Genomic DNA, 144,179 nt, shown 5'->3' with positions numbered 1-144,179 from the left:
AGGAGAATTAAAAAGCAGCTTTCTTAGCATCTCATTTCAATACTCCTCTTGTTTGATGGTAGTTTCAATGCAGTATAACAATAATATTGTGTATTTACATTTCATTTGGAGTGTAATTCTATTTTCACAGAGCTCTTCCTGTTTAATCTTTCAACTAATTATGATAGAAAATTATTGTCATTTTATATGCAAGAAAACTGAAAGCCTCAAAGGAAAAGATAATTGATGCTAAATTTGCTTATTAGCCTTGATGTCGTCTGCCCATAGAAAGTAAGCTAATCCTTCACAGATGCTCCTTCATCGTGTTGAATACAGACTATCTAACCCAATTGAAATATTAGTTGAACAAAACTAGGTTTACTGAGCATATTTTCTGTTCCAGACCTCATGCAAAACTTGTATTATTCCATTTGATCTTCAAGTCAATCTCATAAATTAACCAACATTTTTACCATTATTAATCTTGGTATCTATCCCAGGTAAGAGTTAAGTAAATTATGTTAAGAACCACACAGTTGTATAATTTGGATTTATGTATGAAGCTTGATTGCAGAATCTCCAAATTCTTAAATATCCCATTAGTTCACTCTACATATTATTATCTGACTACGGGTACACACACGTGCACACATACATGAAGCAGATAGACACAGACTGAGAGGGAGTAACAGAAAGCAAGATCTCCCATCCAGTGGCTCACTCCTCATATGCCTCCAATTACTCTCAGGTGGGGCCAAACCAGGAACCAAGAAATCAATTGAGGTTTCCTATATGGATGTTAAGAACTCAAGAATTTCAGGCACCATTGCTGACCCTCACATCTACAAGAGCAGAAAGTTAGAGCCAGGCACCAGACATTGAACTGAGGCATTTAGATATATGATACAGGCATCATAGTCACTAGCCCAAACACCTGCCTGCAATGTTTTAATATTTCTGCTTACAGTGTCTAGTCTAATGTTTGCATTCTGGTTTAATGTCTTCTAAGCAAATGGTTTTAACTATGTATTTTATAAATTCGGCACTGTATCAAAATTGATTGAGTGACTAAATTCAACTCTGGAAAGAGCATAAGCTCCACATCTTGACTGTCCTGTCATGGTTCCCATGGGTTCAAATTAGTACATTTCATGTGGCAGATATTTAAGAATTTTTAAGTGGTTGATTTTAATTCACTAGCAGAGTGCATATGAGGATACAACAGTGTAGATCGCTATGGTGTTACTGAAGGCATGGGGGTGGGGGAAGAAACTAAAGTTTGGAGAAAGGAATTCAAGAGTTGGAAACAGTAAGTGAGAAACGAAAGGAGGATTTTCCAAGTGTCAACACAGCAATGTTGGCTGCAGATGATTCTGCTGCTTGTGAATCTCTGGTAAGTTCAATCCTTGATTCAGAAGTTTTCAAAAATCACAAAGCCAAGAGATCATAGAATGGCACTCTGATAATAAAAACTGTACCATCAGAACATAACAGAACAAAACAGAACATAAATGGAATGGTTTCTTGAAAGACAATGTTTTTGTTTCCAATTCTATGAGTACTGGGAAACCATTTTGAGTTGATTTTTATTTCAAAAAAATCCATTATTATATTAAAGAAAATGAATATTTGGTACACATGCTGCATGTATAATATTTCCTTCATAATATTTCTACTTTTGTGTTGTAAAATGTTTGTCAGTGATTTGGGGTATTTTGGAAGCATCAGGTAACAAAGGTAAGTGTAATAACAACTATAATAACCACTAAAACACATTATTTTTTCTTAAAGATTTCTTTTTATTTATTTGACAGGCAGAGTGACATAAAGGAAGTGTCAGCAAGCAAGAGAGGGGAGAGAGAGAGATTCTTCCATCCACTGGCTCACTCCCCGAATGGTCACAAGAAGCCAGGTCTAAACCAAGCAGAAACCATGAGATAAGCACATCATCTTGATCTCCCACATTGGTGTCTGGGACTCAGGTCCTTGGCCCTTCTTCCACTGCCTTTCCAGGACCATTAGCAAGAAGCTGGATTGCAAACTGAGGAGCCAGAGTCAATGTGGGATATTGTAGTCAGATATGGGATACCCATCTTGCAAAGGGGTGGCTTAACCAGCTATGACTTATCACTGCCTCATATTATTTTTCTTAAGAACCTCAAGACATAACTTTCTTGAAAAAATTGAACTGTGAGCTCTGATAACTAAATCAAATAATACAAGTTCACTGAGTAGTGCAGGATACCATTTTAGACTATTTGATTCTCATACTGGAATGAATATTACCATAGTTTTGTAAGAATTTTAAAAATACTGAAATGCACAGAGATATTGTTAGATAGGAAGTCAGAAATTGAGCCTGTGTGTGTGTGTCTGAGAAAGGCCTGAAGACCAGCACCTACTGTGGAAGCTCCAGCAGCCCAGCATCTTGCACTTCAAAGTCCTGCTCAGACCCTGATAACCTCCCAGGGGGTCCCAGCCCTTCCCCCAGGAAAAGCTCCCAGGAGAATTCTCTCCTCAGGATCAAATGGATTACCTGACCCGATAACATGGGGCAATAAAACCTTTCTAAGGGAAGCCCCCCTACTCTGCCAGGGTGCCAGCAAATCTAGGGAGGAATTTGTTAATTTTCACCCACCAAACCCTTCTGCCAGGACTCTCCATCCTTTTTGCTGGAGGAGAGGGAGAGGTGGGTAAACAGACTCCCTTAAAACCTATGGAGTCCAAACAGACTGCTTGCTCAGCTCTCTGCCTCTCAGCTGAGCCTCCTGCTTGGCCTGCCCAGGTACATTCTCTCCACTCAACTATGTAACCTCACTCTCCCCTGTTTCGGGTGACTCTGTGCTCTCTCTGTGTCCCTTCCATTCTGTTCTGAGGGATGCCCTATCCCCAATAAAGCCTCATCACTTGCTCTCTGTCTCACACCTTAATTCTTTCTTGCCTGAAGACAAGAATCCCACGGCCTCCGTGGACTTCCCTCCAGTAACAAAATCACCTTTAAAAAGCAAATCGCATAAAATAGCCCTTGTCAAGACTGTTGAGAAACACTTCTCTTATTTTTTTTAATTCCATTTTTTCTTTTTTTTTTTCTTTCTGCAACTAAACAGGAGAGGAAGGAGGAAGTGGAGGGAGTGGGTGGGAGGGCCATAGGGTAGGAAAAATTACTGTGTTCCTAATGTTGTATTTATGAGATACATGCAAATAAAAAAAGGGGGGCAGCATTGTGGCACATCAGTTTAAGCCACAACCTGCCGTGTTGGCATCCCATATGGATGGTTGTTTGATTCCAGGCTACTCCACTTCTAATCTGGCTCCCTGCTAAAGGCTTGAGAAAACTTCAGCAGATGGTCCAAGGACTTGGGCCCCTGCACCAAAGTAGGATACTGGAAGAAGCAACAGCCATTTGGGGAGTGAACCAGCAAACAGAAGATTTCTGTCTTCCCTTCTGTCTGTCTCTTTCTCTGTCTTTGTAACTCTACCTTTCAAATAAATAAAATAAATTAAAAAAAAAAAACTTTCACTAGATTTGTAATAAAAATAGATGCAAAAAAAAAAGTAATCTGGTATTAAAAAAAAAAGGAGTTTATGTTAGGTGCCTAGAAGATTTCTAATTGCATCAATAATTACTTATTAAACACTTATATCCAGGTAATTTTAGTTCTATAATAAAAGCCAAAACCCCAAGCTACATTTCAGATATTTTTATAATTAGTCTGAAAATAACCTTTTGGCCTCTTCTATATCATTTCTATTTAAAACACATCCCAAAGCATCTTCCACTGACATTAGAAGAGGTGACTATCAAGAAAATATAATCACTCATTTACAAAAAAAAATTTCATATCTGGTTTTGCAAAAAGTTCATGTCTGGTTTTGCAAAACTTTGCTTCATCTATAGTCAAAACATGGAATTAATTAAATCTGTAAAATATTTCTCAAATTCAACCTAGATTGAAAAAAATTCTCTTTCTTCCTTACTTTCAAATTACTTCTTCCTGTATAAAGATATTATAGCATTTATTAGCATCATAGATCTGATACTTATCAAATAAAAATAAACACAAATTGTTACTACAGTGATCATGGCATTTAAAATTATTCATTTATTAATATATTTGAGAGATATATTAAGAGAGAGAAAAAGAGAGAGAGAGAGAGAGAGAGAGAGAGAGAACGAGCTCCCAACTGCTGGTTCATTTCCCAAGAGAGAGAGAACGAGCTCCCAACTGCTGGTTCATTTCCCAAATGCTCACAAAGGCTGGGGCTGGACCAGGCTGAAACCAGAAATCAGGAATTCAATGTAGCTTTATGTTGGTGGCAGGAACCCAATTATTTGAGTCATCATTGCTGTCTCCCAAGGTCTGAACTAATAGGAAGTTGGAATCAAAAGCCAGAGCCTATGATCAAACCCAGGTTCCCTGTTTTGGAACCTAGACATCTTAACAAGTGTTTTATTTAATCAGTAGGCTAAATGTTTACCTCCATGACTTATTATGTTAATTAGCTTACATGTCCCAAGTTTTATTTATGAATATATAGCATTACATTATGTGTATATGTATTTATACGAATATTTATTTCATTACATATATTTTGCATATTTATGTATATATAAATATAGCTTGCATTGTTTTTTGTGTCCCTTCATTACAGTCAAAATTAACTTTGTGAAAATGACTTAACACATTATGTAAAAGACAACAATTTACATATATATATCACTTAATTAATCCAAAAAGAAGCACTCTTTTTCATTATTTTCAAGACATTTTATTGCCAAATAAAATATGCAAGTTTGGTTTCTCTCTGTGGGGTTTAAAAAAATAAAAATATTATTGCTTGAAATGAGTTAGACATAATTAGGATGCTACTAATTATATTCTATTTTAATGGCTAACAATCAAAGATCCACTAAAAACTTAGTTCATGTGGAAGGTTAATGACAAGAGAAATGAATTCGATTTATTTTCTAATTCAAATTGAAGAGACACGGGAAGTTTTCCTGTCCTCTTTTGATTGATGAATAAGATGTTTCACTAACAGTTCTTATGGCATATTAATGATAACAATTAATTCAGAGTACTTTATTTTCTTTCATATTTTACCCAGAATGCTCTCATTAGCACGTTAAGACAAAAATACTTTAATTCTATCACATTCATATAAAACATTTTATTAAACCAGAGCACCCACTTTATATAAAAATTTAGATGGCACCATATGTCAAAGGTATATTTGCCTAACATGTCGTCTAATTACTTTCTTAATAAATAGAGATCCATATTTACCTGGAATCAAACCTGATACTCAAGGATGATTTGCAATAAGTGCTTTTTATCATTATTTACTCTTCTTACTTTTGCCTACTAAATGCTCAGATATGTATTATATATGCTTTCACTAAAGATGAGGATTTTAGCCTCAAAATTATTTTTCAGGAGAGACATTTTTAAGTCTTTATAAAAAAAATTTTTTTTTTTGACATGCAGAGTGGACAGTGAGAGAGAGAGAGACAGAGAGAAAGGTCTTCCTTTGCCGTTGGTTCACTCTCCAATGGCCGCCGCGGCCAGCGCGCTGCGGCCGGCGCACCGCGCTGATCCGATGGCAGGAGCCAGGAGCCAGGTGCTTTTTCCTGGTCTCCCATGGGGTGCAGGGCCCAAGCACCTGGGCCATCCTCCACTGCACTCCCTGGCCACAGCAGAGGGCTGGCCTGGAAGAGGGGCAACCGGGACAGAATCCAGCGCCCCGACCAGGACTAGAACCTGGTGTGCCGGCGCCGCTAGGCGGAGGATTAGCCTAGTGAGCCGCGGCGCCGGCCAAGTCTTTATAAATTTCATAAATTCAAATAGAGATGAGATTTTAGTTGTCTTGATAAATTGTTCTCTATTTTTTTAACATCTGCTGAGTGCATTGTTTCTCAACATATCAGCATACCCTCTCATTTTATCCTTCAGATGATGGGATAGCCATCATTTGAAAAGAGAAGCCCTTCTTTACTTGCACGAATTATAAATACTGAATAGCATCTGTAGGTTTATTTATCTCTTAAATAATACCAACTTCATTTCTTATACTTTATATAGTTTTTCCCATATTATTACATTGAGAACCTTTGATATTCTCTAACTATAAGCCACGATCAATATTTTCAGTTCTTGTCTTAGGCTTAGAGAAGCATGCTAAACTTAGACATAGCTAGGCCAGACAACATGGTAAAACACAGAATTTATTTATGGAAGAGAGAGAAATACATACGAACACTAGAGTGTTTTTTTTTTTTTTTTTGAAAGAGTGGTTAGAAAGATGAACCATAGAAGGCAGAGAGCAGATCAGGGGCCAGCAGATCAGGCTGGAACTGTGTGGAGAAACTACTGCACTGGCAGGAGTGACTGCAAATAACCACACAACAAAGAGAGGCACTGTAGAGCAGGATGAGCCCAGCATACTCCCCAGCCTCTTCTCCACCTCCAAAATGGGAGTGGTTATGTAGTCTAATTAGCAGGTGGGTGAATACAGGTGGGATCACATAGGGAGTGTGAGATCATGCAGGGGGCAGGAAGGACATGGTCTCCACCTCACAAACCTAATCCTATCTGCCTGCCCATATTGTTCCTCCCTCAGAGACTCCAGACTCTTAATGTTTTTTTAAGATTTATTTATTTGAAAGGCACAGTTAAAGAGAAGCAGAGGAAGAGAGAGGTCTACCATCTGCTGGTTCACTCTCCAGGTGGCCACAATGGCTAGAGCTGTGCTCATCTGAAGCTAGGAGCTAGGAGCTTCTTCTGAGTCCTTCATGTGGGTGCAGGGTCGCAAGGACTTGGGCCATCTTCTACTGCTTTCCCAGGCCATGGCAGAGAGAGGGATTGGAAGTGGAGCAGCCTGGAGTTGAACCAATGGCCATATGGGTTGCCGGGACTACAGGCAGTGGTTTTACCTGCTATGCCACAGCTCCAGCCCCAGACCCTTGATCTTAAGGGGATATTAAAGTATGTAGACTCATCACATCTTCTATAGCTACTTTCTTCTGATCAGGGAGGCAGGCCTTGTCTGTCCTGGGACCAGAAATCTCTTCCTATCTCATCTAATGAATTCATTGCATGAGCTGGAGTATTCTCAGTCACCACCAATCTCTGTATCCCCTGCATGGTCATCATCACATTCAGAGTCATTGAGTTCTGAAACATACAAGATTATCAGTCAGTAGAAGCAACATTGGAACAAAACAAATTGCAAGTAGAATGCCCCATAAGACAGAAAGAAATATATTTTATAGACTCCCAGAGAATTGGTTGTGATAGGCTATCCTTATGCAGACTATAAAACCATTTAGCCTGAGCATAGAGATTTTCATTGTCTTTTTTTCAGTGAACATGCTACTATTTGAGTAAAGGCTACAGATTCCATCAATCACTGCATATGTTCCTCCTTGTTCTATTAATATATGATTCAAGACTTGTCGATTTCCATAATGACCTTGGACAGAGTGTCCACTGACATAAGTACTTGCTGTAAAAGCTGGCCTAATGGAAAGCCAAGACACTCTGAGGAAAAAAAAAAATCCTAAATGAAAGATCTCTGCGAGTGAGATCCCAGTGCAAAGAACGGGTCATCAAAGAAGGAGGTACCATTCTCTGAAGGGAGGAGAGAACTTCCACTTTGACCATGGCCTTGTCTAAATATGGTCAGAGTCAGTGAACTCAGGGGGCTTCCATAGCCTTGGCAGCTCATGACAAGAGCCTAGGGTGATTACTGATGCCATAAACAAGAGTGTCAATTTGTTAAGTCAACAACAGGAGTCACTGTGCACTTACTCCTCATGTAGGATCTTTGTCCTTAGTGTGCTGTACATTAAGATTTAATGCTATAACTAGTACTCAAACAGTATTTTTCACTTTATGTTTCTGTGTGGGAGCAAAGTGTTGAAATCTTTACTTAATGTATGCTAAACTGATCTTCTGTATATAAAGAGAATCGAAAATGAATCTTGATGTGAATGGAAGGGGAGAGGGAGTGGGAAAGTGGAGGGTTGCAGGTGGGATGGACGTTATGGGGGGGAAGCCATTGTAATCCATAAGCTGTACTTTGGAAATTTATATTCATTAAATAAAAGTTAAAAAATTAAAAAAATTAAAAAAAATTTAAAAAGCTGGCTTGAACTAAAGACCAAATTACCCAGAGCTATAGTCAGGTTTTTAAAATCACCTTTATGTGGATCACCAGGAATTTCAAATCATTATGATAGAAAGGCTCATTAAGGATTTTTTCTGTCAGTAACAGCTCCCAGAAAGAATCAAAAGAAGAGGTAGGTACAACATATCTGCTCTTTTTTTTAATCTGTGTTGATAATTTCTTTTTTTTTAATTTTTTATTTAGTAAATATAAATTTTCAAAGTACAGTTAATAGATTACAATGGCTTCCCCCCCCATAATTTCCCTCTCACTCACACCCCTCCCATCTCCCGCTCCCTCTCCCATTCCATTCACATCAAGATTCATTTTCAATTATCTTTATATACAGAAGATCAATTCACTATATATTAAGATTTCATCAGTTTGCACCCACACAGAAACACAAAGTGTAAAATACTGTTTCAGTACTAGTTACAGCATTACTTCACACTGGACAACACACTAAGGACAGATCCCACATGAGAAGTAATTACACAGTGACTCCTGTTGTTGACTTAACAATTTGACACTCTTGTTTATGGCATCAGTAATCACCCTAGGCTCTAGTCATGAGTTGCCAAGGCATGGAAGCCTTTTGAGTTCGCCGACTTTGATCTTATTCCGACAGGGTCATAATCAAAGTGGAAGTTCTCTCCTCCCTTCAGAAAAGGTACCTCCTTCTTTGATGGCCCCATTCTTTCCACTGGGATCTTACTTGCAGAGATCTTCCATTTAGGTCTTCCTTTTTTTTTTTCCCCAGGTTGTCTTGGATTTCCATGCCTAAAATACTCTCATGGGCTCTTCAGCCATATCCGAATGCCTTAAGGGCTGATTCTGAGGCCAGAGTGCTATTTGATTAACACACAATTATTCTTAGGTGTTTACATTTTAACTGAAAAATGGTCCATGTTAAATATAAGAGTGGGAATAAGAGAGGGAGGAGATGTACAATTTGGGACATGCTCAATCGGACTTGCCCCAAATGGTGGAGTTAGAATCATGCCAGGGGATCCCAATACAATCCCATCAAGGTGGCATGTACCAGTGCTGTCTCACTAGTCCAAGTGATCCATTTGAGTTCACAATTGATCACACTGATAGGTCTAAGAGTCAAAGGGATCAGACAAACAAGTCTAGTATCAGCTAATACTAGCTGATGGAATCAAAAAGGGAGAGAACTATCCATCGTGGGAAGCGGGATACACAGTATACTCATAGAATGGCAGATGTCCTAAATAGCACTCTGCCCTTTTTTAAAGATTTATTTATTTATTTGAAAGTTAGAGTTACACAGAGAGAGAAGGAGAGGCAGCAAGTGAGAGGTCCTCCATCCAATGGTTCACTCCCCAATTGGACTTAAGGCTGGCACTGCCCCAATCCAAAGCCAGTAGCCAAGGGTTTCTTTCAGACATATATATGTCACGTGCGCGGGTGCAGGGGCCCAAGGACTTGGGCCACCTTCTACTACTTTCCCAGACCATAGCAGAGAGCTGGATTAGAAGTGGAGCAGCCGAGACTGAACCAGTGCCCATAAGGGATGCAAGCAATGCAGGCAATGGCTTTTACCCACTATGCCACAGCGCTGGCCCCAACATATCTGGCTAATAGTGCAACATTCTTGATGTGGTGAAAGCAAAAGTTTTACTTATCTTTTTGCTTCCTGAAGAGATATTAAAGATTTTTGATTGGATCACAGGAGTAGGCAAACCTTTCTATCAAGTTCATCTGCAAAGACTTAAGAGGTAGAAGTTCAATGCTTGACAAATGGACCCAGCTTGGGATGCCCTGTAATTTCACAAAGGTAGGTATACTCAGCAGCACCTGGTAGAGTCCCTTCCATTTAGGCTGCAACTGGTGAATGGGATCATTCTATAAACAAGGTGAATAGCTTACTCAGGGATTCCTAATGCTGGAGCTCCTGTTAAAAGCTCTGTAATTCTTTTTTTAAAGAGTTTATTTATTTATTTATTTATTTATTTATTTATTCGAAGGTCAGAGTTAAACAGAGAGAGGAGAAGCAGAGAGAGAGAGAGAGAGAGAGAGAATCTTCCATCTGCTGGTTCACTCCCCAGTTGGTTACAAAGGCCAAAGCTGCACCAATCTGAAGGCAGGATCCAGGAGCTTCCTATAGGTCTTCCCAGTAGATACAAGAGTTCAAGGACTTGACCATCTTGTACTGCTTTCCCAGGCCATATCAGAGAGCGGGATCAGAAGTGAAGCAGCCAGGACTTGAACTGGCACCCATATGGGATGCCAGCACTTTAGGCAGCGACTTTACCTGCTATGCCACAGCACCAGCCTCTCACTATATTCTTGTGTTACTGATGATTAAGTAATTGCACAGAAATTTCATCATTTAGAACTCCATTGAGTGAAATGTTATGGTTTCAATAGATTTATCAATAATTTTAAAAGTTTGATATATCACTGGAATTTAAAATACTAGATGATCAATTTGGAAAATTGTCTATCTGCTTTTGTATTTTTGCAAGTGTCTGCACTGTTTGTATTTGATGATGGAAATTTATCTTCTTTGCCTTTTGGCAGTCTAAATATCTGTGTAGACCATTATGAATATGAAGAGAGGAAAATCTTAGGTTGAACATGTTTTTAAGCTCATGGATTTAATATCAGATCCTCATCCAAAAATTTGTTTGATAACATAAGCATTTCAATAATACAATGGATATTAAAGAATTTAGGTAATTTACCTGATATAACAATGCTGAATAGTTTTTTCAACTGATGACTTATAGTTTTTAAATTTTTTAAAAATTTATTCCACAACGCCATGACATGTAGACCAAAGTCCACAAAGCACGTTGACCGATTCCCAGAATCTGAGAGTGGATGAGATTCATTCCCATCCATCAGTATCATCATTAAAGAAATGGAGATCTAAAGGATCCCAAGGGCATAATCTTGCAAGAAACAGTATTTGAGTTTTCCAACTAGAACCGGAAGAAATTGCATTCTGCAAAATTAAGTAAAAGATGAAGGCAAATGAGGCAGGAGAGGAGCAAATGGGGTGTGATTAAGGAGGAGAAGAAAGGATACAAAAATTGTTGAAACTGGACAGAGCAAACGGAAGTCTGATCTTACAGGTGTAGCTTTTAAATTTGTTTCTCATTTGATTCACATTTCTACTTGATAATTTCATTTTCTTATATGAACATCATCTGTAGAAATCTAGTTGAATCTTCAAAAGTGTTGAAATATGGTGAAATATATTCTTATGAAAATATCCTTGAGGCTTATATTTGAGTCAATCTAATTAAAAATATAGATGAATACTATATAGTTGATAAATATTTTTCTTGCATTCTCATGTTATTACAGTTTAATAAATTAATTGAATTGCTGAAATTATCATTAGCATGTTTTAAAGTTGTTAAAGGTTTTTAAAATTTCTCACATCCCACATGGGTATGCTGGTTTGAGTCTTGGCTGCTCAACTTCCCATCCAGCTCCCTGCTAATCCACTTGGGGAAACAGTGGAAGATAATCTAAGTACTTGGACCCCTGCAACCCACAACTTCTCCCTCTCTCTTTCCTTCTGTCTCCCTTTTTTACTGTTGCTTTGCCTTTCAAATTAATTAATTAATTAATATATTTTAAAAATTCATACAGAAGCAGAGATGAGTGATAATAATTTATATAACAAGGAGAGTTTGTGGAGACTAAGTTGATAAGTATATTTCCATGTAAGCTGTGTTTGCTTTGTTTTGGCACTTTGAATTTTGTAATTGATAAAATACCAGGCTTTAATTATCAAAGACAAATTTCTCTTACTTATTGACTTTGTATAACTTCTAATTTCAGTCCTAATTTAAATGACTCGCTTGTCCTACTATATTGAGGAGGGTATATAAATGAGTCACCTTGTTTCAAAATGTGAAGAAATGTCATCTTTGATATTATTAGTCTCTGCAGTATGTTAAGCAAGCTTATTTTATGCGCTGGAGCAAAACCCATGGCTCATAAACCCAACAGAGGTGAATGAGTTATGATAGTCTTGGAAATACGCTAATGATATTCTGCAAACATCAGTATGGTACATTAGTCTTCATCACATGTAGCTTTATTAAGCACACAGATAGATGAGAGACTGTTAGGCTTGCCAATTGTTTTATTCTTTCAAAATGACCTAAGAAAATAAAAAGCATTGTTTTTTTAAAAGCTGTTTTAACATCATGTGTAAATGATAATATTTCATAGTTTAGTGATTTAAGGAATTTGAGAGTTTAGGATTTTGTCATCATTCATCAAAGATTTGCAATACGTTAGACACCCTCAGTGGGGGTGGGAGGGGGAGGACACTACAAATACAAGGGGTCTGCCCTTAAAGTATGTTGGCTTATTTTCTCCAAAGATCAGAGAAATATATAATATTTGCTTCAGAGTACATGTTCTAAAAGCTGAAGTTTTCCATGAGAATCCTTTATAAGGATTAATTTGAGCTTATCATGTTAAAATGAAACTTACACAAACTGATAATAAGCATTCAAATGTTAAATGCATCCTGTCATTTTTTTTTTTTTTTTTGACAGGCAGAGTGGACAGAGAGAGAGAGTAAGACAGAGACAAAGGTCTTCCTTTGCCATTGGTTCATCCTCCAATGGCCGCCGCAGCTGGCGCGCTGCGGCCGGCGCACCACGCTGATCTGAAGCCAGGAGCCAGGTGCTTCTCCTGGTCTCCCATGTGGGTGCAGGGCCCAAGCACTTGGGCCATCCTCCACTGCACTCCCGGGCCACAGCAGAGAGCTGGCCTGGAAGAGGGGCAACCGGGACAGAATCCGGCTCCCCAACCGGGACTAGAAGCCGGTGTGCTGGCGCCACAAGGTGGAGGATTAGCCTAGTGAGCCGCGGCGCCGGCCATGCATCCTGTTGTTTCTAACAAAATGGATGAAACTGGAAAACATACTTAGTAAACAAAGCCAGTCCTAAAAGGATAAACACCAGATTTTCTCCCTGATCTGTGGTAACTAATAGAGTACCTAAAAGGTAACCTGTAGATGTGAAATTGACATTTTGAGATGCGATGACTTTGAACAGCCCTTGTCTCAACTGTTGAACAACATTTTTTTCATGCTATTTGTTGAATTCTTCACTTGTTATAGAGCTAATCTTATGTATATAAAGTTAATTGAAAAGAGACCTTGGTAAAAATGAGAATGGGAATAGGAGAGGGAGGAGTTAGAAGGATAGGAGTGTGGGTGAGAGGGTGGGTATGATGGGAAGAATCACCACATTCCTAAAGTTGTATACATGAAATGCATGAATTTTGTATACTTTAAATAAATGGTCTCTGGGAAATAAAAAAATTAGGTAAAAATAGGGGTCAGCACTGTAGCATAGTGGGTGGAGCTGCCATGTGCTGTGCTGGCATCCTATGTGGGTGCCTGTTCAAGTCCTGGCTGCTCCACTTCTGATCCAGCTCCCTGCTAATGTGCCTGGGAGAGTAGCAGAGGATGGCCCAAGTGCTTGAGCCCCTACTCTCACATGGGAAACATCTGAGGATTCTCCTGGCTCTTGGTTTTGGCCTGACCCAGCCCTAGTTATTGCGGCCATTTGGGGAGTGAACCAGTGGATGAAGGATCTCTCTCTACCTCTGCCTCTTCCATCTCTAACTCCACCTTTCAAATAAATAAAAATTTTTAAAAAGTTAAAATATACATATCTGTGTGTGTATAGGTATGCTTTCATTAAACACAAATGCAACAAACAAAAATGCATCAAAGGAAATATTTTATATATTACATAATTACATGAATACCTAATTTTTGAAGTTTCCAATAATTTATTTATATGTTTAGTTCAAAAATCAGAAATCATGTACAAATTCAATATAATTAGAATTACTCAATTCTAATTTGAAAACAAAACACCCTGATAGTCACTTGAGTCACAACCATGCAAAATCTCCACCTATGACAAAATTTCTAGTCTGGATCCTTCCAGAACATTTATTTGCAAGTCACACACACATACAGAGAGGGTGAGACAGAGGAAGGCAGAGAGGTCTTTCATCTGGTTGACTCCCAAAGTGGCTGTAATGGATAGGGCAGAGCCAGACCAAAGCCAGTACTTGGGAGCTTCATCTGGGTCTCACATGTGGGTAGCAGGGGACCAAGCATTTGCACCACATTCTGCTGTGTTTCTCAGGATATTCTCAGGAAGTTGGACCAGAAGTGAACTGTCACCTATTTGGGATTCCAGCACTGTAGGTTGTGGCTTTTACCGACTATCTCCAGTCCTCAAACCTGGTGAATAGTTATTTACCTCTCAAAACTTGTTTTTACATCTCAAGTAATAGAGAACACTACTTGCATCCTGATTAAGATGAAAGTCTACATCCGTGGTGTTGTATCAGAGCTGCATACTTTCTGAGCCCACAGGACATGAATTTTATCCTATAATTTGATTGTATGCCATGCATTCTGGAAAAGGAAAAGGAAGTGGGTCCTTTAACAGAGCTGGAAAGATACATGTGTATAGAAGAAAAGTGACGTATCACATTAAAATAGAGGAAATTAATTCATATTATTTAGATTTTTTAGATATCCTGTCCTGGAGAATATTTATATATTCTATACCTCCTGAAAGATACTGGCTTCAAATTACAACCAATATCACTTCAAAAATAAATGTTTAAATGGTGATTTTTACTGATAACAGGCATCAAGGGCTATAATCAATGAATGGATACAACTAGCTCCCAGCTGTTTTTATTATCATTAGAAAGCTTGGAAGAAGAAAAGTCCACCAATGATAGGGAAATGCAGAAATGGGTTGAATTTTAATATTTTTAATATTAATTTGCTGGTTATATAGGACAGATGAGAATGACAGATTGAGAATCCTAGATTGTCCAGACACAAAATAAATCCAATTCCACATGCTAGCACTTACACAAGAACCCTTAGTGAGCACATTGTGTAGCAATGGCTAGGGGTGATTACGGAAAGCTGGGTGTAGCTCTTCCAACATGAAGCACAGGGTCCTTTCTCAAGCGCACCACAGTTACTTCCCTATGTATGGAGACTGGAAATGAGAGAAAGGAGGAAAATCTGGAGGGACACAATTCTAGGGATGGGGCTGGAGGGCAGAAAGAACATTCTAGAAAAAGGAAGAAATTGTCACAGTCTGTAAAGCAGGAAGAAATTTTCGAACACTTTCACAGCTTGCTATTCTGTAATACAACTTAAAAATCCAGAATTTCACCAGAGGCTGGACTCCAGTAAAATTGTGATCCAATCTTCAAAATTGGTGACATTAGTGTTGAACCAAATATAGATAAAAACCACCATTTATTTCATCTAAAGATGACATTGATTCCACCTTCTGACATTATTGACAGGATAGAAGACCAATATCATTCATAGAAGTCTAGTTTCTGAAAATATAGTAGCAATGGATTTACTTAATAGCTAGTGGGATCCTCTGTATTGTTGTGAAGGCTACCCTTTTATTAAGTATGTCTGGCTCAGTTTTATTTTAGCAAGTTTCAAAACAATTGCTGGGTGTTTTAACACAATATTTGGACATTATATGAACTGAATTAAAACCAGTTTTATTGTTCACTTTGTTTCTTTGTTCCTCTACTCGAAATAGATAACCAAGGTAAGATGGTTGAGCTTATGATTGTAAAATAAAAGAAAAATATGTCATTGTAAAATACAAAAGAAAGAATAAAGAAGGAGGAGGGAGGGTGGGAGAGTGCATGGTGGGGGGCATTCCACATGCTCTTAAATCTGTGTATATGAAAGACATGAAATTGGTTCACCTTATACAAATAAGAAAACTTAAAAAAATTTCTAATATCTAATAGTCCTCAAATCATTATATATTCACCTTTCCCCAATGCCATTACCCAAGCAATGGTTACCATGAGGACTTATGTGTGAGTCATTGTAGAGTACTTTGGGGGTGGGGGGAGGATGAATAATGATATCAATAAATGGATTCTGGTCTACCAACAGCCTAAAGCAAAAAAAAAATTTTTTTTTTTTTTGGCAGGCGGAGTGGACAGTGAGAGAGAGAGAGACAGAGAGAAAGGTCTTCCTTTGCCGTTGGTTCACCCCCCCCAGGGGCCGCTGAGGCCGGGGTGCTGTGGCCGGTGTATTGCGCTGATCAGAAGCCAGGAGCCAGGTGCTTCTCCTGGTCTCCCATGTGGGTGCAGGGCCCAAGAACTTGGGCCATCCTCCACTGCACTCCCGGGCCACAGCAGAGAGCTGGCCTGGAAGAGGGGCAACTGGGACAGAATCCGGCACCCTGATCGGGACTAGAACCCTGGGTGCCGGTGCCGCAGGTGGAGGATTAGCCTATTGAGCCTTGGCGCCGGCTGAAAAAAATTGTATAAAGAACCATAGTTTCCAATGTAAAGACGTCAATCTGGTTTTCTTTTTATTTTTCCGATTGTGTAAACCCAGTAACACTGAAACCTGTTGTTGAGTTGCTTTGATCCTAGGAAATAGCCATTCATTTTATTTTCCACTGCCCTGGACTCCTTTAGATCAATCTTTATTTATCTCCACTTCTTCTCATGTTAATAGTGCATTTGTGGTTTTGACACTTATGTGCTGTTCTCTATATTTTGCCGTTCTGAGATCCTATGAAACCGTGGACATTAGAGTTCAGTTTCTTCCAGAAAGAACCTCTGTAAAGATTGGATTATGAAGAAAAAACACTCATTATAACACTTTTCAAAGTTTTGAGTCTTTCACCAGCACATTTCTCATTGCCTAAGGAAATAGAAGCCTTCTAGGCACTTTTAAGTACATAATTACATGTTGAGTTCTTTAAGGACTTAATTCTCAGGAAAGATATTTTCTTCCTTTCCTTTTTTGAGCATTTGTTTTAGAAAACTTCCAATTGTAAGTGCTTCTTTTCCTTTAAAAGTATATACTTATGTAAACACACACACACAGGGGTACTTTGGAAAGTTCTTGGAAAATGAAACTAAAAGTAAAATTTATTTTCGTGCAAAAATATTCAAAATCTGTCCATAATTTTACAGAATATGCATTTTCATTAGTTTTTTTTTTTTTTTTAAGACACTTGGGATAGTGGCCCTTGGGATAAGCGACCCTGTCTCCCAATTTCAATTGAAGATTTGGAACCTAACTTCTTGGATTCTTTGTTTCAATTTATAAAACTATATCCTGTGAATAAAAGAAATAAGAAGTTTCTTTCCCACTTAGCTAAACCACATGATCACTCCAATTACCAGGTCAAGTTGGAACAGTTCATGTGGTGATGTCAAGTCTTCTTCCCCAAAGATCAATTATCATTTGTCTTGAAGATATGCATATAATGGGTATATCTACTCAGCTATGTATAAAGTTCAAATTTATTTCCATCACCTTGGTGGATTTTAGTGGACTGCCTGTGATACACATCACTGCTGGGTTTAATGCTTATTCAATAATAAACATTTATGTCTGCTACTTTTGTTGAAGGATATCACATTGGGAGAATATTTATTTTAATTATAGTTCCCCAATAGTTCTCAGTTTATTCTTGATAACTAAATTCAAATCATTTCCGTCTCCCTGACTCTTCTCATGCTTTTGTTAATACTGACAAAAATGTCCTATTAGGTTCGCTTAATTTACTTTAAATCTGTTAATCTCAGGATTTAAGACACCATCCTAACAAACAAATAGCTTAAACTCTTGGTATCCTGGTCAAAAACTGATTGTGTTTTATCGATAAATATTCCCAACCTGTAACTGTCTATGTAGATTTATACTCTGTACTTCCTCCTCTACACATTACCTTGCAATCCATTACCAAATATGGTATCTTGTTTCTTGGAGTACAAAGGATAAGGCTTTGAAATGCCATTGGCAAATAGAAATTTTCTTCTTGTTAAATTTTGTACTTCTCATTCTGGGCTGAAAAAACTTCAGTTCTCAATTTAAGATAAAAGAAATTTGGTCTATTCTTGGGCGAAGTAAGCATTGGGCTATGAATGGCCTACTTAATCCGAGTGTGTCATGTGTTCTTAGCTAGTGGGAAATGACTTTTAATTTTTATAATCATATTACTAAAGTATCTATTTACTACATGAAATCTATTCTTTTTGTTTTAACATCTCATTAACATAAGAAGAGGATTATGATGCCATGCATTTGCTGTGATTCTGTGAATTTAATGTTTTAATAGATTCATTAAAATACACAAATTTAAAAAAATCAAGGTTATGAAGGACATTGGCCTGCATTTACATTCCTGACCTCCTAGTATCATTTATTATACAATAAGAGACTATTAAATATTATACGTATAGCATTACCCCTGGAGAATTCCAGGGTTTAGGAACAGATTTTCCAGCATTGTCAATCATGTGGCATTTGTCTTGGTAGTTAAAGCATTTGCTGGGAAGCCCACAAACCATATCAAAATCTCTGGGTTTACATCACAACTTTAGCTCCAGATTTAAGCTTTCTGATATTGCAAACCCAAAGAGGCAACAGGTGATTGTTAAACTAGTTGACTCCCATCATTCACATGAGAGACCTAAATTAAGTTCCTGGCTCCTGGCCTCGGGCTCTACGAGTTCTAGCCTTTGCAGTCTCTGTCTCTTCCATCTCTACTTCTGTTTCTTTACCTTTCAAATAAATAATAAACTATTGCATCATAGACTACAAAAGGTAAGTCTAATTTAAAGTTTCCATGGGAATATGAATAAGGCTAAAAATAGTAAGCAAATCACAAGATGTCTGTTTCATTCCTATACAGATTTTGTATTCTATATTAACTTCTATGTATCAAAGAAAACACATGATATTTGTCTTTTGGGGACTGACATTTCATTATACTCCTATGAAATTGTGGCCTTTCTACTGTTTATTGTTGAATATTATGTTTAGTGGTGCATTAAGCCTGTGATTGTAGAGTGGGCCAAAATTGTGTTTTTGCAAAAATTAAAATAAAGGAAAGCAAAGAAGGAGGAGTATAGAGGAAAGAAAAGCAGGAGGGAAAGAAGCATGGTTATTTTCTTAGACTTGTACCTATGAAATACATGAAATATCTTCTCTTTATATGAATACTTTTTAACAAATTATGAAGTTGCCATGGAGATCTTCTGGTTAAAAATCATTCATGAAGTTGGCAAATAACTTCCCTGAGCTTGTTATACTATTTTGCAAGGCATCCAAGCAACATTCATAGAATAAGTCTTGCTCCATAGTGACTATGATTTTTGTTGTTCCTTAAAGATTAAAAATTACATTAATTTTCCAGTACTTTTTCAAATTAAACACCATCACCTGTGGGTTTATAATTGTGTTAAGCAAGATGGGTGACCCAATTCTAAAATCCCAACCTGAGGGCTTACTTTATGAAACAATACCTGTTAGCAATTCTTTGAATCTGTGTTCTCAAAAATACCACATCTTTAAAAAAAAACATTTATTTATTTATTTATTTGAACATCAGAGTTACACAGAGAGAAGAGAGGCAGAGAGAGAGAGAGAGGTCTTCCATCCAATGGTTCACTCCTCAATTGGCTGCATTGGCTGGAGCTGCTCCGATTCCAAAGCCAGGAGCCAGGAACCAGGAGCTTCTTCCGGGTCTCCCACCTGGGTGCAGGGGCCTAAGGACTTGGGTCATATTCTGCTTTCCCAGGCCATAGCAGAGAGCTGGATCGGAAGTGGAACAGCTGGATCTCAAACCGGCACCCATATGGGATGCTGGCACTTCAGGCCAGGGTGTTAACCTGCTACGCCACAGCACCAGCCCCAAATACCACATCTTAAACATGGACAAAACATCAATGGTTTATGGAAATATTACAATTTCATGGCAGGGAGAGAAAGAAAGAATGGAAGTGAGACAGAAAAATAAAGGAAAAGTTCATGATGAAGTATCCCTTTCTAGTTACTGTTTCTTGCTGTTGCTGTTTCATGAAAAGTTCTACAACACACATATTGGATACATCTCATTGTCATATTGACTGGTAGCACAGAAAACCTTCCTGGAGCTGTCCATTGAAATATAATTAGAAAAATTTATCTTATAAAACCTTTTTATTTCCTGTTTGTTTTCATTTAAACCACAGCAGTTGCATTGATTGAGGCTGACCCAAAGTCATAGCTTGTGGCACTGATTTAAGCGTCTTTTTGCAACAGTATGCCCTGTCACACCAATGTACTAGAGTCTGATTCCTGGAGTAGTTATTGTAATGAGTGTGCATATGGGAGTGGAAGGGAATATAACTTACATAATGGAGTTAGTGTGGAGACTAAGAGAGAGAAAATAATGAATATTTCAATAAACAGCAATAAAAATTATTTTTGTTCATAAATAAAATAGAATCTCAACATTATACAGCATTCAAAATTCTGTCAAGATCATTTTCAAAAATTCAAAAGTTATAAGAGATACTATAAAATACTTTGAAGATAACGCAGAGTAACTTCACTTCCATAGTAGAAAGAGTTAATATTTCAACAGCAACAGAAAGAGTCCACATGGGTAATGAAAACATTGAAAGGTAAATTTTGCTACCTTAAATTTATAGACATCTATTTATCAAAAAAGCCACAGGGCAGGCATTGTGATGCAGTGGATTAAACTGCCACTTAAAACACCTGCATCCCAAGTTGGAGTACCTGGTTCCACTCCTGGCTGCTTCACTTCAAACCCCGCTCCTGCTCATGCTTTGGAGGTACTAGGTGACGGCCAAAGCACTTGGGTTTTGGACATCAATGTAGGAGACTCATGTGGAGTTTTTGGCTCATATCTTTGGCCTTGCACAGCCCTGACTGTGGTAGGCGTTTGGGGAGTGAAGAAAGATTCTCTATCTCTCCTTCTCTCTCCCTCTGCCATTCAAATAAAAAATAATCTCTAATAGAAATAAAAAGAAGACACAACCTCAAACTATTTGAAAAGCAAACTACAAGCTGGGAGAAGATATGGAACAGGTATAGGTCAAAAATAATAATACATTTTCTATGGCTCCTCAAAGAATAAAGGACAATAAGTCAAACAAATATTCCTGTCCACGGACACATGCATGGGTCATTATTTGAAGAAATAGTGGCCGGCGCCGCGGCTCAATAGGCTAATCCTCCGCCTAGCGGCGCCGGCACACCGGGTTCTAGTCCCGGTCGGGGCGCCGGATTCTGTCCCGGTTGCCCCTCTTCCAGGCCAGCTCTCTGCTGTGGCCAGGGAGTGCAGTGGAGGATGGCCCAGGTGCTTGGGCCCTGCACCCCATGGGAGACCAGGAAAAGCACCTGGCTCCTGGCTCCTGCCATCGGATCAGCGCGGTGCGCCGGCCGCAGCGCGCCAGCCGCGGCGGCCATTGGAGGGTGAACCAACGGCAAAGGAAGACCTTTCTCTCTGTCTCTCTCTCTCACTGTCCACTCTGCCTGTCAAAAAAAAAAAAAAAAAAAAAAAGAAATAGTAACCAGAAATCTATGTATGTATACATCATTAATTAAATCACTAATTAAATATTAGTTAATTAATTAATTAATGACAACACTGAAAGCATTGGCAAAAATATAGCAGTTTCTGTGATCCCACGACGATGGAATAGGGAATGATGTGCTGTGTTAAGCTATCGATAGACAGTAAACAAGCAAAAAAAAGTAGGAAGGGGCTGGCTCTGTGGTGTTGTGGATAAAACTGGCACTTGCCCTGCTAGCATCCCATATGTGCACCGGTTCAAATCTCAGTGCTCCACTTCTGATCCAGCTCTTTTCTATGGCCTGGAAAAGCTGTGGAAGATGGCGCAAGTCCTTGGGTCCCTGCACAAGGTGGGAAACCTGGAGAAAGCTCCTTGCTCCTGGCTTCGGAACGGCCCAGCTCTGGCCATTGCAGCCATTTGAGGAGTGAACCAACAGATCGAAGAGCTCTCTCTCTCTCTCTCTACCTCTGCCTGTCTGTAACTCTGCCTTTCAAATAAAATTAATAAATCTTTTTAAAGAATGTAGGAAGTGCCCTTTCAGGGGAGAATTAGAAAACAGCAGCAGAAATTCTACAGAAAGAAGTAGAACATGGTGGACAAGTGTGGAAGGTATGGAAGCACAGCATGAACATAGATACAACAAACGAATGCAGCAGCCAAGTGCAAGATCAGATGGAAGCTTGGAGACAGTGAAGAGATCAGACCAGCAACCCATGGTGATACAGCCACAGGGAGAGCACGGCATGAGTTTGGATTGGAGCCCTAAGGGATAGTGGTAACTAGCAGCTACATGTGAACCCAGTAGAAGTAAAAGGGGCAATTTGTTTCACCCCTTCTTCACAACAGCAGTGCCTGCTGCCCAGCTGAGAAAGGGTAGATGCCATTTTGATGCTCCTATGAAGCCTGAATTTCTAAACCAGAAAAAGATACCACAGGGAATAAGACTTATAGACCAATATCCCTGATGAACATAGATGTAAAAATCTTCTATAAAATATCAGCTAATCAAATCGAGCAACACATCAGAAACATCGTCACACATACCAAGTGGACTTTATCCCTGGAATGCAGGGTGGTTCAACATTCGCAAATCCAAAAATGTGATACATCACATTAAAAACATGAAGAACAACAATCATATGGTTATCTCAATAGATGCAGAGAAAGCGTTTGATAAAATACAACATTCTTCCATGATGAAAACCATAAGAAAATTAGGTATGGAAGGAACATGCATTTAAGACAATTTATGAAATACCAACAGCCTGCATCCTACTGAATAGGGGTACAGCTGGAAACATTCCCCCTAAGATCCGGAACCAGAAAAGGATTTCAACTCTCACCATTGTTATTAACATATCCCTAGAAGTTTTAGCAAGAGACATAAGGCAAGAAAAAGAAATCAAAAGGATACAAGCTGGAAAGGAGGAAATCAAACTATCCCTATTTGAAGATGTATAGGGGATCCAAAACTTCACTGAGAGACTCTTGGAATTCATAAAATAGTCTGGTAAAGTGGCAGGAAATAAAATCAACACACTAAAATCCATAACTTTTGTATACACAGACAATGCCATGACTGAGAAATAACTTTTAAGATCAATCCCATTCACAATAGCTACAAAAAGAATTAAACAGCTTAGGATAAATTTAACCAAGGATGTCAAAAATCTCTATGATGAAAATTATAAAACATTAAAGAATGAAATAGATCAAGACATTAAAAAATGGAAATTGTTTTTATGTTCATGGATTGGAAAAATAAATATCAAAATGTAAATACTGCTAAAAGCAATTTACAGATTCAGTGTGATTCCATATAAAATATCAATGACATTCTTCTTTAGATCTAGAATAATATGATTGAAACCTTTGGGGGAAATGAAGGGAAATCTCTACATACTGTAGACATTTGCCTACCTCAATCATTATAGTGAGTAATGCAAAACCCTAGTTAACAATACTTCTGGGAAAACAAAAAATTCGTGTAACTTCATGTTTTAATTGCATGTCTAAAGTTTTAATTTTATAGGCTATTTTTCTCTAATTTTTCTTAGGGATTTAATTTATTTGAAATGCAAAGTTACAGAGGGAGAGACACACACACACATTGAGAGAGAGAGAGAGAGAGAGAATCTTCCATCCTCTGGTTCACTCCCCAGATGGCTACAATGGTCAAGAGTGAACCAGAGTGAAGGCAGGAAACTGGAACTTCATCTGGATCTATCATATGAGTGGCCAGGATCCAAGTGCTTGGGTCATCTACTGCTGCTGTCTCAGGAACATTACCAGGGAGTTGGATTGGAAGTGGAGCAACTGGGACTCAAAGTGGTGCCCAAGTGTGATGCTGACATTGTGGCTTAAGCTAATATGCCACAATATGCAATTTTTAAAATTCTTAAATAGCTGACTGTTACCATATGTATGTATTTGTTTTTTCATATTAAAACAATCCAATATCTGTTCCAATATATATGTTCATTTATCATCAATAACTCACTTTTGATTGGTAAATTATTTTTATCTATAATTTAAATTATAGTTTAAATTATAAGTTCCTTCTAGCTCAGAGACTAAGGACATAAGAGAATATTACCGTGTAGCTCACAGAAAATAAAGTGAAACATTTAGAAGACTACATGAAATTGTCTCAAAAACTCTCAACAGTTAATAGTCATCTTCCAATAATTCTTTAATACAAATTGAGACTCTTAGATACCAAGAGACTAAGATGCAAACCTCGTTTCATCTTAAACATACTTTAGTAATTAAATATGAAAGCCAGGTTAACACACTAGAAAGTTGGTATCACTATGGGTCAAACACTTTCACAGAGTGCTTATTCGATGTTTCATTTACAAGGACACGCCTGGAATATGGAAGTATTAGAAAGGATTTCTGGCCAGCGCCATTGCTCATTAGACTAATCCTCTGCCTGTGGCGCCAGCACACTGGGTTCTAGCCCCAGTTGGGGCACCGGTTCTGTCCCGGTTGTTCTTCTTCCAGTCCAGCTCTCTGCTGTGGCCCGGGAGGGCAGTGGAGGATGGCCCAAGTGCTTGGGCCCTGCACCCGCATGGGAGACCAGGAAGAAGCACCTGGCTCCTGGCTTCGCATTGGCATAGTACCCTGGCCGTGGTGGCCATTTCGGGGGTGAACCAATGGAAAAGGAAGACCTTTGTCTCTCTCTCACTGTCTGTAACTCTACCTGTCAAAAAAAAAAAAAAAAAAAAAAAAAAAAAAAAAAAAAAAAAAAAAAGAATCTCTGCACTCAGAATCAGATACTTTCTACTTTCCACCTGCAGAGTTTTATAATGTCCCAAATAGACAAGAACCCTCTTTGTTTCCCTTAAATTAGATGCGTGTGTCTAATCTATTTGACAATATTATTTAAACAATCTCTTTTTATAATGTAGGGGGAAAAAAACCTAAACCTTTCACATACTGTTGATTCCAACAAATAATCCTATTTTGCCCCAACTAAAATATTCTGTCAAAGATAGATCTCAAATTGGCTAATACATTTCTTTGCCCTTGTGAAATTGATATTGATTATAACTGTTTTAAGACATAAGAAATTTGGCCGGCGCCACAGCTCAGTAGGCTAATCCTCCGCCTTGCGGCGCCAGCACACCAGGTTCTAGTCAGGGTTGGGGCACCAGATTCTGTCCCGGTTGCCCCTCTTCCAGTCAGCTCTCTGCTGTGGCCCGGGAGTGCAGTGGAGGATGGCCCAAGTGCTTGGGCCCTGCACCCCATGGGAGACCAGGAGAAGTACCTGGCTCCTGGCTCCTGCCATCGGATCAGCGCGGTGCACTGGCCTTAGCGCGCTGGCCGTGGCGGCCATTGGAGGGTGAACCAACGGCAAAGGAAGACCTTTCTCTCTGTCTCTCTCACTGTCCACTCTGCCTGTCAAAAAAAAAATAAATAAATAAATAAGACATAAGAAATTCACTACTATAAGTTCTTTTAAGTCAGAACACATTATTTGTGGAATGTCTAACATGTCTTCACTAAACTAACAAAAATCACTTGCCTATTCATTGTATTTCTTTTTGTTGGACAATTAGTTACTAAGCAAGAATGATAAATACCAAATCATTTTAGGTCCTTGAGACATAATAGGGAGAGGTAAAATATCTTTCTCCATTAGTCTGATAGGAAGCAGTGGAAAGAAACATAAATATGTAGTATGTTTGATAGGGTGTTTTAGGTATTCTAGTGGTCCTCCAAATGATTCCACACCCTAGCATACTGAACCTATATAATTCAGTGTTGCCCTCTACGTGGAAAAACATACTTTAAAAATACTATTAAGTGGCCGATGCCACGGCTCAGCAGGCTAATCCTCTGCCTTGCGGCACCGGCACATGGGGTTCTAGTCCCGGTCAGGACGCCGGATTCTGTTCCGGTTGCTCCTCTTCCTGTCTAGCTCTCTGCTGTGGCCTGGGAGTGCAGTGGAGGATGGCCTAAGTGCTTGGGCCCTGCACCCCATGGGAGACCAGGAGAAGCATCTGGCTCCTGGCTTTGGATCAGCGCAGTGTGCCAGCTGCAGCGGCCATTTGGGGGTGAACCAACAGCAAAGGAAGACCTTTCTCTCTGTCTCTCTCTCTCACTGTCCACTCTGCCTGTAAAAAAAAATACTATTAAGTACTTGGGAAAGGAAAATTATCCTCAATTATTGAGATAGGAGCAATTTAATCACAAAGGTCCTTCAAAGCAGATAAATATCCCAGGTTGTTGCTCAGAAACAGTGACAATTCAAGAAGGGTCGGAAATATTCTAGCTCAAGAGGATTCAACCCAAGGTTTTGGTTGTGAAGGTGGAGGAGGGAGGGCACAGGCCACAGGATGTGGTAGCGTGTAGAAGTCAAGAACTGCCCTGAGGGTATTGCCAGCCAGAAGCTGGGGAGACTCATGATTGTGAGCAGAGATGGTGTAACAGAGCTCATTTTGTTTTGTTTGTTTTTATTGCAGCTTACTCGGTTGTTTTTAACTTCTGGAATTGCTTTTATTTTCCATCTATGACTACTATAAATATATTGACTTCTATATCTATATATTATATATAACATATACACATGTATACAAATGTACAAGTATAATATAAATATATATGCAAATATATGTACATATGGCATCATTTTCATTATATATGGGTACATATTGTTGACATAATATTTGAACTTATTTGTGTGGCAAAGTGCAATCATTTGATATAGATATACATTGTGTAATAATAAAATCAGGATAATTAGAATTTTCATCTCCTCACACAGGAATCATTTCTATGTGTTAGGAAACAGCAGATTTTGTTTTTTTAATTATTTTGAAATACATTATGGAATGCCAAAAACTATCTCCTCATGTGTTGAATGGCTAGAATCTGGTCAATTGTCCTTCATAAGGAACTTGTTGAGTCTATACCCAATCACTTCCCTTTATCTGTCTCATACATGAGGGGCACTATGTCTCTGCCATATCATCCATGAGACTGGTCCCAGATAATTGGGACAACCTCTCTGTCCCACAACTAGAAAAATGATTCCATTTAGCCAATCCACAGGGAGCCCACTAATTTCAGTCAACCCCTCATCTTCCCTACATATGCTTTCCAATACAACTCCAGGCTGCTCTTACCCTATTCCTGTATCTGATTCAACCACTTGTGGTCTAATATTATTATCGTTTCAGAGCTGCAAGTAACAAAGGCCTCAGTCTTTCACATATCCAGTGTCTGTACTGTCATTGTGTCATATGCATGTCTTTACTGTTATGTCTTTACTGTCATGTGTCATGCCCTGTTATGAAAAGATTTTTTATATTGTGTAAAATAGATATCTCTGTTGGGAAAAAGTTGAGATACTAGGAAGATCTGGTAATGAAGAATTTTTTTTCTCTCAATTTATTAAATTTGGCAGAGACTGTAGTATATTTTATGATTGACCAAGGAAGAAAACATCATTAATTCAGAGAAAAAGTGCGACCATTTCAGGACAAATATATTCTTTAAATCCACCCATACTGATTGGTGGATAGGATCGTGAGGTCAAAGATAATTCTCAAAAATGCTGTTACTTTTAAAGCAGAAACAAACAAAAAATCTTTGGAGACAATAATAAGCTTATGCCACAATATCAATGTACACAGGCTCCCAAGAGAACACATTGAGCCAAACACAGTCAAAACTTCAAAACACTAATGTGTTGTGTTATGGATCAAGGAGTTTCCTCTAAAGTGTGAAAACTTGGCTTCTTTTCATTACATTAAAAAATTCATACTGTTCAAAATTGCTGAGCTCTGCATTTTTCACTGGAAATTTACCAATTTAAACAAACCAGAAGCAGTGAGATGTGATTCACTCACTTAAAATTAAGAACAGCTCAGTATATTCAGCATCAGCATACCATTTGTCTTTGCACTACCAGCATCCTGGGAGTATTCAGTAGCAGTATAAAGGATCAGGTTTATTCAATTATTAAATATCCTGCTGTGAACCTGCAGCTCTTTCTGAGTAGAAATACAGCAATGAGGAATGTGGGAGTGTTTGATATTATGCAATGTTTGCGGCCCATCCAACTTCACTGCTTAAGTTAAAAAAGAAAATGAGCTTGATCTTTATCTGTTGTAAATTTTTCTTTAGAGCAGAGAGTAGGCTTAAATTGCCAACTTCAAATTTTTGATTACATATTGTTCATCTTTATTTTGATATTTTCTTTTGATATTAGATGTGATAAATCTGATTTTGAACTCATTCTAACCAAAGTGATTCTATTTTCTTACTGCATCTATTGTCAAGATTTTTCATGACAGAGCTGTAAAGGGAGATTTGCAATAGTCAGAAATTTCTGAAATAAAATAAGTATTATAATTTTATTTTTGCTGAAATATTAGCACTTTTGACATGTCATAAATATTTTACATTAAGAAGTAATAGAGGGGCCAGCACTGTGGCATAGTGGGTAAAGCCATCACCTGTGGTGCCTGTATCTCATATAGGTGCTGATTCGGTTCCTGGCTGCTCCACTTCTGAACCAGCCCTCTGCTATGGCCTGGAAAAGCATTAGAAGAGAGCCCAACTCCTTGGGTCCCTATCCCTGCTTGGGAGGCCGTAGGAAGCTCCTGGCTCCTGGCTTGGATCAGCCCAGTTCCAGTTGTTGAGGCCATTTAGGGAATGGGCTAGTAGGTGGAAAACCTCTCTCTCTTTCTGCCTCTGCCTCTCTGTAACTCTGTCTTTCAGAAAATAAATAAATGTTTTACAAAAAAAGAAGTAAATATAAAATATTTTGTAGATTTTCAAAGACTTTGATATTTAAACTTTCAGCAACCATTTGTATTTTTTGAAAATGTCATTTAATCTGAATCAATTCTATTTTTTCCAAAAATTTATTAAAAGCCAAATTAAAGATGAACCTCCATAATCTTGGAAAATAACATATTTTTACTTTAGAATTGTTGTTGAGATTAATAGATTCACTGTATTGTAAAAATTTATTCTTTAAATGAAAATATCTTATATGATTATAAAGTCAGAGATTTCATCATAGTGAAAGAAAAAATATAATACATTTATTTTATATCCAAAAATACTTTAGATATTACTGATGTATTTTTAACTGAGACATTTACCATTTTCACTAATAATTTATCTATATTTTATATAACAATTGAAACTAATAAATATTTTTTCACTTAAAATATTAATTTTTACATCTTTCAGTCTCAGCTTGGACATTTGCTGAAGAAGCTAAAAATGAATGCAAAATATTTAACATTTGGGACATATTCTCTTAAATTATTTTTCAGTTTTATTTTAAGATAGACCTTTCATGTAATCTTTTTCCCAAAATATTTAATCTGTTAAAAACACTTTTAGTTCCATAATATATTGCTGTTCTGATATATGAGGTACAGAACTTTATTTTTTAAAATACTCATTTCATATTTCAAAATATTTTTAACCAATAAAATATTTTAACTGAATCTTATTCAAAATTAAATACTCAACTATATGTAAAAGGAGCTAATCAGTTACATAATATACATTTAAAGATTGCTTTATACTGCTTTTTTAATTCAATTTGTTTCCAGTAAAGGAATACTGAGGCTATTATTTACTATATTCCTGTTGTATTTGGATAGTATGTTGAATTTTTACAAACTTGGTAAAAAAAAGATAAGCAATCATGCCCAATAAAATACAAAAATCAATCCTTTTTAAGATTTATTTTATTTAAAGGACAGAGTTACAGACAAAGGTAGAAAGAGAGAGAGGTCTTCCATCTGCTGGTTCACTCCGCAAATGGCCAAAACAGGCAGAGCTGAGGCAATCCGAAGCCAGGAGCCAGGAGCTTCTTCTAAGTCTCCCACATGGATGCAGGGGTCCAAGGAATTGTTCCATTGCTTTCCCAGTGCATTAGCAGGAAGCTGGATCAGAAGTTGAGCAGCCAGGACTTAAACCAGTGCCTCTATGGGATGCTGGCACTGCAGGCGGTGGCTTTACCTGCTACACCACAGTACCAGCCCAATTATTTCTTTTTTAAATAATTATTGTTATTTTTAGGAGGTGAGGGAGACTGTACTTACATGATTTATGTGTATCATCTCATCTGGTTCTTTGCTTCATTTTAAATTGAGTATACTAATTGCTCCCAAAGCTACCTTCCTAACATAGTCTGTTGTCAAGGATCAATGTTGGATGCAATCCAATTTGGATGTACCTTAAACCTAAGTTCCCAGAACTCAGAAATCGTACGTAGAAAATTGGCGTAAGCATATGTGATTCTCCCTTCACATTTCTCATGTAAGGCAATATACTTGTATAAATTTATAAATAATATCATAAAATTTTTATTTTAGGAAAGCAGTCAACCAAATGAACTGAGAAGTTTTCCTCTATAGTATGCTGTTTATCAATGTTCAACATATATTAAGCTTAATTCCTTAGATATTTCTTACACTGGCTTGATTTCCTTTTCAATGTATCAATCATCCTGTTGATTATATGTCATATTACTAGTCATATTACTAGTAACACTTCTTTAACCCTGGTATTTCTGTATTTCTCTCCCAAAATATCAGAGGAAAAATGATAAAAATTTGACAGGGAAATACTTCTTAAATTTATATGAAGATAAAAGAGCTTGAATTTCTATAAATATAACAAATATCCAAGGACATTCTTATAGATAAAATGTACACTCAAGTTTTTGCAAACCTGTTATTTTATGTGTAAAGGAGTCAAGGTGTTTGAAAACTATCTTTCTGCCAGATAACAGAACTTCTCATGCATGCATATCAGTAAAATAACAGCTGTGGTCTGGCTAATGAGCAATAAAATGTAGCAAACATGTACAAACATAATTAACAAATCTATATGCAGATGATTGAGATTTTTGTATTAAGTTCAAATAGAGAGGATTAGGGAAAGTACCAGTGGTTCAGCCCTATTGTCACATCATTCTAATTTAGGTTTCTTAGGCATAGTATTATTAATTTTTAAGTTTCTATCTTTTCTGTAACCAAGCTTATATGTATTGTGCCATTCAATAAAGGTAATAAACAGAGTGATGCTGGACATAGAGATCAGTTTTTATATTTTCTCCAAGTAGTGGCTGAAAATCATTGCTCCTAAAAATGTTTTTGATATACTCTCTAATTCCAGATTTATGACATTGATTCATACTTTGGCTGTAGCAATCACTGTTATTCCCATATTTCTATGGGGACCTGGTTGTATCCCTTGTAATTGTAATTCACAGTTTCAAATCAAAGAATTATCATACCAAGGAATAAATTGGAATAAGAGAAAGTTTGCCAGGCAGGTGCAATAGATTATCGAGGGGAAGGCTGGCTTCCAGGAAAGGATGACAGGTCTATTCAACTGTGAGCTTTGGGTCAGGATCTACAATGATTTAGTTCCAAAGCAGTGAACTACATTAGATAAGGTCATACAAATTCCATAAATCTTGACATGAAGAATGGCAAATGATAGAGCACAAAGGTAATGCAGTTTTAAGATATGTAAAGTAATTTCAAAGTAGAAGTACTTGTAAGATGAGAATTTGATTGTAAACTGTGGTCATGGGAGGAAAGTTTGGTTTGTTTTACATTTCCTGAGAATGAGGGGGTCGTTAATGCCAGAGTACAGATAGCATGCGGGAAAAAAGTGATGAAAATCATGGCTCAGTTTAATATTTTGCATAAAAGAAATACAAAGAATACATGCCAGAATTTACAAAAGATCTAATGTGTACAAACAGATCTGAAACTCTCATATTTGTATGCTTATTCAAATTGTTTGAACTCAATGCCAAGGTTATTATGTTGGGCTTGATCTGGGAATGCTTGAGAGGCATCTCATAATGAACACTCTACCAATTCAAAAAATACTATTTCCCCTTTCTGATCATGAATCTTGATTTCCTATTAAGAAAGGGAAAGAGGGGCTGGTGCCATGGCTCACTTGGTTAATCTTCCACCTGAGGTGCCAGCATCGCATATGGGTGCCAGGTTCTAGTCCTGGTTGCTCCTCTTCCAGTCCAGCTCTCTGCTCTGGCCCGGAAAGGCAGTGGAGGATGGCCCGAGTACTTGGCCCCCTGCACCCGCATGGGAAACCAGGAGGAAGCACCTGGCTCCTGGCTTCAGATCGGCACAGCACCAGCCGTATTGGCCATTTGAGGAGTGAACCAATGGAAGGAAGACTTTTCTCCTTGTCTTTCTCTCTCACTATCACTCTACCTGTCAAATAAATTGAAGAAGAAGAAGAAGAAGAAGAAGAAGAAGAAGAAGAAGAAGAAGAAGAAGAAGAAGAAGAAGAAAGGGAAAGATCTGAGCCCAAGTTTCTGTCTACAGGCACCACCAAGATACACATCCAAAAGTACATTGCCCTCATTTCACAAGGACTGAAGATTTCTCTTCTTTGCAGCCCAATATTCTTAAATAAATTATTTAATTTCTATTTCAAATTTTAAAAGGAGAAGGATATTTTGCTTTATCATATTTACATACCATACATGTTATATTCTAGATACAGTTATATAGACAAAACTATAGATATATACAAACATATATGAGATATACTTGAGCTCATAGCAAGCATTACCTTCACTTGCCTTCTGGGTTTGATTCCAATTATATTGTCTCCTAGGAAATGGTCTCCAAAAGATCATTAGAAAGTAATAATTCACACATTAAAATTTTAAACTTGAAAAATTCAAACTTATTTATAGTATTTATATTATAAATATTCATATAATACATTAATTCCTCATATATAGAGCATTTTAATCAATGGAAATATTTATCTGCTACTTATTCATTAAAACGTGCAAATTGAATTTTTGCTAGCTTTATTGAGGTATGACTGACAAACGTATATATATATTAAAGTGTACAGTGTAATATTTTGATGTATGTATCTATTGTGAGATGATTACACAATTAAGCTAATCAAGAAACCTATTATCTACCATACGTACATCTTTTTGTGTGAGATATAAATGCTTGGTATCTATTTTCTTAGCAAATGACAAGTGTATGCCACATAAAATCATTTTAGTCACCATGCAGTCCTGAGGTTTTCAAGATTATTTCACTTGATGACTGGAAGTTGATGTCTTCTGATTACTATCTCATTTGCTGCAACTTACAACGCTAACATTCTACTTTCTGGAACTATGAGTTCAACTTTTTATTTTATTTTTTTCGTCTCCTGTATACAGTGAAATTGTGCAGTATTTGTCTTTCCAGGCCAGATGTATTTCATTTATCATAATGTCCTCAATGTTTTTTCAAATAGCAAGGCTTCCTTCTCTTTTGAGACTAAATAGTATTTTATTATGTATAAGTGTGTGTATATGTGAATATGAGCCATATTTTCCTTTTCATTCATCCAGAGATAATTATGGATTTTTATATACTTACTATTATGAATAATGCTGTAGTGATTGTGGGAATGAAGAAATCCCTGCAAAGTAGTGATTTCATTTCCTTGGAATATGTGGTCAGAAGTGGTATGAATGGATGACGTCATAGTTCTATTTTTGAGGAAAAAATTTTGAGGCATCTCTATACTGTTTTAATAGCTGTGCCATTGTAAATTTCTACCAACAATGTATAAGGATTTTCTTTTCTCATCATCCTCACAAACATTTGTCCCCTGTCTGTGGGAGGTGATATCTTTGTAGTTTTGATTTTCATAGTCCCTAAAAGAATGAAGCTGCAGACCTTTTCATACTCCTATTGGTCATGTGTTGAGAAAAATATCTTTTCAAGCTATTTGACTATTTTTTCAATATTATTCCCTTGTTATTGAGTTGATTAAGTTCCTTGCATATTTTGAATGTTAAATTTTTTTTAGATCTGGAATTTACAATTATATTTTTCCATTGTACTGGTTGCTTTTCATTTTGATTTTTTCTTTTACTGTGTAGAAACTTTGTTAATTATATCTAGTTCCACTTGTTTAGTTTTGCTGCTGTTGTCTGTGCTTTTGTGTTTATATGTTTCCTTTTTTGGACTTTTCTTAATATTTAAATCATTCACACATGTGAGGTGTAAGAGAGAGGCACACTTTCATTTTTCAGTAGTTGGATCTATAGATTTCCCAGCATTGTTTATTGAAAAGCCTTTCCTTTTCCCATTGTGTATTCTTAGTATCTTTGTAAAAATGTAGTTGATTAGCAGTATCCATAATCAATCTATACAGTTTTGTTTCTGGACTCAATTCTTTCCCATTGATCCTTGTGTATGTTTCAATGCTGACATCATGCTGTTTTGATTACAACAGCTCAACTTGCTGTGCCGCAAGGCTGGCCCCCGCTCTGGCTCCTTTAACCACGCGTGTGCACGCTGCTGTTGCGGTCACCTTCACCTGTGATTCCACGCTGGTCCTGGCTCTTGCTCCTGCTTCACACCATTGTTGTCTGTGCACTCACAGCCAACCCCAGACACCACGTACATGCTCACAGCCGACCTATGCAGCTCACAGTTTTTCAACTGCTGACCTCTGCTTTTATATCAAATTTTGCAAGTGGAAACAGACATACCACAAGAGACCAAGAATTGCTACAAGGGACTGTGAACCCCTCTGAGATCCTGCCACTAAGCACTGTGCAGTTAATGTAACGGCAGAACCCAGTTTCCTGAACTGATGAGATGGTTGTCCATCAGGATCTAGAGCCACTTCCACACTTGATGAGTGACACAAGCTGACTCAGTGCCACAGTGTTCCAAGTTGACCCTCAGTTCTGTGGGCAAATGTCTTTCCTTGGCAAAACCATTAAGTCTGGAGCAGGCAACTGTTTCTTTAAAGCACAGATACCTATACAAGGCTTTGGTGATGAGGAAGAATGGTGGAAACATGATATCAGCAAAGGAATACAATGAACTTCCAGCTGCAGGGGTTGGCGCTATGGTGTTGCAGGTAAAGTTGCCGCCTGCAGTACCACCATCCTATATGGGCACCTGTTCAAGTCCTGGCTGCTCCACTTCCAATCCAGTTCTCTGCTGTGGCCTGGGAAAGCAGTAGAAGATGGCCCAAGTCCTTGGGTTCCTGCACCCATGTGGGAGACCCGGAAGAAGTCTCCTGGATTCTGATGGGTGCAGTTCTGGCAGTTGTGGCCAATTGGGGAGTGAACCAGCAGCAGATGGAAGACTTTTCTCTCTCTCTCTGCCTCTCTGTAACTCTGACTTTCAAATAAATAAATTAAAAAAAAAAAAAAAAGAAGCTTCAGAACCAGGAAGCAGCTGCCACAATTGTTGATTTCAAAGCCAAGCAGCATAATCCCTGACCAGGAAAAGAGAAACCAGATCTTCAAACCACAGGCAACACACATGGCTGATGAACTGTGTTGCCTCTTCCAAAAGCAGTGCTAGCCAAATAATTTTGTCACATTGGATTTTGTAAGTTCCTCACCTTACCACAATAATTCTTTAATCAATTTCACAGAAAAAGTGCATTTGAATGCAAGACTCTTAACTTCAAAGAAGTTTGAAAAAAAAAAAAAACAGATTTTTTTTCCCTTCAGCCTGTGCAGCAGAGAAAAGAATAGGAAAAAAAATCCACTTGAAATGAGTGTCAAGTCTGTTAGTCCACATTGTGAGGACAAGCACACACTGGTCTTTAACCTTGAAAGAAAAGACTCACCTTCTGAGTGTACAACATATTTCATAAAAGATTTAAATTAACTTATGTAATAATTCCATTATTCCCCTAATATTTCTGGGTATCTTTAGTTATGTAAAACAGTGCTATGGAGCCAGCATTGTGATGTAGCACATAAGGCTGCCACCTGCAAAGCTGCCATCTCGTGTGGCTGCTGGTCCCTTCTAGCTGCTCTGTTTCCATTCCATCTCCCTGCTAATGGCCTGGGAAAAGCAGGGGAAGATGGCCCAAGTGTTTGGCCCTTGCCAACCACGTGGGACACTGGATGAAGGTCGTTATTCCCGTCTTCAGCCTGGTCAAGCACTGGCCACTGTGGTCATCTGGGTAATAAACCAGCAGATGGAAAGTTCTCTCCATCAAAGCCAAGACACTCTGGAAAAAAAAAAATGACCTAAGTGAAAGATCTCCATGAGTGAGATCCCAGTGGAAAGAACAGGTCATCAAAGAAGGAGGTACCTTTCTCTGAAGGGAGGAGAGAACTTCCACTTTGACTATGACCTTGTCTAAATATGATCAGAGTCAGTGAACTCAGGGGGCTTCCATAGCCTTGGCAGCTCATGACAAGAGCCTAGGGTGATTACTGAGGCCATAAACAAGAGTGTCAATTTGTTCAGTCAACAACAGGAGTCACTGTGCACTTACTCCTCATGTAGGATCTCTGTCCTTAATGTGCTGTACATTGTGATTTAATGCTATAACTGATACTCAAACAGTATTTTTCACTTTGTGTTTCTATGTGGGTGCAAACTGTTGAAATCTTTACTTAATATATGCTAATCTGATCTTCTGTATATAAAGAGAATCAAAAATGAATCTTGATGTGAGTGGAAGGGGAGAGGGAGTGGGAAAGGGGAGGGTTGCGGATGGGAGGGACATTATGGGGGGGAAGCCATTGTACTCCATAAGCTGTACTTTGGAAATTTATATTCATTAAATAAAAGTTTAAAAAATTACAAAAAAAAGAAAGTTCTCTCCATCACTCTTGCTCTTCATGCAAATCTGCCTTTCAAATAAATACAATAAATCTTTTTTTGAAAGTACATTATTTAATCACTTTTCATACATTCTAAAAAAAGGAAGGAATATTAAAATTTTTATATGTAAATCTGCCTTTCATATAAATAGATCTATTTAAAAAATAAATATAACAATATTGCAATAAGTTAATTCCATTGTTCATCTTTCATACACAAACATGTTTCTTTACAATATCTCCTTACAATGAGAATGCTCTTTGTAAGTTATCATCTTCAGCTAAAATTAAAATAGCCAATTTATTTTCATGAGCTTTGTCAATTGCTGTTCCATTAAAAAGGTTTAAAAAACACATATTTTGCAATCACAGTTAGAAGAAAAATATAAACATTCAAATTGGATAGTTAGGCATTATGTGATAACTTGGAAGTTTTGGATCAGGTAAATAGGATGTTTTTCATATTAATTTCTGAATAGTTATTTACGGACTTATTTGAAAGTCAAAGAGAGAGAGAGAGAGAATTTCCATCTGCTAATTACCTTCCCAGATGACTGCTATGGCCAGGGTTGGGCCACACAGAAGCCAGGAGCCAGGAGCTTCATCCAGGCCTCCTACATGGATGGCCAGGGCCCAACCACTGCTTTTTCCCAGGTCGTTACCAGGGAGCTCGATGAGAAGTGGAGAAGACAGGAGATAAATTGGCACCTGTATGGGATGCAGGCATTGCAGTAAGCAATTTTACCCACTATAATGCCAGCCCCAGGTAAATGGGATCTTTTAGAAACTTTGGACTGGGAAAATCCCCACAATGTAAATCACTTGAAATGAGTGAAGAGAAGAAGCGGAATGCAGTAGCTAATTCATTCTTAGAGAACCACCACTGGTTGGTAGCAAGAGAGCTTGTTACGTATTGTACCCTCTCCCATTCTCTGTAGTTTTCAAAGTTATCAATCACGAATACCCCAGACCACAGCACAGTTTGAGATTATGATTCAAGGTTGTCAGTAAGGTGGCTCCACACCCTGATCATACTTTTTATTCAAGTAGCGATGTATAACTAATTTCAGCCCTTCAATTTTGATGCTGGGAGAGAGACAATCAGGCAGTTTCATGAGGCTCTGAGTGGTTCACCTACATGCTAAACTTCGGAAGTACATCTTGTTAGAGACTGGAGATCCAGGTGATAGGAAAAAGCAATAGTGAACACTAGTTTGTGACTTAAACACATGCCTCTGCTTGTTTCTATGGTCAGAATATTTATTTTCTTTACTTAAATTGATAGTTATTTCCTCCTTTTTCTCCTCCCTTTTTTCTTTTCCTCATTCCTCATTATCTGCCACACTTTCATTATTTGCCTTGAAGTTGTTTAAAGTGTGTGATAGACACAATTGAGAGAAAGAACTAAAATGTCATGGCTAATAAATATCTGAAGACAACAGAACTGGAGACAGAATTCAGTTACAGAGCAGAGAATGGGCTATTTAGAAGTGCATTTGCTATAAAAAGAAGAAATAAAATCTTATCATTTAGTAGATTACCATGACATATTCACTCTTTTGTATTATGCACAAAGCAAAGAATAGAGTTTTTTAGGACTCCCACTAGAAATTCGAGATTGCAGGTAGTATACTACCCTTTACTCTAGCATGGGCTTTTAGGGAGAAATCACTATAAATCACATTTGTGAACTAATCAGGAATGGTAAGGTCTAAGTGTTCCTATCTAGGGGTATTCTTCCATTTTTCATTCCAATCGTCCATGTCAAAATGCTTCATCATTCTTACCTGATTTCAAGTGTTTTCAATCACTTTCTCTTCACAAGCGTTCTTTCTTAATCATAATCATGCTCAGTTTTTTTGCATCTTAAATTATACAGCTTATCATCCAAACTTTCATATTTATTAGACAGATCTATAAATTTGAATTAAATGTGAAGTTGAATTCAAATAACTACTATAAAAGATATGCAAATATATATTCTTCGAAGCATTAAAGATCTGACAAGACAGAATAGAGACAGTAGACCAGAAGTGAGTGAAAACATAAAGCAAAGACATGAGTGTCGCTTCTAGCAAAAGGGCATTTGTATTACCAAATAGCTTCTGCTTTGTGTTTCTTATGGGGTACAAGGGACAAATGACTGTTTAGAGTCCAAAGGAGATTAAGACTCAGTGGGCCAGGCCAGCGCTGTGGCTCAATAGGCTAATCCTCCACCTAGCAGCGCCGGCACACCGGGTTCTAGTGCCGGTCGGGGCACCGGATTCTGTCCCGGTTGCCCCTCTTCCAGGCCAGCTCTCTGCTGTGACCAGGGAGTGCAGTGGAGGGTGGCCCAAGTACTTGGGCCCTGCACCCCATGGGAGACCAGGAGAAGCACCTCGCTCCTGACTTCGGATCAGCATGATGCGCAGGCCGCGGTGGCCATTGGAGGGTGAACCAAAGGCAAAGGAAGACCTTTCTCTCTGTCTCTCTCTCTTACTGTCCACTCTGCCTGTCAAAAATAAAAAATTTAAAAAAAATTAAAAAAAAGACTCAGTGGGCCACCAAAACTGTAATAGTGGCTCTGAAAATATTCTGTTCCATAAAAACAAGGAATTTTTTAAAATTATGAAAATTAACTTTTTTGAATTCTGGAAATTAACTAAATCTTTACAATTTTCCAGAAAGATTTTTTTCAAAAAGTAGCTGATTTTTCACAAGAACAATTATGATTTGGTGCTTTTCTTCCACTCTGTCTGTCTGTGTGGTTGTCTTACAAACCAACAGCCTCAATGATGGTGAAAATCAGTTCCTTGGCAATCACAAGGGGTGGCAAAATGAGATTGGAGCTCCATCTTTAGTTATGCCTGGAAGAAGTTGTCTTTATTTGATCTGACTCAAATTAATCACGATTAATTAAAAGCCAATGACCTTGGGGCCTGTATTGTGGTGTACTGAGTAAAACCACCACCTGCAATGCCAGCATCCCATATGGGCGCTGGTTTAAGATGGGGCTGCTCCACTTCTGATCTTGCTCCTTGCAAATGCTGCTGGGAAAACAGCAGAAGATGGCCCAAGTACTTGGAAGCTTGCATCTGTGAGGGAGATCCAGAAGCTCCTGGCTTGTGCCTTTTTTTTTTTCTTTGACAGGCAGAGTGGATAGTAAGAGAGAGACAGAGAGAAAAGTCTTCCTTTGCCCTTGGTTCACCCTCCAATGGCCACCACGGCTAGCGCACTGCGGCTGGCGTGCTGTGGCCAGCGCACAGCACTGATCCAAAGACAGGAGCCAGGTGCTTCCCCTGGTCTCCCATGGGGTGCAGGGCCCAAGCACTTGGGCCATCCTCCACTGCACTCCCGGGCCACAGCAGAGAGCTGGCCTGGAAGAGGGGCAACCGGGACAGAATCCGGCGCCCCGACCAGAACTAGAACCCGGTGTGCTGGTGCCGCAAGGGGGAGGATTAACCCAGTGAGCCGCGGCGCCAGCCTCTGGCTTGTGCCTTTTAATTAACCCAGCTCTGACCGTTGTGACCATTTGGGGAGTGAACCAGTAGATGGAAGCTGTGTGTGTGTGCGTGTATGTGTGTGTGTGTGTCTTCTCACTGTGTGTAACTCTGACTTTCAAATAAATAAATCTTTAAAAATGCAAATGACCATTCAATTTACATTTACAAAAGAATAGGAAGTTTGCAACAGACCAATCAGATTCTAGTAACTAGTGAGGCTCATTTCCTCCCAATTTTCAGAAGCTGACTCAGTCAGAAAATACTGTGTTCCATAGATGTATAGGTGGTCTCGTTTCCTTTTGCCTAGGTCTAAGTAGTAGATCTAATAGAGATTAGGTTCTTTCGGGAGCCTTTGATGGATATCCGGTTCAGCTAAGTCGCACTTAAGTAGCTCTCTCTCTGGAGTGAGAGCTCAGGGTATAATTTAAGCTCTGCTATTTTTCTGCTGGAAAGTCATCTCCATACATGGCATTTTATATTTATGCTTTGTTCCACGCCTAGTGTCCATGTTGCTACTGGAAAACATGGTTTGAAGTCATAGAAAACAATCCCATCTCTCCTGTCTTTTACAGTGAGAAATACTACATTGCACAAAGCTGAAACATCAAATTTGAATTCAGCTTAAATCACTGAGTTACAGTCATCCATATTGAGGGGTTCACAGCAATGTATTTTCCACTGTATTAAAAGATAAGCAAAACCAAACAAATATCAGCTCCTCTAAAGTCCAGTGTTTCCTGCACAATGTCAGAGGCACAAGAAACTTAAAAATAATTGGGAACAAATTAAACTAGGGAAAGTCACAAAACAATGCATACCATCTTTTACTTATTTGAACAAACATTGTAAAGTATTATTTACTTGTGAAAGTGTTTTAATAAGATTTTGAAGCATTATGCTATCTTTAAAGTATAATTTTGCTGAACCTAAATTAAACAAGTAATGGTACAGCATTCAACATTCACAAATTTATATAACTGCTATTTAAATTTTATAACTTTATTATAATTATCTTTTTAAAATTTATTTTATTTATTTGAAAGACAGAGTTACAGAGAGAGGCAGAGACACAGAGAGAGGTCTTCAATCCACTGGTTCACTCCCCAAATGGCTGCAATGGCCAGAGCCGCGCCAATCCAAAGCCAGGAGCCAGGAGCTTCTTCCGGGTTTCCCACATGGGTACAGGGGCCCAAGGACTTGGACCATCTTCTACTGCTTTCCCAGGCCATAGCAGAGAGCTGAATCAGAAAAGGAGCATCTGGGACTAGAACCAGCGCCAACATGGATGTTGGCGCTTCAGGCCAGGGCTTTACCCCACTGTGCCACAGCTCCAGCCCCTATTACAATTATCTTACTAATAATTAATAAAGTGACTTAAAATATTATGTCTATATTTTCTTAAAGTTATTTTTATCACAGAGTAAAAACTCATATTAGAGATTTATATAATGATATGACATTTTCTTTACATGTGAAATGTATTGAAAACCTGTGTGTTTCTACTGTATATCACTTTAGAGAAAATTTAACTTTTCTGAAATCTGCATATCTTTTTCTTTGAGTGGTAGCATTATAAAATGGCCTTGATTTAATTACCATTATATTATTCCTTCCTTCTCCTAGTGATATAGCTTTAATTTGAAAAATCCCTTTGTGGGGCTGGAATGGTGGTGTAGCAGGTAAAGCCACCTCCTGCAGTGTGAACATCCCATATGGGCGCTGGTTTGAGACCCAAATGCTCCACTTCCAATCCAGCTCTCTGTTATGGCCTGGGAAAGCAGTAGAAGATGGCCCAAGTGCTTGGGCCCCTGTGCCAACATGGGAGACCCTGAAAGAAGCTCCTGGCTTCTGGTTTTGGATATGCATAGCTCTGGCCATTTCGACCATCTGGGGAGTGAACCAGCAGATGGAAGACCTCTCTGTCTTTCTCTCTCTGCTTTAGACTCTCTGTAACTCTGCCTTTATTTCAAATAAAATGAATAAATCTTAAGAAAAAAAATAGAAAATGTACTTTTATCTATTCCTTTCACATTATGTTATTTAATAGACACAGATCATGAAAACTGATATGCATGGAATCTACTTATTCCATAGTAGAGTTGTTTGCCTTCTAAAAAATAGTATTCCACTTAACATAAGGTCTTCATGTGTCTTCCATTTTACTGCAGGTGACAGGATTTCATCATTCTTATGACTGCTATCTCACAGTGCATACGTGACACAGTCCCTTTATTCACTCACCTGCTGATGGACACCTTGATTGATTCAGCACCCTGACCATTGTGAATAGTGCTGCAATAAGCACAGGGGTGCAACATCTCTTTGCTATTGTTTTGTCTGAGCGAGTGAAAACAGAGGAGCCCCACAGATTGATAACCTTTAGAGCCCTGTATTGCTGGCAGAGGTCAAGAGTGGGCTCATGTCCTAAAGAACTCTTGATCCTGAAGCTCAAATCAACAGGGTTTATAAAGGCAAAAAGCACAAGGAGGGGAGGGGGAATGCATGGTTACTAGAACCAAGCTAACCTAAAGCATATGAGACAATAATGTGAATTATAATCCTGTCAATATCAATTATAATCTTGACAAGACCAATTACAATCTTGATACTAGTCCAGGTACTGGCCTAAATAATATGTGAGATATATACAAATTAAAATCTTAACATTAATTCAGGTGCAACATACTTCTTTTATTTTTTTTAATATTTATTTCATTTATTTGAAAGACAGAGTTACAGAAAGAGACAGAGACACACAGAGAGATCTTCTATCCACTGGTTCACTCCTTGGATGGCTTCAATGGCCAGAGCTGCGCTGATCCGAAACCAGGGGCCAGGAGCTTCCTCTGGGCCTCCCACGTGGGTGCAGGGGCCCAAGGACTTGGGTCATCTTCTACTGCTTCCCCAGGCCACAGCAGAGAGCTGGATCAGAAGTGGAGCAGCCAGGGCTTGAACTGGCGCCCATATGGGATGCTGGCACTTCAGGCCAGGGCTTTAACCCGCTGAGCCACAGTGCCAGCCCCTATTTGTTTTAAATTGAGTTATCATGCTAGGGGATTTCTATGTTCTGCCGAGCAGGATAGAGTGTATTTATCATTGTCTTAGTTTTAGACTGAAGTTAGTCTCAGACCTCAGTCCCATGGTACGGGGTGCTTTTCTCAAGATGCCCTCTCTGGTGCTCTAAAGTGGAGTCCCTACTGTTAGGGAGTCATTTCACTATGATGATTTAATTGCTGTTTTATACATACCCAGTAGTGAGACTGATGGATTTTTTTTTTGCAAATCTGTTTCTATTTTTTTTTGAATTGATAAGTAGTAAGACTTTTAATTCTTGTCAAGATTACATTTTAATCTCCCACCAATCCCATTTATCCTTCCCTCCCTCATCCTCTCATTCATTAACAAAATTGATTTTTAAAACCTAAATTAAAAATCCCTCTTTATATGAATGGGTCTTTGCTGATCTGCTGTCTCTATTGTCTGTATATAAATTTCTTCCAGACATTGTATGGCAATGGAGTAATGGTGAAAAAGAGAAAGGTGGATGCATATAAGAATCCATCTTTCTCCTTTTTTTTTTTAACTTTTATTTAATGAAAATAAATTTCCAAAGTACAGCTTATGGATTACAATGGCTTCCCCCCATAACGTCCCTCCCACCACAACCTTCCCTTTTCCCACTCCCTCTCCCCTTCCATTCCCATCAAGATTCATTTTCAATTCTCTTTATATACAGAAGATCAGTTTAGCATATATCAAGTAAAGATTTCAACAGTTTGCTCCCACACAGAAACATAAAGTGAAAAATACTGTTTGAGTACTAGTTATAGCATTAAATCTCAATGTTTAAAGTAATCTCTATGCTATTTATCATTTACATTCCCCACTAACAATGAATAGGAGTTCCCCTTTCCCTGTCTCCACATCCTCACCAATATTTTTTATTGTTTCTCTTTTTGATAAAAGCTATTCTAACCAGATGTAGAAAGACAAACATCATGCCATCTGCAAATGGGGAAATTAAAATATTTCTTGTGGATATAAAGTGGTGATTACTACTAGCTGCTGCAAAGGAAAGGAGATGTTGAATAATAGATATCAAATTACAATTTTAAAAAAAGTAAGTAGCTAGTGTTCCACATCACAGCGGGGTAAATATAGTTCACAATAATCTATTACATATTTTAATATCAAACAGAAGAAACAAGCTCCAAGAGTTCAATTCTAAAGTAATGAAAAAGAAAGGGAAGCAATAGCTGTACTAATGTGATTAATACACCTTGTATACCTTTATTTTAATAGTACACTGACCCTCTTAATGATATATAATTATTGTTAATCAAAATTTTACTTTTATTTTTAAAGATGTATGTATTTATTAGAAAAGCAGAGTTACAGAGAGAGGTAGAGAGAGACAGAGTGAGAGAGATCAATCTTCCACCCATGTTCACTCCCCAGATGGCCACAATGGCCAGGGCTGGGCCAGGCCAAAGCCAGAAGCCAGGAGCTTCTTCTGAGTCTCCCATGGATGCAGGGGCCCAAGTACTTAGACCATATTCTGCTGCTTTCTCAGGCCCATTAGCAGGGAGCTGGATCAGAAGTGGTGCAGTCATTACTTAAACTGGCACCCATATGGGATGCCTGTGATACAGATGGTAGCTTTACTCCCTGTGTCACAGAACTGGCCCAAAACGTGGCATTTAAAGAGATTAAAGTGCTGGGGCTGAGCTATGGCGCAGTGGGTTAATGCTCTGGCTTGAAGTGCCGGCATCCCATATGGGCATCAGTTCAAGACCTGCTTCAGTCCTTGGGCCCCTGCACCCATGTGGGAGACCCAGAGGAAGCCCCTGGCACCTGGTTTCAGATTGGCACGGCTCCGGCCGTTGCGGCCAATTGGGGAGTGAACCAGCGGATGGAAGACCTCTCTCTCTCTCTCTCTGCCTCTCCTCTCTATGTGTAACTCTGACTTTCAAATAAATAGATCTTTAAAAATAATGAATTTAAAATGCTAACTAAGCTGATTTGATCTTCATAAACTGAATACATGTGTTGATTTATCACACTGTACCTATAAATATACATAATTTAGATTTCAAATATATGAATATATAACAAAACCAAAATAATTTTTCATGATTATGAATTCAAGGAAACCATTTGTTCAATTTTTTTTAGAGTTTTTTTTAAACAAACTTTTATTTAACAAATATAAATTTCCAAAGTACAGTTTATGGATTACAGTGGCTTTTTGTCCCCCATAACTTCCCTCCCACCCGCAACCCTCCCATCTCCCGCTCCCTCTCCCATTCCATTCATATCAAAATTCATTTTCAATTATCTTTATATACAGAAGATCAATTTAGTGTATATTAAGTAAAGATTTCAACAGTTTGCACCCACACAGAAACACAAAGTGTAAAATACTGTTTCAGTACTAGTTAAAGCACTAATTCACATTGTACAACACATTAAGAACAGAGATCCTACATGAGGAGTAAGTGCACAGTGACTCCTGTTGTTGACTTAACAATGACACTCTTGTTTATGGCGTCAGTAATCATCCTAGGCTCTTGTCATAAGTTGCCAAGGCTATGAAAGCCTTTTGAGTTTGCCAACTCTGATCTTATTTATTTATTTATTTATTTAACTTTTATTTAATGAATATAAATTTCCAAAGTACAGAATATTGATTACAATGGCTTCCCCCCCATAACGTCCCTCCAACCCACAATTAAAACTTAAATTAACAAAGTTTAAGCAACCTAAATAATCCTTCATACAATGATTATTTTGGTTTAGAGATAATGGCTTACCAAAATATTTTTCATGATTTTGTTGAGGCATAAATTTATATATCATATAACTAAATAACTTCAAGGTTACAGTCAATGATTTTAAGTTAATTACCAGGTATTGCAAACAAAAACTCAGTTTTACATTTACATATTGCCTGTAAAACCCCTCATGCTATTTACTAAAAATTTTTATTCTCACAGCTACTTCAGGAAACCACTAATTCTGTATTTAGGATGTGCCTTTTCAGAATATTATATATAGACTTAGACAAAAATAGGAAAGCATTTCAAAAAGTTGTTTATTTCATTGTAAAAAATGTTTGAAATCCATCCATAGTTTTTTTCATAATACACATTTTCTATGAAATTTTTAAAGCATCCTCATAGGTACTTAGTCTGATTTCTTTCCACTTAGCCAAAATCACAGCAATTTAAATATTTTTTATTTCCTAAACCTATTTTACATTCCTTTCCAATTTAATGGCAAATCTGAATTAAGTCTCTAAATCTCAGCTGATGTTTCTTCTAAATCGATAGGAAAAATGCTTCTAATTTTTTGTCACAAGAATTTTTTTTAACTACAATAGTGGAAGCTGAAAAAACTGGTACAGCTACAGAATTTGCTTGTATGCTCCCAGTCACCAGAATGGTTAGAACGTAGTTATTTTAACACTAGAAATGTGTGACTATTTAGAACAGTGAAAGAAAAACTTAAGCCAGTTATTTATTTTAACAAAATAATTATCACCTCTAGTTATGGCACTTAGGTCTATTCAAGGATATGTCTTGTTAAAAAAAGAGATTTCCGCCACGCTTTGGCTCACTAGGCTAATCCTCTGCCTGCGGCGCTGACACCCCAGGTTCTAGTCCCAGTAGAGGTGCCGGATTCTGTCCCGGTTGCTCCTCTTCCAGTCCAGCTCTCTGCTGTGGCGTGGGAAGGCAGTGGAGGATGGCCCAAGTGCTTGGGTGCCTGCACCCGCATGGGAGACCAGGGGAAGCACCTGGCTCCTGGCTTTGGCCATTTGGGGGGGAAGGTGTGAACCAACGGAAAAGGAAGACCTTTCTCTTTGTCTCTGTCTCTCTCTCTCTCACTGTCTAACTCTGCCTGTCAAAAAAAAAAAAAAAAAAAAAAAAAAGAGAGAGATTGCAATATTGTTATGTTTATTGATTTGCTATGTTATGTTTATTGATTTGCTATGTTTACCTTTTTAATGTTTTTTTTTTTTTTAATGTATTTGGAAGACAAAGTGAGAGAGAGAGAGGAAGAGATAGAGATAGAAAGATCTCTTCTATCCACTGGTTCTCTCCCAAAATGGCCACAACAGCCAAGTATGGGATAGGCTGAAACCAGAAGCCAGGAACTCCATCCAAGTCTCCCATATGGGTGGCAGGGGCACAATTATTTGAGACATCATTTGCTGCCTTCCGAGGCACATTACCAGAAGCTGAATCCTGAGATGCAGTCAGCAATTGGAACCAACACTCTGATACAGGTGGCAGTGTTACAAGCCATGCTTAACCCACTGAGCCACAACACAGGCCCAAAGCAAGAACAAACAAGCGAGCAAAGTTAAGCTGACCAGTCTTCAGAATCTCTCTGTACGATTCATTTTCTTTTCTTTTCTTTTCTTTTCTTTTCTTTTCTTTTTTTTTTTTTTTTTTTTTTTTTTGACAGGCAGAGTGGACTGTGAGAGAGAGAGAGAGACAGAGAGAAAGGTCTTCCTTTGCCATTGGTTCACCCTCCAATGGCCGCCGTGGCCAGCGCACTGTGGCTGGCGCACCGTGCTGATCCAATGGCAGGAGCCAGGTACTTATCCTGGTCTCCCATGGGGTGCAGGGCCCAAGCACTTGGGCCATCCTCCACTGCACTCCCGGGCCACAGCAGAGAGCTGGCCTGGAAGAGGGGCAACCGGGACAGAATCCGGCTCCCCGACCAGGACTAGAACCTGGTGTGCCGGCGCCACAAGGCGGAGGATTAGCCTAGTGAGCCGCGGCGCCGGCCACGATTCATTTTCAATGCTGTTTATGAATTAGAATGTTTATATGTAAAGTGATTGTTACATTATCTGACACACTGAAGATATCCAACAGCTATTGTTTGTTTTATTATTTTGTTGTGTTCTCAGACTGGCTTAGTTATTTTGCCAGTTGCACAACTGTGTATTTACTGAGTGATTACCGTGAGTCAATCCTGTTAGCTGATGTGTTCTATGACCTTCAGCTTCATTTAGTGTCTGCTTCTCTCTCAATCTCTCTTTCCATTTCCAATTTTTCTTCTACATTCTTCTCAATCTCTATCATTTACAGTCCTAGTATTTCCTCATACTTTCTGTACTCAGCTTACTTGTAATCTACTCACAATTCTTCTATATAATATGGCATTTACATTGTCCTATGGCATCATGCTGTGTTGCTTAAAGGGCTGTGGGCTTGATACTAAAATCTCAAAGAATAAGCACTACAGCTTCCATAATACTTCATAAACGTTTCTTCACCATCTTAACTCTCTAACTGCTGCATATATATTTATCACCTACTGATTTTATATTATGAACCTCCATCAACAGAAAATGCTTTGTGCTACTTTTGACAGGTCATTTAAGAATTCATTAAAAATTATTCCAAGCCCATTAATTTTTCCCTATAGCTACCAGATAAACCACAGGTAACCAGTGGTTTGAATGTCTTTGAACTAGTGTTAAAAGTATTGGTAGGCTTAAGGGCTTTAGAGCAGAAAAACCACAAAATTTTTATAAATCAAACTTGTTACCAAAACAGTTTTCATGTGACACACATGGACCAGTGTGCTAAGATATATTAAATAATATTCCTGATAACTTATTTGAAACTGGTGGCCAAACACTATTAAAATTCTGTACTGATTCCAAAGTGCACAATCAATATACTGTTAGAGTCATACAGGAATTCATTTAATTAACCCATTCTTATTGAATGATGTGCTCTTTTGAAAGTTACCCATCTCCCTAACTTTTTTTTAAAGGTTTATTTATTTATTTGAAAGTCAGAGTTACACAGAGAAGGAAGGAGAGGCAGAGAGAGAGAAAGATCTTCCATCCACTGGTTCACTCCCCAATTAGCAGCAATGGCTGGAGTTGGGCGGATCCAAAGCCAGGAGTCAGGAGCCAGGAGCCAGGAACTTCTAGGTCTCCCATGTGGGTACAGGGGCCCAAGGACTTGGGCCATCTTCCACTGTTTGTCTAGGCCATAGCAGAGAGCTGGATTGAAAGTGGAGCAGCCAGTACTTGAACCGGCACCCATATGGGACGCTGGCATGGCAGGCAGTGGTTTTACCTGCTAGACAACAGCGTTGGCCCCTCCCTAATACTTCTATCATATCCCCCAGACTATATGAATTTCTTCATTCTGAAATATCCACTGATGACAACAGCATAGATTTAGATGACTTTAATTTTGGCAAGTAATACTCCACAAAGTATAGTCTGATTAGGAATTAGACATTTGATGTAAAACTATTTTCCATTTTACAGCTCAGTGATTCATTCAGTCACACAAAGATATATTTACTGTGAGTTTATTATCAGTCCAATCTGTAGTACTGGTAACTAAAGGTCTTCAGTCCTTTATTTTATTTTAACAGTGTCTCGTTTGCTTTTCCATTTTAGCCACTAACAGTGTTAATACTTTCTTCTGATTCTTTTGTTTAGATTGTTTGCAAGCTGCTCATAATCCCTTCATATAAAATCCCTCCCACATTCTTAATGAAGCACAGAAAATTGCACATTTTTAAAAATATTTATTTATTTACTTGGAAGACAAAGTTAGAGAGAGAGAGAGAGTGAGAGAGGGATCTTCTATCCACTGGGTCACTCCTCAAATGGCCGCAGCAGTAAGAGCTGGGCTGATCTGAAACCAGAAGCCAGGAGCCAGGAGCTTCATCCAGGTCTCCTGTGTAGTTGCAGGGCTCAAACACTTAGGCCATCTACAGCTGCTTTCCCAGGCACACTAGCAGGGAGCTGGATAGGAAGTGGAGTAGCAAAGACTTGAACCAGTGCTCAATATGGGATGCCAGCACTGCTGACTGTTAACCCACTGTGTCACAGAGCTGGCTCCAATATCACATGCTTTTAAAAAAGTAAGTCACTGAACAGTATTTTCTGTCCTCAAAATTATAGAAAAATAATTTTTAACTTGAATTTCCATTTTATCTTCTTATACTTTACTTAAGTTTTATATGATTTGAAAAGTTGATATAATGTATGAATTTTAGTCATAAGGGACAACTGGCATTTGTCCTTGCTCAAGTAAGTAGTATAATTGATAGGTTTGATTCCCTAGACAGATCCTAAAATTTTTCTTACTGTTATTTTCACCTTTGCCATTTACTTAAGCTGAAATGCTGTTTTGGGATAAAAAATTCCAACCATGTAATAAAATGAACTCAAATTCTTCCACGCTCATAAACACTTACCAGATCATTACAGTTGATATTATATTGTTAAAATAAATTATCCAATGATAGTTCTTAAAGTGCAGTAAGGGAAATTTTATTCAGGTCATCACAATACACATACGGACCACTGTAACAGGATTTTACTGCAAGGCAGGTAGATTGGGCTCAAACTCAGAAAATAACACAAGTGAGTGGGAGTTTTTAACCAGTATGTATTGTGGGGATTACAGGGTAGAAAACTACTGATAGGAAATTATCAGGGGTTAAGCAGATTCTGGATAAACCAACTTAACGAAATTTTTTTTTCTTATTCTATCTTTTATTTTTCTTTGAAAGCTATATGGAGAGAAGGAGAGAGAGAGAGAAAGAGTGAGAGAGTTGAAAAAAGAGTTCCTATCCACTGGTTAACTTCCCAGATGTCTGAAACAGCCAGAACATGGACTAGGTTAAAGCCAAGACTTAAAATTCAAGTCAGGTCCTAAAATGCACAAACTGGAAACTGTCCCATCAGACACATTTATTGTTAACGCATGACATGAGAGAACTTTTGGGAAAAGAATAGAGAAATATAAGAAGATTTTGAAGTTGAGTCATGACGAGGAAATGTAGTAAGGGGACAGTCCAATGTCAACATTATTGATAGCATGTAACATTTATGTTTATTTCCTTCTTTGATTTAGTTCTACTCAATTTACCCTGGCATTTTTATTCAAGGAGAGAAAATCAACTCCATATCTGTAAATTTTAAATTATTTTCTACAAATCTTAAGATTATTTATAGATGGTTATCTCAATACTTTTTTATTGGAATCCATCTGGAAGTTAACTTTTGTTGAAATGTAATATAAGTTTAAGTCTTTTATGTGTCTCAACAAAATAGCCACACAGGGGAGCTCTAACCCAGCAAAAGAATAAATCACCTGCTAAGCCTCATCTAACAATATTTTTCTTTTTGCACCATAAAATCCAAGGAGACTTTTAGCCATTTGTACATTATTCCAATTACGTACTTTACATGCCCCTCAGAAATATGTTTGGCCGAGATTATATAAATCACATTCAAAATAATTTACAACCAGAGGCTGGTTTTTCCCCTTCATTTTTTGCCAACTAACCAGGATGGCTTCTACATTAGCATGGAATTGCATTTCAATGACTACAGATATTACTTCAAAGCAATTGCACTTCATGAAAATGACTGTGAATTCAAGTTGCCTTATTCATAAGCTGCAGTAACTGATGAAAGGAAGTGCTCATAAACTGTGTAAAGAGAAAAATATCAGACCAAATCTTTAATAATGCAGATTTAATTGCCTTGGTAGGAATGACTTTTTTTTTTCACTTCCTGCCCTATATGGAGTTGATACTTTAAGATTTCCTGCCTATGTGTTAATTTTAACTCAACAAGAATGCTTGTTTGGTTTATTGCATTATAAAATGGAATAATTACAATATTGTTATTTGAATTTATTTTGGTTATTAAAATTTTCTTTTAATAGTACAAAATTAACTTTTTTTTTACTTTTAACTCATTCTAGTTCATAAGCTTTTCTGTATTATTTCAGCAAAATGTTGGTAAAAATATGACTGGGGATTATTTTCACAATAGGAACATCAGAAATCCCACTGTCCCTCGCTTGAGAAAAGCAACCATAAATGGCAAACATTATGTTACAAAATTTAAAAATCAACAAATTAGCTTTCAGAGGCTCTGCAAGTTTTCTAACAGCATGCAGCAAATAAAGATGTATTAATTCAGACAAATTTAGTGTTTCTGGCTAATAGCAAAAGTGTATGGCAGTTGGCTCCAGTCCATGCCTTCCTACTAGTTCAGCAAGATAGAATTCAACCTGAATCATTCATGTGAGTGTCAGGAACCCAAGTACTTGAGCCATCATCTCTGCTTCCTAGCATAAAGCTGAAGTAGGAGGAATCCAAGATGGTTGAATAGAGTGGCCATGCGTTCTCCTGTGACACAGAGAAGAACCAGAGCAATAAAGGAATGAATGATGGAGATGGGATGAAGAAAACTTCAGTAGAGATAGACCTATAAACATCACAGAGACTTGGAAAGTCAGCAATGACACAGGAACAAAAACTCATACCTCATTGGGAAAAATCCACCTAGCCAAAAAAAAGAGTCACATGAAGCCACCCTGTGGGGCCCAAGGTAGGCCCTATCTGCATTTCATTGAATCAGACCTTTGCCTGCCAGTGTACAACACCCAGCATACCTGTCTTTGTCCTCTGAGTAAGTACCCCATTGTCTCCTGCAGTTCTGAGACTCAGATGTTTGGTTTTACAATACACTTTGAGACATCTGCACTTGTACCACAGACCAAAAGAAGTCCTTATCTATATCACACTGTTATACATCTGTGCCTGCCATTTCACAATACCCAGTATAACCTGTGCTCACACTCTAGGCACTAGGTAAATACACTACCATTTCCTGCAGCACTGTGACTTTGCCTATTGAATCTATAAGTCTCACAGACACATGCACTTGCTCTATTGGACCTGGTGAAGGTTCTATTGGCAATCCTCTGCTCCAGGGTTCTACTCGCCAGTGTACAATCACCAGTATAAACTGGATTTGTGCTATGGGACTGGAGCAAATTACCCTCTCTGTTCTGCAACTCCAAAACAGTGGCTATTGGTATAATATTCCTGAGTCCACTGACCAATTCATGGATCCCAAGGAAGGACATCGACCAGAATACTGGCACCACAAGCCCTGATATCACTCGGCCTAGCCTGAAACAGGTTCCTTCTGTGTCCCACAGCACCAAAAAATAGCTAAAACCATCACAAATTTTAGTATTATTGGCACTCAACTGTACAGGACCTGAAGATAATACCTTTCCATGTCTATGTCCATTACAAAGCCACATCACTATTATCTCTTCAAATGGCTAGAGACTAGACAGTTGCAGAACTCAGATAGGACTGATGAGATGTTGCTTATAGCAAACAAAAACAACAACAAAATCACACAGAAGTTACACTTCTGAACTCATCTAGAACCAAAGCCAAAGCCACAGTCCAACTGACATTCCACATCTCATATAAACAATGAAGTTTTTTTCAAAGAAAAGTAACTCCATAAAGGAGCAGCAACCATTACATGAGATGTGCAGAAGTGAACAAAGGGACACTGGAAATATGAAAAACAAGGAGACATGATGCTCCGAGGAACACTGTGGTTCTCCAGAAATAAATACTGATTTAAATGAAATATATGATACATCTTGGAAATGATTCAAAATAATGATCCTAAAGAAACTCATTGAGTTTCCAGGAAATACATATATATATATATATATATATATATATCATTCAAAGAGATAAGGAAACAATACATGATATTAATGAGAATTTCAACAAAGGAGTTACGTCATTAAAAAAACATTCAAAAGTTTCAAAGTTGAAATCATTGATCAATTAAATTAAACAGTACAATGGAGAATTTCACCAATATGATAGGCTAAGCAAAAGAAAGATTTTCTGATCTTCAGGCCAAGTTTTTGAAGTAATAATGTCATACAAAAATAAAGAGAAAAAAGTAATTTTAAAAAATTTATGAGATATGTGGGATATCATTGATCAAACAACTTTTCACATTACAGGATAAAGAGAAGGAAAAGGTATGACAATGGGGCCCGTGTGGTAGCGTAGTAGGTTAGTCCTCCGCCTGTGCAGCCGGCATCCCATATGGGCTCCAGCTCTAATCCCGGCTGCTCCTCTTCCAATCCAGCTCTCTGCTGTGGCCTGGGAGAGCAGTAAAAGATGGCCCAAATGCTTGGGCCCTTGCACCCACTTTGGAGACTGGGGGGAAGCTCTTGGTTCCTGGTTTTGGATGGGCACAGATCTTGCCATTGTGGCCATTTGGGGCATGAACAGGGGATGGAAGACCTCTCTCTCTGTCTCTTCCTCTCACTGTCTGTAACTTTACCTCTCAAATAAATAAATGAATAAATAAATAAAAGAAAAGGTATGAGAAGTTTAATGAAATAGTAGCAGAATTCTTCCCAAATCTTGAAAGAAATAGGGACATCCAGATATAGGAAGTTCATAGAACATCAACAAATTTCAACCAAAAAACACTGTCAAATTGTCAAAAGATAAGGAGAGAATCCTAAAGACAGAAAAGCATTATGCTACGTACAAAGAAAACTTTCTCAGCAGATACTTTACAGGCCACAAGAGAATAAGATACTCAAGTGCTGGAAAAAAAAAAAAAGTCCAATTGAGTACACCATATCCAGTGAAGTGATATTTGAGAAGTGAAGAGAAACAAGTTAAAAATGAGTGAATCTATCACTATCAGCCAAGCCCATTAAGAAATCCTGAAGGGATTGTTGATCATTGTGGTACAGTGAATTAAGCCAGAGCTTGGAAGAGCCACATCCCAATCCAGTTTACTGATAATGCAAGTTTGTAGGCAATGGATGATGACCCAAGTACGTGGGTTTCTGGGAGACCTGGGAGGAGTTCTGGGCTGTTGTGACCATTTGGGGAGAGGGAGTGAACCAGGAAATTAATGTTCTCTCTCCCCCCTCTTCTTTCTCTGTAACTCTGCCTTTCAAATAAATAAATAAATCTTAAAACAAAGGCTATTCTACACAAAACAATCTGCAGACTCAGTACAATACCTATCAGAATATCAATGATTTAAATGCTATGGAAAGGGAGTGGCAAGATGGCAGAATAGGAAGGGAGCACAGTGATATTCCAGGAAGAGACAGTTTAATAAAAGTATAGATACTGCAGGATCAAGGAAGAGTAGGGGAAGAAACAGCAGAGGAAACTCTTCTGGAACTAGTGATTCACAGTGGACCTGTGTGGAGAGCGTGGGAGCCCACGGTTTGGGACACCAGTGGCAGACTCAACACACCAGTGCTGGAACGCGAGGTGAGCCAAACCTCAATAGCCCGAGACATTGGCAGGCATGCGGAAAGAGGAGACTAGAAAGAACGAGGCTTGAAAACCCGTGGGGAAAAGTTCACCAGTCTAACTAGAAGAGAGAGGAAAAAAAAAGTGACCGATACGGACATGAGTTTCTCTCTCTCTGCTCACCTCTCAAAGGCAAGCAAGACAAAGAGCAGGCGTCATTTTGGACATACATCATAAGCAGGGCAGCCTCAGGTCTGCACAGGCCCTGAGCCTAGCAGAGAAACCTGACTCTGGGGTGGGGGTGAAATAACAGGAGATTAGGACCTAGTGAATGTGTGGTGCTAATGAACTGAGACTGTGAAAAAAGATGGTGGGGGAGAGAACTCACGGAATTCACGTGAGTGCTCTCCAGAGATGCTACAATTCGGTAACCTTGGCAATCCAGTGGGAGACTGCAGGAGAATTTGAGCCCACACTGAGGGCAGAACGGATTTCCTGTGTGGTCCTTGGGAAAGAGCTTCTGGTCTCTGGCTCCTGTGGGTATATGATTCGCCTGCTAACTACCTCCAATTCCGTTCAGCTGTGTGGAATTACTTCCCTTTCGAATTAAAAAAAGAAAGAAAGAAAGAGAGAAAGACTTACCATGCCTGGCCGGTGCCACGGCTAACAGGATAATCCTCTGCCTAGCGGCGCCAGCACACCAGGTTCTAGTCCTGGTCAGGGCGCCAGATTCTGTCCCGGTTGACCCTCTTCCAGGCCAGCTCTCTGCTGTGGCCAGGGAGTGCAGTGGAGGATGGCCCAAGTGCTTGGGCCCTGCACCCCATGGGAGACCAGGAAAAGCACCTGGCTCCTGCCTTCGGATCAGTGCGGTGCACCGGCCACAGCGCGCCAGCCGTGGCAGCCATTGGAGGATGAACCAATGGCAAAGGAAGACCTTTCTCTCTGTCTCTCTCTAACTGTCCACTCTGCCTGTCAAAAATGAAAAAAAAAAAAAGATTTACCATGCCTAATATGGGAGTGTCACCTTTGGCATACCCTTAACCCTGAGGAACCAAACAGAACTCTCAGGCCACATCCATCTCAAGCCTCTAAGGCTCCATCAAAAGTAGACAGTCGACTTAATCTAGAGTCATAGTATAATGAGAAAAAAACACCACAGCAAAGAAACCAAACAATATCTCCACAATGCCAAACAAACGCAGAAACCGAGGTAACAAGAACAAGGAAGACCCTACGATGCCCCGAAATGATAAAGACACCCCAATTCAAGATTATGAAGATGATGAGATAGAAGAAATGCAGGAAGTGGATCTCAAAAATTGATAAGAATATTAAGAAGTTCTCAAAAACAAATTCTTGAACTACAGAAATACTTACCGGACAGGATAGAAAATCTCTCTCATGAAAATGAAATAATAAGGAGGAATCAAAATGAAATGAAGGAACTAGTAGAACATGAAACTGTGATAGTGAAGAGAAATCATAATTAAATGAAGAATTCAATAGATCAAATGACAAACACATTAGAGAGCCTTAAACACAGAATGAGTGAAGCAGAAGAGAGAATTGCGGACTTAGAAGACAGAGAACAGGAAAGGATACAGTCAGACCAAAGAAAAGAAGAGGAAATTAATAATCTAAAAAATATTGTCAGGAATCTACAGGATACTATTAAAAAACTCAACATTCAGGTTCTAGGAGTTCCTGAGGGCATGGAGGTGGAGAAAGGATTAGAAGGCCTTTTTAGTGAGATACTAGCAGAAAATTTCCAAGGTTTGGAGAAGGACAGAGACATCCTAGTACAGGAAGCTCATAGAACCCCTAATAAACACGACCAAAAGAGATCCTGAACACGACACGTTGTAATTAAACTCACCACAGTGAAACAGAAAGAAAAGATCCTAAAATGTGCAAGAGGGAAATGTCAGATTACTCTCAGAGGTTCTCCAATTAGACTCACAGCTGACTTCTCATCAGAAACTCTACAAGCTAGGAGGGAATGGTGAGATATAGCCCAGGTACTAAGAGAGAAAAACTGCCAGCCCAGAATATTATATCCTGCAAAGCTCTCATTTGTGAATGAAGGTGAAATAAAGACCTATCATAGCAAACAGAAATTGAAAGTCACCACTCCTCCAGCCTTGCAAAAGATGCTTAAAGATGTGTTACACACAGAAACACAGAAACATAGTCATCAATATGAAAGAAGGTAAAGGAAGGAAACCTCACAGCAAAAGATCACAGGGAACTCAAAGCATATATTAGAAAATTATAATGATTAAGGGATCAATTCAACAGGAAGATATAACGATTATCAATGTATATGCACCTAACTATAGGGCACCGGTTTATTTAAAGATTTGTTAAGGGACTTAAAAGGAGGCTTAGACCCCAATACAATAGTACTGGGGGACTTCAATACTCCACTCTCAGAAATAGACAGATCAACAGGACAGAAGATCAACAAGGAGACAGTAGATTTAAATGACACTATGGCCCAAATGGATCTAACAGATATCTACAGAACTTTTCATTCTACACATAAAGCATTTACATTCTTCTCAGCAGTACATGGAATCTACTCTAGGATTGACGACATACTAGGCCATAAAGCAAGTCTCAGCAAATTCAAAAGAATTTGAATCATACGAAGCAGCTTCTCAGACCATAAAGGAATGAAATTGGAAATTAGCAACTCAGGAATCCCTAGAGCATATGCAAACGCATGGAGACTGAACAACATGCTCCTGAATGAACAATGGGTCATAGAAGAAATTAAAAGAGAAATCAAAAATTTTCTGGAAGTAAATGAGGATAACAGCACAACATACCAAAACTTAGGGGATACAGCAAAAGCAGTCTTAAGAGGACAGTTTATATCAATATGTGCCTACATCAAGAAATTGGAAAGGCACCAAATAGATGAGCTTTCTATTCACCTCAAGGATCTAGAAAATCTGCAGCAAACCAGACCCAAATCTAGTAGGAGAAGAGAAATAATTAAAATCAGAGAAGAAATTAACAGGATTGAGTCCAAAAAACATTACAAAAAATCAGCCAAATGAGGAGCTGGTTTTTTGAAAAAATGAACAAAATTGATACCCCATTGGCCCAACTAACTAAAAAAAGGAGAGAAAAGACCCAAATCAATAAAATCAGAGATAAAAAAGGAAATGTAACAACAGACACCACAGAAATAAAAAGAATCATCAGAAATTACTACAAGGACTTGTATGCCAGCAAACAGGGAAACCTATCAGAAATGGATAGATTCCTGGACACATGCAACCTACCTAAATTGAACCAGCAAGACATCGAAAACCTAAACAGACCCATAACTGAGACAGAAATTGAAACAGTAATAAAGGCCCTCCCAACAAAGAAAAGCCCATGACCAGATGGATTGATTGCTGAATTCTACCAGACATTTAAAGAAGAACTGACTCCAATTCTTCTCAAACTATTCAGAACAATTGAAAAAGAGGGAATCCTCCCTAATTCTTTTTATGAAGCCAGCATCATCCTAAGCCAGAAAAAGATGTAGCATTGAAAGAGAATTACAGACCAATATCCCTGATGAACATAGATGCAGAAATCCTCAATAAAATTCTGGCCAATAGAATGCAACAACACATCAGAAAGATCATCCACCCAGACCAAGTGGGATTTATCCCTGGTATGCAGGGATGGTTCAACATTTGCAAAACAATCAGCGTGATACACCACATTAACAGACTGCAGAAGATAAACCATATGATTATCTCAATAGACGCCGAGAAAGCATTTGATAAATCAGATATCTTATGTTCTCCCTGATTGGCGACAACAAACTGAGCACCCAAGGGGAAACCTGTCGAAGAAAATGAACACTATGAGAAACAGTGACTTGATCAGCTCTTGTGCTGACTGTTGATCTACAATGTAATACTTTATCCATTTTAGTATTTTTTCTTTGTTTTGTTCTAGTACTACTGGTTGAACTCTGTAATTAACACACAATTATTCTTAGGTGTTTAAATTTTAACTGAAAAGTGATCCCTGTTAAATATAACAGTGGGAATTAGAGAGGGAGGAGAAGTGCAATTTGGGACATGCTCAATCGGACTTGCCCCAAATGGTGGAGTTAGAATCGTGCCAGGGGATTCCAATACAATCCCATCAAGGTGGCATGTACCAATGCCATCTCATTAGTCCAAGTGATCAATTTCAGTTCACAATTGATTACACTGATAGGTCTAAGTGTCAAAGGGATCACACAAACAAGTCTAGTGTCTGCTAATACTAGCTGCTAGAATCAAAAAGGGAGAGAACGATCCAACATGGGAAGTGGGATACACAGCAGACTCATAGAATGGCAGATGTCCTAAATAGCACTCTGGCCTCAGAATCAGCCCTTAAGGCATTCGGATATGGCTGAAGAGCCCATGAAAGTATTTCAGGCATGGAAAGCCAAGACATTCTGGGAAAAAAAAAAAAAAGAAGACCTAAATGAAAGATCTCTGCGAGTGAGATCCCAGTGGAAAGAACGGGGCCAAGCAAAGAAGGAGGTACCTTTCTCTAAATGGAGGAGAGAACTTCCACTTTGACTATGACCTTGTCAGAATAAGATCAAAGTTAGCGAACTCAAAAGGCTTCCATAGCCTTGGCAACTCATGACTAGAGCCTAGGGAGATTACTGACGTCATAAACAAGAGTGTCAAATTGTTAAGTCAACAACAGGAGTCACTGTGTACTTACTTCTCATATGGGATCTGTCCTTAGTGTGTTGTCCAATGTGAAGTAATGTTATAAATAGTACTGAAACAGTATTTTACACTTTGTGTTTCTGTATGGGTGCAAACTGATGAAATCTTTACTTAATATATACTAAATCAATCATCTCTATATAAATAGAATTGAAAATGAATCTTGATATGAATGGAATGGGATGGAATGGGAGAGGGAGCGGGAGATGGGAGGGGTGCGAATGGGAGGGAAATTATGGGGGCGGAATCCATTGTAATCCATAAATTGTATATTGGAAATTTATATTTACTAAATAAAAATAGTAAAAATAATAAATGCTATGGAAAAAGTAGAAGAAATCAAATAAAAAATTAATGATCTAAAGTGGTATAAATAGTTCAGTCATGTTTATGTAGAATGAATGAGCTTTGTGACAGATCAAGATCAGAAGTTCCTTCATTTATAAACTGCTCATATATAACACTGATTTCACAATGAGAACCCTATCTTTACTATCTCTTCTTCTCAAACTAATTTTATCAATTAAAACTTGTTTTTTATGTGTTATGGAGTGTATCAGATTTTCTGGTGATGGCAAAGATTGATTACAGGAAAACATTTTTTTCCTCTTTTAATTTTTGACAGGCAGAGTAGACAGTGAGAGAGAGACAGAGAGAAAGGTCTTCCTTTTTCCATTGGTGTACCCCCCAAATGGCCACTGCAGCCAGCGCACTGTGCTGATCCAAAGCCAGGAGCCAGGTGAGCACTGCGTTGATCTGAAGCCAGGAGCCAGGTGCTTCCTTCTGGTCTCCTATGTGGTTGCAGGGTCCAAGGACCTAGGCCATCCTCCACTGCACTCCCAGGCCACAGCAGAGAGCTAGACTGGAACAAGAGCAACTGGGACAGAATCCGGCACCCTGACCAGGACTAGAACCCTGGGTGCAGGCACCACAGGCAGAGGATTAACCCAGTGAGCCGCAGCGCCGGCCACAGGAAAACATTTATAAAATACTTCTGAAATGTGTGGTTTCTAGAATGCATGCTAACTTCTCTACTCAGTAGAACTTCATAAAAAATATAAAACAAGGTGCTTAAGATTAATATCTAAAATGCTTCACTAGTTGATTTTTTCATGAGAATAATAAGTTAGTAATATCAACCACTTAAATTATTTTTATTTGTGTGGATTTGCATTAGCTGGCTGTTTTTAAGATGCTTACAAAAACAGATGATTTCAAGTGATTTGCTATTATTTAAATATTAATTCAGATGACTGATTACAGTTTGATACATTATGCTCATAATGATATAGACAATAAACATGATAACTGAGACTTTTGTAGGAATGAGATTATTAATTTTTTAAGGGAAATTCAAGCTGATCTATTAATATTTTAGTCTGTGCATACCATACACTCAGGATTTTTTTTTTTAAGATTTATTTTATTTATTTGAAAGAGTTACAGAGAGAGGTAGAGACAGAGAGAGAGGTCTTCCATTGGCTGGTTCACTCCCTGCATGGCTGCAATGGCCAGAAGTGAGCTGATCCAAACTCAGGAGCCAGGAGCTTCTTCCTGGTCTCCCACATGGGTAAAGAGACCCAAGGTATTTGGCCATCTTCTACTGCTTTCCCAGGCCATAGCAGAGAGCCGGATCAGAAGAGGAGCAACCATGACTAGAAGCAATGCCCATGAGGGATGTCAGCACTTCACAGGTCTTTAGCCTGCTGTGGCACAGCCATGGCCCCTCAGGAATCTTTGAGCCTTAATGTTACCTATATGTTAGAATAAATGTTCAGGGGCCAGCACAGTGGCTCACTTGGTTAATCTTCCGCCTGCGGCACCCGCATCCCATATGGGTGCTGGGTTCTAGTCCTTGCTGCTACTCTTCCCGTCTAGCTCTCTGCTCTGCTCCTGGCCCTGGAAGGCAGTGGAGGATGGCCCAAGTGCGTGGGCGCCTGCACCTGCATGGGAGACCAGGAGGAGGCACATGCCTCCTGGCTTCAGATTGGCCCAGTTCTGGTTGTAGCAGCCATTTGGGGGGTGGACCAATGGAAGGAGGACCTTTCTCTCTGTTTCTCTCTCACTGTCTATAACTCTACCTGTCAAATAAAACAAACAAACAAAAAGAATGCATGTTCAAGCATTTACATATTTATTGGAATGTATTTGTAATTGAAGAGTAAATTCAGAATGTTTATTAATAATTATATCTATAAATGAGTGTATGACAAAAATATATGGCACACAACATAGCCTCTCTAATAGTGTATTTATATAACTGTTTTCACTATAATATTTCAAAAGTGAATCATTAACATTCATACTTTAAATCTCAGTGTTGTTTATTGAAGCAAAATTAATTGATAATATAATGATTTTGAAAACAAATGAAAATTGATTTAAAAAGAAATAAGAAATGAGGTAACAGCATTAACATGGTAATTTTTAAGTGGAAAATATTGTTACTGAGATTGTGAGATTATATTTAAGAAACAGATGAAATGAAATTAGTTCTTTTTTATTTATAGCTTGTATTTATTAATAAATGAAACACTTCTTCTCTTTGGGATACATAAATATTTATCCTGAAAGCTGAAACAAACCTCTGTGTTCTAGTGAAAGACAAATTCCATGCTGTTGTTCTTCATAGAATCAAACCAAATTAGATGATCAGTTTTCTGAAGTTACAACTAAACACTATTCTCTTCCTGTTGAAGAAACTGGGCTTTAGGTTTGCTAAGGTATTTTAAGTATCAAGATTTCTATCTATACCATTTCATGAGTCAAAGACTCTATCACTCTCACATAAGGACAGAAAATCTTTAAAACAAAAATGCTTACCATATTGCAAAACATCTACCCTGAACCAATACATCCATTATCTTGTACCTCAGAGATATAAAGGAGAGATAATTAACATTGCAAAGTTCTTTAGTCTAATTCACAGGTTCAGTATTTTCCATTGATGCAACGTCAGGTCAGGATAAGACAAAACCAGGTTTTTCAATTTATTATTCATCATCTGGTGGTATTTATCAAAAATTTCCTGATAAAACCAAGAATGGGTCCGGCGCCGGGGCTCACTAGGCTAATCCTCCGCCTTGCAGCGCCGGCACACCAGGTTCTAGTCCCGGTTGAGGCGCCAGTTCTGTCCCGGTTGCCCCTCTTCCAGGCCAGCTCTCTGCTCTGGCTAGGGAGTGCAGTGGAGGATGGCCCAAGTGCTTGGGCCCTGCACCCCATGGGAGACCAGGATAAGTACCTGGCTCCTGCCTTGGGATCAGCTCGGTGCGCCGGCTGCAGCGTGCTGCCAGCAGCGGCCATTGGAGGGTGAACCAACGGCAAAGGAAGACCTTTCTCTCTGTCTCTCTCTCTCACTGTCCATTCTGCCTGTCAAAAAATAAAATAAAATAAAATACAAGTATAAATGTATATCACATGTCACATGCCAATTGCTTGGCATGTATTTTACTGTAAAATATAAACAAAAAATCTTAAAGAGGAAATAGAAATGTATGTTTTAAAATTAATATTGCTGGTATAACAATAAAAGAAATCATCACATGAGAATGAATGAAATCTATCAAACAAGTTTAAGTTAATATTTTCTGGCCCCATTGCAAATTTTTAAGTCAAAATGTCACCATTGTGTCTCCATAACCAACAATAGTTTGACATTGCATTAGGTCAGAGAGGTAAAATTCTACTTAGGATTTCACAGTGTCTGCAGTCTTGAAAACACGAATTCTTGAAATATGGACTATAGTACCTGTAAAGCTAGTGTGATTAATTATGATATGGCTTCATAATTTATGATGTTATCTAATCGGTGTAACAATGTTTATGTGGTACATGACATGTAACTTAGATTGCTAATATATCATTCTACTTTAAAATGCAAATTTAAAATCTGGTTCAGGAACAAAAGAGCATGCTTTTATTTAATAATATTTTGAAATGCTGTAAGTATATTAACAAAATGAATTTCTCTTATTTCAAAGAAAACATTTATAATAATTGAATTTGCAATAATTAATTGCCAAGAAAACTTAATTTTTAATTACATACTTGGCATTTTTGACTAGCTAAATAAATAATAAAATAGGCTCTAAACATGCCAATCAAGAATATAGCAGATTGGGAGGAGCCAAGAAGGTACAATAGGGAGGGAGCTTACTTAAGTTGAGGAGAAGACAGATTAATAAAAGTGAAGATAGTGTAGTCTCAGGGAAGAATTAGGGAAAAAATGGCAGGGGAAACTCTTCCATAATTAGAGGGACTTGGTGTATCTACGTGGAGGGCACAGGCACCCATGGCTCAGGACCCAGGTTGCCAAGAGGCTCTGACCAGTGCTGAAGGAAGAGGGGAAATGGAAAAGCGCAGTAGCCCAAGACATTAGTGCAAAGGCGACAGGAGGAACCTAGAGGAAACAAGACTTGAGTCCCCGCAGGGGAAAGTACTCCAGCCTAGCTAGAAGAGAGAAAAATAAATAAAAGGGACCGGTACAGACAAGATTCTCTCTCCTCACACACCTTACAAAGGTGAGCTAGAAAATAGAGCAGGCGCCATTTTGGACATATGTAACAGCTGAGCCAGCTCGGGGCTGCGCCCACTCTCAGCCAAGCAGATAAACCTGACTCTGGTGGGAAGTAATAACAGGAGACTAAGACCTACTGAATGTGTGGAGCTTATGAACCAGGACTGTGAAAAAAAAGAAAAGAACTGAGGGCGTATGGGAGAACTCACAGTGTGGCTGAGATGTGAGTAGTCTTGATGGGAGACACCACAAACTCAGGTGGCCTTGGACACCTGGTGAGAGAAATTGCAGGGAAATCTGAGCTTACATCCCAACAAAGAAAAGCCCAGGTTTGAAAGGATTCACTGCTGAATTCTACCAGACATTTAAAGAAGAACTGACTTCAATTCTTCTCAAACTATTCAGAACAATTGAAAAAGAAGGAATCCTCCCTAATTCTTTCTATGAAGCCAGAATCAGCTTAATTCCTAAACCTGAAAAAGATGCAGCAGTGAAAGAGAATTACAGACCAATATCCCTGATGAACATAGATGCAGAAATCCTCAATAAAATTCTGGCCAATAGAATGCAACAACACATCAGAAAGATCATCCACCCAGACCAAGTGGGATTTATCCCTGGTATGCAGGGATGGTTCAACATTTGCAAAACAATCAACGTTATATACCATATTAACAGACTGCAGAAGAAAAACCATATGATTATCTCAATAGTTGCAGAAAAAGCATTTGATAAAATACATCACCCTTTCATGATGAAAACTCTAAGCAAATTGGATATTGAAGGAACATTCCTCAATACAATCAAAGCAATGTATGAAAAACACACGGCCAGCATCCTATTGAATGGGGAAAAGTTGGAAGCATTTCCACTGAGATCTGGTACCAGACAGGGATGCCCACTCTCACCATTGCTATTAAATATAGTACTGAAAGTTTTAGCCAAAGCCATTAGGCAATAAAAAGAAATTAAAGGGATACAAATTGGGAAGGAAGAAGTCAAACTATTCTTCTTTGCAGATGATATGATTCTTTATTTAGGGGATCCAAAGAACTCTACTAAGAGACTATTGGAACTCATAAAAGAGTTTGGTAAAGTAGCAGGATATAAAATCAACGCACAAAAATCAGCAGCCTTTGTATACACAGGCAATGCCACGGCTGATGAAGAACTTCTAAGATCAATCCTATTCACAATAGCAACAAAAACAATCAAATACTTTGGAATAAACTTAACCAAGGACATCAAAGATCTCTACAATGAGAATTACAAAATCTTAAAGAAAAAAATAGAAGAGGATACCAAAAAATGGAGAAATCTTCCATGCCCATGGATTGGAAGAATCAATATTATCAAAATGTCCATTCTTCCAAAAGCAATTTATAGATTCAATGCAATACTAATCAAAATACCAAAGACATTCTTCTCAGATCTGGAAAAAAATGATGCTGGAATTTATATGGAGGCACAGGAGACCTCGAATAGCTAAATCAATTGTGTACAACAACAACAAAGCCAGAGTCATCACAACACCAGATTTCAGGACATACTACAGGGCAGTTATAATCAAAACAGCATGGTACTGGTACAGAAACAGATGGATAGAACAATGGAACAGAATTGAAACACCAGAAATCAATCCAAACATCTACAGCCAAGTTATATTTGATCAATGATCTAAAACCAATTCCTGGAGCAAGGACAGTCCATTCAACAAATGGTGCTGGGAAAACTGGATTTCCACATGCAGAAGCATGAAGCAAGACCCCTACCTTACACCTTGCACAGAAATACACTCGACATGGATTAAAGACTTAAATCTATGACCCAGCACCAAAAGATTATTAGAGAATAGCAGAGAAACTTTGCAAAATATAGGGACAGGCAAAGACTTCTTGGAAAAGACCCTTGAGGAGCAGGCAGTCAAAGCCAAAATTAACATTTGGGATTACATCAAATTGAGAAGTTTCTGTACTACAAAGGAAACAGTCAGGAAAGTGAAGAAGCAACCAATAGAATGGGGAAAAATATTGCAAACTATGCTACAGATAAAGGGTTAATAACCAGAATCTATAAAGAGATCAAGAAACTCCACAAAACAAAACAAAAAACCCACTTAAGAGATGGGCCAAGGACCTCAATAGACATTTTTCAAAAGAGGAATTCCAAATGGCAAACAGACACAAGAAAAAATGTTCAGGATCACTAGCCATTAGGGAAATGCAAATCAAAACCACAATGAGGTTTCACCTCACCCCGGTTAGAATGGCTCACATACAGAAATCTACCAACAATAAATGCAGGTGAGGATGTGGGGGAAAAGGGACACTAACCCACTGTTGGTGGGAATGTAAATTGGTAAAGCCACTTTGTTAGTCAGTTTGGAGATTCCTCAGAAACCTGAATATAGCCCTACCACACGATCTAGCCATCTCACTCCTTGGAAATTACCCAAAGGAAATTAAATTGGAAAATAAAAGAGCTGTCTGCACCTTGATGTTTATTGCAGCTTAATTCACTATAACTAAGACATGGAATCAACCTAAATGTCCATCAACAGAAGACTGGATAAAGAAATTATGGGACATGTACTCTAGAATACTATAACAGTAAAAAAAAAAAAAAATGAAACCCGGTCATTTGCAACAAAATGGAGGAATCTGGAAAACATCATGCTGAGTGAAATAAGCCAGACCCAAAGGGACAAATATCATATGTTCTCCCTGATTGGTGACAACTAACCGAGCACCAAAAAGGAAAGTTGTTGAAATGAAATGGACACTATGAGAAACAGTGACTTGATCAGCCCTTGTCCTGACTGTTGAGGAATAACTTACTATTTTATTCCATTCAGTATTTTTTTAAACTTTTATTTAATGAATATAAATTTCCAAAGTACAGCTTATGGATTACAATTGTCCTGTCCCACGGACGTCAACTAGGGCCAAGAACCTAGAAGGAGGAATGAAAGGGACAGGAGACACAAGAAGGCAGCAAGACAAGAGTTCTGATCAAGCTGCAAAGTTTATTTTTTACACAGGGGTTTATATACTTCTTAGGGGAAGCAGTAGGGGGTGGGAAAGAGGAGCTGTTTCAGGATCTGTTCAGGGTTGAAGGTCAGGTGGCAGGACATAGTTATCACAAGCAGGCACACGTTATCTTAACCACTGGATGTTTTTTAGTTGTCACAGAATGTTTTCAGTCCTCAGGGCAAGAGGCTATGCAGGCACCTTTCCACACCTAGAGCTATTAGGGAGGGGGAGAGTGTCCCCAACATACAATGGCTTCCCCCCCATAACTTCCCTCCCACCTGCAACCCTCCCCTTTCCCGCTCCCTCTCCCCTTCCATTCACATCAAGATTCATTTTCGATTCTCTTTATATACAGAAGATCAGATTAGTATATATTAAGTAAAACTTTCAACAGTTTGAACCCACACAGAGACACAAAGTGTAAAATACTGTTTGAGTACTAGTTATAGCATTAAATCACAATGTACAGCACATTAAGGACAGAGATCCTACATGAGGAGTAAGTGCACAGTGACCCTTTTGTTGACTTAACAAATTGACACTCTTGTTTATGGCATCAGTAATCACCCTAGGCTCCTGTCATGAGTTGCCAAGGCTATGGAAGCCTTTTGAGTTTGCCAACTCTGATCATATTTAGACAAGGTCATAGTCAAAGTGGAAGTTCTCTCCTCCCTTCAGAGACAGGTACCTCCTTCTTTGATGGCCTATTCTTTCCACTGGGATCTCACTCGCAGAGATATTTAGGTTTGTGGGGTTTTTTTGTTTGTTTGTTTGTTTTTCTTTTCTTTTTTTTTTTTTTTTTTTTTTTTTTTTGCCAGAGTGTCTTTTTCCATGCCTGAAATAGTCTCCTGGGCTTTTCAGCCAAATCCGAATGCCTTAAGGGATGATTCAGAATCAGTCCTTTCAGTATTTTTTTGCTCTACTTAATACCATTAGTTGAACTCTTTAAGTACCGCACAATTATTGTTGGTCATTTAAATTTAACTGAAGGGTGGAATAGGGAGAGAGCACACTGATGGTCCAGGAAGGGAAGGTTCAAAGAGGGGTGAGAATTTGTAGTTTCAGGGAAAGGGAAGCACTTCTGAAACGGGGGAGACAGGGTGGACCTGCGAGGAGGACACGGATGCCTGAGGAGCAGGACACCAGCAGGAGTGTGTACACACCAGCGCTGGAAGCCAAGGTGAGACAGGGCACTCACCCAGCACTGCTGTAGCAGCCACCGCCACCCCTCCCCCAACCCACCCTGGGATGGACACTGAGACACGCACGACTGAGTGGGGGAGGAAATAGAAAATGGAACAGAGTGAGTAGTGCCTGCGGAAAGAGTGAGTGATTCAGGGGGTGTGATTGAGGGACTGAACAATCCAGGATCCCTCCCCCAAGTCGGAGCTACAACAGGTGGGAAGCAGCCATATTGTTTGTTTACATTTGGGCTTAAAGGAGAACTGCCTCTGCCTCTGCACTAACCTTCGGAGGCAGAGCCCAAAGGTGGAGTGGAGTGACACAACACTCCTTGTGCAGGGGCAGGCAGCAAGAGAGGGTAGCTCAAAGCCCTGACACCAGTCTACTCAAGTTACCAGAAAAAAAAAAAAATGAATAGCGCCCGCGGGAAGAGGGCAAGATCTAGGGGGATGAACTGAGGGATCAATAATGCCAGGATCCTTAGGATCCACCCAACCCACAATCAGAGCTGCAGGAGGCAGAGTGTAGCCATCTTGTTTGTTTACATTTGGGCTTAAAGGCAGCTGGCCTCTGCTCCGAAGGAGGAAGCAGCAGGGGCAGAGTCCAAAGGTGATCTGGAGCTACTTGACACTCCTCACGCAGGAGGTGCAGTGAAAGAGAGTGACTGACCAATGAACCCTAGGCACATACATGTAAGGGCGAACATAGGAACAAGGAAACCGGCCCCCCAAGGGGTGGAGATTGGCACCTCAAAGCCCTGACACCAGCCCACTCAAGTTACAATAAATAAATAAATAAATAAATAAATAAACAACTAACTCTAGAAGGCAGAGCAGCCTACTTACACTGGATATTGGTACAGACTCACAGCAGCCCATAGCAGAGGGAAATCAACCTGAAAAACCACCCAGATGGAATGCCGAAAAACAAAACAAAAACCCACAATAAGAATATAGAAGAACATATAAACTCGCCAATGGAGCAGGCTAAACGAACCATAACAAAGGCTGAAGAAGAATTTGAAACTATGCCAGAAAAAGAATTCAGAAAATTAATAATCAGAATACTTAGAAATAATGAGAAACAGTGTTGAGAGCTGAATGAAAAACAAGCCCAAGGATTAGAGATCCTAAAGAGAAGCCAGAATGAGATACTAGAACTGAAAAACTCAATTGACCATATAAAAAACACCGTGGAATCCCTCGGAAATCAAACAGATGAAATAGAAGACTGAATATCAGAATTCGAAGACAAACTTCCAGAAATAATACAGTCAGTTCAAACGCAGGAAGAAGAAATTTAAAAAATTAAAAAATATGGTCGGAGACCTACAAGATTCAATCAAATGGTGTAGTGTTCGGATAATAGGAGTCCCTAAGGGGGTAGAAAGAGAGAATGGATTGGAAGGTGTTTTCAATGAAATAATATCAGAAAACTTCAAGCAAAGGCAGCTGGATAACAACAGGCAAATTCAACAGATAGCCAGGACTCCGAACAGGGTAGACCAGAAGAGTAATTCAATGTGACACATTGTGGCAACACTCAGCTCAGTGACACACAAAGAGCAAATCCTAAAATGTGCTAGAGAAAAACAACAAATCACATTCAGGGGTAAATTAATCAGACTCACTCCAGACTTCTCATTGCAAACACTACAGGCAAGGAGACAATGGCATGATATATTTCAAGTTTTAAAAGACAAACAATGCCAACCTAGAATACTATACCCTGCAAAGCTATCATTTATGAATGAAGGGGAAATAAAGATCTTCCAAGACAAACAGAAACTGAAAGAATTTGTATCCACACGTCCAGCCCTACAACACTTGCTCAGAGTCGTGCTGCACACAGAAATACAAAAACAAGAACTTCACTACAGAAAAAAAGTGAATGTAGAGTAACCTACAAAGTTCAAAATACATAAACAGCTCATTTAAGAAACATGAATGGGAAAAGACAGTACTTAACAGTAATCACACTGAATGTGAATGGTCTTAATTCTACTACCAAAAGACATAGATTGCTGATTGGATCAAGAAAGAGAATCCATCTATATGTTGCCTTTAGGAGACACACCTTATCAGCAGACACATGCAGACTGAAAGTAAAAGGATGGAAAAAGATACTCCAAGCTAACAGAAATCAAAAAAGAGCTGGTGTGGCCATCCTGATATCAGACAAAATAGATTTTAACATAAAAACTATTAAAAGAGACAAAGAAGGGCACTATATAATGATTAAAGGATCTATCCAACAGGAAGACATTACTATTATAAATGTATACACACCTAATTACAGGGCGCCTGGCTACCTGAAAGAATTATTAAAGGATTTAAAGGGAATTATAGATTCAAATACAATAGTAACAGGGGACTTCAACACCCCACTCTCACCAATGGACAGATCAACCTGTCAGAAATTCAACAAGGAAACAACAGAGTTAATTGACACTATAGACCAAATAGACCTAATAGATATCTTTGGAACCTTCCAACCCACAGCCAAAGAGTTCATATATTTCTCCCCAGTACATGGAACGTTCTCTAGGATTGACCATATGTTAGGCCATAAAGGGAGCCTCAACAAATTCAAAAAAATTGAAACTATACCATGCAGCATCTCAGACCACAGTGCAGTGAAACTCGAAATCAACAACCCAAGAATCTCTACACCATATGCAAATATATGGAGAATGGACAACATGATCCTAAACGAACAGTGGGTCATTGAAGAAATTAAAAGAGAAATCAAAAGATTTCTAGAAACAAATGAAAATGATAACACAACCTATCAAAACCTATGGGACACAGCAGAAGCAGTGCTAAGAGGAAAGTTTATAGCAATTGGTGCCTACATCAAGAAGCTGGAAAGGAACTAAACAAATGAACTCTCCATGTACCTCAAAGATTTAGAAAAACAGCAGCAAATCAAGCCCAAATCCAGAAGGAGGAAAGAAATACTAACTATCAGAGAATAAATAAACAGAATTGAAACCAAAAAAAAAAATACAAAAGATCAACAAAACCAGGAGCTGGTTCTTTGAAAAAATAAACAAAATTGACACACCATTGGCCTAACTAACCAAAAAAAGGAGAGAGAAGACCCAAATCTGTAAAATCAAAGATAGTAATGGAAATGTAACAACAGACACAACAGAAATAAAAAGAATCAGCTGACTTGCCCCAAATGGTAGAGTTAGAAACATACCAGGGGATTCCAATTCAATCCCATCAAGGTGGCATGTACCAATGCCATCTCACTAGTCCCAGTGATCAATTTCAGTTCACAATTGATCATAATGAAAGGACTAAGAGTCAAAGGGAGCACATAAACAAGTCTAGTACCTGCTAACACTAACCAATAGAATAAATAAAGGGGAAGTGATCCAACATGGGAAGTGAGATACTCAGCAGACTCATAGAATGGCAGGTGTCCTAAATAGCACTCTGGACTCAGAATCAGCCCTAAAGGCATTCGGATCTGGCTGAAAAGCCCATGAGAGTATTTCAGGCATGGAAAGCCAAGACACTCTGGCAAAAGATCTCTGTGAGTGAGAACCCAGTGGAAAGAACAGGACTTCAAAGAAGGAGGTACCTTTCTCTGAAGGGAGGAGAGAACCTCCACTTAGACTATGACCTTGTCTAAACAAGATAAGAATCGGAGAACTCAGAGGGCTTCCATAGCCTTGGAAACTCATGACTGGAGCATAGGGAGATTACTGATGCCATAGACAGGAGTGTCAATTGGTAAAGTCAACAACAGGAGTCACTGTGCACTTACTCTTCATGTAGGATCTCTATCCTTAATGTGCTGTGCATTGAGATTTAATGCTATAACGAGTACTCAAACAATATATTTCACTTTGTGTTTCTATGGGGGTGCAAACTGTTGAAATCTTTACTTAATGTATACTAAACTGATCCTCTGTAAAAAAAAAAAAAAAAAAAAAAAGAAATTATCAACTCCCAACTTGACTCTCACTGGGATTAAACATGACAATAGGTCTGATCTGATTTCATCATCATTTAAAAAAATCATCTATTATTTTTCACTTTATGTTTCTGTGTGGGAGCAAACTGTTGAAATCCTTACTTAATGTATACTAAGCTGATCTTCTGTATATTAAGATAATCGAAAATGAATCTTGATGTGAATGGAAGGGGAGAGGGAGTGGGAAAGGGGAGGGTTGTGGGTTGGAGGGACGTTATGGGGGGGAAGCCATTGTAATCCATAAATCGTACTTTGGAAATTTATATTCATTAAATAAAAGTTAAAAAAAAAGAAAAAGAAAAAAAAGAAAGAAAAAAAAAAGAATCATCAGAAACCACTACAAAGAGATGTATGCTAACAAATTGGGGAACCTGAAAGAAATGGATAGATTCCTGGACACATACAACCTTCCTAAACTGAGCCGTGAAGATATAGAAAATGTAAACAGACCCATAACCATGGAAGAAATTGAATCAGTAATTAACACACTACCGAAAAAGAAGAGCCCATGACTGGAAGGCTTCACTGCTGAATTTTGCTAGACATTTAGAGAACAACTAACCCCCATTCTTCTCAAGTTATTCAAAACAATTGGAAGGGAGGGAATCATTCCAAATTCTTTCTACGAAGCCAATATCACCTTAATTCCTAGGCCCGGAAAAGACATAACAGAGAAAGAAAACTACAGACCTAGCTCCCTGATGAACATAGATGCAAAAATACTCAACACAATTCTGACAAACCAAATCCAACTGCACATCAGAAAGATCATTCACCCAGACCAAGCGGGATTTATCCCTGTTTTGCAGGGATGGTTCAATATTCGAAAGTCAATCAATGTAATACATCACATTAATAAATTGAGAAACAAAAATCATATGATTATCTCAATAGATGCAGAGAAAGCATTTGATCAAATACAACACCCTTTCATGATGAAAACCCTAAGCAAATTGGGGTTAGAAGGAACATTCCTCAACACAATTAAGGCAGTCTATGATAAACCAATGGCCAGCATCATATTGAATGGGGAAAAGTTAGAGGCATTTCCATTGAAAACTGGCACCAGACAGGGATGCCCACTCTCACCATTGCTATTCAATATAGTCCTAGAAGTGTTAGCCAGGGCCATTAGGCAAGAAAAAGCAATTAAAGGGATACAAGTGGGAAAGGAGGAAGTTAAACTATCCCTATTTGCAGATGGCATGATACTATATATAGAGAACCCAATAAACTCCTATAAGAGACTATTGGAACTCATAGAAGAGTTTGGTAAAGTAGCAGGATACAAAGTCAACACTCAGAAATCAACAGCCTTTGTTTACACAGATAATGCCAGGGCTGAGGAAGAACTTCTAAGATCAATTCCATTCACGATAGCCACAAAAACAATAAAGTACCTTGGAATAAATTTAACCAAGGATGTCAAAAACCTCTATGATGAAAATTACAAAACACTAAAGAAAAAAATAGACGATGACACAAAAAAATGGAAAAACTTGCCATGCTCATGGATTGGAAGAATCAATATCATCAAAATGTCCATTTTCCCAAAAGCAATTTACAAGTTTAATGCAATACCAATCAAAATACCAAAGTCATTCTTCAAAGACCTAGAAAAAATGATGCTGAAATTCATATGGAGAAACAGGAGACCCAGAATAGCTAAAGCAATCCTTTGCAATAAAAACAAGGCTGGAGGCATCACAATTCCAGACTTCAAGACATACTACAGGACAGTTATAATCAAAACAGCCTGGTACTGGTACAAAAACAGACGGATAGACCAATTGAACAGAATAGAAACACTGGAGATCAATCCAAACATCTATAACCAACTCATATTCGACAAAGGACCTAAAACCAACCCCTGGAACAAGGATAGCCTCTTCAACAAGTGGTGCTGGGAAAACTGGATGTCCATATGTCGCAGTATGAAGCAAGACCCCTACCTTACACCTTATACAAAAATCCACTCAACATGGATCTAAGAACTAGAGATGTGCCACGACATCATGAAACTAATTGAGAGCATAGGGGAAACCCTTCAAGATATTGGAACAGGTGAAGAATTCCTGGAGATGACTTTAGAGGCACAAGTAATCAAAGATAAAATAAACAAATGGGATTACCTCAAATTGAAGAGTTTCTTAACAGCAAAGGAAACAGTCAGGAAAGTGAAGAGGCAACCAACAGAATGGGAGACCTTATTCGCAAACTACACAACAGATAAAGGATTAACAACTAGAATCTATAAAATGATCAAAAAACACCACAAAATCAAAACAAACAACCCAATAAAAAAATGGGCCAAGGACCTTAACAGACATTTTTCAAAAGAGGAAATCCAAATGGCCAACAGACACATGAAAAAATGTTCAGGATCCCTAGCAGATCAAAACCACAATGAGGTTTCATCTCACTCCAGTTAGATTGGCTTACATACAGAAATTAACCAACAACAGATGCTGGTGAGGATGTGGGGAAAAAGGGACACTAATCCAATGTTGGTGGGAATGCAAACTGGTAAAGCCACTATGGAAGACAGTTTGGAGAGACCTCAGAAACCTGAATATAGCCCTACCACATGATCTAGCCATCCCACTCCTTGAAATTTACCCAAATGGAATTAAAGGGGAGAAAGAAAGAGCCATTTGCACCTCAATATTTGTTGCAGCTCAAATCACAATAGCTAAGACATGGAATCAACCTAAATGTCCATCAACGGATGACTGGATAAAGAAACTATGGGATATGTACTCTGTGGAACACTATACAGCAGTAAAAAAAAATGAAATCCGGACATTTACAACAAAATGGAGGCAGATGGAAAACATCATGCTGAGTGAAATAAGCCAGACCCAAAGAGACAAATATCATATGTTCTCCCTGATCGATGGCAACTAAACGAGCATCTAGAATGATACCCATTGAAGTGCAATGGACACTATGAGAGACAATGACATGATCAGCCCTTGTCTAGACTGTTGAGGAACAACTTAATATTTTATTCTGAAGAGTTAAAATTGTATATGTGTGGGTGTAAAAAGTTAAGCTTAAGCTTACAGGTTTAAACATTCCTGGTGCAGCTATGAAAATAAGACAGAGTAAAGTAGCACCTTGACAGTAGGGACTCCATTTTGGAGCACTTGAGACTGCATTCTGGGAAAGCAACCACCCCCACCCCCCCACCGTGAGACTCTGGTCTGAAACTATGATCTCAAATAGTCAGACAATAGCAGTACACTACATCACCCTTGGCAACACACAAAAACCCCCTAACATGGTTGCTCAAGCTTAAAAATAAAAAGGTTACACCTGGGTTACCTGAGCTAATAATGAAAATGTGATTTGTCTATGTCTTAAGATCATAATTGCTGATTGTAAGATATTAGCAACCGCTTAGCAACCGTGTATTCTCTCCCCCCTCCCGATTTTGCGGTTTTTGCCTTTATAAACCTTAACCTTTGGTTATTCGGGGCTGCTCTGCTCATGTATGATCAGACAGCCCCAGCATGCTGGATAATCAATAAAGCTCCCCCTTGCTGTTTGCATAAGAGATGTCTCTTGGTGACGTTTTTTGGGTGGTCGACTCTAACAATTCCTTTTAGTAAAATAAATAAATAAATAAATTTAACTGAAAAGTGATCCCTGTTAAATATAAGAGTGGGAATAAGAAAGGGAAGAGATGTACATTTCGGCACATGCTCACTCGGACTTACCCCTAATGGTAGATCTAGAAAGGTGCCAGGGGATTCCAATTCAATCCCATCAAGGTGGGATGTACCAATGCCATCTTATTTGTTAAAGTAACCAGTTTAAGTTCATAATTGATCAAATGATAAGATTATGTGTCACAGGGATTACATAAATAAAACCAGTGTCTGCAAATAATAATTGATAGAATTAAAAAGAAGAGAATCATCCTTCATGAGAAGCAGGATATGCAGCAGACTCATAGAATGGCAAATGCCATAAATAGCACTCTGGCCTCAGAATGAGCCCTTAAGGCATTCAGATCTTGCTAAAAATTCCATGAGAGTTTCGCAGCCATGGAAAGCCAAGACACTCTGGCAAAAAATAAAAAAAAAAAATGACCTAAACGAAAGATCTCTGAGTGAGTTCCCAGCGGGAAGAATGGGCTATCAAAGAAGGCAGTACCTTTTTCTGAAGGGGAGAGAGAACTTCCACTATGACCAGAAAATCTCCCTCATGACACATTGAAGTCAAACATTCAAGAGTAAATCATAAAGAAAAAATTCAAAAGTGTGTATGAGTGAAATGCTAGCATATTTCAGAGGATCTTCAATTAGCCTCACAGCTGACTTCTCATCAGAAATCCTACAGGCTAGGAGAGAATGGCGAGGCATAGTCCAAGTCTTAAGAAAAAAAACTGTCAACACAGAACACCGTACCCTGCAAAGCTCTCATTTATGAATAAAGGTGAAATAATGTCCTTCCATAACAAGCAGAAATTGAAAGAATTTGTCACCACTGATCCAGCCTTACAAAAGATGCTTAAGGATATGTTACACACAGAAACACAGAAAGAAAACCATCATTATGAAAGAATGTGAGGGCAGAATATCTCCCAGTAAAAATATAAAAGTAATCCAAATAAAACAATAGGTTTATTTATGGAGAAATGACAAGGCCAAGTTGTTACTTATCAATAGTGACCTTGAATGTAGATGGTCTCAACTCTCCAGTTAAAAGATACAGATAAACACAACGAATTAAAAAAAACAAGATCCATCTATTTGCTCTTACAAGAAACACAACTAACCAGCAGACCGAAAGAGAAAGGATGGAAAAAAAAATTCCACAATAATGGAAAGCTAATATACTTATTCTTTCTTCTACCCCCACTATTATGTTGGTAAACAAGTTTGTTCACATTTTGATTTTAGTAATTTAGTGTTTGAGTTCTAACATGTCAATTTGTTCTTTTTGATCAAGTAAATTTATCTCGGAAATTATGACAGATCCTCATTATGTTTGTAGCATTTTTCACTTTATCAATGCACTTATCTCATTTATAATATTTTATTGCACTTTTTAAAGATGTTTCAATTACAGGATAATTGAGATAAGTTGTACTCTCTTGTACAACTGCACAAGTGTCTCCGAAGATATGAAAATGCCAAAGTACATATAGAAATTGAGTGTCTTCCCTATCATCTCTAGCCAACTACTTAAAAATGTAGCTTAAAATTTATTTTTTAATAGAGCTAGTTACTATTTGTTTTAATTAATAATTATATAAATCACCTCAAAATTACTAATATATATGAGTAAAAATGTATTAAATAACAATTTTTCTTCTGGTCACAATTCCAAGAAAGGTTTAGCCAAGTAATTTTTGCCTGAGGTTTCTCATTGATTTATGGTTAAATGATGGTTGGGATCAATGACATGAAGATATGAATGGGGCCTTGGGATTCACTGACATTGCTGGCAATCTTATGTTAACTGTTGAGGTTAACTGCTGTGTAGGACATCCTGTACTTCTATGTTTATATATTTTTCTAGTAATTTATGAGTATATTGTTTGTTTGAACTATATGATAATTAACTTTTTTCAGAACCAGTGATGCAAGTAAAAAAGTTGCAGGGGACAATGCCTTTCATGATTTAGTATAAGAAATCAAATGTTATCACTTATTCATCATTGTTTATGACACAGATATATAGTATAAAAGATATATATAGTGATATATAGTATAAAAGAAGATTTTATAAATGTATGAATATATGTAATCAAAGCCATTGGTGTTGTTTTTATCCTGTTTAAGCCAAAATATTATAATATCATAAAAATAATAATATATCCATAATAATACATGTTTTAAGGTTCAACTACATTAATGTTTTTTCTCTGTAATATTTAAATTGCATATATAAACATTCTTCTCAACAACACTTGGAGCATTTAACAAGATAAATCCTGTAGGTACCAAAAAATGTCTCAATAAGTTCTAAATAATAGAAATTATATTGTTTCATTTTCATATACAATGCAATAAAACTAGAAAAATCAATAACAATAAAAACTTTGGAAGCTACATAAATACATAGACATTTAAAAACTTATTCCTGGGATGGACACTGTGGAGTAACATGTGAGGCAGCTATCTGAAATACCAGGATCCCATATGGGTTCCCATTGTGTCCTGGATGCTCCACTTCTAATCCAACTTCCTAGTAATGTGCTGGGAAAGCAGCGGAAGAATGTGCAAGTGTGAGACCCAGAAAGAGCTCCTGGTTTCTGACTTTTCAGCCCCAGTCATGGTGGCCATATGGGGAGTGCACCTGTGGATGGATGGAAGTTATCTCTGTCTCTCTGCCTCTCTCTCTGTGAATCTGCCTTTCAAACAAATAAATGAATCTGTTAAAAATTTAAAAAGCTTATTCCTGCACAATCATGTTATCAAGGAAGAAATTAAAGAGGACATTTAAAAATATTGAAATGAATAAAAAGGAAAATACATAAAGGATGTATACAACAAGGATGTATACAAAAAGATGCAGCAAAAAGCATTACTAAAATGGATATTTATAGTAATTAAGGACTACATCAAAAGAACAGAGGTGGGGTAGGCATTGAGGTGCAATGGGTTAAGCTATTTGTTGGGATGCCAGATTCCCATATAAGACTACCTGAAATCTGTCCAACATTTTTTTTTTTTCAATCCAACTTCCTTCTAATACAACTCTTGGTCATCAGGTTATAGCACAAGTATATGAGTTTCTACTATACACCTGGGAGGCCCAGATGGAGTTCTTGGTTCCTATCTTCTGATTGACCCACTTTGGCTGTTGTAGGCAATTAGGCATTGAGCCAGTGTTTAGAAGAATCTCTCTCTCTCTCTCTCTCTCTCTCTCTTTCTCCCTCACACACACACACACACACATACATACACACAAACACACACACACTACCTTGCACATAAATAAATATTTTAAATGAGATGGATCATACATCTAAATATACACTGAAGCAACAAAAAGATTTTTAAAATCACTAAATATCAAGGAACTAGAAAAACTAGAAAATTAAATCCAAAATTAGAAAGAAAGACAAACTTCAGGCCAAAATTAAATGACATAGAGCCTTTAAAATTCAAACTACATTTAAAAAATCAGTGGAAATGGAGAACTACTTCTTTGAAAAGATATAGTTGAAAAATCTTAGCTAGAGTAGCAAAAAAATAAAAAGAAGATTTAAAAATATATGAATAGAAATTAAAAGGGAGACACTAACAACTGACACCACAGAAATATGCAAGATTTCTAGATATTACTGGAAATAATTATATGGCAGAACATTGATAACGTCAAAGGAATAGAAAAATTTCTGGACAGGTGCACCTTATCTAGACCACATCTTGAGGAATTAAAACACTGAGACCACTAATGAATTGCAAGATTGAATCAATAATGAAATGTCTCCCATCAAAGAAAAACACCAACCAGATGGCTTCACTGCTAACTTCCAACCAAAATTTAAAGAAGAATTAACAACAGTCCTTCTTAACTTAGTGAAACAAACTGAAGAGGAAGGGATTCTTCTAATTAGTATTCAGTGATGTTAGCATTACCTTGATAGCAAAATCAGACAAGGACATAACAACAATAACAACCATAACAAAAAGAAAACTGTAGGCTAGTAAATTAATGAACACAGATGCAAATATTTTAACGAAATAATAGGAAATCAACTACAACAGAAAACTTAAAGGATTTTTCAACATGATCAAGTTTTTCTATTGATATGGTTTATCCTGTTTACTGATTTTCACATGGAATCTAACTAGATATTACACAGCATATATATGTATTACAACATTACATAGTACACCATAAATACATATAACTTCAATATGTTTGTTAATTTTTTAATAGAAGGTGGACATTACGGTACAACTGATTAAGCCATCAACTGGGACATCTGCATCACATGTCAGAGAGTCTGGGATCAGGTGTTTTCAACACTTCTGAACCAGCTTCCTGCTAACGTCCACCCTGGCGGCAGCAGATTTTGATTTAAATACTCGGGTCATTGCCACTTATGCATCACACCTAGTTGGAATTCTGGCTCCTGGCATCAGCTGGAGCCAGCTGTGGATGTTGCGGTCATCTGAGGATTAAATTAGCAGATGGAAGGCCTCTGTTTTCCTCTCTGCCGTGCCCTCTGTCATTCTGTTTTCAAATTAATTAAATAAATTTTTACAAATTAAGATATTGCATTTCAAAAAAAATTGGCATAGATAAGTCATATGAAGAATGTTGAAAACTTATACATTAATGTTCAAAATAATTTATGCAGATATATTCACATATATGATTATATGAAGGGTTTCCTATGTTTCTTATCTTTTATTTAGGAAATACACAGTAAAAACGAATGTGCCCAATTTTCAAAATTTCACAAATTTAAAGCTGGGAAGCTATAAAGCACTACACTCTGACTTAAATTTTTAAGAAGAAAATATGAAATAATTTAGTAATTAAAATTACTCCTGATCAAGTACACCAAACTGTTAGGTGCAACATATAATTTCTACCTCATAGCAAGATTAACTTAAGACTATACTGCTGATTATATGTAATAGGAAAAAATTAGAAATAATTTTTCTAAAATTATTTATAAGGTACACAAATATAACAGTGGAAAACAGCATATGCAATGCTCAGCTACCAAAAATTGATTAAGTGTGGTTTGGGTAGTTTTTTTTTAATGATTAGGTTAGATGTTGATATCAACACCTTTGAACATAATATATGCTTTATTTTTCAGAACATCTGTTCTCAGATGTCACAGAGATGCACTGGGGTGTAATTAGGATTAAATACTTGACATATTAATATGAGTTCCCTTGCATATTTAAAAGGCATATTTAAACAAGTATTGTAATAGTATATATTTTGAATATTTCAGTCACAGTATAGTGATGTCAATAAAATAAAAATATCAGTATAAAATAAAAATATTCAATATCTAATTACATAGAAATATGTATTCAATATTATAGGTGTACTTGGCACACTTAAATGGTAATGGTTGTAGCAATGAAGCATTATTATGCACCTGATGTGTGTAGAAAATTTCATTAAGTTCTTCCTTCCACAATAATCTATGCATAGCCCCCTTTGGGGAAAATTAACTTCTATTCGGAAAGTTTAAGTGTAATTGTTAATTATCATATGCAATCCTCTGTAATAATGCTAATTAGTTTCTTAGTGGCTATACAACTAGCCTCATAGCTGTCATCTTGCCAGTCGACAGAAATATTGTGACATTTTAATGTTCTATGGGTGCAACATTGCAGAAGACATAGTGAAGACAAAGACTCAAATGGCAATTGGAAATTCTGAACCAGACACTCTTTTCCCTTCTGCTCCATTAAAATCCTTGATATTGTTTAATGAAGACTATAATAAAACCTTTGGAAATGCCTCTAGAAAAAACATTTAGCACTCTATGATAATTTTACATTACATTACATATCTTTGATTTTTAATAGTTTTCTTCTCACATTTTAAACAGGATTTGTGTTGTCATTTTTTAAAAAAATTAGCACTGGAAATTTTACCATCTATATTTTCATATTGTAATAACAACAAAAACATACTTATTTAAAATAATGTACATTAAACATTATAATAAAATATTTTAATTAGAAATTAGATCACGGGAGCCGGTATGGCATAGAAGGTAGAGCCACCACCTGTGATGCCAGCATCCCATATGGGTGCTTTTTGATACAACAGCTTCTCTACCTCCAATCCAGCACTCTGATAATGGCCTGTAAAGCAGAGGAACATGACCCAGGTGTTTGGGTTCCTATCACCCACGTGAGATACTTGGATGAAGTTCCTGGTTCCTGACTCCTGGCGTTGGTGTTGCCCAGCAATGGCTGTTGTGGCCATCTAGGAACAGAACCAGCATATGGAATATCTGTCTCTATCTCTCCCTCTCTCTCTTTAACTCTGCCTTTCAAATAAAGAAATAAATGTTTACAAAAAATTAGATAATAGGAATAGGTATTCGAGAGAAAAGATTCATACAATCAACTAAAATATGCCTTATAGAATATTAAATATTAGTAGCAACTTGTGAAAAAACTAATCATTGTAATTCATAAACAACCACATGATGTTGATAATGATAATAATGATAGGACTTGGGTGTTTCCACACATCAGATTTTGCACCAAGCACTGACCTGAAATCTAATTTACTTGATTTCTGTTGGCTCATAAAAAATAATAGATACATGATAATTCCTTCTCTCTCTTACATTAAAATTTTCAACAGAGTATCATGAATTTATGTTCTTTTAATTATTGCTATATATATATACAACATATATACTCAATTCCATATAATAGCAACATTAATATGGAGATATACTGATATTCCTAAATGTTCTAAATATATATAAATTATTATATAATAGCAAATAGATTATCATAAAAACATTTATTTTGGAGATCCTTAATTTATTCAAAAGCTTAGGAGATCCTAAAGTTTAGAAATTTTCCTTAAATGATAAAAGAAACTAATTTATTTTTATTTCCAAATAAATAACTTTTATAATACCAGCCAATTAAATGCATCTTGTATAGCTTAAAAACTACAGTTTAATAATTTACCTTTATATTTTAGCAACCTTCTATTTTCCTTTCCTTTTTTAAAATGCACAGTTACTCTTGTGAAGCATAACACAATGCAATGCTTGTACATGCAATTTGTGTAATTTAATCAATTGTTATTTCATAACTTACATACATTAGGATACCAAGAAATCTATCACCAAACATAATAATTCTCCCATACAATTACAATTTAATTTTATGTGTATATATAATTTTAAACATACATATTAAATACACGTATTCATAAATTTGCAAGTAATTAGATTTTTCAGTTGTGGACGCTGGGCAGTCACACTCTGCTGCAGTGCGTTAGTCTTCACGCCTGATATCCACGTGCTACGTTAACCCTGAGTCGCATCACTGGGGCTCCTCTCTTATGTTGCCATCTCACAGATCTGGAGACTTCATGGCTCCTGTCGGGATTTCTGTCTAAAAATAACTAACAAATACTTTAACTCACTCCTAACTCCTTCATGTAATGGTGATACAGAGAGAAGAATATATGTATTGTTGAGACATCTCTGTGTTTTATCCTTGAAAGCCTAAAAAATTTTGTATCATCTTTTGATGATTCTAATTATCTCTAGCACATGTCTAAATAAAGCTGATTTATATAACCAACTAAGTATCTGAGGGGCATCCATAATCTAATGACTTATTTATTTCTATTATTTTCCTGTTCTTTGAAGCTCTGCTAATAATTTTACTTCCCATCTGCCTGTAACTACTTTCACTTCCTCCTTTCACATCTGTGTCTCATTGGTGATGTCTCTGAGAGATTTTTTTCTCCTTCACTAATTTTTCAGTGTCCTTTTATGTTATCAGGTTACACATGATTATTCATTTTCATGTTCAATACTTTCAGTTAGTATTATTTTCCAATCAATGTTTTCCTTCCTATTTGTCATTTTATACCATATTTTGGCATTTAAGATGTTATAATACATTATTAACAAATTGATGCCTTTACTTCAGTTTTATCAGCATATTTTATTTGCTTCATCATTTTATTTTTTTTTACAAAGTTGTTCATAGGCTGCCACATTCACTTCAAAGGTAAACATACACATATACACTATTTACATATGAAAAGAGAGATATTAATATTATAGAGTGAGAAATCCAAGACAATGATAATTGAGAAAGCAACAGTATACTGTCATTTGCATGTTATGATTCAGTGAAGCTACATTTGTGACTAAATATACAATGATATGATATCTGCACAGTTTTATAATCTCTATATTAAATTCCACAAATAAGAGAAAACGTGATACTTATCTTTCTGGGCCTGATTTATTTCACTTAGAATAATGATCTCCAGTTTATCCATTTTGTTGCAAATATCAGGATTTCATTCTATTTTATGGCTAGGTAATATTCTATCAGGCATATTAGCCACACTGTCCAATCATCATCAAATGATTTCAAATCTTTGCTATTGTGAGTTGAGCTGTTGTAAACCTGAGGGTACAGGTAACTATCATGGTCTGATTTCTTTTGCCTTGGGTAAATTCCCAGGAATGGAATGGTTGGGTCCTATTGGAGATCTATGTTCAGATTTATTAGAAGTCTCCATACTGTCTTCCTTAATAGTTGTACTAATTTACATTCCCACCAACAGTGTGTTAGAGTAACTTTCCACATCCTTGCCAGGACTTATTAGTTGTTGTTTTTTTTTTTAATTTTTGGATTATAGCCATTTTAACTGTGCTGATGTAAAGCTTCATTGTCATTTTTACTTGCATTTCCCTGATGGCTACTCATCCTGAGCATCTTTTCATGTGGCTTTTGGCCATTTGTATTTCATCCTTTGAAAAATGCCTGTTCGTGTCCTTTGTCCATTTCTTAACTAGATTCTTTCATTGTTGAGTTTATTGATCTCTAAATATATCCTGAGTATTAATCATATATGATATAGATAACTTGCAGTTTTTTTTTTTTTTCATTTGGTCAGTTACTTTCTCACATGGCTAATTGTTTCCTTTGCTGTGCCAGAATATTTAACTTAATATAACTATCTGCTTCAGGGGTCTATTCCAAGAAGTCTTCTCCCAGGCCAATGTGTTGCAGAGTTGCCCCAATGTTGTTCTCTAGCAGTCTGAAGGTTTTAGGTCTTATGCTTAGATTTGGGTTCAACTGTGAGTTGATTTTTGTAGAGCATAATGTAAGGGGTTTGTTACAAACTACTGAATGTGAAAATCCAACGTTCTCTACAACACTTTTTGAAGACGATATCCCTTCCTCAGTGAATGATTTTAGCTTGTTTATCAAAGATTACTTGGTGGTAGATGTGTGGGTGAATTTCTGGGGTTTCTATTCTGTTCCATTGGACTATATGTCTATTTTTGCTCTATTACAATGCTATGTTGATTGTTACACAATATAGTATGTATTGAAATGTGGTGTTGTGGTGCCTCCAGCTTTGATTTTATTAAGATTGCTTTGGCTATTAGGTGTGTTTTGTGTTTACAAATGAATTTTTTTTTTTTTTTTTTTTTAATTTTTGACAGGCAGAGTGGACAGTGAGAGAGAGAGACAGAGAGAGAAAGGTCTTCCTTTGCCGTTGGTTCACCCTCCAATGGCCGCCGCTGCAGCCGGCGCACCGTGCTGATCCGATGGCAGGAGCCAGGATCCAGGTGCTTTTCCTGGTCTCCCATGGGGTGCAGGGCCCAAGCACCTGGGCCATCCTCCACTGCACTCCCTGGCCATAGCAGAGAGCTGGCCTGGAAGAGGGGCAACCGGGACAGAATCCGGCACCCCAACCGGGACTAGAACCCGGTGTGCCGGCGCCGCAAGGTGGAGGATTAGCCTATTGAGCCACGGCGCCGGCCCTACAAATGAATTTTAGCATAGTTTTCTATTCTATGAAGAATGTCCTTGGAATTTCCGGTGGAAATGCATTGAATATATAAGTTGTTTTGAGTTATAAAGATACTTTGATGATGCTAATTCTTCCAATCCATTAACATTATTGATCTCTAAATATATCCTGAGTATTAATCATATATGATATGATTTTTTTCCATTATTGTGTGTCTTCTTCTATTTCTTTCACTAATGCTTGGTAATTGTCATTGTAGAGATCATTCACATCCTTGGTTAGATTTATCCCAATGTATTTAACTTTTTTACCACTATCACAAATTAAATTGATCTTACATGTCCTTTTATAATACTAGATGCTCTAAATTTGGGCGTACAAACAATTACTGTGGTTACATACTCTTGTTGAATTGATTCCTTAACCATTTCTTAAAGACCTTCTTTGTCTTTTTTAAAACAGTTTGTGTCTTATAGTCTATTTTGTTTGATATGAATATTGTTATTACTGTTCATTTTGATGTCATTTGCACGGAATGTCTTTTTTTTTAAATACTCTCATTTTCACTATGTGTAAGTTTATTGAGAAGTATGTTTCTTGTAGTTAGCATATAGATGGATTTTGGTTTTTTTATCTATTCAACCAGTCTGTCTCTTTTATTCAGTGAATTTAGTTTATTTACAGTCAAGGTTATCATTGATAAGTAATGACTTACAACTGACATTTTTCCATGAAAATCCCTATGGTTTGTTTTGAATCTTTGTTCCTTGTTATTTTCTACTTTATATTTTATTATCTTCCTCTGTTTATTGTATTCCTCTGTTTCTTAATACATCCTTAGTGACATTCTTATTTTATGTTCTTACATTCTTCATATAGCCTTAGTATTACTTATATTATTAGTATTATTTGTAAGTCTGACTAAATGGAGACAAATTCATTCAATTTTTGCTTGCCTTGAAAAGTCATTATTTAACCTTTATTTGTGAATGAGAACACCATTGTATAAAGTACTCTGGGTTGGCAATTCTTTTTTCTTTTAGGACTTTAACTGTTTCTTTCCATTTGCTCCTACCCTATAGGGTTTCTATTGAGAAATCTGCTGTCAATTTATTGTGAATACCTTTACTAATGACTTACCATTCCTCTCATATATTTGAGCATATTTTTTTTTGCTTTCCTTTTGAAAGTTTGATTACAATGTGTCATGGTGAGGATCTTTTCTGATCATACCTATTTGTACTTCTTTGCACTTCTTGTTTTCAGGTATCCCTGTATTTCTCACAAGTGAGAAAAATTTCTGCTCATTTCATTGAATAATTGTTTGAGGCCATTATTTATTTCTGCTCCCTCAGAAACTCCTATTATTATCTACTTGATCATTTGAGGGCTTCCCTTAGATCCCAAATAATTTTTGTTATTTCTAATTTTTTTTTTGTCTGACAGCTATTTCAAAAAACCTGTCTGCTATATCAGGCATTCTTTCTTCTGCCTCAACAAGCCTTTTGTTAAGGTTTTCATTGTACTTTTGAGAACCTATTGAATAGTTCATTTCTAATATTTGGTTCTATTTTAATATCTATGTTGAATTTTTCAAATATATCTTGAACTGATTTTCTAATTCATTAACCTCTTCTCTATATTTTTGAGTGAATTTGCAATAAGTTTTGAATTATCTTCCATGCATGTGTCAGTCTCCCCTCTTCATAGTTCAGTATTAATGTTCTATTTCATTCCTTTATGATAGTCACATTACTATTTTTATTCATGATTCTTATATTTCTGTTTTGATTTTTTTTGCCTCTGGGGGATATTTTTCAACCTCTTCTAGAGGATTACTTTTCTTTTCTTTTTTTTTTTTTTTTTGATTGCAGACTTTATCTCTGGAGATGTGATTCTGGATGTCACTGGCATGCCAAAGGCTTATACTTGTGCTCCAGGGGTGTGTGCTAGCTGGGCCCAGGGATTTCTAGCCATTGTCTATTGGTACTGTAAATGTCCAGCTGTCATCCATGATGAACATATTGGAACACCTGTTACTACAGTCAGTGGGGAGAGAGGATGTTGGGCTGATTGGTGTGCCCAATGTTGTAATCTTTCTCTGTGCCAGGATGAACTAGCTGATTCGAAGACTTATAAGCCAATAGTGCTAGAATATCCAACTGACTCAGGCATTGGCAACATCCATAGCACTCACTCACTCCATAGTGTGTCTCTGATCTCATTGTGAGATCAGTCTGCAATGTGCAGGGAGCACTATTTCTCCACAGTCAGGCTGAGTAGCTAAATGGGAACCAAGCTGTAACCTGTGACCCTCCCACCACTGGGACTTAAGCCCAGAACTCCTACAGCCACAAGGTGCAGTGGATCTACACCCCACCTTGTTAACCACACTGTCTCTGGCCCTGGCAGCCTCCAGAAGCAGCAGAATTGCTTATTGTCTCCCAAATCTGAGTCTAGTTCTTTGTTGCGGGAGGAAATGTGGCTTCCCTTTTCAGAGAAAAGTAGTTCTTCAGACCCCTATCAGCTTCTGCAGTCTGACTTGAAGTCAATGGGACTGTGGAATTCTCCCTCAGTTAAGGCTGTCATTACCGGTGGCTGCGATATATTCTCATCTTCTTTTGACAAGATGGTGTTTACCAGCTGGGAGCTGATCATATAGATGCAGGGGTGGCTGGTGATGTAACCAGCAGTGGCAATATCTATCTTCTCTCCTCGCTGCCCCATAGAGTCTCTGCTCTGTTCTATCACTTCTTCACTGAAAATTTCTCTCAATCATTCCCATAGGAATGCTGCTTTTCCATTGTTATCCTTGTATCTTTCTGTATCTGAAGTCAGTGTGGCTTCTCACTATTCAGCCATCTTGCGTATCTCTAGCACTTTTAATTCCAAGATTAAATGACCTGAGTCAGTGATACAATGTTAGCCAACAGGTATGATGTGAAATTATTTCTTACTTACTTATAAAACTATTTTTAAGAGTTTTGACAAAATGGAATGTTTAAACACTAGGGGAGCATGCAAACATGACTGTGCTTCATGGTTGTATTTCATAGCATGTTGCAGTAAAAATACCCACTGCAAGCAAGGAAAACTACAAGAAACCAGACTGAATCAGCTTTTTAAACATTCAACATATAAGGCTGCATGTTACCTGAGTAGGAAGTAGCCATCTGCTCTTCCTTTTGTACAATTTGGACACTTCTCTGACATTTGCTATAAAAGCTCAGGCAAACTTCTCAGAGAGGGCATCTCTTTAGGGGAATATGCCTTCCTAATGTCCCTAGTGAGAAGCTGTTTTTCGTTGAGCTACTTCCACTTGAGACTGATGATTTGGTGACATTCATGTCGATGGATCCCTTGTGTCCACATTGGCTTATGTTCCACCCTTGTGTCACAACTGGCTTATGTTCATGACTGTCTTAAAAACAGATGCTGGTGGCCAGCGCCACAGCTCACTAGGCTAATTCTCCGCCTTGCAGAGCCGGCACACAGGGTTCTAGTCCCAGTTGGGGCACCGGATTCTGTCCCGGTTGCCCCTCTTCCAGGCCAGCTCTCTGCTGTGGCCAGGAAGGCAGTGGAGGATGGCCCAAGTCCTTGGGCCCTGCACCCCATGGGAGACCAGGAGAAGTACCTGGCTCCTGCCATCGGATCAACGCGGTGCGCTGGCCGCAGCGCGCAAGCCTTGGCGGCCATTGGAGGGTGAACCAAAGGCAAAGGAAGACCTTTCTCTCTGTCTCTCTCTCTCTCACTATCCACTCTGCCTGTCAAAACAAAACAAAACAAAACAAAACAAACAAACAAAAAAACCAGATACTGGTGATCATAAAGAAATTATGCAACAGGTTTTCCAATTGGAACTTATAACCCTTTTGTCATACCAATAGCTTTCAGTGCTCATAATCATAGCACAAAGGATAGAATAATAGAATTCAGACTATGTTATTATGATTAGTTGCATCATTCTAAACCTCCATGTCCTCTGTAGCCCCAAATCTTCATTTCTCACCAAAAATTGTGATTCTGCTACTGTCTGAAATTCAAGTGTTTTACATGTTTCCGACCACTTGCATGTCATCCAAATGCCTGTCTTTGTTTTCTTTTCTATAGTTTGTTTCTCTAAAGTTGTACTCAGAAGCTAGAACCAATAGACAGTGCTTATTTTCTGTCTTTCTCTGCTAATCTTTTCAATTCTTTTTCAATAAGGAAATAATTCAAAAAATTTTCCCCTTTTTTAACTGATGAAATAATTAAGTCACCGCCTAAAAATTTCAATCACTATAACTGCAGGGCCACTGTATTTCTCATGAATTTAATTTTCTTCCACTAAACCTCTGTAAATGGTGGCCTTCTGTTTTTTAGGTTTTAATATTATATGACTAGTTTCCCACAGTTTTTAATTCTTTGACTAAAGGTTAATTTAGACTTTTTATCATTACTCATAAGTTATCTGTTATAGATTCCATACTTGAATATCTTATTTCAGTCAAAATTAGGCTCTTAACTCCAGTCAACCAGATTAACTACTGCAGAATATATTTGCATTCTCTACTTCATGGAAATTTAAAAGATCACATGATTGTTTTATACCTTATTTGGTTCAGAATCATTTCTCATTCATCTCTTATTTATTTATTTATTTGACAGAGTTAGACAGTGAGAGAGAGAGACAGAGAGAAAGGCCTTCTTTCCGTTGGTTCACCCCTCAAATGGCTGCCACGGCCAGAACTACACTGATCCAAAGCCAGGAGTCAGGTGTTTCTTCCTGGTCTCCCATCCAGGTACAGGCGCCCAAGCACTTGGGACATCTCCACTGCTTTCCTGGGCCACATCAGAGAGCTGGACTGGAAGAGGAGCAACCGGGACTAGAACCTGGTGCCCATATGGGATGCCAGCACCACAGGTGGAGGATTAACCAAGTGAGCCACAGCACCGGCCCTCTCTCATTCATCTCAACAACTTTGTCTTATTATTGATTTGCTTGGCCTCTCAAAATCCTTTTTTAAATAAAAATAAATTTCTATTCCATTCAATATATTTTACCATTTAGTAGATTGAAATAAATAAAAGTCAAGTCAGTTTCTAGATCAGAAACAATGGGGAATTATGTTACTTATTTGAATCATGGTTTTACAGGATCTTGAATATTTAGATGAACAAATGGACTATCAATTGAATTTGAACAGTGAAAAATGAAGTTTTCACCTATGTGAGTGAAACAAGTAAAAATTACAATGAGTATTAGATAGAGCCACTAGGGTGTTTCAATGCTCAAAAATATAGGTAATTTTTTAGTCTTGGCTCATGTTTAGAATGAGGAGGTTAATAGCTCAGCTTGAAAATGGGAATGTATCTAAAATATATAAGCATGAATTTGGGGACTAAGATAATGAAAATTAAACAGCCAAATCAAGGCTTCAATCCTACAAAATGAAGTAACAAGGGATGGCCTGATAAAGTCAACACAAATTCCAATGAAAAAATGAGTACATTGTGTAAACATTACTTGAATCAAGAAAATAAAAGGATAAAACTATTGTCCAGTTTGTAGCAGTTTGTAGCAAGAAAATATTTGAAACATTGCTTAGTGACAGTTTCAATTAAATACATCCATGAAAAGGAAAGTAACTGAAAATAAGGGTCATGGTTATAGTAATAAGAGTTATAATCAATTTAAATGCTAGTTCTTTTCTCAATCAGGGAGGTCACAAAACTGAGTAACCTTTGGAGTTTGGAAGGTTTTTATTCTTGGTTGGATGAAGGAAGAAATGTGAGCTTGAATTTATGTAATACTGATTCAAGTGACAGTTTTCAGCATTACAAAGGAACAGAGACTGTGTTGGAGCTTTAGTGTACCTACTTCTTAGAAAAATATGGTGAGGGGCACCAGTGCTGGGGCATAGTGGTTTAAGCTAGCATTGGCTCATGTCCTGGCTGCTCCTTTTCTGATCTAACTCTTTGCTTGTGGCCTAGGAGGGCAATGGAAGATGGCCCAAGTGCTTGGGCCCATACACCAGTGTGGGAGACATGGAAGAAGCTCTTGGCTTCTTACTTTGGATCCACCCAGCTCTGGCCTTTGCAGACATTTGGGAAGTGAACCAGTGGATGGAAGAGCTCTTTCTCTCACCTTCTATCTCTCTCTCTATCTTTTTTTTTAAATTTATTTATTTAATTGAAAGTCAGAGTTACACAGAGAGAGGAGAGGCAGAGAGAGAGAGAGGTCTTCCATCCGATGGATCACTCCCCAATTAGCTGAAAAGGCTGGAGCTGTGCCAATCCAAACCCAGGAGCCAGGGGCTTCTTTCTGATCTCCCGCCTGGGTGCAGGGGCTCAAGGACTTGGGTCATCTTCTGCTTTCTCAGGCCATAGGAGAGAGCTGGATCAGAAGTGGAGCAACTGGCTCTTGAACCAGCACCCATATTTGATTACTCCTCATTATACAATAATTCTTTTTGCACAAAATAAAAAAAAAAAAAACCTGGACATAGGTGAATAGCCTGTAAACTGTAATTACTGCTGCAAGACAAGATGACGCATAAAACATTGCAGTGTTTGAAGGTACATAGAGAAAATAAGAACAATTTAGAACAGCTAAATTCTGGTACATAAAATACAAAATTGTTAACTGACAAGAATTGTGATAATATACTAATATGAGATGTTGACAATAGGTAAACTTGTGAGTGATTTATAGATTGTGCCAAATATCTAGTTTAGGATTATAACCATAAAGGAAGTTGAGAGTGGTTCATAAGGGAATTCTGTACTAATTCACAATTTTTTGGTAAACATAAAGCTATTCTGAAATATAGTTTTGAGAAGAAACTGCTTGTAAGATAGTGTTATGTCATAAGTGAAATAAAATTAAAGACATATTTTTTCATTATAATGGTTAAGCCTCAATTTTAAATGAGAGTGCCTGGTTCACTGCTTTGCTGATTCAGACACAACCTCTTCTTAATGTGCAACCTGGAAGAAGGCAGATGTTGGCTCAAATACTTGGTTCCTGCCATCCTCGTGGGAGACCTGGATGATTTTCCCCTATCCTGGCTTCAGTTCATCCCAGCCCTGACTGTTGATGGGCATTTGTGGAATGAACCAGCAGATGGAAGATTCTCTGCCTGTCTCCTCTCACTCTTTCTCTCCCTTTCAAATTAAGTAAAAAAAAAAAAAAAAATTAAAGTTTTTTCTTTAGAAATAAAAATCAAGAAACATAATTCAGAAGTGCTTACTGTAAATTAAGTTCTGACCCAGTCACAGTTTGTGGGCGGCCACAGGCAGTAGCCCCTTTTGTTTACATGTAAACATATGGATGGAGACATCCTGGCACAGACAAAAAGCTAAGGAGATTCCAGGAAGAGGCAGGAAGAACTCACTGCTAAACTTCTCACAAGAGATGATGTAGATAATCAGTCACACCTGAAACCTGCATTTATCACCTAGGTGTTTTATTATACCCTTGTAATCAATGATTGATAACATTTTACAATCTGTAAGTGGAAGAACCTTGTCAGGAACTCTTTGTAACCCCAAAAGAGTTTTAGATATGTAAATCTTTTGTATGTCTTCTTGTATACAACTGGTCATGTTTAAATACTACTGGACTTGTTGAATAAAGGAGCCTTGATCAGGATTTGTCTTGGCTCCATTCTTTGAGTCCTTGTCCCTGCATTCCCACTCTCTGTTTCAGGAAACCCGGTTCTTTGCGCTACAGACTGCCACAACAGTTTCCTGTGTTTTTACTATCCTACTTGATTTTCTATTAGCTAGTTTCTATTGAAGGAGCAAAGTTTCATTAGTGATACTGTTACTGATGAAATTTGGCAGGGTTCTTGTCTTTGCACAAGAAAGAATTCAGGCATGAGACAGAGTAGTGGAAAGTAAAGTAACAAAGTTTATTAGGGAAAGAACATCTGTAGGAGCAGAAGGGCACCTCTCCAGACAGAACCTGAGAGAGAGTGCGTAGTCGCTCAGGCTGGGGGGAGGAGCAAGGTTACATGGTTGAGTGGAGAGATTACATCAGGGCAGGCAGGTGACTCAGCATAGAGGCAGAGGGCTGAGTGCGACTCAGCATAGAGGCAGAGGGCTGAGCACGCAGTCTGGTTGAGGCCGGGGATTTTTAAGAAGATGGGTCTTTGTCTTTACATATATCCTCCTGAAACAAAGGATTTTATGGATGTAAATATTAAGAAGCTCCTATCTGAGTTTCCCCCTGAAGGTATCACACAGGAGGAAGCCTAGCTGGTGCTGTCCTGAGTTTAGAGGAAGGGTGAGCAAGACTCCCTGGAGAATTAGGATCCAGAGAAGGGTATTTGAAATGCAGATACTGGGCTGCATTTGGAAGATTGTGGAAGATTGTCAGGCAGAAGGTGCAGGGAACCCCATCTGGCAGGTTATCAGGTAGAAGGGGGCAGGGCAGGATGCAAATACTGGGCTGCCCCTGAAACATTATCTGGATGACTTTGAGATGCAGTTGCATATGCTGGACATAGATGTATTTTCTTTAGGCCTTTGTCACACACAAATAAGCATATATCTGACTTCCTACTTAACAATACCACTAATGAATCCAGGCCTCAAAAGTATCATTCATTTACATTTTATTTTGAAATGAGAATTAAAAACATATACACACACAACTCTCTCCCTCTCTATGTGTGTGCATAAGTATATGTGTGTGTGTGTGTGTGATATTTCTTCTTAAATGGATTTTCAAGTAATAAGATAACTTTGTTAAGAATTCTCACCTACTTCATCAACAAATATCTTTCAGTAAATCAGTGGTTAAAATATTTTAAGAGGAATAAATTTTTCAGAAATTCACTATTTTTTTTAAAAAATGGTTAAGATAAAAAGAAAAAGTAAATATCTTCCTAGCTTTGATTTGTGAGCAGAAATTGCTCTGACCACTCAGTGACACAAAATGCAATTGCTGTAGCATTAACAATAAGAAAGGCAAGGTAGCTGAGAAAATTACTAGAGTGGACAGTCCCCAAAAGCATTTCCAGTCCATTAGACAATGGCACATCCTACTGGATTGCAACAAATGTTCTGAGGTTCCTGTAAAATATTAAAATGTTCTTTAATTCAATCATACAATTCCAAATGAAGGAAAAGCTTGATTTATTGCACCTTTTCAGTCAACATCAAGGGTCCATTGAAGGAGTCATGAAAGCACAAGGGAGTCTGAGAGCTTGGCTTTTGTGGCTCCATGCCAGGGCTCACTTGGTCTTATTGCAATGCAAATGCTAAAAGCCAAGGACTCACTGCATCTGAATTAATAGAAAAGAAGCAAAAATATAGCAGCAAAAACAAATCCCCACAAGAAGAATTATCATTTAGAAAACAAATCTTAGCATGGTCAATGGCATTTTGAGCTTGTAAATAAAATATGTAAATTAATTAAATTAGTAAAGCCAGAGAAAACTCTGGCTTTAAATCTACCTGGGGAGTTTTTAATTAGTAATGACTTGAAAAAAGATGAAATAATGAAATGAATTTTTATTTCTCCCTCATCCAAATATTTTATGTTACATTAAAATAAACAAAGAAAAGAATTAAAGAATATATTAGCAAGATGAATTTCAAAATACAAGAGCCATGAAACTTAAACAGGGATAATTCTAATTATTTCAAAGGAAACTTGCTGCTATATTCAAGTTGAATTGCATACTATTAGCTTTAAAAAATCGTAACCAACAAGAATTGATTCTCAAGAAAAAATGTATAATTATTATATTTAGAAAATATTTCATGAGATTTGAGCTTATTGATCTGTGAACAAAAATGTCTTGAATTTATAACCCTTACTTATTTTAACTCATGGTAAAATACCAAAAATAATAAAATACAATTTTAAAAATAGTTATTTGAAAAATCAGGCATATAAGAAAATACACATTATTTAAAAAACACATGCTAGAAATGTTATAAACCTCTCTTCATTCTTTGAATATAAATTGTATTTTCCTTTGTGCTGTTTGCATTCAGATTGTCACAGACATTAATGCTGTTTACCAAAACTTTATTGATAATCTGTTTATAGGATTGTGTTTCTGGTCCTCTGAAGTGAGCAATCAACCTCTCAAAGTTTTTGACTAACAATTCTGTTATGGGTAAAATGGTGGTGAAGAAAGCCGACTTCGGTTCTTGTGTCCTTTGAAAGAATTTCCCTGCGGATAAGGCAGTGAGCAAACATGATCTATTTAAGTCAGAAACCTCCTGTGTCAGCAGACAGGAGGAGGGCTTCAAGAGAGGCAGACCTGAGAAATTGAGACCAGCAGAGTCTTTTAAGCACAATTTGGAGGGGGTGGGGTTGGGAACAGAACAGCAGAAACAAAGCACATCCAAAGGACAAATTTGTATTGCTGTTTATCTCGCGTAGCCATCCAAAGGTGTGACTGGTAACCTCTCCTTTCTGTTCTCATGATAAACCAAAACTCAGAAGGTACAATAACTGTTTCCTTGTTATTCTTGTGATAAACCTAGAAACTCAGGAGTGGTTTTTGGCACTTTATTCTTGCTAGAGGTAACTTTCAAGGAGGGGAGAAGCAAGTATTTTGCACCTGCTAAGAAACTTCCTCTTTCCTCCTTTAGACCAGACTGATCTAACTGCCTATTAGTCCATCCACCTCCTCACGGTGCAGCAGGTGAAGTGACAGTACATGACTCTGCAACAGTGTATCCTCCTCCTTCCCCTAGTCATGGTGATCTTTGAAGCATGAATCTCCTGATTGGAACCCCAGGGAACTGGTATTGAAGACCAAGTATGTAGCCCATGAATGAGCTGACAAGAAGGTGATTTTAGCATAGTTTATTAGAAAAAGTGAAGAGATGGAAATTGCTACACCAGATAGACTAGGCAGGCACCTCAGTAAAGGGCTGATAGCTCAGACTGCATTCAGACTGGGATTTTAATGGACATGAGTATGGATCCCCAGTTTCCTCTCCCCTCATCCCTCTTCTGGAAAAGTCTAAGTGGAGTAATTTTGAATGTGGAATGTCTTAAACGATCCCCTCCAGATAATACTGGCCATCAAGTTTCTTATCTATTGGAGACCTGGTGATCATGACCTTGTTTAACCAACTGTATTGCTCCCTCAGTTCACAGAATTCCTTTTGATAAAGGACAGGTGGGCAAGGACATCTTATGCTAGGGTGGTAGATAACAAGATAGGTCCTGCTTTAAGAACTTGTTTCCTCATTCCATTGCACATAAATTTATTTTCTTAAAAGTTTCTTGGGCTCCACAATGTGGTATATTTGGTAAAGCCACCACCTGCAACACCAGCATTGCATAAGGATGCTGTTTCGAGTCCCAGTTGCTCCATTTCTTATCCAACTCCCTTGCTAATGCACCTGAGAAAGCAGCATAGAATAGCCCATGCACCTGCATCCATGTGGGAAATCCAGTAGAAGCGCCTAGCTCCTGGCTTCTGCCTGGCTCAACTCTGGCCATTGTGGCATTTGGGGAGTGAACCAGCAGATGACACTCTCTCTCTCTCTCTCTTTAACTCTGCCTTTCAAATAAATAAAAACATCTTAAAAAAAAAGCTTCTCATCTTCTTCAGCCCTTCTTACATATGTAGGCGAATATCTACCTAGCTGCCTTAACAGAAGTGATACTATCTTACTTATTAATATTTTTGCAATACCAATAAGCCTTGAGGGCTTATTGCCATGTATTCAAAGAAGAATTCTGAATACTGGCTCAAACAGACCTGACAACATGGTAAGTTTTAAGGATTTTATTTCATGTGAGAAATGAGTAAGAGATTGAGGGTTTTATTGAGGAGAAAATGAAAAGTATAGAGGCTAAGTTGGGGTCTGTTTCAAGCAGAGAGTAGGTAGGGAGCCGCGTGCAGTATGCATTTGGTTATGAGCAGGCACAAGTAGCTTAGTACAAGTAGTGAAGTGAAGGCAGAGAGCAATTTTGGGGTGCTCCTCGCCTTGTATATGCTTTCCAAAGGGAGTGCTTACATAGTCTGATGAGCATGTGGGCATTCAGGTGAGATCAGATAGGGGCATGAGATCACACAAGGGGCGTGGTGGAGGGTGTGGTCTCCAGTTTACAGACTAAATAGGTTTTTATTCTGTCTGCCTGCCTATATCATCCCCCCTTCAGAGACTCCAGACTTTAATCTTAAGGGGTCTGGAAGGGCATAGAATCATCAGATCTTCTATAGCTGCTTCCTGCTTATTAGGGGTGTAGGCCCTGCCTATCCTCAGTCCAGAAGTCTTTGCTTATCTCATCTAAAGCGTTAGTTTTGTGCGCTGGAGCACTTTCAGCCACTGCCAATGTCTGTGTCCCCTGCATGGCCATCAACAGTCAGGGCTGGGATTAGCTGAAGTCAGGAGAGGGGAAAATCATCCAGGTCTCCCACATGGATGGCAGGAACCAAGTACTTGAGCCAACATCTGCCTTCTTCCAGGTTGCACATTAACAAGAATTCTTTGTAGAACTGAAATCGGAGAAGACCCCCTAAAATTCACACTAAAATGTGGCCCCTTAAAGTTCCCTAGAAGTGCTATACAGGGTGCCACATGTGCTACCGGAATTTGGGGTGCCTTACGATTTCACGACGGGCTTATTACTTGTATATTATGTTCCTAGTGCTCGGTGTGAACCCAGATTTACCGCTCTCTCTCTCTTAAATAAAGCTCTCACTCTTCTATGCCTCTTTCTCACTACATAAAGGCTTAAAATGTACCATGCTGCCTTGTTTATCTGTGCCGATATTTAGAATTCTTCTCTAAATATTAGGCAAGAACCCTCTCAGGCTTATTAATATTGGGGATTTATTAATAAGCATGTGGTGATATCATATGGAACCCAAAATTCCGGTAGCATATGTGGCACCCCAGATGGGACTTCTAGGGTACTTTCAGGGGCCACATTTTTGTATAGGTTTTATGGGGTCATTCCTGATATCAATATAAGTAATGAATATTTTCTAAAGCGTAGCTCTGAATGTACAATGTAATGACGAGGTTGGGAAAGCAGGAGAGAAGAGGAAGGTTGGATAATGAGTACCAAAATACAGTAAGTACTAGTGCTCTACAGTACAGTGAGTTGACTATGGTTCACAATCACCTAATCTGTACTTCACAGGAAAATAGAAAGAAGCTCAACAGCTCTAAGCACAGTGCAATGATCCAGAAACACTTATTGATTTGATTCGTACCCACTGAGTACATTTGCTGAAATTCCACACTGTAACCCATAGATATTGTGCAAATGTTGAACATTAAAAATATTGATTTAGATATTAATTCAAATTTTTAAAAATTTAAAGAAAGAAAAATGCTAACTATAATCTGATTATCATATATTGAATTCACATATCAAATATCATGCTATACTACAGTAATATTAAATTAATTCAAAATAAATTGAAGCACAGTTTCAATTGTTAGTCTATGAAAATGAATACTATGAACAATTTATAGAATTATTTAACTATGTATAATTTTCTGTTATTTAATACATGATTTTTAGTACTACAATGTGACCCATCAACAAACTTGCACGTAATGTGGTAAGGAAATTCCATGAAGATAATGACTGAAACTGAATATTTTGACAGATAATATTAAGAATATTTCAGGTAAAAATGTAAAATGCCAATGTTCAGATTCAAGAAAAGCAGGAAATCTTGAGCAGCATAAGTAAGGATAACTATGACCCTGGACACAAATATAATTAAATTACAGAAACACAAATGAAGCAAAAGTTTTTAAGTGTATGTAAATCAAACAAACACACTACATATTACCTCTAAATAAATGACAATTTGACTCACAACTTTCATAGCAAGAACAATAAGAAACTAGCAGAGAATAAAGAAATCTCAAATTGTTGGGAGAAAATTTCTGCTACATCACATTTCTATATCAAGATAAACTTTAATTAAGAAGAAATGTGAAAGAACATCATGTTATTACCAAAGTACAAAGCTAAGCACAGACAGATCATAATTTTAAGAACAAGCATGCACCTGGAAAAAGAAATGCCAATGCACATAACTAGTAAGCAATAACTGTTGCCTGCATAAAGATTAAAATTAAGAAATGTGATTCGACTTGAAAGAGTTGCTTCCCTAGATTCTCCAGTAAGGACCTCTGCAAGGGTCAAGGTGTACAGCTACACCACACAGAGCCAAGAGAAAGGCAGAGACATCATCCACTATTGGAAAATGGGTTATGAAAAATATTTCAATATTCCAAAGGAACAAACTCACTAGTGTAGTGGAAAGAATGAAGAACAAAGAAAATCTTGGAATAGAAAGTTTAAAGAGGGAATGAGCAGGACCCGGCACTGTGGCACATCAGTTTGTGATGCAGGAATGCCTTATCCTGAGTGGCAGGTTGGGGTCCCTGATGCTCCACATCATCTAACTCCCTATAAAGCATTTGAAAAGGCAGCCAATGATAGTGCAAGCACTTGGGTTCCTGCCACAAACAAGGGAGACATGGGGAAAGATAGTCATTGGAATGTTTTCTTGTTTTTTGAAGGAGAAATAGAATATTGAATGACAACAAAAGCAAAAGCAATAGAAAAAAAGTCACAATTTATCTGAAATGTTTTAAATGTCTTGGCATAAAATAATTGAGTTTGAAATACTAATGTGGACTGTTCTTGCTAGAATAAAAACATTTACTACATTTATCATGCCAGATACAGCATTCAATTTCAGATATTATACCCTACTCTTTACATTATGAATATTTTTACATGCCATACAAAATAAAACAGAAAAGTTGGGCTATAATATCTGAAATTAAATGAAAAAGACTATGAGTAGTACTTATATTCCTGAGTATTTATTTTTTAAAGATTTATTTATTTGAGAGGCAGAGTTACAGACAGAGAGAGGGAGAGACAGAAAGAAAGGTCTTCCATGAACTGATTCATTTCCCAAATGGCTGCAACAGCTTACCTGGGCCGATCCAAAGCCAGGAGCCAAGAGCTTCTTCCAGGCTCCCATGAGGATGCAGCATCCCAGGCAATTGGGCCATCCTCCACTGCTTTCTAGGCACATTAGCCGGGAGCTGGATCAGAAGCAGAACAGCAGGGACTCGAACTGGTACCCATGCCATGCATAATGCCAGCCCCAGTGGAGAGTTATTTTCTGAGAAATCCTGACTATATGCATACATGCATACTTGAACACATGGGGAATTCTTTCAGGTCATCAAAAATGGAATTAAAAGATTTTTAACATCCATGCATAATTTTTCATATGAAATTTCTTCAAAAAGTTTATGAAAGATACAGGAAAGACCAGAAATAAAAATCATTCAACATCTCACCTAGCCTGCTGTTTACTGTATAACTTTATTCAGCAGTTCCTAGGGAAGGCAATCACTTTAGGATAAGGTTTCTTAGTCTCTATGCTAATCACATTTTGGCCAAAATAATTATTTTTAACTTCTACCCATTTGTTACTATTCCTCTAGTTATGGGCAACAAAATGTCTATATATATTGCAATTTATTATCCTGTGGGAAAAGCACTCACCAGCACGTTGACACCCATGAATTTAAGTTTATGTCTATTCCAAATAAAATAACTTAAGTGTACTCCATGTCATGTCCAAATTTTCACATAAGAGCATATAATATAAAGCATGAGAAAAACACAAATGCCTGTGTGGTTCTGATAAGTTGCTTAATTAGATGTAAGTGGGTGCAGTGACACAAAAGAAGAAATAGTAAAGCAACAAACTGAAAAATTGTAGAACAAATCAACTATGTGTAAATGAGTGGATTTCCATCAGATCCTCCTTTTTTTTTCCTAAAGATTTACTTATTTATTTGAAAGTCAGAGTTATACAGAGAGAAAAGGAGAGGCAGAGAGAGAGAGAGCAAAAGCGAGAGAGAGAGAGAGAGAGAGAGAGAGAGAGAGAATCATCCATCCTCTAGTTCACTCCTTAATTGTCCGTAATGTCTGAAGCTGCAGCTTCCTCCGGGTCTCCCACATGGGTGTAAGGGACCAATGACTCGGGCCATCTTCCACTGCTTTCCCAGGCCACAGAAGAAGGCTGGATTGGAAGTGGAGCAGCTGGAGTTGAACTGGTGCCCATATGGGATGTCGGCACTGCAGGCGGCAGCTTTACCCACTGTGCCACAACACCAGCCCCAGATCCTCCTTTTTTAAGAAAACCTGACTTCTATCTCTAACTTCTGGATGATGGCTTATTATTATTATTATTATTTTTTTTTTTTACAGGCAGAGTGGACAGTGAGAGAGAGAGACAGAGAGAAAGGTCTTCCTTTGCCGTTGGTTCACCCTCCAATAGCCGCCGCGGCTAGTGTGCTGTGGCCGGCTCACCGCACTGATCCGAAGGCAGGAGCCAGGTGCTTCTCCTGGTTTCCCATGGGGTGCAGGGCCCAAGCACCATCCTCTACTGCACTCCCTGGCCACAGCAGAGAGCTGGCCTGGAAGAAGGGCAACCGGGACAGAATCCGGCACCCCAACCGGGACTAGAACCCGGTGTGCCAGTGCCTCAAGGCAGAGGATTAGCCTAGTGAGCCACGGCGCCGGCCCGATGGCTTATTATTTTTTTCAAACATTATGCTTGTCAAACAAAAGCCTAGATCAAAGGTCTCATTCTTAGGATCCTTTAGATTTCCTAGGATAAACTCTGGAAAATTAATTTTCAGTCTAAGTGTCCCATGAATGATAACAATTTTAGATGTATAACCCTATTTTTCCTAGGACAATGATGAATTTCTGGTGTCATTTTCTGTCCTTGATAGTTAAATGATTCCTTAAAGGTCATAACTCTTTGTTTTTTACATTTGTTCTCTACAAAACAAATTATTGTAGACTACTCTCCTTTTTATGATTCCCAAGGATGAGATATTAAAAACTGAAACTATGTAAGCATTTGGTACACAAAGATCAATAAATTCAACCACTGAGAGAAAACGGCCATATGATTCCAGTCATATGTAGAAATTCCAGCTCCTGAGTCTGCTGATGCACACTCTGAGGCAGCTCAAGAATCCGTGTCACTGCCAGTTGCATGGAGACATGGATCGACTCCCTGGTACCTGGGTATTTACAGTGTGAGCATTTGGAAGCACTTTCTTCCGGTCTTCTTTCTCTCCATTTTTCTGGATGTCAAATAAAAAATGAATATTTTTTTTAATTTTATTTAATGAATATAAATTTCCAAAGTACGACTTATGGATTACAATGGCTTCCCCCCCAATACCGTCCCTCCCACCCACAGCCCTCCCCTTTCCCACTCCCTCTCCCCTTCCATTCACATCAAGATTCATTTTTGATTAATGAATATTTTTAAAAGCTAGAAAATCTAGCCTTTTAATGTTTCACTGTAAAGAAGTGATAAAAGCTTGAGAAGATGGATAATGTTTGCCTGGTTGGACAATACATGATACATGTAGACATCCAGACCTCATCTACTACCCCATTAAGATGTGCCATTCTTGTGAGTTAAAAATTGAAAAGAGATTATTAAGTCTCTAGCGATAAGTAGACAAGTATTTTTCTAAACCAGTTAATCAACTAAGAGTACAAACATCTCACTGACCCTCAGGAGGTCAGAGTAACCAGAATTTTCTTTCATATATCTTCCAATTACTGAAAATTACAGAATATTATTATTGTTAGAGACCACATTCTCGATCATAGTAGCTTCCAAATAGGGAACAGAGTGATGAAGGAATTGCGAAGACTTAAGTACTTTAAATATTTTTTCTTTTTTTTTTCTTTTTCTTTTTCTTTTCTTTCTTTCTTTCTTTTTTTTTTTTTTTTTTTTTTTTTTTTGAAAGCAGAGTTAACAGAGGGAGGGAGAGACAGAGAGAGAAATCTTTCGTCCACTGGTTCACTCCACCAAATGGCCTCAGTGGCTAAAGCTGGGCCAGGCCAAATCCAGGAACAGGAGCTTATTCCAGGTCTCTCATGTGGGCCCAGGGGTCTAAGGACTTGAACCATTTTTCACAGCTTTCCCTGGCACATTAGTAAGGAGCTGGATAGAAGTGGAGTGCCTGGGGCTAGACCTGGCAGCCATCTGGGTTGCCAGCATAACAGGCAGTGCCTTAGCCTGCTACAACACAGCACTGATGACTAAATTTTCTATAAGTAACCTTATATACAGTTAAATGTCAAATTTTCTCAGATTGAAAAGGGGAACAAAAAGCATAACTCATTGAGAACTTAGTTTTTAAAACTTTATTTTAAAAAACTCAAACACCAAAAATGTTAAGTTTAGAACGCTTTCCAGGGGATCAAAACATAATATACAAGTTCAGGTGTCTAGTTTTGCTTTTGTTACGTGTTTTGGGGGTATTATTCAGAAGTTATCACCTACACCAATATCTTCAAGTGTTTATGCTGTGTTTTTTCTTATAGCACCTTCATAGTTTCTGGTAATATAGTTAGATCTTTGATGCATCTTGAGAAGATTTTTGAATGTGGTGAGATGTTGAGTCCAATTTCATTATCGTACACATGTATGTCTAGCTTTGCCAATACTCTTTATTGTAAAGAGTATTCTTTCTCCAATGTATGTTCTTGGTAGCTTTGTGAAAAATTAGATGGCTGTAAATATGCGTGTTATTTTCTGGACTCTGTATTTTGTTATGTTGCTCTTAGCGCCAGATTTTGTGCCAGCACCAAGCAATCTTTATTACTATAGATTTGAAGTATGCTTTGACATCAGGTGTTATAATTCTTCCAACTTGATTTTTTTCCTCCACAAAATTTCTTTGGCTGTTCTGAATCTTCTGGTATTCCATTTGAGTTTCAGGATTTTTTTTTATAAAGAATATCATTGGTATTTTGATAAAGATTGCATAAAATCTTAGATTACTTTTGGTAGTATAAACATTTTAATGGTATTTTTCTAATTTATAAGCAAGAGTATCTTTGCATCTTTATGTTTACTTCATAAGTACTTTCATTAATGATGTCTAATTTTTACTGTAGAAGTCGTTCAGTTCTTTGCTTAAGGTTATTAGACATATTTGAATTTTTGTAGCTATTGTGAGTACATTTCTTTTGTGATTTATATTTCAGTTAGATCATGTTGGTGCATAAAATGCTATTTATTGTATCTTGATTTTGTATCCTGCAACTTTTCTAAAGCTTATGCAAATCAAAGACAACAGTAAACAGAGTAAAGAGATATTCAACATAGGTGGAGAATATATTTTCAAGCTATTTATCAGACCAATGGTTAATCTTCAGAATATACCAGCAACTAAAAAATTTAGCAACATAAAAACAAGCAATCCAGTTAAGAAACGGGCATTAGACCGTTCTCAACACAAGAAAAACAAATGGCTAACAAATATATTTTAAAAATGTTTAATATCATTAACCATCAGATAACTGCAAATCAAAACAATGAGATATCACCTTGCACCTGTCAGAATGTTTATTATAAAAAAGTAAGAAATACAGATAAGAATGTGGATATTGGGGACTTTTTATACACTCTTGGTGGGAATGCAAATTAATGTAGCCAATGAGATTTCTTACAAAACTAGGAATGAGCTTGCCATGTGATCCAGCAATCCCAGAGCTGGTTACATACTTGAAAGACATGAACTCATTGTGATATAGAGATATCTGCTCCAACATGTGTATAGCACTACTATTTCAAAACCCAAAGCATGGAATCAACCTGAGTATCCATTATCAGATGAATACAAAAGAGAAAATGTAGTATGCATATATAATGGAACTCTATCCAGCAATAAAAAATAATAAAATCCTGTCATATGCAGTACAATAGATGGAACTAGAGAACATGATGTAAAGTGAAATAAGCCAGGTAAGCCATCCATGGAAAGACAAACACCACATGTTTTCCCTTACAGGTGAAAACTAGCTAAAATTAAAAAAAAGAAGAAGAAAGAAAGAAAAACACTAAATCTAAACAAAGAGGGATAAAAAGTTCTTCGATTAAAAAACTGGAATGCTGGTTGTTGTTCATTAATTATGACAAAATACTAATATGAGATGTTAGCAGGAGAAATGGAGGTGAGAGGTATATGGAAAACCTTTGTATTATTACCTCACAAATCTTTCTTTAGTAGCAAATTTAAAACTGTTCTAATATTTAAAATATATAATCTACACACAGGGATTTTAGAAACTGCAAAATATGTGCTCAAATGCTCAGCTTTTAGTTTTGTATTAATTAGCTGTGGACCTAGGTTTTTTGTTGTTGTTTTTTTATTTTGTTTTGTTTTTACTTCGCTTCTTAAGTCATGTGTTCAGCAGAATAGCAACCAATTCACATAATTTCAGCTTTAGTTTATATTGTTTTTGCTATTTTTATATTATCATTGCAATTATCATCCTTTAGGCTAATACATTTGCAAAAAAGTTTATTGTGTACCAAACATTGGTTGACATAAAAGTGTTGTTTGACTAAATAGTGTTGCTTTTTTTAGGGTCTATTGAGGTTAAATCAGTTTTAAGATTTTCTTTCCCATACTTGCTAACATGTGTTTCATTCAGCCTCAAGCTTTGGAGTTTAATATTTTCCACTTAGTATATAGACTGTTTCATAACATACATCATCTCTGCTGGCACCACGGCTCACTTGGCTAATTCTCCGCCTGCGGCTCTGGTATCCCAGTTCTAGTCCCGGTTGGGGCGTCGGATTCTGTCCCGGATGCTCCTCTTCCAGTGCAGCTCTCTGCAGTGGCCCCGGAAGGCAGTGGAGGATGGCCCAAGTGCTTGGGCCCTGTACCCGCATGGCAGACTAGGAGGAAGCACCTGGCTCCTGGTTTCGGATCAGTGCAGCACGCTGGCCATAGTGGCCATTTTGAGGGTGAACCAACAGAAGGAAAACCTTTCTCTCTGTCTCTCTCTCTCTCTCACTGACTAACTCTGCCTATCAAAAACAAACAAACAAACAAACAACATCATCTTTAAAACTATTTTATTGCCACCTGGTTAAGTATCTTCTTCTTTTTACAGAGAAGACAAGTATGGTTCTGAGATTTTAGACTAAAATTATAATAGTCCTGAAGCCAAATATCATCAAAACTATACTCAAAGAACATGGAAATGTACAACCATAGAGAACATGCAGCTCTTCAAGGACTTTAATTATTCAAGCAATAAGTGTAAGAAAAAAATGATGTACCATCACACATTACCTTCATTTATATAAATGCATTATTTAACTACAGCAGACTCCAAATATTCCTAATAAAAGAACACTTTTTTCCTATTAAACATTTAAAAAATTGCATTGTTCACAGTGCCTGAGTTTAAATTTGATGTGGACTCTTGACTTTTGTTAACTGAGGCATTAACTATTAGCATTCTAATTGCATCTGCCACACATTCTGAATCTATATTGTAGTTATTATTTTTCTATAGAATATGTTGTAAATTAGGGTCTAACTCATATTATTGCCTCAAAGCAGTTCCAGAACATGACACTTCTTACTTTAGAAATCAAAGTTGCTTTCCCTTTAATGTAATAACTACATCTAAAATACATATGCCTCTTGTCTTTCAAGCCTGAAATTAATTTCTTGAAGCTTGCATTTTTACTGTATGATGAGCATGGAGTCCCCAAAACAAGTTGGCCTCAATGAAGAATGACTATATCAAAGACTGTTTATAGAATACAGATTACTCATTAAAAAACAAAGCCTTCACATCATAAATTAAATTGATTTTTATTGAAAATAATTTAAATGGTTTAAAAATACATTACTTGGGGGCCGGCGCTGTGGCGCACTGGGTTGACGCCCTGGCCTGTGGCATAGTGGGTAAAGCCACCACCTGCAGTGCTGGCATCCCATATGGGTGCCGGTTCTGGTCCAGTCTGCTCCTTTTCCAATCCAGCTCTCTGAGATGGCCTAGGAAACAGTGGAAGATGGCCCAAGGCCTTGGGCCCTACACCCGCATGGGAGACCTGAAAGAAGCTCCTCTGGCTTGGGCCGTTGCAGGCATCTGGGGAGTGAACCAGCGGATGGAAGATATCTTTTTCTCTCTACTACTCTTTCAACTAAATAAAAATAAACATTAAAAATAGAATGACATAGCTTATTTTAAATTTTTAGTTGACTCTGTCTTTCTCTGCCTCTCCTTTTCTCTGTGTAACTCCGACTTTCATATAAATAAATAAATCTTTAAAAAAAAGAAAGAGAAATATATTCTTAACCAGTAAAATTGATAAACTTTGTTGCCACTAGACTTGCCTTGAAGAAGTGTTCAACAAAATGCTCAGGAGAAGAAAATCACATATTTAAAAAGTTTAGTTTGTGTAGAGAAAGAGTAACAGAGAGAGAATAAGTACAATTAAATAAAATACTTTGTTTTCTCATTTTTAAAGAATTATTTATTTATTTGAAAGGCAACATTAGAGAGAGAGAGAGATCAGTCTTCCATTTGCTGGTTCACTCTCCAAATGGTCACAATGGCCTGAGCTGGGCCAGACTGAAGCTAGGAGCAAGGAGCTTCTTCCTGGTCTTGCAAGTGGGTGCAGGTGCTCAAGCACTTGGGCCATCCTCTGCTGCTTCCCCAGTCACATTGGCAGGGAGCTGATCTCAAGTGGAGCAGCTTTAACTTGAATCCGCCCCCAGATGGGATGCCAGTGTCACAGATGGCAGTTTTGCCACTATACTACTCTCTAGGCCCTTTATCCTCTTATTAAGTTTCTAAAATTAAACAACCTGTCAATGTATTAATAGCAATAATTTTATTTGGAATTAAAGCACAAGAGTAAGTGGAATTAATGACAGCAATGTAGCAAGAGACAAACGGGAGGGAACACAAAACACTGGGTTTATATGAACAGAGAAATAGGTCTTCTTCATCTTTTTAAGATGTATTTATTTTATTTGAAAGGCAGAGTTACAGAGAGACAGAGATAGAGAGACAGAGAGAAAGTTCCTCCATCTGCTGGTTCATTCCCCAGATGGCTGCAACTGGTTCTACCCACCCCAGGCAGTCAAGGAACTCTGAGCACATGGTACCCCACCTGATGCTTGCCGGAGACCCAGCTATACCCTACATTGTCTCGTGCAGCCACCAACTCCCTGCAGTCTCAGCACAAAAGACTCCCACAGTCGCAGGCTGCAGAGGTTCCACTCCGCCCTGCAAGCTTGTCTGGCCCAGAGAGTGGCTGATGTTCCCTGAGCCAGCTTCAGCTAGGCAGTTTGAGCCCTAGAGCCTGTGGTCTGTTAGGAGGCTTGGGGAGCCTCATAGTCCTATGTGGGTACCTAGCCATGTGTCAATCCTCCCAGCCAGACTCAAAGTCAGTGGGAACTGTGGATTTTTCCTTCTGCTAGAATCTCTGATCACATGCATACATAGAGCCAGTGGTTGAATGTTTCCCTCTTCCCACCACTGCCTCCGGTACTCTAGAGAAGATAGTGTCTTGTCTCAGCCAGTTGCTGCAGGTGCACACAAAGGCTTCCTCAGCTGTTGCCTGATCCCAAATTGGTGCCCTCCCATCTCAGGTGGGCAGCAGGCACCATGAGGATTGGATAAGACAATCATGCCCCTTTTACTTCCACTGGATCTGGGGGTAACTGCTAGCACCTAGGGGTCCAGGCCAGCGTCATGCCACACGCTCCGTTTGGCTGTATCATCACGAGTTGTTACACACTGGTCTCACCTCCATCTCTACTGCCTGCTCCGCATCCCAGTTGCTAAAGTTGTCTGTTGTGTCCATATTCATGCCACATGTCCACATCTTCCACACAGGTTCACTGCTTTCCTCTTCCTTTTGTAGAATTTCCAGTGCAGTTTTTTCTAATTCTCCGCTGAGAGTGCACTTCCTGCATTTTTTTTAACTATTTTTCCTTAGCCTATCTCAATATATCATCCCTATTCTGCCATCTTGGGGTCCACAGGAAGGATCTGTGGGACATTTTTAACAGGAATTCATTTTGCATTTTGTCAAATGTTTTTCAATCATCTGCTGTGATATTTATGTTTGTTTATTACTGTTGGTTATCTAATTATTTTATTTTTCTTTTTGTCCTTCATTATACTATCATAATATTGTATGTTCAATATTATTTTCAAGAATTACACAGGAATATATTGAAATCTTATAGAAAAAACAGAGACATTTCCAATGTAAGACTGGTAGGGTAGTCTAACTTTCAAGATAAGAAGTATGTAAGATGTTAGGCATATTCTGTTTAGCTTTCTGTGTTTTCTTATGTGCACACCACCTTGTCTGTTATTCACTCCTTATACACCAAAATGCAGATTGCATTTCTTCCATTATTAGACCATGTTATTATATAAATCTTAAATTTCTATATGCTGACATGAAAAAGTGATATTACTGTTTGATTATTTTCAAGTTTACTCTGTCATATTTCTCAAAGTTAATTTCATATATGATCAGTAAGACACCACTATGAGTGGTGTGAAAAAATATGCTCAACTTTTAAAATCTGTGGAATATATGAAAAAATATTTTTTATTATTTTTTTAAAGCACAGAAGAAAGTGTTAAGGGAGCATAAATGGAGTACTGATACATTGAGAAACTAAAGGAGGTTTCATCAGAGATGCTAACTGGTCTGGATAGAGGTTTTCTTTTCTTCTTTCTTTTTTTTTAAGATTTATTTATCTTTTGAAAGGTAGAGTCGGGGGGGGGGGGAGAGAGAGAGAGAGAGAGAGAGGAGGAGAAAGAGAGAGAATGAATCTTCCATCCGCTAGCTCACTCCCCAAGAGGCCACAATGTCCAGGGCTGGGTTGATCTGAAGCCAAAAATCAGGAGCCAGGAACTTTCTCTTGGTCTCACACACAGGTGCAGGGGCTCACGGACTTTGGACATCTGCTGCTGCTTTCCTAGGCCAGGGAGCTGGATCAAAAGTGGAGAAGACAGGAGTCGAACCAGCATCCATTTAGGATGCAGTGCCCCAGGCAGTGGCTTTACCTGTCTTGCCACAGCACCAACCCCACATTTTCACTATTTTAAAAATATTCAAAACTCTTGATACCACTTAATATATGTGATAGAGTTTGTGTCATAGTCCCAAAAATTGTATATATGTTACCTTAAATAAAGCAGAAGTTTCAGATGTTTTTTAAAGATTTTAACTTAAAGTTATTAACTAGGTATATCCTATGCAACCACAGGGGTTCTTGAAAGTGGAAGGGGGGAAAGAACAGAGAGGGAAGTGTGACTTCCAAGGAGTGGTTCAAAATGCGATGCTGTTAACTTTGAAGAGGTCCCGGAGAAGGAACAAAAAGTCAGGGAAATGGCTTCCACTCTAGAATCCCCACAAGTGAAAGCAGTCCAAATACCTTGATTTTAACCTACTTTTTACTCGCATTGGACTCCTGATCTGAAGAACTGTAAGATAACACACTTGTGCTATATGAGTGATTAAAATCTCTTACTCCAGTAATATAAATCTCATGGCATATATACACGTGAAGCCCCAAGCATCTACAGACCAAATTTTGTGAAACACTAGACTAAATTCTGGTACCAGTTAGAACCACTAGAAAAGACCATTTTAAGTGGATTCAAGTGAAATTAGAAACTGAATAGTTATTAAAATATAAAATAGTTACAATAGTGCACTCAAGAATATAAAACCACCATGCTTGTATTTAATCATTGTCGGGAAAAGAGGTGCAGAACAGAGAGGAGACAGAATATGAATTGGCAACCAGATGGAATTTATGCAGAGAAATTAAATCTACAAAGGTCGACTAACTGCCATCATGCTCACAGACCAAACATGTCCAAGGGCCCAGACCCAAGCAGGCTGGGCCGTTTTATTTCATAGGTGGGCTAGGAATGTGGGGGGGCAGTAGGTGGAGATGAGCTTCTCCATACTGGTTCTTCAGGTTTGGCCCACTGGCTTCCAAACCTGGGGAAGAATGCAGGAGCTGGTGTAGGGAACAAAACAGGGTGTGAGATGGAACTATCCTGAAACAAGGCGGGGGTGACAAGAAACTTAAAGTGGCTGAGACTTGTGTCCTTGTTCCATCAATCATCATTATATAAACAATATAAACAAATATAAGCACTACTTAAAGTAAAATTTAATGTGCTAAGTATACTTGATGCTTGAAAATGATTTTGTTAGTGAAATATCCCAGACAGAATAATAAATTCAAATTTAAATTCAGGTATAAATATGTGTTAGCCAAGAAAATATACAATTGATTGTAATGTATATTGCTAAATATTATAAAAGCTGTTTGAATGCATTCACCATTCCCAAATCTTATTGCTAGCAATTATTTTTTAGAAAACTGTTCTTTAATAAATATAAATTTTGAAAGAACAATTATTTTTTTACCTCATTCACTGTGAAATCATTCTTTAGGTGTTAACTAATTTAAATTTTGTATAAGTTCTCTGACATAAATTGTATTAATCCAGTTTGAAGCACAAAGACTCTGAAACAGAATGCTTTGCTGATTTTCCCAAAATCACCTGTATTCAGTCATAGAATTGTGATTCAGCCACAAGCAGATCCTATTCCTAGCCCTAAATTTGTGTCCAACATACACATTCATTGTCTGTTTTGTCATATTGGACCACTTTATTTCTTTGCTTACTTCTCCCACATACTTATGCTGCCTTGTTTTATATATGCAAGTATGGTCACTTATTATTTTGTAACATTAAGTGCTTAATGAGCATATGTGTTAATTATTAGTCAAAATAAAATTCTAATTTCTTCATCCCATATGCCTCTATATAATAAGACTAGAGTTAGTCCTGGAATATTCAATGGTAGGACAGCAGAGAGCAGGTTTAATTAAAAGGAGAAGGAATATTGCTATACATTCAGCCATTTTTAATATTCTGATAACCTTTTAATAGAAAGATATTCTGTATATCATGTGAGTTTTCTTTTGTAATGCAGTGTACATCAATGTCTTTCCTTAATTAAAAAAAAAAATCAATTTCCCAAATTGTCCAGCAGGTGGCAACACAGACTCACAATTTGAACTAAATTTACAAATAGGAGAATATAGAATATGTTGAAACAATGGGTGAGGTTGCAAAGTGTCTATCTCCATAAAAGTATTCATTGTAGCAAAATATCCATTTTTATTATTTCAAATTGTATTTAAGTGTAGGACAATATTATTCAAGGTCATGCTTAGCTACCCTTTAAGTTTTAACTTTTCCCCAAAATCATACCCAGTGCATTAAATGATTTTGTAGTGTTTGAAGAACTGATGCAAGGGGAATCCCCTGATGAAATTTGATGTTAGGAGCTCAAATTTGCATGAGAAGAATGATTTGTGACTGGAAGTGAGGAGAATGGAAAACAAGGTGAGGTGATTATTGAATACTGTATTCTAGATGAAGTGATTTTAATGACCTATGGTAGAGTTGTTGAAACAGGGGTCAGAAATGAGAAAGTTATAAGGATATTAACGTAGTCCAATAAGTCCAATAGAAGAATGGAGGATTCTATAGTGTGCCCTAAGTGTAGAAACTCTGGGGCTTGTAGAATTGGGATGCTGTTTACTAAACTGATAAGAAACTAACAGGCTCTGTGTTTGTATGTGTGTTTCTGTGTCTGCTTTGTTCTTTTTCCTGCAACACAACAGAACAAACTGGATCAATTATAAGAGATACATGTTTATTTGACTCACAACTCTAGAGGCCAAGGAGTGCCGGATCAAGACATCACATCTGCCCAGGGTCTTCTAGCAGCAGTAGCACATGGTAGAAGACACCCCATGCAAGCTCCAGTCTCTCTTCTTAAAGAAGCCACTACTCCTAACAAAGCAGATCCTACTTTAAGGATCTCATTTAATCATAATTATCTCCCAAAAACCTTACCTCAAAGTACATCAATATATGAGTTTGAGGACTAAATTTCCTATACATGAACTTCTGAGAAACATATTCAAATCACAGGGGACTGAATGAAAGAGGTGGGGACTGGGAGAGATCATGTGTGCATTAGCAGGCTGGAAGAGGGATTGCTTCCAATAATTTTGGATATTTGGAAGTGACGTATCTGGTAAAACTGCCATGGCTATGTGGTTGATTAGAGGCTAGAGCTACACACAAACACATATGGAATGTTGTGGTTGTAAAAATAGTATGCTTAGAGAACTCTTTCTGAGAAGTCTGGCTGTGAAAAGATTGGAGTCATGGGACAGAAACAATGGAGAAAATTGTAGTGATTAGTTTCATATTTTGGGATGGGAGAAGTCTGAGCCTTAAATGTTGAAGTCAGAGTAATTGAGGAGCATGACTAAAGCATTGCAATAACTGTGTGGTAACTGATGGAACAAATGTGGGACATGTTATGGTTACCTAGAATGCCTGCGACACAGGACTGTATGTATATGAGGACAGAAGCCAACTTCTTTCACAAACATGTGAGGAGACAGTGGTAGGGATATACACATTTGTGTAGGTGAAGGACCAGTTCAAGTAAGATCCTCCACTGAGAATAAACAAGATGACTGTATTTGGAGTACTTTAGAAAATGTAAGAAATTATGAAATTTTAAAGGGAACAATATCAGCAAGAAAAATCTAAGAAAGCAAGTGGCTACAAAGAAGATCATGCCTTTTTTGTACAGATCAAAAAATATTTAAAAGGCAGATCTATAGAGAGAAAAAAAGAGAGAAAGAAAGAGATCTTCCATCTGCTGATTCACTCCCAAAATAGCCACCAAGACTGGGGCTGGGCCAGGCAGAAACCAGGAGCCAGGAGCTTTCTCCCCTGTTCCACATACACTTAGGCTATCTTATGCTTCTTTCCTAGGCATGTTAGCAGGGAGCAGCATTGGAAGTGGAGAAGCTGGGACTGGGATGAGTACCCACATGGGATGCTGGTGCTTCAGGCTGCGGCTTAACAAGCCATTCTTGATAAGAGACAACAGTGAAATGCTTAGCAAGTGGCTAAGAAAACTCTTTTTCTCCCTTCCTCTACATTACCTCTCTCTCTCTTTCTCAGGAGAGCAAAATATTCTCTCTCCTTATATGACATTTTTCTTTACTCATCTGCATTATTTTTCATTGCGATTGGCCTTCTTTTTTCTTTTTATCATTTTGGCTCCTCAAACTCTTTCCTTTATCAAATTGTACTTTTTTTCTCTTCTGATTTCATTTATCATTTTCAAATAACTTACTAGTATATTTGTATGTTCTACCTTAAAATCAATTTTGTGTCTAAGCCATTTTGATGATTTGATCACTGTATTTGAATACATTATGATTATTTCAGGTACTAAACCAAATGTGACCTTTTTTCAAAAATAATTTTTACATTAAAATAAATTTTTTAAAAACTGTAGAATTGAAACTTAGAAAATAGTTAAATGATTTCTCACTAAGTAAAATTAATCTTATTGAAGATCAGTTTTATAAATCAGAAGAGGAAAAACTCCTTTGGCTAATAAAGCAAGTTGGTTATTTTTTCATTCATAGAAAACAGGTGTTTCATCAAAATGATGCTCCATTTTCAGTTTGTAGTAATACTAAAAACAATAGCATGTGTATCTTAATTATAAGGGACATACATACGTGTGTGTATTATATATATATATATATATTGACTTGCTCAATATTTTTGTCTTGTTCAATTATAGTTCACATATTCAATACATCAGAAACCACATTCCTTTAAACACACGAAGAACAGACTTGTTTGAAAAAAGCAACTCCAGAGCAGAGTAGAGAGGAAGGGAGGAGATACAATGGTCTTAATACAAATTGTGAGTTTCGTGTCATCTTTCTTTGTAGCCTGTTGTATTAGACTCTCTGTTTTGCAAACCACCCACAAAAACTTTAGCAGTGTATCATATGCACGTGTTTACCTCTTGAAGCTGACTGTGATCACTGTTGTGAATTCTACACGGATATTTTTCTCTGTTGGTATCAGCCAGGCTCACAAGTCTGTGTTTGGCTGTGGTCCACTCATCCACTCTAGGCTCAGCTGTAGATGGCTCTGTTCCAAGATTCTTCCACATCTTGGTTACGATGAACTAGCAAGGCATGTTATTTTCACGTCAATGGCAGAGGAAGCTTTGTGTAGGTAGAAACATGCAGGGGCCCTTGAAACATGTTCAGAACTGAACCATCATTACTCATGCCTCAATCTGTTGGCCAAAGCAAGCTGCCTGGCTGAATCCAATATCAAGAAGAAAGCATACGGCGATCACATTTGAAAGAACTTGCAGTTATGACAAGAGACGGAATCCAAGGAGAACCAAACATTGGTGCCAACAACATAATCTAATGCACCAGCCAAGCAAGGAATGGAACTAAAATTTAAAAAATCAATATATTGAATCTCAGCTTGATTATTTCTCACTTTATAATTAAGCTGAAAATTGTGGCTCATTACACAGATTTCTTTCTCGTATTAAAAAAATCCATTCTTTCTCTGAAATTTATTATAAGGGTAAGAAATGAAGATAATTTACATAAGATAGTACTATTTGAATTTTCACTCACTGAAGCTCCCCTCCAATTGAATTGCTTCCCCACATTTCAGGAACCATGGGCTTATCTACCTCTTATTAAATAAAGCAAAAACGATTGGCAACTTTGCAGCCTCCTTTCAATATGTTATCTGGGCTGTACCAATATAATACCTACCAGAGATTTGAATTAGAGTCTGATAGCATGAGGGATTAAAGAATACAGGAGTGTTGTGGCAGCTGTATCTGCTTTCTATAACTGCAGTTTTAGCAGTTTGATTGACAGCACTATTTGTGTCTCTGTTTTGGTCTTGTTTTGTCGCAGTGATGTAGCCTATCATGTCTGCCCCACTGAAGGCAAGGAGTAGGAACATATTTTAAACTTAGGAGAACTCCAGAATATAGCACACCTTAGTAATGCCCACTGAAGTTTCTTGGTTCTTTGTTTTGATCTACATATTTTCTACTAGATAGTAACTGGCATCACTGAGACTGAAGGTCCTTTTCCTTTGGATTATGGAAAGGTTAGCTTCCTACACAGGCTTGGCAGCAGGAGGACATGTGAAAGAATTATAGCACCCAGAAACGTACTTCAAACATTGTTGTTTAACCATTGGGATAATATAAAAATATTAGATACTTTATTTTGTGAGCACCTTAAAAGTGAGGTATGAATTTGTACCCTTTGCCAGAGATTTTCTAAGAGATTAAGCCTGAGTAGCATTTCATGGTATTGCCTTTATACCATATCTATTACTGATAATTCTTCATTCCTTTTTAAAATTGCCTATGTTTATAATGATTTCATTTTTCAAATGAAGTACCTCTACTCAAATCCTTCATTTTGGGTTTGTATCTTGGAGAATGGATATTAAAGAGAATGGAATTACATTTATGATGTTAAGTGACATAGTAAATATTAAGGAAAACAAAGGTACCCTATGGGACTAATAAAAACTCAGATCCTTGAAGAATGATGAACCAAAATGAGTTTTCATCTTATACCTGTTAGAATAGCTATATAAAAAAGTAGGAAGATAACAAGTGTTGGTGAGGATATGGTATAAACCGCACATTTATACATTGTTATTGGCAATGTACATATGTGCAGTCATTAAGGAAAATTGTAAGGAGTGTCTCCAAAATGTTAAAAATATAACTGCTGGGCTGGCACTGTGGCGTAGCAGATAAAGCCAATGCCTCCAGTGCCAGCATCCCTTCTGGGGACCAGTTGGAGAACTGACTGCTCCACTCCCGATCCAGCCCTCTGCCATGGCCTGGGAAAGCAGTGGAAGATGGCCCAATTTTTTTTCTTTTTGACAGGCAGAGTGCATAGTGAGAGAGAGAGACAGAGAGAAAGGTCTTCCTTTGCCGTTGGTTCACCCTCCAATGGCTGCCGCAGCTGGCGCCCTGCGGCCAGCGCACTGCGCTGATCTGATGGCAGGAGCCAGGTGCTTCTCCTGGTCTCCTATGGGGTGCAGGGCCCAAGCACTTGGGCCATCCTCCACTGCACTCCCTGGCCACAGCAGAGAGCTGGCCTGGAAGAGGGGCAACCGGGACAGAATCCGGCACCCCGACCGGGACTAGAACCAGGTGTGCCAGTGCTGCAAGGCGGAGGATTAGGCTAGTGAGCCGCAGCAGCGCTGGCCCATCAGAATTTTAACAAAACTAAAATTTAAAAGGTATGAATAATGAATCCGGTCTTAAATTTTTATGTAGCAATTCATAAAAACTTAGTTTAATAACTTTGTTGGGAATATTAACATGTACCCAACTACATAAAACCAAGTTAAATAATTAATCATGTCTTTACCTTATATGCTTATACTAGACCAAACAGTTGCACTGATATTAGAGGGAGAAAGGAGGTGATGTTAAGAACATTTTGTATGTTAATTACAGAGTTCAACCAACGGTACTAGAACAAAAAATACTAAAATGGATAAAGTATTACATTGTACATCAACTGTCAGGACAAGAGCTGATCAAGTCACTGTTTCTCATAGTGTCCATTTCATTTCAACAAGTTTCCCCTTTGGTGTTCAGTTAGTTAGGTGTTTAAATTTTAACTGAAAAGTGATCCCTGTTAGGAATTTGGAAAACATTATGCTGAGTGAAATAAGCCAATCCCAAAGGGACAAATACCACTTGTTCTCCTTGATAGGTGACAACTAACTGAGCACCAAAAAGGAAACCTGTTAAAGTGAAATGAACACTAGGAGAAACGGTGACTTGATCAGCCCTCACCCTGACTGTTGATGAGCAACTTGATATGTTATCCCTCTTAGTATTTTTGTTTGTTTGTTCTACTTAATACTTTTGGTTGAATACTGTAATCAATACACAATTCTTCTTAAGTGCTGAAACTTAACTGAAAAGTGATTGCTGTTAAATATAAGAGTGGGAATAAGAGAGGGAAGAGATGTGCAATTCGGGACATGCTCAAGCTGACTTACCTCAAACGATAGAGTTAGAAACATACCAGGGGATTCCAATTCAATCCCATCAAGGTGGCATGTACCAATGCCATCTCACTAGTCCCAATGATCAATTTCTGTTCACAATTGATTATAATGATAGGACTGAGAACCAAAGGGATTACATAAACAAGAATAGTGTCTGCAAATACGAGCTGATAGAATAAAAAAGGGAGAGAACGATCCAACATGGGAAGTGAGATATACAGCAGACACATAGAATGGCAGATGTCCTAAACAGCACTCTGGCCTCAGAATCAGCCCTTAAGGCATGCAGATCTGGCTGAAAAGCCCATGAGAGTGTTTCAGCCATGGAAAGCCAAGATACCCTGGAAAAAAAAAAAAAAAAACCTAAATGAAAGATCTCCACGAGTGAGATCCTAGTGGAAAGAATGGGTCATCAAAGAAGGAGGTACCTTTCTCTGAAGGGAGGAGAGAACTTCCACTTTGACCATGGCCTTTTCTAAAAATTATCAGAGTCAGTGAACTCAGGGGGCTTCCATAGCCTTGGCAGCTCATGACAAGAGCCTAGGGTGATTACTGAGGCCATCAACAAGAGTGTCAATTTGTTAAGTCAACAACAGGAGTCACTGTGCACTTACTCCTCATGTAGGATCTTTGTCCTCAGTGCGCTGTACATTGAGATTTAATGCTATAACTAGTACTCACACAGTATTTTTCACTTTATGTTTCTGTGTGGGAGCAAACTGTTGAAATCTTTACTTAATGTATGCTAAACTGATCTGTATATAAAGAGAATTGAAAATGAATCTTGATGTGAATGGAAGGGGAGTGGGAGTGGATAAGGGGAGGGTTGCAGGTGGGAGGGACGTTATGGGTGGGAAGCCATTGTAATCCATAAGCTGTACTTTGGAAATCTATATTCATTAAAAAAGTTTAAAAAAAAGAAAAAAATAGAACATTTTGTAATTATTTTTTGCCCCCAGTAGGTTTATGACACATACAAGCATGTGTTTAGAGAATCTTTGCTGCCATAATACAGTATTATTTCAAACAACAGAATTAAAAATTTTCAAATTTTTGTTTTCCAGCTACTTCTTGCAGCAAGCAGGTGTTTAGGTTCTAGAATTTGTCACTCTGGTAAACCTGTCCCAGAAACTGAATGAGAACCAAGCAAAATAAACAATAATGGCCATGTAGTATTTATGGTGGAATTGCACAGTCAGTAGGATCTATATCCAGTTTGCAGAGTCAACAGTGGCAACGGTAAACATGGGAATATCCTGGTTGAAAACATGATGAGGACAATGAAGTTCTCAATGTCTGGGCCTGTTGGCAGAATGACGTTCTCATGTATTATCTTATTCTTGACTGCCATTACTCACAGAGGGTGTAGATTTCAATCAGGCTCTCTACACCTGCTTAAGATCTTGTGAGCAACCAACAATCCCTTAATAACACCCAGAATGACCTGTATTTATCAGATAGAATTATGTTGCTTTAAATAAGTAATCTGGATTGATGGGATGATTTCTAATGGCCTTGAGATCAATCTACCACTTCCCCAAAAAGGTAGTTTCATTTTTAAAGCAGGCAGTTAGCTTGTGTTTGTACTCCTGTGGAACCGTGTTCTTCCTAATTTTTACTTGTTGAATATTATGATTAGTGGCAAATTAAGCCTTGAGTTTAGAGTGGATTAAAGTTATGTCTTTGCAAAAACTGATAAAGAGAGGGGAGGGAGGGAAGGAGACTGGATGGGAGCAGGGAGTGACAGAAGTGTAAACTGTACATGTGACATGCATAAAATCTGTTCTCCTTATACTAATAAAATAAAAAAGATGGTAACATGCTGGGATTTATAAGGAAAATCTAGTGGATTGTGGTATTGCTTCTTGGGATACCTGTATTCCACATCAGAGTGCCTGGATTGAACCTCTGGCACCTCTGGTTCTGATCTAACTTCCAGCTAAAGTGCATCATAGGAGGTAGTAGATGTTGAGTTCTTAACATCCCTGCGAGACACTTGAATGAAATTCCTGGCTCCTGGCTTCAGCCTGAACCAGCTTTGGCCATTGTAGTCATGCAGGGAGTGAACCAGTGGATGGATGATCTCTGCGTCTTTATCTTTGTCAAAGAAATTAAAATAACCAGTAAAAAAGTTAAACTTTTCCTTACGTGATAAATAACAATAAGAAGTATTTTCACCAGCGTTTGAGTCTGAGAATCCTTCAAAGCACATAATGAAGGCAAGGTCTCCAATGCCTGCTTATAAACAAATTTATTGGGGCCCGCATTGTAATGTACTGGGTAAAGCTGCCCCTTGCTGGTGAAGCAAGCATCCCATATGGGCACTGGTTCTTGTCCTGGCTGCCCCACTTTTGATCAATCTCGCTGGTAAGGCACCTGGGAAAGCAACAGAAGATGGCCCAAGTTTTTGGGCCTCTACCACCCACATGGCACACACAGAAGAAGTTCCTGGCTTTGGACTGGCCCAGCTGTGGCCATTGCAGCCATTTGAGAATGAATCAGTGGATGGAAGATCTCTTTCTCTCTCTCCTACTTTCTCTCCATAACTCTACATTTCAAGTTAAAAAAAAAAAACTTAAAAAAAGTTTATTTTGATTCACCCAAACCACTTAACACTTATTTTTCCTATAAAAAATACTCATCAAAGCAATTTGCATTCACTAACATTTCATATGAAAGTGTAAACTAGGAATCTCATAATGTTTTAAAAATTGTTTAAGCCAACAATAATTGTATATATTTATGGAGTATAATATGATATTTCAATATGTGCATCAAAGCAATACTGATTAAATCATACAATCATGATTTCTCCTTCTTTTGCTATGTAACAGTAGGAACTCACTCCTTTACTCCAACTCTGACTTGGTATCTGTTATTAAACTTAGTTTATATCCCTGCCCTTCCAGACTGTAATAATCACTATTTTATGTTCAATTTGGTGCCATTTTTGTTTGTTTCTTCTGCATAATATGTGAGAACATGTGATAGGTGTGTTCCTGTGTCTGATTTATTTCACATACGTGTTGATTGTTTCCTCAGATAAGGTATTTAAAAGAGATTAGGTGGCTCATCCAAAGTCTCGGTGGTAGCAAACAAAAAGTTGAATGATAGCTTAGTAATTTCATTTTTAACTACATGCTTGTATTTCTTTGCCTTTTATTCAGAGTCTAATATAAAGGATTTCCTGGCTCCCAGCTTCAGCCCCAGGCCAGCCGGGTCCACAGTACCAGTAATCCAGTTGATGGGAACTATCCTTTTTGTTTTTCTCTCTCTGTTTATCAAGTAAACAAATCAATTTATTAATCAGTTAAAATTTTAAAAGAATTTTAGTAGTGAAACTACTTTTTGCTATTATTGTTTTGAATTTATATTTTATGATTTTTATTTAAATACATTTATAATAATGAAGAAATTGTTAATTTAGTAAATTGTTATCTGGAGTATATGGAGATATATAACTTCTTTTCACACATTTCCCCTTAAAATGAATGTTTGTACTAGGCATTGTTTTGGGTAGGCACTGATTAATAAACTAATCTCGTCTACTTTTGACAGGTTCAGGATTTAGTTCAGGGAACAGAAAACAATGAAATAACAGTAAACATAAAAGTTTTCAGTGATGAATTATGTGTCTTGTTTTGTATTATAGACTGCAGCAAATCTACCAGAGAGAAAAATAAAGAAACACAGTTCCTTAGCTCAAGGTTGTTTTAGTAATGCAGAATATCTCCCTATATATATTCGAGATACTTATCTGCATTCCCAACCTGAGAAAAAGACTCATAATTCAAAACACTAGTGGCAGGGATACATAGTTTGCTTCTTTTGTGGATCAACGAAAGACCATGCACTTGACCTTTACAGCAAAGTGAATCTTGATCTACAGTCCAAGTATTGTACTAAGCACTATTTCAATGAGAAATACCTTCAAGTGTCTAAATTATCATGAGACCATGGATTTAGGTGGCTGGTTATTTGCAACCCCTTTAGTGATGAAAGTGTCAGGTAATGGGTACATAGAGTAGTAAATTCTCCTCATGGTAGGGCCCTCTTTTGATGATTACATTTGTTCTGTTGCACAGCAGAGTGAATACAAATAGCAATAATGAACCATATGAGGAGGAGATTTTGAGTGCTTTCATCACAAAGAGATAAATATTTTGTGAGATAACTATATGTACAGTGATTGAGCAGTACACAACGTATGCCTGTATTAAGGCATCATATGGGACTCCATAAATATGTGAAAGTTAATGAAAAAATTAAAAATAATAGAATGATTATGCTTGTCTGGCAAATGTTCCTACAATAGAATAAAATATCTGGATATATGCCAAACTAGCAAGAACAAACATGCCAGTTTGTGAAGGAAAACCCTCCAGGCATATTTTTTTCCACGTAAGTTTTTGGTATGGAGAGATTATTTATATCTATTTTATTACCCTCAAAATAATAAGTTCTTCAACGCCATTAGAGGGACACATTCACATAACATTAAGAAATCTCTCTATGTTGCATCTGAGTTTCCTGAAAGTTACCTGTTTCTAAGCCATTCCTTGCTCTGGATCATTAATATTTACCATTGTTTATTATTTCTTGATATCTTTCATTTTTAAAAATAGCTTTTTTTTTGGCCGGCACCACGGCTCAATAGTCCCTGGACCCTGCACCCTCATGGGAGACCAGGAGGAGCACCTGGCTCCTGGTTTCAGATCAGTGCAGTGCGCCGGACACAGCGCGCCGGACGCAGTAGCCATCGGGGGGGGGGGTGAACCAACAGAAAAGGAAGACCTGTCTCTCTCTCTCTCTCACTGTTCACTCTGCCTGTCAAAAAAATAGCCTTTTATTAATATTATTTTCTGTTTTTTCTTTTCATTTGTAAAGAATTCCTTATTCATTTGAAACAGAGTAGCAGAGAGAGATAGAGGGAGAGAGAGTGAGACAGAGAGAGGTGTTTTCTATTTATGGTTATATATCCAAATGGCTTTAACAGCCAGATCTGAGCCAGGACAAAGCCAGCCACCACGATCCAGGAGCCTGGCAACTCATCTGGGTCTCCCATATCTGTGGCAGGAAACTCAGCAGCCACTACCTCCACAGGTCCATCAGTAAAAAGTTTCATTGGAACTGGAGTAGCTGGTACTCAAACCTGGACTCTCATATGGGATGCTAGCATTGCAATCAACAGCTTAACCTTCCACACTACACCAGCCCCTCCCTGAGGCTGTATACCTGACTTTTTCATAGTCCTACATATGGAAAGCAAATATGTATTCCATTCTTTTGAGTAAAAACGTAATTACAATGGTTATGATCTCTTGATGCTTAGCAAAATGTGACACAGGAGACACTGATTCTGCCCATTTCTGTCTTCTGAGGTCATTCATCATGTATGGCAACCAGCTTGTCTCCCACTGTTGCTTGTACTTGGATCAAATACCACATTTTGCATTCCAGGTTCCTCCACACATAGAGAGAATTTCCTGGTACCTGATGGGGGATTATGGGTATGCAATTTAATTCGTTGTTTTAGGCTTCATCAAGAATACTAAATAAAAACTTGCCTTATAGATATGTATTTAAACTGGTGTCCAGAATCGGCCTTACTGAAAGAACGCTATTAGAGTACAAATTAAAATTTCTGCCTTAGAAATAGCAGTTTTTATTGTTTCACTAAAGTTAGGGCATTTTTATTTCTTTTATTTTTAAAAGATTTTATTTATTTATTTGAAAGACAGTTATAGAGAAAGATAAAGAGAGAGAGGGGTCTTCCATCTGCTGGTTCACTCCCCAAATGACCACAATGACCAGAGCTGAGTAGATTTGAAGCCAGGAGCTTCTTCCAGGTCTCCCAAGTAGGTGCAGGGGCCCAAGGATTTGGGACATCCTTCACTATTTGCCCAGATGTCATAGCCAGGAGCTAGATGGGATGCCAGCGCTGTAGGCAGTGGCTTTAACCACAGTGCCAGCCCCAGTTTAGGGCATAATTAGAGAATTCACTTACACATAAAATATTTTTCAGAGGTATGAGGCTGCATATTGTTAAAAAAAAACTCTACAGATAATATTTCAAAGTTGATAGCCTGCATACAATGCCTAGTGCGTTATTGTGAATTGTAGTCTCACCACTTTGCTCTGTAATGCTAGAAACTTATTCCTTTGATCAGATTTGTTACCTGTTATCCAACCCCATCCCCAACCTCTAGTAATCACCATTCTGTGTTCATATTGAGTGTTTCCAGCTCTCACAAATGAGGTAGAACATCTGGAATTTGTATTCCTGTGACACTTATGTCATTAACCATGACAGCCTCCAGGTATATATAATTTGCTGCAATGACAGGATTTCATTACATTTTACGGCAAAATAATATTCCATTGTGTGAATGTAGCACATTTTTTCACAGATTCCTCTGACATGGACACATTTTTTGATTCTATATCTTAGCTATTATAAATATGGCTACAATAAAGATAGTGGAGAAGGTATCATTTATCCCCTTACTGAACAGATCAATTGCTCCACTAATTTCCCTTCTAATTTCCCTTCTTTCCCAATTATCTCTGTTCACAAAGATTATGAAGTGATCTGGTGATAGTCGTAAGATAGTTAAATGGAATGATTACTTTGTTCCCTGCCTCAATTTTATACCATGTAGGATTCCAATTAATCATCTCAGGCACTTTGTAAGCTTCTATATAGTAGTAACAACTGAAGCTCGGTATATAACAAAAGCAAAATAATATATATATATACGGAATAATTATCTATTACTTTGAAGAAAAAATAAACTGAGCCTTCCAGTACCATGCTTCAGTACCCTCTGAAAAATTGATGCCAGGAAGGGATTAAATATACAATCATTTATTAGGGAAATGCCTCTGAGTAAAAGGAGTGGGGAGAGAACTGGGAGTGAAAGAATGGAGGAGAGTCATCTAATTATAATGTATGCCCGATTCCAGTTGGGAACCAAAGGAAATAAAGTTAGTGGGAGCTTTCTAGATGGTAGTACAAGCTAAGGAAAATTCGTCCCATCTGTGGAGGAGTTCTTTAGCCAAAGACAGGAGTCAGCACTGTGGTGGAGCGGGTAAAGTCACCACGTGCAGTGCCGGCATCTCATATGGAAACAGGCTCTAGTCTTGGCTGCTCGTCTTCTGATCCTGTTCTCTGCTATGGCCTGGGAAAGCAGTAGAAGATGGACCAAGTCCTTGTGCCCATGCACCTGCGTGGGAGACCTGAAAGAAGCTCCTAGCTCCAGGCTTCAGATCGGTGCAGCTCCAGCTATTGCGGCCAACTGGGGAATGCAGCAGCGGATGGAAGACCTCTCCCTCTCTCTCTGCCTCTCCTTCTCTGGGTAACTCTGACTTTCAAATAAATAAATAAATAAATCTTAAAAAAAGATGGCTAACAGAACATTCTTCTTGTCTCCCAAGAACAGGTCTATGTTTGTTACCATAGTAATCTCAGTCATTGTCTGAGAGGAGATTGTAGAAAGTGTGGATTTAGGATAAAATTAAAAATAGATTTTAGAGCATAGAAACTGGGGATTCTGGTCATCTTTGCTCTCAGAAGTTGGCCAGTATTATCATCAATGATATAATTCTCTTCTTGTTTATTAAATGTTTCATGAGAGATGATTGATACTTTTTTGAATTTAGAAATCCTAAAATATCATAATTAAAACGGATTACAAGAGTGAATTTTAACTTCTCATTGGAATTGTATTTAAAATCCATTTACCAAAAGGTAAAAAGATCATTTTATTATATAGGGGTTAATTTTTTTTTTTTTTGACAGGCAGAGTGGACAGTGAGAGAGAGAGAGAAAGGTCTTCCTTTTGCCTTTGGTTCACCCTCCAATGGCCGCCGCAGCAGTGTGCTGTGGCCGGTGCACCGCGCTGATCCGATGGCAGGAGCCAGGTACTTATCCTGGTCTCCCATGGGGTGCAGGGCCCAAGTTCTTGGGCCATCCTCCACTGCACTCCCTGGCCACAGCAGAGAGCTAGCCTGGAAGAGGGGCAACCGGGACAGAATCCGGCCTTAGGGGTCAATTTTTTAAATGAAGATTTATTTATTTGTTTAAAAGGCAGAGTTACAGACAAAGAGAGAGGAAGAGACAGAGAGTTAGACAGATTGTCAGTCCTCTATTTCATTCCCCAAATGGGTGCCACAGCCAAGGGTGGGCCTGGATGAAACCAAGAGCTTCATCTGGGTCTCCTCCCTGCATGGCAGGATCCCAAGCACTTGATCCATCTGCCAGTGCTTTCCCAGACCATCAGCAGAGAGCTGAATTGGAAGTGGAGCAACCAGGGTGTGAACAGGCACCTATGTGAGATGCCAGCTTCACAACACCAGCCACAATAATGGTTTATTTTTTAACATTGTGTCCAGTGGTTATACATCTTCTATTGCATTGATGTTGCTGATGTTTCAAATAGTCTATTCATAAAAATGATCAGTTCTCTTTATTGATGATGCTCAAATAAATTGCTTTGTAAAATACGTTTTTATGACAAAACATACTCCATATCTGTTGAACTTTGCGGGAAATGGCGTAAGTTCCCACAGTTCCACATATTTAATTTTAATATTATGTATGTTTTATGATTTAGTATTTTATAACTAGTAGGATATATTATATGAACTAAAATATTAAATGTATTATAATTTTCATGAATTATCAACCTCTATTATACATAAGACCACCAAATATTATAAAAATTCATTGAAAATATTTTTAAATAAAACAAACTTTTAAAGTAGAATTGTGGCTACCTGGATCACTCTTCTCTACCTGATTTATGAAAGGTTTTGAGAGGCCACATAAATGCCTGTGTCACTTTACTTTCATGTATTATCATTGACATATTTTAGGCTGTATTTTACTATTGTGATATTAAACATGTTTAATTAATAAATTCTTGATTATGATTTAATGCTTTTTAAAAATTTTTTGAAGATTTATTTTATATTTCAAAGGCAGAGTTATAGAGAGAGAGGGAGAGAAAGAGTTCTTCGATTTGTTGGTTCATTCTTCATGTGGCTGGGCCAGACCAAAGCCAGAAAGCAGTAGCTTCATCTGGGTCTCCCACGTAGGTGCAAGGGTCCAGGCACTCCATATGCATTAGCAGGCCACTGGATCAGAAGTGGAGCATTCAGGACTCGAACTGGTGCCCATACAAGATGTGGTCATCGCAAACAGCAGCATTACCAGCTACCCCACAACATCAGTCCCCTTAAGCTAATTTAATAGAAACAAAACATTTTCCTATTTTTATAAACAATACTGTAAAGGGATCAATTTGAAAACATGAGAAATCACATCTCTCTCTTTCTCTCTCTCATTCTCTCTCTCTATATGTATATATATATATATTCATCTATCTCTATATACACATACACGCATAGTATTTTTGTTATACCTTGTGAGAGTTCTGTGAAAACTTAAATTCATAATTTACACAGAAGATTGAATCTCCCAAATTCACAATGTTGTTCTCTATCATATTCAACCCATCATACATTTCCCTGAACTTTCACTAGATGGTGCTACATATTAAACATAATACATTTTATGTTCAGCTAAGGATAGTTCATTTTATCATTTCATTTTATTTATGGCTATAAGCAACTGACATTAGGTGACTCTGTTTTTAACTGTATTTAAGGTCCTTATGTAGGAGAGACTTAATTGGTAGAATGATGAGAAGGCGAAGTCAGAAGTTGCAGGCATGTTTCCCCTAATGTGACTTGAGGTCATTCAGTGGTGTGGCAGAGTTGATCAAATTTGTTATGGTTCACCTGCCTTTATGATTTCTCTTCTTTGATGACTAATTAAGTTATAATTTATGAGCTCCATAGTAATCTTCTTTTTTAAAATGTGAAGCAATTATTGATACTCACTAGCTGATCATGCAGAGTCGATCTGATGAAACGTAAAAACATGCCGACACTGCCTTTTAGATTACATATCACAAGTGTTACCGGCAGAGTTATTGAACTCTGTCAAAGATGGGCAGGTGAAAATCTTTGAAAATCATTGAGGCAAAAATATTACTTTTTAAAAAATTATTGTCTGTTTTTGACTGATGTCATCACACCATTTTCTGAAGAACCAAGACTTAGAAAAGTTTTAGGGCTCTGGTTAATATATCATTACATTGAAAACATTTTAATCCTTTTATTTAAGTACTCAATAACTATCGGTTCCAGAGCTGTAATGTTTACTTAAAATCCAAGCCATTATTGACCTAAAATGATTATGGAAGTAAAGCCGTCCTCCCAAACCTCAGAGTATCATAACTTTATTCCCTTATGATTTAACTACAGGAGCTATTTTTAAAATAGCATAATAAAGAATATGGTTTTCTTATTCCTTCTGCTACCTTATTACTTTTAAAGATGTATCTATTATTTATTTGAAATGCAGAATTAGAGAGAGACAGGGAAAGAGAGAATCTTTCTTTCACTGTTTCACACCTGATAGCTCGACCAGAACACAACCAGGGACCTCGAACTCCATCAGGTGTGGGGAGCAACTCGGACTAGACTAAGTTACTGGAATTAAGACTTATTCTATGCATCTGCTCTCCCACAATATGGCTCTGGGAGAGGAGGAACCAGCTTCTACACAGCTGCCTCCAGTTCAACCAATAAACAGCAGGACCTGCTCCTGATTGGAGGAGAGCAGCGTACTCGGCGTGTGGGTAGCAGAGTTGGGATTGGTGGAAGAGGACTATAAAGGAGGAGAGAGACAACATGCACCAGGAACATCTGAGGGAACACCTGTGCAGCCCCCGAGAGAGCCGGCCGGCGGTGTGCCGCTCCCCCGCAGAAGTGGGGAAAGTGGCAGGGGGAACTGCCCTTCCACAGAGGTGGAAGGGACGGTAGCCAACCCGGGAAGAACCAGCAGCAAACCTGGGAAGGGCCGAGCAGACAAAAGAACAGTGCAGGGTCCTGTGTCGTTCCTCCACGAAGACGGGGAGCGACAATCAGGGTCCTCCTACATGGTTGGCAGGGGCTCCTGCATTTGGGAAAATCCTCTTCTGCTTCCCAGATGCATCAAAGCGAACCAGGGAACTGGATGTCAAGTGGAGTGTCTGGGACTCAAACCCGTGCCTATACTGGGTGCTGGTGTGGCAGGTGGCACCTTAACCCACTTCACCACATGCCTGCCCTACTATCTTACTTGATTGACTGAGAGTAAACCTTATTTTCCTCCTATGCCAAGAAGACCATGCCCTGTGTGGGCGTGGCACCCCCTGATCACCCCTATCACTGCTTTCTCTGATTCTTACCATTTATTTCCTTGGCCGCTCGCTCTGTTTTTGGATGATTCTAAAATCATGTCAAATGTTTTTCCTCATTTCCACTTGTGTCCTGAAATCAATCCTTTTCTCAGATTATCTTATGACTGGCAGCTCCTTCTTTAGTCATGTCAGCTCACATCCTTTGTTTTTATTTGTTTTTGTTTACATTGGAACCATACTTTCCTATTTCCTTAAGTATCTACAGAAGCCTTTCCTGACTACCCTTTCCTTCTAATTGTGTGCCTGGCTTTATGTGTGTGTGGTCAAAAGAAAAGTGAGAATAAAAGAAAGGAGAAAAGAAAATAAATGACAAAGAAAAAAGGAAAAAAGCACAATATAAATGAACATTTTATGTCATATTTTTAAATAAGTTCTTTGAAACACAAATAAAAGTGTCACAATCTTGTTTCATTGTTTCACTGTGGATCTTATTCCTTAACTCATTTTTCATCATGTTTAATTTAAATGATGATGTTTACCAAAAATACTATTTTCTTTAAGGGAAAGAGTTTATTGTGGGGAAACCTGAAAGACTGGGAGGAAGGGGCACAGAAGAAAAAGAGGGAGAAGGAGAGCATAAGAGAGAGAGACAGAGACCGAGGTCAGGAGATGGAGAGAGAGAGAGAGAGAGAGAGAGAGAGACATGTTCAGGAATAGGTCCTTTAAAAACTTCACCAGGGGGTGGGCAGGGAGGTAGGAGCAGCGAATCCCATTAGGTTGGGCCATGTGGCCACCTGGCTTCTAGCAATGGTGGCAGGAGCTAGAGCCTAGGATGGTGTCAGGGTGTAGATCATGCCATAGGTAAGACGGCACCATTTTACTAACATTCTCCCCTTTTGTTTTTTTATATAGCAGGAGTTGTATGGGATTATATCAGCCCCAAAGTCCAGGAGAGGTAGAGAGGCAATGATCGGTCTTTAGAGCTACTTCCTGCTGACATGGGGCGTCGAGGTCCTCTTCACTGTCATGGAGAGATATCTCAAGCTGCTGTATCCTGGATGGGAGCTGAGTATATCCCTGTAGCAGCATTTGGATGACTGCAGGGTTGCTGAAGGCCTTGGTTCATTCTATTATCACCTGCTGTAAACACTTAAACAGACACTGAGGTAAAAAGACAGGGTGAGAATAGCAACCAATGATCCTAAGAGTGGCATTAACCAGATAAAGAGATTTCATGGAGGAGAGAAATGAGGGAGATCCTTCTGAGGACAGTTTGATGGACATGGTTTAAAGCTATCACAGCCAAGACTGGAAGAAAAGCCACTCATCTTTTGTGGGTAGAGGGGTTTGTCTATGGAGAAAATCCTGAACAATCATACAACATTGAGCGGGGGAGAGGACCATCAATCAATATACACAGGTCTGGAGTAGAGTCATTGATGTTAGAGTAGAGGCCATGATTACAAAGCAATGAGGCCCCAAATGGGTTAGACAGGGTCTAGAACAAAGGACAGGGTCATTATTAGAGGACCTAAGAAAGGTGCTATCTAATTCACAAATAAGTTCTCTGATTGGGAGGCAAATAGAAACTAACAGAAGGGGCCTGATAATAATCTGGTGGGCTTTAAGACCTTGTAAGTTATGAGGCCCAGAGTTATCTATCTCTTCATATGGCCTGGGAGGAGAGCTGGCCAGGTAAAGGCAGGTGGCATCTCTAACAGGAAATTTACAGTTCTTCCTGCAATGTTGCTGACCCTACTTTGCCATCCCCTCAGCAGCGGTGGTCACTTTGGAAGCTGGGCCAAGTGAAGGGTTTTTCAGCTTAGAGCCAACAAGATCTGTGGCTCTGACCTGGGTGTCCTTCGACTCCAGGGCAGTTCAATTTCCAGTGATCTAACTCTTGGCTGGCAGAGCTGCCAGGGCTCTTCACAAGCTGACTTTTGCTCTATCCCTGGCTTTTCACATTGAAAGCCACCACAGTGGACTGGCCTGTTGGGTCTCTTTGAGGGTAGATCACTGTATAGTGCACCCTTTAATAGGACTGCCACCTATTTTTACATTGCTTCTGATGCCTAGCCTTTCTTTTCCTCCTGGCTTTTGCTAAAGCAGACCAGAGAATGCAAGTCAAGAGGGTGCTCAAGTCCCATCTCTAATCTTACAAAAATATTATTTATTTGTATTAGGTTTTTTTTAATATTTTTCAGCTCCAGGACTGCTATTGACTGTTGGGGGAAAATATGACTATTGGAAACTACAAACAAACTGTTATGAGAATGTCTGTCTTCAATGGATAATACAGCACTTCTTGGTCTACTGCTTCAGATTATATTATAATTATGAATATAAATACACTGTAATTGCAGTCTAACCCGATTAAGTCTGCATAAACTTTCAAAAGTTAATCAAGTGAAGTGTGGAACAGCTGCCTGTGTTGGTCCTCACACTTAATACTTTTGGAGATAAAGTGGGATTGCACTCCTTTCATTTTTTCTGAAAACCAAGTTATTAATTCATGAACCCTTACAGGTCCACTTATCAGAAGTTAGTTACACTTGAAGAGTCTGCCACACGCTCTTCTGAAAATAACATTGGTAAAGCTGATCTCTGACAGTGCCAGTTCTAACATCCTGCTGACCTTGCCCCGTGCTGCACTCCGACAATGTGGAGTGGTTACTCATCTCAGTGCTCGCCAACAGGACAGAATCCGCAATCACCCTTCAGAATTGAAAGTGTTTACAATTTCTACCTTAGGCATACACTTTTGAAATTTGTACTAATGTTGCTGATATTACAATGAATGCTATTGATGTTACCCTTATTAACAAAGAAGTGATTCATATTACTATTTCTAATTGTAATTTGTTTTTATTTGAAAGACAAGACAGAGAAAGTGAAAGTGGGAGAGAAGAGAGAGACAGAGAGATCTCCCATCTAGTAGTTCTCTTTGTAAATGCTCACAACAGCCAGAGAATGGGGCAAGCTGAAACAAGGAGAAGTGAATTCATTCCAGGTCCACCAAGTGGCAGAGACCCATGTACATGAACCATCACCAGTGGCTTCCAAGGGTGTGCATCAGCAGGAAGCTGTACTTGGGAGAGGAGCTGGGACTGGAACACAGGCACTGTATGTGGGCTGTGGGCCAGCACCCTGCCCCTCAACACACACAGGCGTTCCAACAATGGTAGTTCTTTATAACCTACCTCCACTTTACCAGGAAACAGACCTTCTCCAGTACTATCATCATTAGTATGGAAAAACCTTCCATTTTCCTTATCATAATCTGACCCACAACAAGAAGAAATCCCTCCTTCTCTCATTCTTTGAATTTCAATTTTTATTTACAACCGGAAATACTGATTCTATCATGTGAACCTAATAGGAACAAATATGGATGATTCCTAAGCATTTGTGTCTTAAAACAATTCTAAATGTCTTGTAAGTCAAAGAGGAAGTTTCAAGGACATTTATATATATTTATATTTATACACACATGTATATATAAAGTTTTAGAATACTTAATGTTTCAATCTATGGGTGTAGGTAATTTGCTTATCTACTTGCCTGCAGATACAAATTTTGCTTTTCTCAGTAGTAAATGCTAATTTGAAAATCACTGCTTAATTTTTTGTGTGAACATGTTTTTCCTTTCTTTAGGATACAAAACTGGGAATTTGTAATTTCAAAAACATGTCTAAGTTATAAGTTGATTTCAATTAGAGAAATACATCCAGTCCAGCCCCGCGGCTCAATAGGCTAATCCTCCGCCTAGCAGCGCTGGCACACAGGGTTCTGGTACTTGGAGTACTAGAACTGGCTTTCCCGGTTGCCCCTCTTCCAGGCCAGCTCTCTGCTGTGGCCAGGGAAGGCAGTGGAGGATGGCCCAGGTTCTTGGGCCCTGCACCCACATGGGAGACCAGGAGAAGCACCTGGCTCCTGCCTTCAGATCAGCTCGGTGCACCAGGCGCAGCGTGCCAGCCATGGCGGCCATTGGAGGGTGAACCAACGGCAAAGGAAGACCTGTCTCTCTGTCTCTCTCTCTCACTGTGCACTCTGCCTGTCAAAAAAAAAAAAAAAAAAAAAAAAAAAAAAAAAGAAATACATCCAAATTGTTTCCTAAGGTAAGTACCTCCTTTTACTATTCCATCAGCAAATCATGAGATATCAATTTTTTCTGAAACCACTAAAAATTTTGCAGATTAATTTTTAAATCAGTTTTTAAAACATTTAATTATTTATTTGAAAGAGGGAGCTTCCATCTGCTGCTTTATTCCCTAAATAGTGGCAACAGCTGGGAATGGGGACTTCTCGATTCTGATCTCTCATGTATATCCTCTTTCACTTTCGAAGGCACATTAGCTGGAAGCTAGATCAAAAGTAGAGCAGCCAGGACTCTAACAGAATCTTCCATCTGGAATGACAGCTTGCATGTAGCAACTTAGCTTCCTGTATCACAATGTCTGGCCCCTACAATTAGTTTTAATAGGTTTCAGTTTAATGACACTGCTGGCCAATTGACTTGAACATTTTTTCAAAGGGATACTTGTCCTTAGAATTTTCTTTGTTTATGTATGTTTTGAAATTTATTACCATTTCAGAATTGTATGAGTAATTCTTGGAAACAAAGAAGAATTTACAGAAATCTGAACAATCCCTTTAAAAAAATTCTTTGCATATTCATTCCAAAGACTGAACACCAAAGTCTCAGTTAGTCTCTCATAAACCTCACTCCTGATATAAAATTACATTTCATACTATCACAGAATAGAATAGTATACTAACCTCCATCCCATAAGCCACAAATTTAAACAGAAACTCTCAAAAGTTTAAGTAAATACTGAGTGTATGTATTCCACATGCCATGGATTGAGTACTTCCTGGTTTATTTTCATACACTGCTGAGCTAATGCATTGTTTATAAACATCTTGAAACATCTCTGAAAAACATCCTGTTCTGTACTTGCTGCAAAAAAAAAACTGTTTAAAAGCTGAAATTTACTTAATATGCTAAATATAAAGCTGCCATATTTATACCGTAAGTACTTTCAGAGCAATATATTATGTAAGTACAGAGGTCTATGGTAAAAAGCAAGGATCTCTTTGTAGGAATATAAACAACAGTTGAAGTATTTTGTTAATGAGTTAGTTTTATAGAATGGCTGTTAACATAGTAATAAAAACTTTCCAGAATCAAATTTAAACAGTACTAGAGTTTAGTGATATCCTATGTAATGTTCCCTTGTTTGATATTTAGATTTATCATTAGAGGCAATCCATGAAAAAAATCCAATCATTGCATTTATTGATGTGTTTTCTTTCTGAGACTTCGTTTTTCTTGAAAAGGGACTGTCTATATCTTATCTTTTCTAGTTGCTATTGTATGTCATGCACATATGGACACTTAATACATATGCTTTGCACGATTGCTGGTCAAAAATATGAAATGCTTCTAAAGTAAACATACAACACTTCAAAAGTACAATGCGTTACTTCAAGAAAATGCACTGGAATGATATCCTAATTTAACTATGTGCAGTTATATAGGCTTGATGGATTGAAGTTTTTACTTTTACTCTTACTTGAGCATTTGTCATTTCTGCTACTTAATTCCTTTTATGAATTTAAATATTACAGAGCACATATATATCAACTATGCAACACTGGGTTTATATTACCAGAGAAAACAGCTCTTCTTTAAACAACAATGCTAAACTTAAGTTTTCCTTTAGTCTATAGAATATATTTGATTTATTTTTTTCTCTAGAAGCTTTGCCTTAATTTGAAATTTATGGACATGCATATGAAACCATGCAAGATTTTACTAAATGACAGAAACCATTTTTTTTCCTCCTAGTTACAGATCTAGTTCTAGGTAATTTCCATTTTTTGAATAACTCCTGGTGACCTGGTAAACAGTCACCTGTATTCCAATATATATAATGATAGTTTGAAATTAACTTAAAAATAAAATATAAATGGGGCCGGCGCCGTGGCTCACTAGGCTAATCCTCCGCCTTGCAACACCGGCACACCGGGTTCTAGTCCTGGTCGGGGCGCCGGATTCTGTCCCGGTTACCCCTCTTCCAGGCCAGCTCTCTGCTGTTGCCAGGGAAAGCAGTGGAGGATGGCCCAGCTCCTTGGGCCCTGCACCCGCATGGAGCCCAGGAGAAGCACCTGGCTCCTGGCTTCGGATCAGTGTGCTGTGCTGGCTGCAGCGCGCCGGCCGCGGCGGCCATTGGAGGGTGAACCAACAGCAAAAAGGAAGACCTTTCTCTCTGTCTCTGTCTCTCTCACTGTCCACTCTGCCTGTCAAAAATAAAAAAAAATATATAAATGAAAAATTAAAAAATTCCATCTGAAGGAAAAATCAAGATAATTCATAGCCAACATTTGATGAGTATAGTTAGTTTTGCAAAATGGTGACTCATAAACACACATTTATTAGAAATATATTCATCATGCAACACTGATTTGGTTGAACCAATAAAATATTTTTTAGGTTAAAATCAAAGTAGCTTTAGCCAATAGGAGACAACAAAACTGGATTTTATTAGTTCATATTTGTGCCATGTTGACTTCAATTTATATATTACAAGCTAAAAACGTTATACATGTATACCAATTTATAAAGTCTATCGTAAGTGGACTTGAAATATTTTTAATGATTTCTATAGTGTCATTCTAGAACATAATTCCTATTTTAAAAATCTGTCATTATTATCAGTCAAGGAAATCATAATAATAGCCATTTGATTTTTTAAGATAGATTTATTTTTAATAAAAATCATTTATTTATTTGAAAGAATGATACAGATAGGTGGAGAGACAGAGAAAGACAGAAGACTCCCATCCTCTTACTCACTCCCCAAATGGCTGCAACAATGAGATCTGGGCCAGATGAAACCAAGAGCCAGGATCACCCTTCTCGTCTATCACGTGGATGGCAATGGCCAAGCACTCACAACATTTTTGTTGCTTACCCAGGCGCACTAGCAGGGAGTTGGGTCCTTAGCAGAGCAACCTGGATGCAAACCAGTGTGCTGGTATTAGATGCGGCATTGTTAAGCATTGGTTTAAAATGTTGTCCACAATATGGTTCCTACCATTTGATATTATAATATTAAAACATAGTAATTTGGACATTCTTTTGACTCTAATGTAGCCAACTAATGAGAGTTGATAGTATTAACACAATCAAAAATCTTAGATATATAAGCAAAAATAATTCAATGGGTGTCTGAATTTTTTAATACCATAATGTTAAGTTATAGAGATGACTAAATGATGATTAATTTTTACTTTCAAATATACTTCTTTTTCTACATGCAATGCTTAATATTCTTGAATCTTTATCAATTTTGGAATGACAATGAGTTTAGAGACCAGATAAGGTCTACATGTTTATTTTTAAATCATTTATTTTATTTTATTTATTTATTCAGAGGCAGAGCTACAGACAGAGAGGAGAGACAGGGAGAAAAGTCTACCATCTGCTGGTTCACTCCCCAAATGGCCGCAATGGCCGAACCTGAACCAATGTGCAGCCAGGAGCCAGGAGCTTCTTTGGAGACTCCTACATGGTTGCAGGGGCTCAAGCACTTGGGCCATCTCCTTTGCTTTCTCAGGCCACAGGCAGAGAGCTGGATTGGAAGAGGAGCAGCAGGTACATGAACTGGTTCCCATATGGGATGCTGGAGTCACAGGCAGAGGCTTAGCCAACCACGCCACAGTGCCAGCCCATCTTCAAATCTTCTCTATTATAAAAAGATGGAGATCAGTAAATTATGATGACTATTTTTTTCCAATGGAATTAAATCAAATTTACTTTTCATTAACACAGAAAATTGAAATTTTAGTGTCTGAAAACTTTTGTTTTTGGTAGCAAAAATATAGAAGTATAACTTAAGAAGGAGAGGAAACTGAGAATACCAATACATTAAGGAACTATTTGTCCCTGCACATTCAGATTTGAGAGATGTGAAAGGGAAGCAGCTAAAGAGACACCAAAAAAGTACTTTCCTCTGTAGATATCAGTTATATAGCAAACATGAGTTTCACTTAGTGGAAAAGGAGTTTGAAAGTCTGATTCCAAAACCCTCTTGAAAACATGGGATATGAGTCAGCATTCACATAACTTTGTGGCTGAAGGTTCTCTATATAGCAACCTAAAGACATTCTTATTCAATGAATCACCAGTGGAGAGAAGTGGTAACTCATAAATCTATCCCATTCACATTTTAGAAAGATAGATTCCACTGAAGTTTACAAGCTTCTAAACTGTGATATCACATACTTTTTATTCTAAAAGCTTTTTCTTGACATCACTGTCATGAAATGTGTCCTATCAGCTTATCCTCTCGTTTACCAACTGGAGTGGGCAGAGTTGCTTTTCTGTGGAATTTGCTTTTAATAGAAAATCTTACTTCTATGTAACAACTGTTGATTATATTTTGTTAGAGAAACAATTGATTTGTTCTTAAAAACTTGGCAAAATAATATGCTGCTGCTGCTGAGCTGGAGACTTACTTTTTAATTATTTACCATTTCAACTGCACAGTGTCACCTAAATTTGTGTTTTTTCTGCAGCACAAGGTAAGACAAAAAGGTTAGGTGATGGGCAGTAATGGCAGGGTCTAAAATCAGTAACAAAGATCTTTAGAGATCAACTTGACAGACATCAAAGATATTGCATTCTTAAGCACTTATTATGTAGATGACTGTAATTTGTGTGGAATAAAGTTTAAAGAAATCGAGAGTTACTGACATCATGTTTATAGAATTTTCTAGGACTTGAGAAAGTGTTTAAGAAATTACAAATTTCTCTTTTAAATGCTTCGACTTGTTTATACAAAAAAGAAGATAACAAGAAGAAAGAAACAAGGAAAACTCTGAGGTCACTTTCTCCTTATAAATGCATCCCGCCCTCTCAACCGTGGACATTGCTTAATTGCCTTACTGAAATTAAAGTGTCAACAATGCACCCAGTAATTAAAGCTCATTAATCTGAAAGAAATAAGAAGTTTCTGTGCTCTTGATGTAGGTAGCAAAAGAAAAGAAACAAAGTAAATACTCATTCTCCCAAACTCTGCACATACCCGCAGGACAGAAGGAGTGAGAGTTCTTGGACATAGCACTGAAAATAAAGAAAATATAATTATAAAGTACATATAAAATGTTTATTATACAGTTAATATTAATGAAGTATGTTTATACTGTCAATTGTAGCTAAAATATTTTGTCAATAAAATTAATGAAAACCTATATAATCATTAGCAATTTAATGAAACACGATAGAAGGCCAGAACTTTTAAGCTAGACCTATATATGGAATAACATGAAAAGTAATGGTAAATTTAAAAGTGTAGGAGTGAGTATTTAGTGTAGACATTTAGATGCCCACATTCCACATTGCAGTATCTGGGTTCAATTCCAGGTTTCAGCTCCTGATTCGAGTTTCCTCCAAGGAAGAACTTGGTGGCTTTGGCAATGGGTCAAGTTATTGAACACCTGCCACCTACTTAGAATATCTGGATTGACTCCTGGATCTCATCTTCAGTTCTGGCCCAGCCCTGGTCCAGTCCTGGACATTGTGAGCAATTGGGGAGTGAACCAGGTGATGAGAGTGCTTTCACTCTGCCTTTCCCTCCTCTCTCTATCTCACTCTGTGTGTCCCTCTCTCTATCTTTTCCCCTCTCTCAGCCTCTCAAGTAAGTAAATGAAAATTACATCTTAAAAGTACAAATTTTACCACTAATATGTTAAAAATAAGACAATTTTAAAATGTGTTTAAGTTTACTTGGTTTATTTGACATTTTAAATTTAAATATTTCATTTTTAATAAAACAGCTTTATTGAGATAAATTACACAGCATAACAGTTACCCTTTAAAAGTGAACAACACATTCATTTTTAGTGCATGGACCAATTTACACAAACATTTACACAGCATCCCAAAAGAAATTACATACACATTAGGTATAATTTTCCATTCACTATCCCTTCTCTACTCATCAGCACACTGATCTAATTTACTTTTTCATAAATTTGACAATGTGAAATTTTCATTGAAATGACATAATATAGTATGTGGACTTGCATTTGGATTCTATCACTTAGCATAATGTTTTCAAAGTTCATCCAAGTTGGAACATGTATTAGCAGATCATAGCCATATAGCATCTCATTATATTGACAAACAACCAGTAATTTATCCATTCAACAAATTATGAAAATTTGAATCATTTCACTTTTTGACTACTAAGAATAAAGTTGTGAGAATCATTCATACTCATGTATTTGTGGGGATGTATATTTTCATTTCTCTTGCCTAAACACCAAAGAAGATAATGGTTGGGTCATGTGATATCTCTATGCTTACATTTTTAAGAAAACACCTGACAGTATTCCAAAATAGCTGAATCAATTTATATTTTCACCAGCAATGTATCAGGGATCCAATATCTCCACACCCTTGCCAATACTTTTCAATGCTCATACATTTCTTGTGTGTTTAGTTGGTTGTTTTTCTTAACTACCCAAGTGGATACGAAGTTGAAAACTACAGCTCTTCATTGTATAACTGATTAGAATTTCCCCAATGACTAATGTTATTTATCACCTTTTTTTTTTAAAGATTGATTTATTTTTTTGAAAGTCAGAGTTACACAGAGAGAGGAGAGGCAGAGAGAAAGAGAGAGAGAGAGAGGTCTTCCATCTGATGGTTCACTCCCCAATTGGCCGCAACAGCCAGAGCTATGCCAATCTTAAGCCAGGAGCCAGGAGTTTCCTCAGAGTCTCCCATATGGGTGCAAGGGCCCAAGACTTGGGCCATCCTCTACTGTTTTCCCAGGCCATGGCAGAGAGCTGGATCAGAAGTGGAGCAGCCGGGTATACAACAAGCGCCCTATGGGATGCCAGTGCTTCAGGCCAGGGCGTTAACTGGCTCCACCACAGCACCAGCCCTGCTTATCACCTTTTCATGTCATGATTAGCCATTTGTGTCTCTTCTCTAGAGAATTATCTATTCAAATCTCATATTAATGTTTAAATTAATTTGTCTTCTTATTGTTGAGTGATAGAATTTTTGCACAATGTTATGAAAATCTTATCAGATTCTTTATTTTAAAATATTATCCCATGTAGTAAATAACCCTTTCATTCTTTAGGGGTTTGTGCCCGCCCCTTAGGGGTTTGTAACAGATTTACTCCTAGTTGTCTAAATTTGTAAGCAACTAAGATATCCTTCAGAAGATGAATGGATAAGGCATCGTACATCCAGAAAATGGATAAAGTGTCATTCATCTAAAAATGCATTATGATGGCATGAAAAGACATAGAGGAAACTGAAATGCCTGTTACCATATCTAAGAAGCCAAACTGAAAAACTTTATGTTGTGTGATTTTGACTACATGACATTTTAAAAAAGGCAAAACTATGGAAAGAACGAAAAAGTCAGAGTTCCCATATATCATCTTGCCTTCTACATGTACAACCTCCTCCACTATCAACATCCCAGTGACCACAGTGGAGCATTTGTTATTATCAGTCAACTTAACATTAACTCATCATTGTCACCCAAAGCCCACAGTGGACCTGAGGATTCCCTTTTGATGGTATTTATTCATGCGTTTTGACAAATGACCAATAACACACATTTACTTTCATTGTATCATTACACAAAGTTTCACTGGCCTAAAGTCCTTTGTGCTCATCTTCCCTTCCCTCTACCTGCTAGAAAACTGTGACATTTCATTTTCTTGATGGTGACATTTGCTAGATTTTTTTTTTTGGAAGAGTTCTATCTACATCTTTTGGTAATTGCGGTGTTTATATCTTATCTAAGAAATTCAAGGTTATAGCAGTTTATTTACTCTTTTCTCCTAAGAGTTGTACAGTTTTAATGATTTTAAGCCTTTTATCAATTTTGTGTCAATTTGTGTATGTGGTAAAAGGTAGCAGCCTTACTTTAGTGCCTGTTGTGTGTACAACAGTTTGTCCAATCCCATGACTTAAAAAGACTGTTATTTTCCCTATGTAATTTATGTGGCATCTTGCCAAAAATTAATTGACCATTTATATGTGTATGCATATATATGTATTTATGTAGAATATGACTTTTTTGCACTGATATAAATTCTACTTTTATTATGGTGCCACATAATATTTATTGCTATGTGGCAAGTTTTGAAACAAAGAATGAGAGCACTCCATTTGTTCCTTTCCAACATGATTTTGGTTAATGTGAATACTTTGCATTTCCACTTAACTTCAGGATATGATCTTCAATTTCTGCAAAAGAAATAATATATTAGATTTTGGTAGGGATCTGTGGGTAAATGAACAATGATATTATATTTTCTGCCATTTGAAATTGGTTATATTTTTTTATTTAAGAACCTTTATTTCTTTTCAGCAATGTTTTATAGATGTTTAGTTTATGTTACACACTTCTTTCATTAGACTGATTCCTAAAAATTTTATTATCTTCAATGATACTATAAATGGGATATTACTTTAATTGGTAGTGAAAGGCAAAAAGTATTTTTATGTAGGGTTTATATCTGGTAAGTCTGTGGTATGAGTTGTTGCTTCAAATAGTCAGTAGATTCCTAAGATTCCATATGATTATGTCATATCATCTGTAAGTAGAGATAGATTTATCACTTTATAATCTTTGATCCTGTTATAACTTCTAGCACGATGTTGAATATAAATAACTATTGTGGGGTTCTTATTTTGTCAGAATGATAAGTTGTTTCCTTGATCTTAACTGGACAGTGCTTAGCAAAAATAATATGTAATTTCAAAATCAAATGTTGTCATATGTTAAATAAGTGCCTAAAATATACTGATGTGCTGAAAATATTATGTTAAATAAAATAAGTGGCAGACACAGTATCTTCTTAATTCCATTTATTCACACATACTTACTTGAGGAAAGGATAAGTATATATTATGTTAAATTAGTAATGATTTCTGTGAAATGAGTAGTAAATAAAACAGGAGAAAACAGCAGTGGAATTATCAGATACAATTACGAGTGAATTTCAAGTGCTTGCAACCAACTCTATTCATAGTATTTTAATTTTAATTATCTACAAAATGGAAAGGTAAAGCACAGCGTTGCCATTATTAAGTTACATATGTTTTAAAAATTTGACAGCGCAAGACTGACATGAGTATAACAAATTGGTCTAAATAAATAAGTCAACAAAAATTTGTCAGATTTCCAAGCACAGATATGCAGTATGCATTCTTTCATTAAGTAGCTAATACCCAATGCAAGCAGAATAATTTTTTATTTCAAGAATATCTTTTAATAAATAAATTGCTATATTTCTAATTTAGTGAAATGCATTTTAATCCATTTACATTTAGCTATTTCTGAAGCTCTCTTTGTAGTGTAGCTTATCATATTTATTTCTGTCCTCAGTGAAAATGAAGAGCAATTTGTGCAATTCTGACATACACATTCCAAGTGCACTATAAAGTAACCATTCTAACTCAAAGGTTATCCTCACCTTATTATATGACCAGAAAACAACTGAGCTCATAAGAGTAGAATTTCAAGTAACCTTTTAAGTTACTTCCAGCCACTTATTGAAGCTTCCTTACTTCTTTTAATGTCTTTCAGAGTCTTCAGGGAGCATAATTTAAATGTATTCAAAACGCCCTCAGGAATAATACACAGATACTTCAGCTGAGACTGCTCAAAATACTTTACATACCTATAATTATCACTGCTCTAAATTGCCATTGTTCCTTTATTCTGCTAAGATCTGGCCTAATTTATGTGATTGTTTTTTATCAAATTTGGCCAT

The sequence above is a fragment of the Oryctolagus cuniculus genome, chromosome 9 (genome assembly GCF_964237555.1).
Source record: "Oryctolagus cuniculus chromosome 9, mOryCun1.1, whole genome shotgun sequence".
NCBI classification, from domain to species: Eukaryota; Metazoa; Chordata; class Mammalia; order Lagomorpha; family Leporidae; genus Oryctolagus; species Oryctolagus cuniculus.
The sequence above is the reverse complement of the archived record's forward strand: the minus strand, read 5'-3'. Positions refer to the sequence as shown.